General features: G+C 40.3%; 12 protein-coding genes and 1 long non-coding RNA gene across 19 annotated transcripts; 3 read left to right on the top strand and 10 right to left on the bottom strand.

Moving 5' to 3' along the window:
• Nucleotides 1-14,696: 14,696 nt before the first annotated feature.
• Nucleotides 14,697-16,161, top strand: LOC124293480 (alpha-(1,3)-fucosyltransferase C-like). Its single transcript, XM_046734398.1, has one exon. The coding sequence runs from the start codon at nt 14,956-14,958 to the stop codon at nt 16,159-16,161; it is 1,206 nt and encodes a 401-aa protein (XP_046590354.1). The 5' UTR covers nt 14,697-14,955.
• LOC107226086 (alpha-(1,3)-fucosyltransferase C) lies at nt 16,154-18,202 on the bottom strand. The gene has a single exon (XM_015666771.2). The coding sequence runs from the start codon at nt 18,200-18,202 to the stop codon at nt 16,958-16,960; it is 1,245 nt and encodes a 414-aa protein (XP_015522257.2). The 3' UTR covers nt 16,154-16,957.
• Nucleotides 18,203-20,313: 2,111 nt separating this feature from the next.
• LOC107226087 (alpha-(1,3)-fucosyltransferase C-like) lies at nt 20,314-21,477 on the bottom strand. The gene has a single exon (XM_015666772.2). The coding sequence runs from the start codon at nt 21,475-21,477 to the stop codon at nt 20,314-20,316; it is 1,164 nt and encodes a 387-aa protein (XP_015522258.2).
• A 692-nt stretch (nt 21,478-22,169) lies between these two features.
• LOC124293479 (alpha-(1,3)-fucosyltransferase C-like) lies at nt 22,170-23,962 on the bottom strand. The gene is made up of 2 exons (XM_046734397.1): nt 23,091-23,962; nt 22,170-22,982 (listed from the first exon to the last, which is right to left on the bottom strand). Exons 1-2 carry the CDS (start codon nt 23,519-23,521, stop codon nt 22,274-22,276), a joined length of 1,140 nt encoding a protein of 379 aa, XP_046590353.1. The 5' UTR covers nt 23,522-23,962; the 3' UTR covers nt 22,170-22,273.
• Nucleotides 23,963-24,532: 570 nt separating this feature from the next.
• Nucleotides 24,533-32,226, bottom strand: LOC107226098 (homeobox protein goosecoid-like). Of its 2 annotated transcripts, XR_006903174.1 has the most exons (4): nt 31,619-32,226; nt 29,686-29,975; nt 26,992-27,162; nt 24,804-24,939 (listed from the first exon to the last, which is right to left on the bottom strand). XR_006903174.1 is itself a non-coding variant. In XM_015666782.2 (3 exons), exons 1-3 carry the CDS (start codon nt 32,112-32,114, stop codon nt 24,739-24,741), a joined length of 987 nt encoding a protein of 328 aa, XP_015522268.1. In that variant the 5' UTR covers nt 32,115-32,226; the 3' UTR covers nt 24,533-24,738. The 2 variants fall into 2 exon arrangements, 1 of the variants encoding a protein (XP_015522268.1); XM_015666782.2 differs by lacking the exon at nt 26,992-27,162 and having other exon boundaries at nt 24,533-24,939.
• Nucleotides 32,227-40,901: 8,675 nt separating this feature from the next.
• On the bottom strand, nt 40,902-65,514 carry LOC107226103 (alpha,alpha-trehalose-phosphate synthase [UDP-forming]). 2 transcript variants are annotated; one of them, XM_015666795.2, is made up of 11 exons: nt 65,457-65,514; nt 59,374-59,479; nt 55,061-55,217; nt 47,507-47,671; nt 46,972-47,200; nt 46,534-46,850; nt 46,083-46,456; nt 45,663-45,854; nt 44,627-44,954; nt 44,221-44,514; nt 40,902-43,953 (listed from the first exon to the last, which is right to left on the bottom strand). In XM_015666795.2, exons 1-11 carry the CDS (start codon nt 65,497-65,499, stop codon nt 43,702-43,704), a joined length of 2,457 nt encoding a protein of 818 aa, XP_015522281.2. In that variant the 5' UTR covers nt 65,500-65,514; the 3' UTR covers nt 40,902-43,701. The 2 variants fall into 2 exon arrangements, with proteins under 2 accessions (XP_015522281.2, XP_046591567.1); XM_046735611.1 differs by lacking the exon at nt 65,457-65,514 and adding an exon at nt 64,157-64,326 and having other exon boundaries at nt 44,627-44,963.
• A 2,513-nt stretch (nt 65,515-68,027) lies between these two features.
• Nucleotides 68,028-83,974, bottom strand: LOC107226115 (endoribonuclease CG2145). 3 transcript variants are annotated; one of them, XM_046735614.1, is made up of 5 exons: nt 80,177-80,303; nt 72,590-72,874; nt 69,905-70,064; nt 69,249-69,687; nt 68,028-68,514 (listed from the first exon to the last, which is right to left on the bottom strand). In XM_046735614.1, exons 2-5 carry the CDS (start codon nt 72,642-72,644, stop codon nt 68,275-68,277), a joined length of 894 nt encoding a protein of 297 aa, XP_046591570.1. In that variant the 5' UTR covers nt 72,645-72,874; nt 80,177-80,303; the 3' UTR covers nt 68,028-68,274. The 3 variants fall into 3 exon arrangements, with proteins under 3 accessions (XP_046591570.1, XP_046591571.1, XP_015522298.2); XM_046735615.1 differs by lacking the exon at nt 80,177-80,303 and adding an exon at nt 79,682-79,700; XM_015666812.2 differs by lacking the exons at nt 72,590-72,874; nt 80,177-80,303 and adding an exon at nt 83,841-83,974.
• On the bottom strand, nt 74,001-79,670 carry LOC107226088 (leucine-rich repeat-containing protein 9-like). The gene is made up of 5 exons (XM_046735613.1): nt 78,233-79,670; nt 77,753-78,125; nt 76,975-77,114; nt 76,064-76,820; nt 74,001-75,956 (listed from the first exon to the last, which is right to left on the bottom strand). The coding sequence occupies exons 4-5, from the start codon at nt 76,280-76,282 to the stop codon at nt 74,811-74,813; spliced, it is 1,365 nt and encodes a 454-aa protein (XP_046591569.1). The 5' UTR covers nt 76,283-76,820; nt 76,975-77,114; nt 77,753-78,125; nt 78,233-79,670; the 3' UTR covers nt 74,001-74,810.
• On the top strand, nt 79,998-83,868 carry LOC107226114 (THAP domain-containing protein 5). Of its 2 annotated transcripts, none has more exons than XM_015666811.2 (3): nt 79,998-80,224; nt 80,754-81,611; nt 81,788-83,868. In XM_015666811.2, the coding sequence occupies exons 2-3, from the start codon at nt 80,947-80,949 to the stop codon at nt 82,635-82,637; spliced, it is 1,515 nt and encodes a 504-aa protein (XP_015522297.1). In that variant the 5' UTR covers nt 79,998-80,224; nt 80,754-80,946; the 3' UTR covers nt 82,638-83,868. The 2 variants fall into 2 exon arrangements, with proteins under 2 accessions (XP_015522297.1, XP_046591568.1); XM_046735612.1 differs by having other exon boundaries at nt 80,192-80,330.
• On the bottom strand, nt 83,021-87,605 carry LOC107226116 (conserved oligomeric Golgi complex subunit 8). Its single transcript, XM_015666813.2, has 11 exons — nt 87,422-87,605; nt 87,142-87,362; nt 86,734-86,805; nt 86,429-86,553; nt 86,029-86,304; nt 85,724-85,937; nt 85,476-85,636; nt 85,098-85,373; nt 84,773-84,961; nt 84,472-84,627; nt 83,021-84,344 (listed from the first exon to the last, which is right to left on the bottom strand). Exons 2-11 carry the CDS (start codon nt 87,194-87,196, stop codon nt 84,018-84,020), a joined length of 1,851 nt encoding a protein of 616 aa, XP_015522299.2. The 5' UTR covers nt 87,197-87,362; nt 87,422-87,605; the 3' UTR covers nt 83,021-84,017.
• Nucleotides 87,606-89,745: 2,140 nt separating this feature from the next.
• On the bottom strand, nt 89,746-93,541 carry LOC124293345. Its single transcript, XR_006903280.1, has 4 exons — nt 93,330-93,541; nt 91,446-91,536; nt 90,983-91,062; nt 89,746-90,804 (listed from the first exon to the last, which is right to left on the bottom strand). It is a non-coding gene; the product is annotated as an uncharacterized LOC124293345 (long non-coding RNA).
• Nucleotides 93,542-94,363: 822 nt separating this feature from the next.
• Nucleotides 94,364-95,407, top strand: LOC107226096 (39S ribosomal protein L30, mitochondrial). The gene is made up of 3 exons (XM_015666780.2): nt 94,364-94,624; nt 94,722-94,848; nt 95,030-95,407. The coding sequence occupies exons 1-3, from the start codon at nt 94,509-94,511 to the stop codon at nt 95,315-95,317; spliced, it is 531 nt and encodes a 176-aa protein (XP_015522266.2). The 5' UTR covers nt 94,364-94,508; the 3' UTR covers nt 95,318-95,407.
• Nucleotides 95,408-95,493: 86 nt separating this feature from the next.
• LOC107226089 lies at nt 95,494-116,408 on the bottom strand. Of its 2 annotated transcripts, none has more exons than XM_046734081.1 (14): nt 115,996-116,407; nt 108,551-110,356; nt 106,806-107,049; nt 106,101-106,155; nt 102,885-103,166; nt 102,471-102,776; nt 100,243-100,658; nt 99,709-99,921; nt 99,015-99,380; nt 98,708-98,819; nt 98,210-98,610; nt 97,848-98,072; nt 97,398-97,740; nt 95,494-97,028 (listed from the first exon to the last, which is right to left on the bottom strand). In XM_046734081.1, the coding sequence occupies exons 2-14, from the start codon at nt 110,352-110,354 to the stop codon at nt 96,780-96,782; spliced, it is 5,016 nt and encodes a 1,671-aa protein (XP_046590037.1). In that variant the 5' UTR covers nt 110,355-110,356; nt 115,996-116,407; the 3' UTR covers nt 95,494-96,779. The 2 variants fall into 2 exon arrangements, with proteins under 2 accessions (XP_046590037.1, XP_046590038.1); XM_046734082.1 differs by having other exon boundaries at nt 96,891-97,061; nt 115,996-116,408.
• Nucleotides 116,409-125,469: the final 9,061 nt, after the last annotated feature.

The raw sequence follows: 125,469 nt of genomic DNA, 5'->3' as shown, positions 1-125,469 counted from the left end.
ATCATTCTACACCTGGGAGAGTTTTCGACCCGCTGCCCCCAAGCCGGATATCTCTTTGATTTCTACGATTACATTTAAACTGACAGGTGTCTCCATTCGGTGCGTTATATTATACCGTTTGATCTGCTCCCATTAGTACTGACCCCGAGGGTTGAAGATTCACCGAGGCTTGTCGCGCACCTAAGCCGACGAAATACTTGATGATTAAAGTAATTCGTTCCCTCTTTACACTCGTTACTTATAATTATCTCTTCACGCTGCCTGAGATCTGTCTGCATTTTGCACAAAGCACTCCGAAATAATTTTCATTTGGTATTGCTAAGAAACGCACTCGTCAATCTCTAGTTCAATTTCTCACATCAACTTACAGAGAGACCGATTGTTCTCCGAGCAAAATAATTATGGCTAACGAGGTTCTCCAATTGGTTTCAATGCTCTTCAATGTAATTGGCATAGTGGAATAAAACAATCGGGGATTTATCGTGGGTTTGAAGAATTCCCGCGATGAACTGAGAAGCAGATGTCAATCCCAGATATTTCACTTCGAAATCGCTGTTGCGACTTTGTTCCAATATACTCAAAAGTTTGTCCGTTCCGAAATATGCCATTCAATAATCACAGAAGACGCAATGGTCTAAGAGATCACTAAAATCAAAGTGACGGTTTCCAATGCTTTGTTCAACATTCGGTGTATGTATACGTTAAACCCAACGTCTTCATGGTAAGGAATACCATACACGCGACGTGAAAAAAGTAGGATTTGATTATCTTACATTTGATCCATACAGATTGCGCCAGTTATCACTATGCACCTCGTCGACCGTGTTTCTGTTTGAAATAAAAATCTGAGCTAACGATCGGCCTTTCATATCTCCTTATAAAGCCTGATCAGATTTGACGAATTTTCGTGCAAAATTTTCGAATCTTTCCTCTTCACGCCCGGACGCAATCTCTACCGTTCCAACAGTTCACCGCTTCACCCTCCCTGCAGCCTCGGACCCATTGGTCGCAATTCGAGGGTAGAAGGCGGGGCCAACATCCCTCACCGTGCCTGGTTCGCACCCCACCACGGCCGTCGTCAAGCGCCTAGCTTACCTGGATGCAGGGTGAACACTAACCTCCCTTGGGACCGAGATATCCGTGCTTAGCGATGGATAATCGGACCGCATTACTGCAGCTTTTATGTCTGACGCTTTGTGCAGCCGCCATATTCCGTTCAACGGACGCTACGTCTGTCATACCAGTGTCATTGAAAATGATTTGGAATTCCGGTCGGGTAAAATCGCGGAAGACGCCGTTTATTGAGGTCAGAGTAGTTATCCAGTAGTTAAAAAAATGAGAACTGCTTTGTTCGATGTGAAATTTAGTGTTGCTGGTACGTCGCAGTAACGTGTTGCGGCATGTTTCATTTCGCGGAATTTAACCGGTTCTCTGGGTATCGGAAAATATCCCGGGCCACGGGGCAGTTGGAAAGGGAAACGGTAATTTTTACGGCTACAATAAAAGCCTCTGTAAACAATTAAAACACCGTCAGCGATTAGGACCGAGGACCTTAATCTTTTTCTCGTCGGAATTCACCGGGTACTCTTCTACGAGGGTTGAAGTTGAATGGAAAAGGTATAAAACTTGAAACACCGTCAAACATCTCGAAAACGCCGAGTTGATAAATAAAGCGTCGTGCTTGTTCGGGAATTAAATTTATTACGTAGCAATCGTAAAACCGAGCCGACCGATTCTCGAGAAATCACAAGTCAAAACACTGCCCACCTCGCACCTCGTGCATAACTCAAAGGCAAACGGAAGGGAGCCGATTTCTCCAAACACAGCCAGCTGACGCGAAAATTCACCCCCGCACATCCGGTACTCGCTTGTTTCCGCCCCGGCATGCACGTGTGAGGTATTAAAAAATTCTATCCACGATATTATATACAATACGCAAGAATCAAGATCCTCGCGTTACTCTCGGCATGGTGAACTCTCGCTTCTGCATCGCCAGGAATCCGAGAGGTTTGTAAAGTTGGGGTTTTTAGTCCGTGGTCGAGGATTGTGCTCGTTTCTCCCCTTACCTTCATCCATCCCCACGGGAACCCCCGCGTGCGGCCTCCGGCTCAGCTGGATTTCACGCATCGCCTTGCATTACTTGATCTCGTGTCAAGTATGCACCAAAGGTTCTGGTTCCGCCCGTCTCTGCGGGTCGCGGTACGCGTTGATGTTTGCGAAATCTCATTCCAGGCGCTAGTTTGTAATTCTCGAAGGAAGATTTTCACCTCCGAACATCCTCAATCCCTCCATATTACGTCTGACCTCACACTCCGACCGTCTTTATTTTCGCCACGCTTCTCGTACTTCGTCTACCCATGGATAGCATATATTTCGGAATACATATTGCCTTAACCTTACGGCTAACTTCTTTTCGGTCTCCAAAAGAAAATGCGACTTCGATTCCGTACGAATTATATGAAAATGCGTCTTATATTATCGCGTCAGCTGCATCGCCAGTCATTATCACATGACTCGTACGGAATTGAACTCGCATTATGTTTTTAACCGGAAACTAAACGCGTCACAATATCAAGGAGAACAGTGCAAGTACCTATTACCAACTGGTCACATCGGGTGTCGAGTCGCAGTTTTTGAATTTTCGGGGTCGAAAGGGAACATCTATCGGCGTATCCTGGGGGGGTGCGGATAAAATGTCTTCACTTAACATCACAATGCATCCTCGGGGTGGGTATAGTGGTGGTACATTCCGGGGTAATATGAGCATCGCGTAAGGCCGCCTCGTGGCTGTCGAGGATCGAGAAACGTTGGTGTGCACGCATACATGGCCGGGGTGCGTGGAGCACTCCCGGAGAGTCCCCGGTCGGTGAAATCGAGGCCGAAGCACAACACCGCTAAGGGCTATCATGGCGCCCAGAGCTTTTGCAGCTGACGGCTCAATTATCTCCACAACACGGGGTCCTTACACGGTGACGCCCGCAAACTCCCTAATGTACTAGAACGCGATCCTTGAATAACCCTCCGACACCCCCGAACTTCCCCGCGAGAAACCGACGAGCCCCCATTGTGAGTTGAATTAACCGCCGTGCGACGCATAAAAGACTCATTGCCTCCGAATGGATTGACTTCAGCGATTTTACCGCGGTTTATTATTTGCCACGAGTGTCGCGTGCCACGTTTCGCCTTGCGATTGCCTTGCGGCGTTGGTTCGCATTGTCTATGAGTTACCCCGGACGCCGTCTAGGGTGTGTTTCGCTTCTTTACTTTTATGGAACCGATAATTATTATTAGAGAGCTGTCGCTTCTATAATTACACCATCTTAGGAGAGACAATGAAGACGTGCCCACCGGTAATGAATCCATTAAAAAGCTAGGCCTCCTAAGTGACTACTACTCTCTTCCTTTTTTGGGCTTGGTTGCCCTTAATTGAATCTTAAAACTTTGTCCAAAAATTACGTGTAACGTTCCGTTCGTCGTACTTCGTCTTCTTAATTGCCACACTACGATCAAATGAATTGTGTATTAAATTTTCTGCAATGTTCGGGCAACGATTCGTGTAAATGGAATGTCTTTTAAGGATTGGAACCCCTCAGGGGAAGTTTCTTTTTTTTTTAGTGATATTGAATTCTTATTCATTTACCTTTTGAAGAAGATGGTGAAATAATCAGGATCTTTGATACCGTGTCTCGTATCAGCTGTAAAGGCAAATCCGACGAAGAGCCATGAAATTGGTCTTCGGTTATCAAGCAAATTTTCAACACCTGTGAAAACCTGCAGTTGCTGTTTATTATTTGTTGTCTTTGTTAACGTCCATGTCAATATTGGGTAGCGAAGATTTGCCTGTCCAAAACAAGTGCAACAATTACAATACCAAAAGTTGAAAGAGAAGAAAGGTGAAAATCCAACCCTAGAAAATAAAATACAATCGAAAATCCTCAAACTGACTGAAACCAACCAAAATCTAGTCAAAGTAGGAGAAATAGAGAAACAATAAACTCGATCAAAGCAAAACAAAATATGGCTACAGAAAAGCAAAGTACAAAGTGTTATCTGTTAAATTTTTGCGCAAATTTTGCGTGATCGAAGTTATTTTTATATCCTTCCCGCACCCTATGTAAATGTTTTATTTCGATCGTTTATAGTAGGAGAAGCTTAGTAGCTTGTTAACCTGAATCTGTGCGGTTAAAATTGAAAAGTTCTACCTGAAGATTAAGATGAAAATTTTCTGGGGTTGGATACGGAGAAAAGAAAATGTTTACACAATGACACGCTTATTTGCAAGGTGTAACCTTGCCAAACCGTTGGCGCCTGACGTAGCAAAGAAAGAATGACAGAACGGAGATGCAGCGTACCTACAGTATAATAGATATATTATAGAAAGATCCAGTATTTAGGTGCAATCGATAGTATTACGCGTTGCAACTTAGCAAACCTGCCATCAGCAGTATTGAACTATTATATCTACTCGTAGTAGGATTTTCTGCGCGATCTAAGTTAAGTAAGAGTTAATTTAAGTCGAAAATCCTTGAAAAATACCAGGCAACTAGACTGGCAAACATTACCCTAACACTGCCAACACACCGCCCAGCCATCTTTTGACCTAAAAATGTCGTGATGATTATTCGGTGGTAATTCTCTGCCTAAGCAGCTTCATTTCGAAAGGGTTGTCTGTCTTCAGGTTTACAAACTCACTGACATAAAGGTGCGCCTACGACTATCTTCCACCATTTGCAGAGAAACACCTTTTACCCATACATCCAACAGTGGAATCCAATTCTCGCGTCTTTTCGTCAACAGACATTGTAGACGTATTACATGTAGTTACTTACACGTTCTGAATTGCAAGTTAACACAGTGAACGAATAAAATATGTAATCGATCACTTTTACGAACGCGCTATTGAATTATTGCACGATACAGCTGCGTCGGAGATCGAAGGTGTCAGGGCAAAAAGAATGAAGGAAAACGCGGTATTGGTCACTTGTTTCAGATAACCATTGACCCAGAAGAGTCTTAACCGCGCCTTGCAGACGAGGAAGTCCCGAGGATTTTGGCATCCGTCGATAAGCGAGGAGAGCATTGTCCGAGCACCTGGGGGATAATCTCCGACAGCCCAATGTCCAGTCAAGTTCTACATAAACTATCGCGTTACACCGCAGCTCACAAAGTCTCGGATATTACCCACTTGGACGACTCCTTATGCCAGCCGGTCATAATTCGATACTTCTGTGTACATATACAGGATGTTACTTTGCACACAGGCAAACGGTTACGAATACGAACATTTCCACAACCGCTTGCCGCTTACCACTGTCCACCTTTAATGCCCAATCTTGTTAGTACGCAGTTCTGGGCGTGAAAACATGAAAGCAAATGTTTCTTCACGGATTTCGGTCGGAACATTAATACCTACCTGCCGATTTTGAATGTCTTAGTTTGAACCCGGCGTTTCCTCTTTTATTAACAAGAACGTTTCATCGTAAAAGAAACTAGTTTTCAAACCGGCGACCATTCTCTATCCATTTGCACCATAAATTCAACTCTGTTGGGCTCCGAGGAATCGCCAGTTTTCTCTACGAGCATCGCGTAGGGTTGTTAAGACATATATATTTCCTGCATGAATGTGTTCAGATATTACCAGAAGCATTGTCCCTGTTATACACAGCTCACCTTCCTTCCACATATAGATATGCTAACGAGGTAGAAAAATTTTGAGAATTAGTCGTAAGCTTCAGAGACATTCTTTGATTACGAATCCACAAAATATTGAATCCCAGAATGTTACCAATTCTGCATTATAAGATTTCAAGTGAAATCTTGACTGACACTAGAATGTATTTAATGACATTATCAGCTTTACGCCGGTTACTGATGACCATTGCATACGTACAGTTTTTCAGGTAGTTGGAGCTTCGACGAAAACCGAGAAGCTGAAGAATCCTACGGAATATAAGTTTCGGGCGTAAGTCAGGTACCTTTTCGTCTCCTTTGAGCAGACGTCGTCTCGTTACCCGGGGCGTGCTCCTCTCTACTTGAAAGAGCAAATAATAAGAATCGTGGCAGGTAATGTATCTCATTGTTGGAGGGGGAATCAGGCGGACGAATACGTAGCATAAAGACAGAAGAAAGGGGCACGCGCTTGTTAACCGAAGCACAGTGGCAACAAAAAAGCTTTTGATTCTCTCTTGTTTTCCACGCAGATGGGTTTTCGCTACTCCCTTAGCAACGCAAGTCGTATTCCACAGCAGGTGACCCTGTCTGCAGGCGCAACCTTCAACCTCGTTTATGTATAACGTCACGGTTTGCCTCGGGAGGGAAACTGCGTCTGCGAATCTATTTCTCCAACACTCGACGGTGTCTTGTCGCGTTGTAGCATGCCGATAATTTGGTTTTTTTTTTTTCGAAAAAACTTTTCAACGTCTTTGGATCATTGGTTTTCGCAAATACTTTGGTAAAAGTACCTCGTCTCATTTTCATTTACCTACTATTCGATAGTGAAAAGGTGATCCTGACGTAAGGCGCGAGGGGTGATATTCGGTTGGATTCCGGTATCGGAGAAAAATGTAATAAAATGAGTAAACGCCAAAGCTTGGAATTTCATATTTCAATCATTCGTTCGAGGTGATTCACAACCAAAGATTCCGACGCGGATGATTTTTTTATACCCACTTATGAAAGACCTTCCCCGACGACGAATTGGGCAGCCACTTAAATGCAGCTGTTAAAAAGTCTTTAAACTCGATCCGATCCCAGCCGATTTGGCAAAATTAAACTTTTGATCGACTGTGTAAAAAATATGCGACTGATATTGCGAACTAGAGAGCAGAGCTTGCGGTGAAGTTGGTCTGATCTCATTGTCAGTTCGTAATCAATACGTACCTATGGAAGAGTCGTGGGCGACGAGATTTTACGGATTCTGCAGGTTTCGTTCCCCCGCTATACACAGTGTGAGCCCCTTGGGCTATATAATAACCCTGGAATCAGTCGTCAGATTATTCTATTACAGCGTATCAACATGGAAACTGTTTGTTCTGAAAACATTGCCGCGCACACTGTTCCAGGAGGATAAAGAATTTACCATCGCGGATAATTAAAAGATACGCCCCGGGACACCTCGTGTTGTTCTTTTTTAAACCCCTTACCGGCTCTTTCGAGTTCCGAGGTCAGTAGGATTTGTATCGTTGGAAAATTATATATACCACGTATATAACGCGGTGCTAGATTTTTATCCGTAATGAGATTCGCTTAACGCGTATACCGACATTGAATTAAATACTTGCGCATTTCCTGTGATCATTATTTCCCCATCTCGTTTCTGGAAGAGAATAGTAATATATTCTGTTTACTCGGTGGTAAAGGCCGACTTTAATTTCTCGTGTTCATTTACACATTTCGAGAAAATCTGAAACCTCGTCCCTCGGGAATTTTTCGGTATAGAACCGATGATACAATTGCAAATCCTAAACGGTATATTGTGCAACATATTTCTTCTACAAACGGAGTATAATCACAGCCTGTTTTTGTATGGTATAACGTGACAAGCATTTTCGATATTTATTTTTCTAGTTACCACTATCGCTCCTAACATTACATTATTGTGTTAATATAACTACTTTGCGCTTGGTGAATTTCTTGGCAAGCCACAATTACTGTATTTGAAACTATTTTCAAACTTGTTTTCATTGTCAATGGTCGCGTGTAGCGAGAAATGATAACTTTGTCACCCTGTAGGATTTCACTGTTACTGAAAACTGAGGAAAGATAAAAGTAATCACAAATGATTTTATACTCATTATTAGCCTGATTATTGAAATAAATAAAAATAAATGCATCGTGATGCGGTGATTAAAATAGAATTAATTGGATTGAGCTGCACATACAGCGATGGAAATATTATATCCCTGATGCCCGCCGGCTACTGTTGTGCGTTATTGCGTGTAATGTACTGTTTGTTTTGCGATTCTGATCCCCCACCGCAATACAACCCCTCCTCCCCAACCCCTCTCGTAAGCCGAAACGAATCCTGCACGCTGTAGTCGCAAAATATAATTCACATTTGTGTCAGTTCACAGGCATTACGGGTAACAGACGGTGCTTAATTATTGTCAGAGAGCACGGGAATGTAAAAAAAATCCCACAGGCATACTGAGGGGAGGTATCGGAACCCTGTGGGTCTCCAGTTGTAAGGATTTCTCAGGTTTACCGAAGGAGCGTAATCGCAAGTGCACCAGTTGGCGGTGAAACCGGGTTCCCAGAGTTTGCGGATCGGGAACTAAGGTTGTACCTATTTCATTAAATTTTCATCGCGAATTGTCTTGATCTTCGCTTTCCTCGGTTCGACTTGCCCGCTACGCTTGACTTAGACAAACTTTGTTAGAAACTCAGCCACCACTCCGGGCTCAACGTTGTACGTATCCCTGTTCGGATTCCCGGGGGATATTCGTGAGAGCCTGGGGAGGCGTGGAGCGTAAAGATTGAAAACGGATTTCTCGTTTCTCTTTAATCGGGTCTCGGATTCGATCGAAACAAAATCAGAAACCTGTTTGATCAATCGACCCGCAAGTATTGAAGCTGACCGAAGCAGCGACATGGCACTTTTAAAATTGACTGCACGAATTATTACAAGCCGAAGCTTCCTGCATCGACGATCGCAACGGTTGTAATTAAAAGTTAATAAAAACGTTGATGAAATTTTGCATTTCATTTATACCTGAAAACGTTTTAGCTTTTAGTATTACGCGCAACGTATAAACCTAATGAAGGAATAGGTTTCGAAGAATGTTTTTTACCCTGAGACGGCTCTCGCAGCCATCGTGCACCCTGCATTTGTGTATAGAAAACATTAACGTCCCCTGGACGGTTTGGGATTCCAGAGAGAGCACTAAAAGGGTTAGCGAATTGACGCTAAGACTTCGGCGCGAAAAAGGTTCCCCCTGCAGGTACGTTTATTCCCTGCTTTTCTAACCGCCGCTCCACGCGCGGGAGTAAAATCCAAATGATCTCAATATGCGCGGCGTCGTAGGGTTTCAAGTTACTTCTACCTTGTATCGCGGTAATTTTATAAACACTTTGAAAATCTTGCGTCGAGAAATGGCTTCGGGCGAGATTGCCTTCGCTGTGGGGCTTCGTTGAGTGAGGAGGAAAATAATTACAAAATCACATAACGAAACGTAGTATATACTCGAGTCAAACGAGTGTTGGTTAACTTATTTTCCACGCTAAGCCCGCGCGACCTTAATTATTCTCACTTCACAAGCAAGTACTCTGTAAAAGTTTCATAGTATTGAATAACGTTGAATATTCAGCTGCGTTCGGTTTGTTGAAATATTCACTATTAACAATACTTACTAACAACATTACTTCTGGCATGGGGTTCAAAACATGGCCGTTCCTTTGTCTTACTATCGTTTGTCTTCGTTTTCACAAGTCACACGATTTCCGTGGCTTGTATTTTCGTGTCCGCAACGTTTCTCGGACGCGACATTTATTTTTTTGGCACACTTTATTTCCATCCACAAATTTACAAGTGATACTTTCACTCCGAAATAACAAGCTTCATCCAGTTCGGAGTTGAGTATTGGCAGCTTCGTCTGATTAGAATTGAATGACAATTAATAGTCAGTTGGATTCTTGAGGATAACCTCGAACTTTTCTAGTCAGTGTATAATATTTATTCTTGATTTAACGTCAATGTGTACAAAGTGAAGATGAGCGACACAGAGAAAGACGAAAATGCCGAAAAGACGGAGGAAAAAATTAAGGAACCCGATGACGATTTATGGAGAGTGTACATAAATACGTACGTATTGACCAATTTCACCAGCTTGAAATATCATTTCATACTCCAATATATGTTTTTGTTAGCTACTATTTCTTACGTACCGTTTCATTTAAACTGCGAGATGTCAGATGAGAAAAGATATTGAAATTCATCACGGCAATGTTAAATTGCACAGTTATATGAGAAAAGAAAAAGAATTGGAAGCTAAGGACAAACTACACTTGAGGCAACCTGCAGATCTACCTGACCTACCTTTTGTGGAATTAGAAGAGGAATTCATCCCTAAAGGATACCCAATAAACATGTTCAATCAAGGTCAGAGAACAAAACTTCCAAACCGATTGAAGCCCGAAGAAAATGTCCAAGTATGGGACAGAATGCGGGACAATCCTCCAGTAAGTAACCTTGGAATCACTTTCGGATAGACAGAAGGTTTCTGATTACCTTTTCGGATGGCTTGACAATGAACGTCCTAAACTGTAGGTTGACATGAGCTGCTTCATTCCCGACGAAGCACCGTTAGTGTCAAAAACGGATAGTGGCCGCTGGCCGGGTGTTTGGCCATGTAAAAAGCCGGCCTCAAAACCTGACCCATCGAAAAAGAAAAGGAAGTTTGGAGAACCGTGTGTTGAGTCGAACCCGGAAGACAATGCGTCCCCTGAACCGAAGGACGACTTTGCCACTCACAAGGAACTTTGGCATGCCAGAATCCCACCGACGTGTCCATCACCGAGAGCGAATCCTCCAATGGTTGATCGAGCCGTTGGTCCTAATCGCGGTTTGGTCAGCGGGGATTACATCTTAACTGAAATTGTCTCGAAGAAAAAAGGCAACAGAATTTACGCAAACATTTGTCTACGCGGTCTGAAAGGCATGCATCTGCCAGAGTTGGATGTGCTGAGAGTACGCGAGAAGACTTGGAAGTGGTGTTTTTATCAGGCAGTTGTTGCTCTTCTAGTGAAAACGCAGTTGAGATACAAGTATGCTTGGAGTGGTAACATTGATTACATTTACGACAGAGGATGGAGCCTCTTTACACACATGGGTAACATCAACGTGAAACACGTTGGAATACAGAAACTGGACGAGGTTGCCGTTTACAATTACACGTACTGCATTGGGATCGAATTAGTCCAAGAGATGAAGGATATTCCACGGGTCAGTGACGTTGATTGGGATTACGTCGAATCCAACCATGGTCGTGTGACTGAAATTGAGCGAAAAGATTTTGTTAAGGCGGAGAGTAAAATTGGAGTTGAAAAAACGCGAGACCAACAGACAGCTCCGGTTCACAAGGGGACAAAGGAAATTGAAAAATGGTTTGACAAGTTGCCTTTTCAGTATCAGAACTGCATTTTCAGGACATCTAGGTATTGCCTTGCATTCTGGAAAGAAGGTTTGTTCTGGTATTTGTACAATCCTTACCGCTGCGATGATACTGGATTTTGGGATGACACCGGGTATGCTTCTATCGTCAAGTTTTGCAGTCGGGACGCTCTGAGAAGACACTTGATGATTCTATTGCTGAGGGCATACGTTTACGAAACACCAAAACCTGACGTGAAAAACACTGACAGTGGACCAGCTGGCGAGGATAAAACAGGCGAGGAAGGCGATGTTGACAATGGAGAGAAAGGAGAGCCAGCGAAAGATGAGCCCAAGCAAGACGTATTTACCGTTCAGATATTCCAAGTTATATATAACAAGTATGAGTTGATAAACACCAAGCTGCTCGAGCGCCAAGCACCGAAACCGATGATGCGCCCGATCGTGCAGAAGCAAATCGAAGCCTGTCCATACGACCCGTTGGACACCGTGAACTGGTGCGACGGAATCGAAGACACTGATAAAACGGAGAATCCCGGCTGGTTGAAACAGTTTAAAATTACGTGGATACGTTGTCCGAGTTCGAGAAAGAAAATGGTTCGAGAAAACGTCGTTACGGGAAAGTTGCGTTGGCACCAATTCTACGTCGAAGAACCTTACAAGCTGTTCTCTCTGTGGGGTGAGATCCACCCCACCCAGGCACTCTTTCCTGCTGAACACCGCGGTAAACAGACCTACGCCTGCTACATCGTCTGCGCCGGCATGACGCGAATCACCGCACCGGAGTACTGGAGTCCCAAGACTCTTGACGCGATAGTAATGTGCGGGGATAAGTATTACACGATCAGCACACTCGAGGCGGAGTTGAAAGCGAAGAGGCCGGAGTATGCGGACGTCGAAAACTGGGACCGATATCTGGCGAAAAATGTTAAAATCGGAGAGACGATATTTCAAGGTACCTTGCTGCCCGGTGTCACAGGTCGTCTGTACCTCAAGTCGTCGAACTCACTGTGGGCGACCTTGCAGGACATGTTCTTGGAGCATCCGTTCGGTGTTGTGACGTGTGAAAGCACTTGCGTTTGTGTCTTCAAGTTCTGCGGCGCATATTACATGTGCGACGTTCACTCGACAGGTCCACCACTTTTCCAGTATGGCGGTGGCGTGATTTATCTCATCAGAACGACATGCTTCCTCAAGTTTATGCACGTCCTTACGCTGACCATCGCTTCTACCGAATGCAGCGAGTTCGTTGTTAATCCTATCCGAATTGCCAATGCCATTGACGTAGGGCCGACAAGGTGTCTGGCAAAGGTCGGTAAGAAAGCTAGGCACAAAACACCTAAAAAGCGGCGCAAGATAACCTGTCCTCACGAAGACGATGACAATTTAGATCATAATAAGTGCCGGTCCAGAGGTGCGAAGCAGAAAAATAAAACTACGGACAAGAGTGCTTGCGAAGATTCTCCGTGCGAAGCTGCCGCTTATCTGAAACCACCAACGGCACTAAAGTGATCCAGGCATCGTCGATGAACTGAGCAATTAAAAAACGCTTCTTATGTATTCATTTTCTTGTCCTATTGTGATCTATAACAAAAAAATTATAACTGTACAAGTGTTTGAATAAAGTGCTACTTATCGTGAAGTGCAGGAGTTATTAAATTGATTTTCACATGTAACCGTTACTGTAGTTTCATACTTGTATTACGCGACTAAGAATGTGCCTAAATTGATCTGAAACATTATTATGACTGATTGTGAGTCTATAACTTTACGGAAAACAGAGTGCAAAGTGAAGGGTAACTTTTTTGCTTTGTTTATTCTAGGTAACTGAGATCCATAGACCATACTGAAACTCATCAAAAGCCAATCTTGTGCGAAGCCTGTAAACTTTTCTTTACGCAAAGACTTTTTTTTCGTTTTTTTTTTTATTTGCGTCAGCTGAAGACGTGGCTGGATGTAACACGATAACCGTAAAGTAAACGGTCGTTTTCAAATTGAAAATTAAATTCACGTATAAAAAGTACTTGGATTTCTATCATAATCTGTATATCTGATCAAAGTCTGAGGCTAGAGTATAGTTTTTGTTACAACACCACAATTTTGAGCGTCGATTCATAATTTGTAGATAATAAACTACGTTACGTGTCCGAAATATGTATAAAAATGAAATCAAGGCATGCTGACCAGTCGAGACATTGAATAAGAATTGTCGATTAATGTAGATTAACTAGAACAATTTTTTTCCAGGCGAATGTACCAGTCGCTTGCTCTTTGCTTTAGTGAGTCCTTGACTGACGTAAATAATGAAGTGGTTCGAGCTCGTCCAGTCGAGAAAAGCACTTAAGTTGATCGCCTTTAGGTCTCAACGGCCCAATAGCGTTGGGGCCGTTAAACTTGTAGGGCTGATTGTCTTACAATTAGCCGCGGTTCTGCAGAGTTTACGTGCTTAGTGAACTTAACCAAACTTGATGAATACTGCGAGTCTGGTCCTTCATAATTTGTTGAAACAACTCCTCGAAAGGGCCTGGGCATGTAGTGGAGTAAGCATTGTGTTCCGTGAGACATATACTCATAAGGGAGCGTCCATAAGTTACGTCATCGGATTTTGACGGTTTTTGACCCTCCGCTTGACACAAAATTTTTAAAAAATAGGATAATGAGAGGAAGTATATGCAGTACAGAAACTTTATCTATTACCTGTGATAGGATCCACACTAGTCCCGAGCCGCAGCACCTTTCGCATGTGACGTCATAATTTCTGTACCCCCCCCTCCCCACGTCAAACCGATTACGTAGTTTCCGGACGCTCCCTATCCTTCCTTGTGCTGCATACTTCTCGATGTCATGTGTGCATCGCACTTACTCAATAAACGGAACTGACTTTGCCATGTTTTGAAAGTGCATAGACGAGAGACACGAATGAAATCAATTCATTGTCAGCCATATACAGAGTGATTATCTATCGACAGAATGGTCCGTCGTTTGCTATGGTTTAATACGCATGCGCTACAATCCGTAAACAGTTGTTTGTCAGGGTGACCAAACATCACGAACGTAACCTCAAAGCTTTTGACAGTTGGCACCGGTAGTGTGTTCAACATCGACAGCTATCAAAATTATTGGGGTTACATACATCACGGCGACCTGTTATCTGAATTTATGACTGTTGGTCACCCTGACATACAATTGCTCTCAAATTTTAGCGCACGCGCATTAATCATTATGGTATATCAAATGACGGACCAATCTGTCGATAGATAATCAGTATAATCGCCTTGTATATATCCAAAGAAATTTGATACTGTAGGGTGCTTCCACCTTTCAAAAATTTGTGCTACGTAATTTTTTAAACATATGCAAAGTTATATGTTATTTAGTAGAGATTGACTGAATTGGTCTGGTACGCATTTGTGCTTCATAAATTGATTTATTATACATAGTACGACGTGGGATTCGTCATTGACAGCCGTTACTAATATTATCATGCCTGCATGATATCTTATCAGCTAGAAGGTGCCCAATTTGAAATGATAGGCGGGTACGCGAACGTGCTGGAAATTATCTCAGCAAGTTCTCCAATGTACACATATACACCTGTATCAACCAATTTTAGTACGCTACACGTGGAACACACTGCCGGCACGTACTGTTTTATTGCATGTAAATTTTTTAAGACGTCCTCTCCACCTATTATTGGACTGCTTGACACGGTGTAGTGCTAGCAATGCCACTGAAAATCTCGTGTTGTAGATGAAATGTACATAGTAGCTGTGGCTAGACTGGAGTTTTTTCAAACCTAAATAATTACGGTTTTTGAAATATTTGAAAAATATCAAGTGCGCGAAATCATGTCATTGAATCGAAGAGTGTCCGTTAAATTATACCTTTTGATTCTGCTGATATCAGTTCCGGTAATTATATTCTGGATATTAGGTAGACACATTAGCGAGACACGGTCATGCGATAAGGAGGTGAGATTCTCACATCATCAGGAAGAGCGACTCGTCGACAGGGCGGCCTCTTCCGTCCACGAGACAAACACCAAGACGATTTTGTACTGGACGAAGATGTGGGAAAGCGACAACATGGATTTTGGGGATGGGGATATCTTCGCCTCGTGTGCCGTGTGGAAGTGCGTTGCTACGAACAACAGGACAGCTCTGAACGTGCAAGACTTCGACATGATCATCTTCCATGCATTAGACATCAAGGCTAATGACTTGCCGCAGCAAAGGTCCCCCCATCAGCGCTACGTGTTCCTCAATTTGGAGACTCAGGTGTTTCACCCAATCCCGGATAACCAGATATACAGAAACTTCTTCAATTGGACAATGACTTATCGAAGAGACTCGACGCTGATGAGACCGTACGGTGTTGTTAAAGTGACCGACTTAATGGAGTACGTTCCTCCTCATATTCCAGTTACATGGAGGAACGTTTCCGAGGGTACCATTCCCGAGGAAACCCGACGGAAGGTACAGGGAAAAACAAAAATGGTCTCTTGGTTTGTGTCCAATTGCTTTACCTCCAGTAAAAGGGAAGTCTACGTGCAAGCCTTGAAACAGCACATACCAGTAGACATTTTCGGGGACTGTGGATCCCTTAAGTGTGATCAAGAGGAAACTGATTGTTTTGAGATGGTTGAAAGAGATTATTACTTTTATCTTGCCATGGAAAATTCTCTCTGCAGAGACTACATAACAGAAAAAGCTTTCAAATTCCTTCGGTATAATGTTGTACCTGTCGTCTATGGAGCAGCCGATTACGCCAGCGTGTTACCTCCTGGTTCTTACATTGATATACAGGACTTTTCCAGTCCTGAGGCACTGGCCGATTACCTTTGGGTCGTCAGCCAGAACCCGGAGCGATATTTGAACTTTTTTAAGTGGAAAAATTACTATAATGTCGAACTCAGACCCGAACATTATACCGTGTGCAAACTTTGTAAGAAATTGCACGAAGTCGCTCAATCGCCTATGATAATAGACGATATTTACGGTTGGTGGACAACCGATCAGTGCTTACGTGAGCCTAGTTTCCAAGGAATTCCATGAGCTTGCTATTAAAGTACACGTGATTAACAGCATACGTTGCTATAATGTAGGTGATCTCTTGAGCAACCAGAATTCTCTTAGACCACAAGAATTCCACATCATGACAGCTGGAACGTTACCATTGCCTTAAATTAGATATTAATTGAAGATTCCTATCCTAGAATTGAACATGAGACTACATCATACTGGTACCCTGATTGCATAAAATAAATCTTTTATTCCGAATGAAATTATTCTTTATCCCGGATTAGCATTGGACTATTTTTATTTTTCAAATACACCTATAGATCCAAAAAAATTGATGTGAGGTGACTAGTCAGAAAGGTCTATTCGTCTGGGGTAGATTCATTAATTTTTACTTAAAGGTCATTTTATTCCAGACGAATCGATTGTTCTAACATCACATCCCAAAATCGTAAAATAGCAGATCAACCTTTTTTTTATACATGTAGATAAATCTAAATTGATGAAAAACAACGCGCACAACTTACGAAATAATCCTGTAGAACTGAATCGTGGTCGTTAGTGTTAATACTTATCTAAATTATGAATGTAAAATATTGTTTCTCAGCTACGTGTCAAAAAAGTTCCGAATAATATCCAACAAGACTTAATGGTTAGTTACCGAACACGTTTACGGTATTCCGTTCTAAATCATAGTTCGTTGTACAATTTAACGTAATTTTTTTCGAAAGACTGTTATTTCTCTTTCACGTCGGACTACACCAACTAACTCATATAACAATAATTTAAACATTTACCACAGAAATCTTCCTAATTGGCACTGTTCATTCGATTAGTTAATTTCCAAGGGTGGGACACACTGCGATCCTTTAGCCCACCAGTCGTATATGTTGGCAATAACCTGTCTCGGCAAATACGGATCATGGAGGGCCTTGCAAAACTCACAAACGATATAGTGCTTTTTGGTGTCAACTTTGTAAAAACTTTTCCATTTGAAGTAGCTCAGATACCTCTCCTCGTCCTGACTCAGTTCCCTGAGGAAGGTGGCGAGTGCCTCGATCGAGGGAAAATCCTTGACGTTGATGTAGGAATTCGGCGGCAGAAAAGTTTCGTAGTCAGCCGCACCGTAAACGACGGGTATCACGTCGTAGTCCAGTATCCGGTACACTTTTTCCGTGATGTAATCACGACACATCGAGTTCTCGAACGACAGGTAGAAGAAATATCCTTGTTCCAATTGCTCGTAACATTCGTCCTCATTGGCTCTCGAACACTGAAATTTACCACACTTTCCATAAATGTCAACCGTCACGTATTCCTGTAACTTTCTCGCAATGTCCTCTCGCTTACTGTTCGTCCCACAATGAGAGACGAACCACGCGCTCATTTTCGACTTCTTTTTGAACAAGAGACTCGTGGATTCGGACACGTTACCGTCGGAGACGTTCAACCACTGTGCCGGAATATATGGAGGTATAACTTCGTTGGTATCAAGTTTCCTGAAGATCCCATACGGCCTCATGATATCTGCATCTCTCCTGTAAGCCATTGTCCAGTTGAAAAAATTATTGAATTCTGGTCTGTTTGGTACTGGATGGAAAACCTGAGTCTCCGAATCCATGAAAATGTAGCGTTGATTTGCTGATCTTGTTTTCGGTAGATCTTTCGCGTTCAATTCCGGACCGTGGAACAAAAGAGCGTCGAATTCCTCGACGGGTTGATAATTTCGGTCGTTTGTTCCCATGCAAAAGCTGACAGGACAGTTTGCAAAAATGTCACCATCTACCCCACGTTCACTAAGGTAAAAATTTTTGCTCGAAAACATTTTTGTCCAATACAAAACTGTCTTTTTCTTCTTCATTACTTCCGGTGGTTTGGCTGGTTCATCCTTAACTACCGTAAGCGGTGCCACGGGACTTCTAAGTTCCAAACTCGACTCGAACCCATACGGAGCCTCGTACTGACAATATGTTCTGCCGTACAAAAATACCATAATCATTGGTACAATGAACAATCCAACAATCATGTACATTCGCAAGGTAAGTACACGCTGCAAATGATTCATTGTACAACTCATTTTTCAGGTATGTGATGCCTAATGTAAATATTGACTATCGTTAGAGTCTATAGTCTAATTATCTATCTTAACCGGTAGACTGATGGAAGCGTGCAAAATGGATTTAAATAAACATCGATTATTTGTTTAAACAGATGTCCTATAACAATGCAATAGTTACATTTTCTTTCACTTTAAAACCTGCCCTACAGTCTTATAAAAACCTTGTATCATGAGCCGAACGGCATTTTGTACGTTACAACAAAATCCTTAATCTTTGAATTGGATTTACGAACTTTCGCATGTCTGATTATAACTTAATGTAATTATTCAACGGGGAGGTAGTTATAAAAATTTGTTAAAATATGCTACGCCACTGGTAAATTTCTTCATCAATATTTTTTTGCACTTCCTAATCTGCATCACTGACTTTGCACTTCCAAAGCCCGTATTCGTAACATTTCAAGCTTATGAGAGAACTGCCTTTGAGACCGAACTAGTGCCGACAAGCGACGCTGCGTGACTGACTTAATCTACGTGCACGTGGTTTATCAGTTCTCAGTGGCTGATATTGGATTTGTTCACGTTTAAGTACAGGATTCACTTATTTAATAAATATGTCAATGCTAAACGTACGTCGCGGATTTTTTTTATTGTAGAATACATTTGTCTTGATAAATAGGGGATTTTCGATTACCTAAAACGGCCAAGACTGTATCAAAATCCCCAAAACCCTGCCTCTTTTTTCTCATGTAATTAATCCATCGTAATTTCAAACTGAATATTATACCTTCTTTAGAATCCAACGTAATTTGGCAAATTATCATTTGATGCCTTATCAAACTTAATATATACAATGTACATATATTTAGGTAGAACTTACATATATAAACATATCCCATTTTCACCTGTACAATCAAGCATCGCCGTTTACAGACAGGTGTATCCAAGGCTATCGGTGACGTTAAACATTTATTAAAGATTTGAAATGTCGTCGATCCGTCTATATGTAATGCACATCAGTACACTTTTAAAACGAGCACATCGAAGGACCATATTAAAAGATTACAACAACTCCACGTGGCAACAGTTGGAACGTTATCATTTTTTTAAATCAGATGTTCATTAGGGATTTCTCCTCAAACCGAACACCAGATTACGTAATGCAGCTGCTATTACCGAACGAAATAAATTTTCTGATAAACATAAAACTATTCTTCACCCTAAAGCAGTTTTTACTCTATTTCAGTTTTAAATTATACTTTATACATCACTGCAAATCATATTTAATATCTGACAGTCTGGAATAGATTAGTTTATTTTTATTTACAAGTAATTTAATTCCAGACGAATTAGTTGTTTTGTTATCACATCATATCCCAATGAACCAGTAATGTTATAAAGTATGAATTTTATACGATCAATGAGTGTAAAAGTAGTGTAGTTATAAATAAGGTTAGATTCGACGGTCATTACCGTGATTCCGGTTTTTTTCTATTTTTCCAGAAGGTGTCAAACATTTTATTTCAACAATTTCCTGGTATAAAATATTATACACATATCTGAAATAAATGACGGAAAACAAAAAAGCAATAAAAGAGCACGAGAATGGAAAAATAAATGACGTTACGGTACAGAATGAATCCAGTTGAAGCAGACAGTTATTGTTTCCTTCCGTAGAACGTGGTTTATTGTCGTCGCAACCTTGTACGAGGCTGCTTTCTTCGTCCTTACTGCTACTTATTCATTTGGTCGCGAGCAGATCAGAGGTTGAAAACGAGAATGGTGATTGTTAATTATCACTTATTGGTTGTAATGTATTACTGAATACACCAGATTAAATTTCTTAATTTATGTGTCTTTAAATTACCTTACAAGACTTGACCACACACCTGGGCCTTGCTCCTTTGAATATTATCTCGACAACTTGAGCTTGTTTCGCGTCGTTGATTCCAGTGAGGTCCAAGTTTAATATAAATGATAAAAATGATATAATTATGACTTTGGTACGCGTGAGGTGAGCATTAATATCACTAAATTAGATCTTTGTTTCAATTACATGGTATACATCTATACTTATTTTATCTTATCACATACCAATAACATCTTTTTGATTATCACCAATGACTTTATTAGTTGATTTCAGGCGGTGGGACACACTGCGATCCTTTGGCCCACCAATCGTATATGTCGGCAATTACCTGTCTAGGCATATTTGGCTCATGGAGCATCTTGCAAAACTCGCAAGCGATAATATGGGGATCCCCAGTGACCATTTTGTAAAAACTTCTCCACTTGAAGTAGCTCAGATACCTCTCCTCGTCCTGACTCAGTTCCGTGAGGAAATTGGCGAGTGCCTCGATCGAGGGAAAGTCCAGGATGTTGATGTAGGAATTCGGCGGGAGAAAAGTTTCGTAGTCTGTCGCACCGTAAACGACGGGTATCACGTCGTAGTCCAGTATCCGGTACACTTTTTCCGTGACGTAATCACGGCACAAGGAGTTCTCGAATGACAGGTAGAAGAAATATCCTTGTTCCAATTGCTCGTAACATTCGGCTCCTTTGGCTTTCGGGCATTCCAATGTTCCACACGTGCCATAAACGTCTACCTTCACATATTTCTGCAACTTCTTCACGATGTTCTCTCGCTTGCTGTTCGTCGAACAATGAGAAACGAACCATGCGGCCATTTTCGATTTCTTCTTGAACAAGAGACGCGTAGACTCGGACACGTTGCCGTCGGAAACGTCCAACCACTGTGCCGGAATGTCGGGGGGTATAAACTCGTTGGTGCTAATTTTCCTGAAGATCGCGTGTGGCCGCATAATGTCTCCATCTCTCCTGTAAGTCATTGTCCAGTTGAAAAAATTGTTGAATTCTAATCTTTTCGGTATCGGATGAAAGACTTGTGTCTCGAAATCCGCGAATATGTATCGTTGATTTGGTGACCTTGTTTTTGGCAAATCTCTGGCGTTTAATTCCGGACCGTGAAATAGAAGAGCGTCGAATTCCTGGACGGGCTGATAATTTCGGTCGCTTGTTCCCATGCAAGAGCTGACAGGACAGTTTGCGAAAACGTCAGGATTTTCGTCGTGTACGCTTAAGCGAAAATTTTTACTCGAAAACATTTTTGTCCAATACAAAACTGTCTTTTTCTTCTTCATTACTTCCGGTGGTTTGGCTGGTTCATCCTTAACTACCGTAAGCGGTGCCACGGGATTTCTACGTTCCAAACTCGACTCGAACCCATACGGAGCCTCGTACTGACAATATGTTCTGCCGTACAAAAATACCATAATCATTGGTACAATGAACAATCCAACAATCATGTACATTCGCAAGGTAAGTACACGCTGCAAATAATTCATTGTACAACTCATTTTTCAGGTATGTGACGCGTCATGTAAATATTGACTATCGTTAGAGTCTATAGTCTAATTATCTATCTCAACCGGTAGACTGATGGAAGCGTGCAGAATGGATTTAAATAAACATCGATTATTTGTTTAAACAGATGTCCTATAACAATGCAATAGTTACATTTTCTTTCACTTTAAAACCTGCCCTACAGTCTTATAAAATCCTTGTATCATGAGCCGAACGGCATTTTGTACGTTACAACAAAATACTTAATCTTTGAATTGGATTTACGAACTTTCACATGTCTGATTATAACTTAATGTAATTATTCAACGGGGAGGTAGTTATAAAAATTTGTTAAAATATGCTACGCCACTGGTAAATTTCTTCATCAATATTTTTTTTGCACTTCCTAATCTGCATCACTGACTTTGCACTTCCAAAGCCCGTATTCGTAACATTTCAAGCTTATGAGAGAACTGCCTTTGAGACCGAACTAGTGCCGACAAGCGACGCTGCGTGACTGACTTAATCTACGTGCACGTGGTTTATCAGTTCTCAGTGGCTGATATTGGATTTGTTCACGTTTAAGTACAGGATTCACTCATTTAATAAATATGTCAATGCTAAACGTACGTCGCGGATTTTTTTTATTGTAGTATATATCTACATATACTTATTTTATCTCATCACATACCAATAACATCTTTTTGATTATCACCAATGACTTTATTAGTTGATTTCAGGCGGTGGGACACACTGCGATCCTTTGGCCCACCAATCGTATATGTCGGCAATTACCTGTCTAGGCATATTTGGCTCATGGAGCATCTTGCAAAACTCGCAAGCGATAATATGGGGATCCCCAGTGACCATTTTGTAAAAACTTCTCCACTTGAAGTAGCTCAGATACCTCTCCTCGTCCTGACTCAGTTCCGTGAGGAAATTGGCGAGTGCCTCGATCGAGGGAAAGTCCAGGATGTTGATGTAGGAATTCGGCGGGAGAAAAGTTTCGTAGTCTGTCGCACCGTAAACGACGGGTATCACGTCGTAGTCCAGTATCCGGTACACTTTTTCCGTGACGTAATCACGGCACAAGGAGTTCTCGAATGACAGGTAGAAGAAATATCCTTGTTCCAATTGCTCGTAACATTCGGCTCCTTTGGCTTTCGGGCATTCCAATGTTCCACACGTGCCATAAACGTCTACCTTCACATATTTCTGCAACTTCTTCACGATGTTCTCTCGCTTGCTGTTCGTCGAACAATGAGAAACGAACCATGCGGCCATTTTCGATTTCTTCTTGAACAAGAGACGCGTAGACTCGGACACGTTGCCGTCGGAAACGTCCAACCACTGTGCCGGAATGTCGGGGGGTATAAACTCGTTGGTGCTAATTTTCCTGAAGATCGCGTGTGGCCGCATAATGTCTCCATCTCTCCTGTAAGTCATTGTCCAGTTGAAAAAATTGTTGAATTCTAATCTTTTCGGTATCGGATGAAAGACCTGTGTCTCGAAATCCGCGAATATGTATCGTTGATTTGGTGACCTTGTTTTTGGCAAATCTCTGGCGTTTAATTCCGGACCGTGAAATAGAAGAGCGTCGAATTCCTGGACGGGCTGATAATTTCGGTCGCTTGTTCCCATGCAAGAGCTGACAGGACAGTTTGCGAAAACGTCAGGATTTTCGTCGTGTACGCTTAAGCGAAAATTTTTACTCGAAAACATTTTTGTCCAATACAAAACTGTCTTTTTCTTGTTCACCAGTTCCGGTGGTTTAACTGCTTCATTCTTCGCCGTGATAAGCGGTGCCACGTGATTTCTACGTTCCAAACTCGACTCGAACCCATACAAAGCCTCGTTCTGACAGTATGTTCCGTCGTAAAAAAATGGAAGAATCATTGGTGTAATAAACAATGCAACAATCGTGTACATTCGCAAGGTAACTACACGCTGTAAATGGCTCATTATACAACTCATTTTTGAAACATGCGATGCCTTATATAAGTCTTGACTGTCGTTAGAGTATGAATTCTTATCTATCTTTACCTGTGGCGTAATGGATCTGAACCTTTGAACACCCTTTACAAATGCGATTGTTACAACCGTTCCTGCTTTAAACCGTGCCACACAATCTTATGAAAACTGTGAATCGTTAGTCGAATAGCACTTTGTGCATTCCACACAACAAGACACTCAGTGTTTAAATTGAATCTACGAAGTCTGATCTGCCTGAGTACAACTTGACGTCATTATTCAAAGGACAGGTAGGTGTAAAGTTTTGTTAAAATATACTCAATCACTGATGCATATTTTGATTCATCTCTTTGTTTTACTTTCTTATCTACCGCACTGATTCTACACTCGGAAAACCCTCGTCCGTAACATTTTACATTTTATGAGATTATTAATTTTGAGACCGATCCAGTGTCGGCAAGCGACGCTGCGTGACTGAATTAATCTAGGTGCACGTGTTTTATCAGTTTACACTGCCCGATATCGAATCCGTTAACGTCGAAGGTCAGGATTCACTTACTTACTAGACAATGTGTGAACGCGAAGCGTGTGTACACCGTGGAGTTTTGTTTTTATGGAAAACGTCTCAAGCTAGTTTCTGATTTATTAAACATGTCTATACTCTATAGAAATTCCCGACACACTGTCGGCTCCTATCTCGTGATGTTTATTGACTGCTGGTATCGCTGTTTCTAATAAGATAGATAAGTATAATATAGATAGAACATCTGTCCAAATTAGAATTACCTGCAAGGCAATGAATTAATTTCCAGGCGTGGAGATCTTGTTATTTTTCTTCAAACGAAAATGTTACAATGTATTTTTTCCAACGTACCTACCCATGCTACAAGATTGCGAGTGAAATCGATAGGCATTCCGTTTGCATATCTATACTTAATGTAAATATATCGACGACGATCGTTCAGAAATTCCTGAATCATAAACGTAATTGCGTTCATTTGCGTCTTTCCTATTCGAACAATAATTTATTAATTTCTCTACATTCATAGTTTATCAGTATTTACAGGCATATGTACATCTTATTTACACTCGGCTGAGAATGAGATACGACCGAATACCGCATCCCGCGAAATCTTAATTTCAAATTTCTAAATCGTGAAAGCATGCACGCTGGTGTACGTGACAAGACATAAGTCTGTTTGCGAGGTTGTTTTCGAAGACTACGCCACTTCGAGATCAGAGCTATCGGTATCCTGATCATGGGGATCTTTCCTAAGGGTTAGATGATTCGCGACTCTTATTGGCGACATGACGACAGCGTCGTCGGTACGTTGCCGTTGTTCGAGCTGCAGCTTACGAAGCCTTTCCTGTTCCTCTCTTTTTTGCTTACGCCACTTGGCCCGTCTGTTTTTGAACCACACCTGAAACAACAACATTGATAATAGGCAATGAAGCGACGGAATTAAGCCGTGACACGAGCTTGCGAGCGAACGAACGAGACTTGTATGCGTCAGATTCAATTAGTGCGAAGCAGAAAGGCACGTGGCAATACGTCTTGACTGGATACATAACAAGTCTCTGGGAATTAAGGTGGTTCTTCAGTGATTACGGTGACAGTAGAACATCCTTTTGGAAAATTGTCTAATTTACGTTAATGTTGTTGGATTAATCCGCGAAAATTAAATTTACGAATTTTAAGAACATTTTGGATGATGGTTTATTATAATTTTATTAATAAACTTCTGTTAGTTTTATATAGTTTTTCGTTTGAATGTAGTAGTCATCAGACACAATTGATAGCGAGTGTATAACAGTTGCATTATTTTCATACATATCAATGTACAATAGAATTCTTTTAATCAAAAATGAAAGTTTTAATCTTCATTTTGTTATTATTAGTAATAAGTCAATACAAATTATGCGAAGATTCGATTCACGATGCTCAAATTCCGCGCCATATCATCGCGTCCCGGTTGTGAGATTTTTGAATTATACACCATTGTTTTTATCATTAAAAATCTGTTCGAAACGGTCAGCAACGTCTCTTTTTCAACATGTCGTTGGAAAGATCATTATTCGAACAACCATTATCTCGTTTTTTGTCAAGGTTTATGAATTTTATGAAATAATTGTGACAGTATCTCCGTCGATAAAACTTGAAATGGCCATAAGTGCTATGTTGCAAGTCCAATTATCAAAAAGCCCGTTTTCACATTTTTGACCGGTAATCTGGTCCAATATTCAACGAGGGGATTCGCTTCATTCCTATTAACAACCAATCCAAGTCTCATATACAGCCATGGATTTTAGATTGACTAAAGAGTAACCTTAAAGAACAATCTGGAAAGAATTTGTAATATCATAAAACCAAAACCGCTTTACTTATTGTCTTGTTAATTTCTTCTACGGTCTCACCGAAATTTTACCCGATGCATTTTATGATGAGCAATCGACCAGAGGACGTGTGAACCCAACATCGTCTTCGTGTGAACATTACATTTCAAAATTTAACGTAGATCGACCGAGTATCAACGGAAGCCTGAGCAAACTCATACATTTATATGTACAGGGCTTTCCACGAAAACTCAGTAAATGTTTGACCATAACATTTTTAATTTCATCAAGGATTTTTTCCAACTTACTACGAGTCCTGAAAAGCTTCGAAGTATTTTTTCAAATTTTTTTCGTCACTCTTCTTTAACCTGTCATTTTTTAAACCCATCTCAGAAACACGTAAATTGATCGTAAAAAAAAATAGTGAGTTTGTTTTGAAACTGAAAAAACATAGGAGATGCGGTGTGTATTGTAACAGATTCTTAACAGATATAAAAAGAGAAAGAACGACTGAAATAATAGAAAAAGATTTTAAAACAAGTTTAAATATACGAGGACCCACTTTGAATCGTGCGTAAAAACGGATCATTTCGGAAATCAAATGTTTTTTTATCTTGTTTCATAAAAATCAACTTTTTGTTTTTGTGTTTTTGAGATGGGCTTAAAAAATTATTGGGTAAAGACGCGTGATTCAAAATTTTTTTAAAAATTCTTTGAAGCTTTTCAGGCCTCGTACGAACGTAGAAAAAATCCTTGGCAAAATTAAAAAATGTTACTGAGATGGCGTGAAAAGCCCTATCTTTTTTCATTATTTTGCAACATATCTTGCGAATATTGACTTGCATATCCGTTCGTCCCTGTATAATCAGCTTTACCATTCAGAGACACGCGTATCCAAGGTTGTCACGCTGACATCAACGATTGAATTTGATAATTTGAAATATCGTCAGTTTGTGTATCTACGCGTAACGCGTATCAGTAAATTTTTCTGAAACTTCGTATAAATTGTGTCTTGTCCCCTTTTGAAGGCAGGCAGCAGCATTTTCGTTTAAACTTCGTGGAAACGTATGTTATACTACGGAAGTAAAATAGAAAACACAAGGAAAACAGTATAATCGGTAAAGTCTTTGGCTATTTACTTTTCCCAAATAAATGAATGCGCCTTTTCACTGTGTACGGTCTGTTCAAAGTTTTAGGCAGTAAAAGCAGATTAGGTTTTTCCAGGACTCCCTAGGTGCGAAATTTCACAGTGAAGTCAGAGTTTTCTTATCTGCGGTGGTCTTATGTCATATTTACTCGCTTCATCATTTCTGTTGAGAAAAAAAAAAAAACCCGAGTTAGTATGTGGATGACAAACTCTTCCTTGAATTTATACTAACACAATTTTCTTTAAATCTGTAGGCATTAAAATTTGTATACTTAGGTACCGTAATTGCGTGGTCAAATTTTTTTTTTCATCCGTCGTGTCTGAGCTTTCATGTATTCAACTCTAAACCTTGAATTTGACGAAACAAGTGCTGCTAAAATATTTATATGATATGCCGTCTAGTCTTTCGTATTCAGTTGCTAATATATTTTTTAAATTTCGACAAAAAACTGTTATCACTTGAAAAAAAATTTTTTTCTAGATACGCATGATAATAATTGAACTTATTTGAATATTATATGATTCGTTTCATGAAAACAACTCGTAAAAGATGCTCTGCTGATTTATAAACCAACAGCGACACCCTCCGAATGGATGAGAACTGTAAGGGTGAGAGGACCAGAGGTAATGGAGAAAGGGCGAGGGGACGAGAAAGGATCAAAGAATTTTAACTCGTGTATATCACGCCTGCGTTTGCACGACACGCCTGTCCGAGTCGATTAGGAAGACAACCGATACTCATTGTCAGACGGTTTGATTCGCTAATGATATTGCATATTCTCAGACAAATTTTACGATTTACGTAGGTATTCACGGTGGCGTGCGAGTGATATTTGAATAAGGGAAGAGTAAAGGTTTCCCAGCATTACTCGTAGCGTAGCGAGATAAAATTGGTGGTAAGGTTTTGTGAAAAATTGAAACCTGCGCATTGGCCCGTAAAAAGTGAAGCGCGAGGAGTGACGAATTGTAATTTTGCCAATGCTTTGAACTCCGACGGAGAAAAGCTCCCGACGATAAAACGGTAAAGTCTTACAAGGAAACAGGACGACTAGCATTTCGTAGGGAATATATACCCTCCCGAATATCTTTCCTCGCAGCGGTGAAGAGCCGTCTATGCAAACAAATTTTGTATTTCTTTAGGAATTTAGATCCATAGAAGATCCAGAGAAGCGAAGATCTCCGGCGTAGTCGCGCGTTGCGGCAAGATTGATGTTGTTCCAAAATCCATGAGCTACCTCACCGCAGAAAAGACTCCTTGACTAAGCCTCTCAAACTCCAAGCGATATTACCTCTCGACGTGGGTGGTCCACGAATATACGTCATATACTCGCTTCCAAAACGCTGTATCATGAGGGTAAGATCTGCCAGAGATCCTTAAATACCCTTGTCGCAAATCTCGTTTGTAGATAGAGAATATTACGAAATTTCTAAGTGTCGCGCGTCGTGACCGAACAAGCATCGAGTGAGTTTGGAATTTTACATCTTGTGTAAATTGTATGCAGCGATTGGTAATCAATCGACGATTATGTAAGAAATTACGAATAAGTTACACCTCGGTCTATTACCCAGGTCACTTATCGAAGCGCAGAATATGCTCTGAAAATATTAGCTTAAACTTGAAGGGTGTTCGAAGGTGACGTAGTACGAGTTTCCTAGTTAAGAACTATCGAATAAGTAAAGTTCGGAAGCCTGAACGCTACATCGTGCTGTAAAATCATCCTTAGGCGTCGATCATGTTTCGACGCGAGTCTCAAAATTACGTCGTAATTAAACATCTGGGTTGAATTTACTGAAAAGCAGGTAAAAATACATGCGCGTAGAACGGTTGGGACAAGTTGTGATTATGCGATTTTCGAAATATCTTCTTTTTTTTTTAAATGGTGCGAATAAAAATAATCGAAAATCCGGGTGAGAATGTGTGAAAATATAAAACTTGATACGGTGCGTATGAAAAACGAGGGTGACAATAAGTGGGAGAGTTAATGGATGACAGAAATGTATCGTAGAGTCTGAGCAAGTCAAACAAAAGCACTCCGGTTGGACTATTTTAGGACATTTTAGTCACATTAAAATATTATAGGCTTTGTGCATTAACGGCATTAACGCTACAAACAATTGACTTCCGACAGTGAGGCTTTGCTTACATTATAAATTGTGCATATCGACCAAACGCGGGTAGGTCAAATATTTACCAGAGAGTAACCGAATATCTTTCATTTCTCAAAAAACCAATTTGTCAGACCCACTGCGGAGGTTCCACCACTGGATACTCTGTCGTTCGTGTCTCTTCCTGCCAGTCGTGGAAGACCCTCGTTCTTTCATAGGTATACAAGGCTTGTCAGCGCTATTTGTCGAAATAATTCTACCGAATCCATTCATGTTTGGACTTTAAAGGGAAAGAATTTCAAGGGCTTTACAAATATTTGGGAACACAGTCCTGTATTATTTTAACACAACAAATTCGGGGTATCAGCAAAACCTCAATAATTGAAAGCGAACGCGTCGATCCGACCAGACGCTTCAAAGGACACATGTAACTGTAATATACTCGGTTAGGTACTCGGAAGAAACCCTCGCGAGTTTACCGTCCAGAAAACGATTGTTTCACGGATGATTTTTCATTTCAAGCTAATAGATTTTCAACCAAATGTTGAAACGTTTCTTAATTCGTTAAAATTCAACTCACTTCGATGCGCTCTTCCTTCAGATCAACCTGAAGGGCCAGCTGCTCTCTGAGCAAGACATCGGGGTAATGAGTTTTGTCGAAAGTCGCTTCCAGCTGCTCCAATTGTTCTTCGGTGAATATTGTACGATGGCGCCGTTTCCTCTTGGTCATCGGTCCAGCCCCCGGAACCCCTGGATTCATGTGATAAGGATGCGTCGCGTGATAAAAAGCCGGTTGCCCGTGAAGCGAAACACCGGCCGCTGCCATCGCAGCGACGTAACCTCCAGGATACAATCCCGGATAGGCGGCAGCTGAAACAAACAGAGCGGCAACAATCGGATAAGCAGGAGTCAGTCTGGTCAAAAATTTACCGTTTACTCTAAGCTAGCCTAAGTAAGTAATCGAATTTGAAAAAAGCTGCGCACTCTCGCCGATCACGCTTTATAATATTGTGAAATTATTGCTCTCTTACGAACTGTAACGAATCGCAATCGAATTGTATATTGATAATCTGGAATGCTACATGCTGGTGTGACAATTCAGGTTAAAATGAGTCCACCATAATTATGCGCTTCTTCTCGAAGTTTAATCAGTATACACAGATTCTTCGTAAGCTAAATGAAAGGCCTAAACTAAATTGTAAGAATCTGACCGAATGGGATAGTGGAAATGGATTTGAAATTGGTTCGAATCGGTATAACTTAAGTTTGTTTCTTTTTTTTTTTATACAAATTTATGCAACAGTGTAGAGCCGTTTGAGACGAGGAAATAAACGAGTCTAAGAATGTATATCAGATTGGCAAATATGAATCCAGTTTAGCTGTGAGTCCATTAAGGCTTCACCTGGATTACATTTCTCCAGAGTTTAAACTCTGCGGCGTACACTTAGCGTTCCCTCGCATGTCACGAGGCGTCGAGACGCCGGTGCCGAGTCCGTATTCCCCCGGGAGACCTTATTTAAAATCTTACAAAAAAAGCTGCTTACATTTTACCCCTAAACGTTTCACCGCCCCGCTCGTCGATGGATGTACGCTCTCCGTAGAAAAAGAGCTTTGCTCACCATCCGGAGTTTCGCGGCAGATTTGCAAGCGCGAAACCGTCCGTGCGAAAGGAAGACGGATTGTAGGTTTCAGGGCGACGATGCGTTTCTAGTTCCAGTCTCGGGGTGGGAAAAAATACGAAAATACTTAGCGCTTTTAAGGTGGTAAAAAGGCGAGACGGGTGATGCCTTCAGGTTTCACGTCGGATTTGTCTCGGCTCGAGTGCACCGCGGACCAGACAATATTCCTTTGAAACGGAAAAATACTGCAGCCCGTGACTGCAGGGTGAAAATATCATTCCAACACCCATTCATCCGTATCCGAATCGCTTGGGATGTCAGAGAATTTTCGCAAGAACGATTCCATCGATTAATAAGCAGGATCGATAATTGATTTATACTCGTCTATCGCGTTATACGCGAAAAGGGCAAGAAATATATCCTTGGTGTTTAGAAATGAAATTTGACTTAGAAATATGTTTATCGTCTGATAACAATCGGCGCGGCTCATCGAGGAAGGCAAAGCGATGAATCTTCGTTTCGCACTTGCTACGGCTTCTTGTAACGTTTCTACGGAAGCCTCGCGCATCAGTAAAGACAACAGAATTTTAATTTAGCGAATCGTCGTATTTGCTGTGTAAATACATTCTGCGTCGAAACGACCCCTCCGATATTTTTCTAAAAAGGCTTCAACCGTTCGTTGAAAACATTGCTCTCGTGCGTCCGTCGATAAAAAATGTCGCAAAATTTAAACGATGGTTACAACACTTGTCTCGAAAAATCTGAAATACGAGTCGAGTACACGTGATGAAAATTCCCCTTGAATGAAGTTCCCTTCGTCGACTCTGTTTCGGCCGTATTTTGATAAAAACACGCAATCTTCATCACACGGGTGATTTGAAAATTCAAACCCACCTAGAAAATCTGCAGACGTGAACGCCAAGTGATGGAGCTGCTGCTGAAGGGGATGCATGGTGGCTGTCCTCGGCGGCGAGTTAATTGGTTCGGCATTCGGCAGGGTTGACAAACTCCCGGAGCTCGTCGGGGTGACGTTGCCACCTGTGCGAGGGGCGAGGATACTGTCAATGGTGAATATGGACGTGGGCGAAGACATGGTAGCCGAAGAGCTGGGCCTGGAGACGGACGGACGGTAATTCAATTGGTCAGGGCTCGCGGGACTGTGGATATTCCTGGAAAATACGCGTTCGCGATCGAGATCCGCATGATCTCTTGACGACTGGATTATCTGGGATTCGGACTTGATCTTTTGCTGCAAGGTGTCGGCCCCGTAGCCGTACAAGTAGGCGTGACTGTACCCAGAAAGTCCTGGTCCGTCCTGAACAGGGCTGGAAGGTTCGGTCATCGAGGATCTTGATTTTGGGGAATCGCCGGCGAAGATGCTTTCTACCATGTTCCAAATATTATTACCTCCGATGTCACTCCGCACGAATTGGCAGACCGTGAAGCTTTGTCAATTGTATTTCCGAGGTCCTTCAGGGGATCCACTTCACCGGAAGTCGGAGGCAACATTCGCTTTGACGGACGGATCTCCCTGTCCACGATATTTGCAACTCAAAGCAATCGCCTCGACGTTTGTAGCGAATTATTCTCGAGCTTTACCACTCTCTACATCTATTTCACATCGGTGTTCCGCACAGATTTCGGCATCCGTCGCGTCGGCCGAGTGTTGGATCACTTTCACCTTAAATTCGACCGAATTCGATCAGCCCGAGCCAATCGAAGTGAGAAACTAATCAACGAATCAGGCACTCTGGCACTTTTTCATCTTTCTTCAATCCCGTTGGTTCTAACTTCACGAAACTTCTGATCATGGACGTTTTACCGCCCGTTTAAAACACGCCGGACGATGATTTAACAGCGTCGATTGATGAAAATCGTCGATGTGAACATGTTGCGACACCCCGGGTGTTTCAATTCGTCGACTGATTACCGAGACGAATGAGAGAATAAATTGACGGCAATGGAAGGCGGAAAGAAATTTTACGACTTGGTTGAAAACTCGGGCCGGTGCATTGGCGAATTTCGACGCCCTCTCCTCGACGAGCTTTTCGATAACTAGAAGAGACAAATGTCCAGACACGAAGCCCCGGCCTCGTAGTTCCTCGTCGACGCGCCACCCTCGCTGCCTGAGCCACCCTGCAGTCTTCTCGCGGATTGGCTGCTAGGCGTGGCTTCGAGTTCCATCCCCTAGGAAAACGCCGCTCTCGGGGACAGAATTTCGCGATGACAACCGGAAGCGTAACTTCGTAACCGGAGGGTTGAAGCCGGTGGAGGGGGCTGACGCATTTAGTGTGGATAATCATCAGACGCCCCGTGTGTTACCGTTTTTTCACGCCGTTCTCTTTGTACCTTCCGTTCGTCTGTTCCCTGAATCTATGCACGTACGTCTCTGCATACGCGATATGCATTTACGTGAAGATCCTCATCCACGAAGGTTGTACAATTACGCAAATTCTGTGTCCAAAATGTACATCGAATTATATGTCATAATCGGGTGCAAATTCAAATGCCCATTTTACAACAATCGCTCAATCCGCGAATATTATACTTATTATTTTCCATATTGTCCAGATTATTCGATATTAATCATTTCATACTGATTCCTCAATTATCGAACTTGTACCGTATTGAGATAATCGGACCGGATCGCTCTCTTTAGCGTAAGAATTTTTTTTCTTTAATACCTCTTTTTACAACAGTCGTGAAACTAACACATTAAACCTGATATTGTTAAAGTTATTCAAATTTTCGTCAGACCGTAGAAAAATTAGGTACCCGTCGTGATGCCAGATACGCCGGGTATCGTTGAACTGTAATCCGTAAAATGTCTCTTCAATTATTTAAAATCCCGCGTCCGTGTGCCCGATTTAAGAACATAAAACCGTTGTAATGGGTATTAGGGGATGGGAAAATCTCGCGTGCAGCTTCTACACGCGTAGTAGAAATATTATACACGTACGTATGTGTATGTTATGTACATAGTTCCGGTTCGTGTGGGTACGACGGTACAAACGAAACCGCGTACGTGTGTTCGACGTTGTATTATGTAACAGTCCATCCATACGTTGAAACCGTTCGGAAACTTACATACGCGTACAATTTCGCCGCGTGTGCGAATACGTATATATGGGCTATTCTTTCGCAGGGATACATATATGCCAACCCTAATCCTAATCCGGACGTTAATCGTGGTCGAATCCAGAGATCCTAGATCCCATGTATCCCTGCCCCCTGAATCACCCTTACAGCTTTACACGCGGGATGCTGTTAGAACCCTTCGTCATTCTCTTTCTTTTATATGAATTTCTGGTTGCTGTACGTCCGTCATTACAGAGACGAATATTGAACACACGATGCACGCTGTTCGTTGCAGTTCCAATTATAGTTATACTTGATTGAAAAATTCAAATTCGGTTGCAATCCGAGTCCAAATGTCGAACGCTAACCGCGCCTTAAATGTTTTGCTCGCATTCTCGGAGCAACCATAGGATACCGGCATATGCGCGATATGAGGATATAAACGGGCCATGCTGCACATGCACAAGTTCCGTACTAGGCTGCAGTTGCAATTCGAGGCAGCGTGCGAGATGTGGGATTAGCCGCGCTGTGGATTAGGGCCCATTTTGTAGGACCAGTTCGAAGGATCTGGCGCGAGCCAGCCTTGCGACTCGTCGCACATCGAAGTCTATGCGAGACCAAGATGGTGGTACAAAACACGATTTAGATTACTATAGCATTTCACTAGGATTCTGTACTATGAGCAGCTTTCCGTCTCACGGAGATTCGTCAAGAGAGTAATTACAAAACCACGTACGAATTCCATTAAGGCCTATAAAAAGGATTTGTTTCTTGAAAATTTAACCCATTACCCGATCAAAACGTATCACAAAGCGAAACGGCTTTCAACATTTTTTTAAGTGCCGCAGTTGATTTCATCTCCGTTCCAAGTATTCGCTGCTTCGTGATAAAAAAAAAATATGGGACCATCGTGTGAATTGTTGTCAGCAGCGGTGGTCTCATTCTCTGCAAATCATATAATAGAACGCGTCGACTGGATCGAGGATGGGTAAATTTGCCGCATCAAAGGACTTCTCGTATTCTCACTTCCCCCGAAGTGCGAACGAGCTGAGACTCATGAATATAATAAGTTGGCCCCATTGTCGGAGAGGCGAGAGCCCTGCTTATTGGCCTGCCCGCGACAAGTATATGACAACTCGCGTTCGCGGGACAAAGGAAAAGTTAATTGCATTGTCAACGGCAGAGTGCCGCGCTATCCTTTCACCGATCTTATCAAATTATCACGGGTGAGTGAAATAAATGGTAATGCAATCGGAAGTCAATAAAAGTCTTCGAATCGAGTCGCATCGCTGCCGGAGATGTTACGTCGGGTGTTTGAGAGGCGAGACTTAATTTTTTCGGAATCAAGCTTTTGCGGTAATCGAGCGTTACAGCTGCGTAGAATCTCAAGTCCGGCAAACGGAGACCGATTGAATGAACTCGGTTTTCTCTCGAGTCAAACGTTTCGAGTTTGGTTTTCGCGTTAGATCGCAACCTGATTTTTACTCCACTCAGAGTTTTTTTAGCGCTCGAAGGATTTACAAGGATATAAACACATTGTGGAAGGATCAGGAATTCCAAGTCAAGAAGTATATTATACAAATTACATCGCGACGCGTAACCACCGAACCCACCGTCCTCTCAAATCTCTTCAATTCCAGTCGTATTTTCACGAGATGTAACACCTAATTGGCTGCGGTACTCAACGCGAAAAGATGAGGTTCATGGATAATCCCGAGGTGAAGTTTACTCTGAATATTTTCATCCCCCAGGGGCATCCGCGGCAGGGACGTGCGTTTCGAATCTCGGTCTTAAAGTATACCTACCGTGAAAATATTACCTCATTCGCTCGCGCCTGCAGCAGCTGTTACACTTGTTATTATACAGGCATCGCCTGCAGGAATTATTGCATACAGCGTGATCATGCCTCCGGCGAATACGTGACTTTGTCTGGATAATTAATTACGATAAATAGTCACGGGAGAACGACAAAGAAGGCATAATGCACGTTGCATTAATTAGGTAGGTACAAGCTTGCTGCGCGGTGTAGACGAGTATAAACCGAGTTTCCTCATCTGTAGATACGTGTAATCAAGTTCAACAATTATAATACTGTCACGCTGCTGAATTCACTTATCCCCAAGAGTTCCGTCACTGTTTTTTAACACGGCAGTAGTTTCCTTGTTTGCTTTTTGGTATCTGCTGGCTGTACTGTTACCGATACAACAAACAGGCGGCATTCTTCTGTGCCATAGTTTCTTCTTTGTCGTTATGCAGGCACATTCCATGTCAGAATTTCAACGTCAAGCCTGTAAAGATGGCTTTGCGAATTTCCACGATTCCGTTTGCGGGAAAGGACGAGCATCCCGTAGCGCGGCAACACTGGCGCAGTTTCACGGGTGTTTCCCGGACGAAAGCCTTTGATTTTTAAGCCAAGAGGTTCGAGTGTGACCCCCGAGAAACAAGCTCAGCAGGTGTCCCCAGCATCCACTTAACGTCGTGCTTATAGACGTGAAAACATCTGTTTTGTCTGTTTTGCAGGTATTGTCACGGTATTAGGGCACGGCGGTATTAGATTTTCGCACTGATTGCCCGTAGGTCCTAATCCTATCTCTGTGCGTCTACGTGAATCTTCGCCAAAAGTGCCTTTCTCCGATTCATCGTAATAACTTATACTCGTGAGAAATAGACATTTATTTTTGCGAGAAAAATTAAACAGAGAAAAAAAAAAAGTCTGAAGCGATCAGATTTCATTATTCCGACACTGAAAATTGGGACGCGGTAATGAAAAAAATACGTTTCTGGCCGATAGTGTAATATACGTATAATAAAGGCGCGACTGATGGGTTCGTTAAGAAAGATATCAGATGTCACCTTCATCGAGGAAAGAATTCTGTGCAGTAACATGCCGGAGCTGGAAGAATAGAGCCGACAGAGAACTACGCGTTGCGAATTCCCTCTTCATCCTAAGCTAAATATCTCCTCAATTTCCATCCCGCGTTAAATCCTGCCGCAGCATCATGAAAGATGCCGAATTCTATAAAAAAAGAAGTCTCAACACAAAAGCTCGGGCATCCGCGTCACTATATTTTAACTTCCACACGGATTATAATTCGTTGCGGCAAATATTTGCTTTCTAGACCCGCTGCGAGCAGGAAAGATGAAGAGGAACGGACCGCTAAAAAGGAGTGTAATGTATTATATATTATTATACCTTTGTCAGGCGATTTTTACGGGAACTCTCACGAAACGTAATTCCAGTATTCATCTAGCAGAAACTTACGTTAACGTAAAATTTACCCTCAGGTACTCGTCTTGCAAATGATCTCTGTAACAACATCCGTGACGCCACGTCCGGTTTATAAATTGATCATTATTGGTATCGCGATCGCACCAAATCACGTTATGGAAACCGGATGATGGGCGAAACTAATTTTATGCTGCAGCGGCGAACGAGGAGTAAATATACGCGTCAACGGTTATCACAAACGTAATTGGTGAACGCGTTACAATAACATCGATATATTCAAAGGGCTTGACAGTAAATTCCGTGCAATCTGGCGCGTTATTTGCTGTTTGCCTCGTCGCTAGTTTAATGCAACCGAGTCGTCGTAGTTGATCGATTGCCAATTAATTTTCTATAATTGGACAACGGCAGTGTACGTATACATACGAGATACATGTAAATGCAGCCAATTGGCGTGACCGTCATATTTTCGATAGAACCAATTAACACTCAACGGAAACAAAATCCGCCCGCGTCCGTTCTCTCTTTCACTTTTCCGATAAAAACATTTTTATCTCTCTTCTTTTTCTCATTATCACTGTAAATCGATGGCCGAACTCGAGGCTTCGGTAAATTGGAGAAATGTTGGTGGGAAGATTTGTAAAAATTACGTAAGGCACGAGGATTTACATTCGGTATACAAGTTAATTATACATTATACTTAAAGTAAATTTTTATCAGCGGTTAAAGTTTCATCAAAACTGAGGAAGCCGAATAAAGTTCGCAGGGCGGTGATTCGTAAGATTGGCTGATTCGGCGAAGGTGAAAATTCTACCCAAGTCACTTATTCTTCTACATACCGATCGGTTTTCCTACTTATACAATTCGTTATGCAACCAACCGAGGAACCAAAACGGCTGGGTAATTACTCAAGGAGCTTACAACCGTGTTGTGGCAAAGCATTAATTTTGTTTTCATTCGAACTTACGACGGCGGCCCGAGGGTGCTGGCTGAGTAGGTGGCCGAAGGTAGGGGGTTCCCGGTCGCAAAATAGGGGTAATCCCCGGCGACACGAAAACCTCATCGCGTGATGCGGGTGTGAGCTGCAGAATCAACACTCCTTCGGGATTAGATAACGCTATATACCGCGGATACGCGGGGATCCCCGGTAAGATATCTATGCAGGGCCCGGACGCTCGCTGCCGCATCGCCTTCCGGATTGTTGTCCCAATGCATTATCATCTCACTTAGTAAAATCCACGTTCGAATAACTCTTCGACTAAAAGCCTTAGCCCGCCGCGCACTATCGCACACCAGATAAGCATGGATCTTTGATTTAAATTAAGACGGTACGGGAAAATCGGAGCTTCGTCCTCTTTTCTATCTTGTTTTGTTAACTGAAATCCGAATTCAGCTTCTCCGAAATCCTAACGTGATTCTCAAGACGACCCGCAAAATTCATTAATATCCTCGAGTATAAAGGGAGTCGGTCTACACTCAGCCGACTGTACGAAACAACTACAATCCTCCATCGCGAGGAAAACTTTGAAACAGGCACCTGATTGCTCGTCCCCGTGCCTAGCAAAACTTTTTCACTGATTACATGCGCCATTATTGTTTAGAGTTGTCGCGGTCTGTTATAGAATTATCGTCACTGATAATTCACCGATGTTATCAGTTTAGCATCAATTATGGAGCAATGGACAATTTCTCTAAGGGATTGCTTGTTGAGGTATGCATTTTTCTTACGACGTACATGCGCCGCGTACGTCTAGCATGTACACATCCATCGGCTCTTCCACGATTGTAGTTACAGAACTCTGTGCAGAGATTATTCTATTGCGTAGTATAAACAAAGAGAACACGCCAGGGGGGTGCCACCCCAGTCAGTGGGTACGCGATGTTGTTTGGTCTGAAAATACGCCATTGTTTCAGTCCGATAAAGAATTCAACGTTTGGATAATTACATCAGCATCGATTGTTGCCGCCGGCAAAGTTAGGCTGCAGGCTTACGCAACTTAGACCGCGTCCCTAGGTCTGAGCCGTAAAAATGTTCAAACCCCTCCACAGGGTTACCTCAACCCCCTGAATTTCAGTTCGCAAATCGTACAACTTCCTCCACGGCAAAGAACGACAAAGTCGATTTGCAATCTTTGGAGAATAATCTCAATGCGTGGATCTGATATGTCACAATTGCTGCAAAGTGTTTCGGAATGTCTTGACAAACTTTATGAAAACTTATAAAAAGACTATGTAAAATTTTGTGTTTCACGAGTAAAATAATTTTAGTAATTTTGTTTTAGGCGCGTCGAAATCCGCAACGTTTGACGGTTCGTACATTGATCTTAAAATTTGCCAAGGCAACTGGATACTAGCTGTTGAAACTAAGCATTCTTCCGAGTGTAACCGTTGACCATATTTGCCTACACGTTGTAATCGTTTGTTGACGACGCGTAAATTTGCAATTTAACAAATTTGAACGGAGAATTTGTACAATTCGTACTTCGTGGTCTTAAGCCCTAGTAGTCCTGCATCCTTGAAAGAGAAGGATATACGGCTGAACGTGGCAAACGCGAATATACCACGAGTGAAGGAATCAGTGAGCCAGCAGCTGCGGTCCTCTGGTTCCATTGTAAGCAAATAATCCAGGATCCTTGGCCTGGCCAAGACATCCTTGTTTGCCTTTTATTAAACTCTTGTTAAACGCTGCCTTTTCATCGCACACAATTGAATCGGCAAAATGCCGAAAATAATACCCACCCGCCCACCGGGACCAAGAGCGAGAAAAGCGATCGCCGCTGCAAACCGAGTGTTTGGTCTCTTTCTTCCCTACATCTGAAATGGACACCGTGTAATCGCGCCTTTATGCGTGCCGTTCCGTTCGCAAGCGACGAGCTTGCAATGGAGAAATATATTATGCGAGCTGCGCGATTTCTAAGGGTTCCGAAACCATGCGTTCCATTGTAGCAACCGACCGTCGGATCCAATGAAAATATTTGGATGTTTTCGGAATCGCATAGAGGAGAGCCGTATTATGTCCGGTGAAAAGTATTTCTCCCTTTGACATCAAACTCTACAGTCTACACTAGGGGTTTCCTCGAGGAGAATTAAATTTTATTATCATTGAGGAGCTCTCCATGCCTTTTCTCCGAGGGAAAAAAGGGGGAATCCAACTGAGTATGTATTGAATGTAGCGTATAACAAAGAACCGATTAATGACGAGTAAAAAATACATTCTTTCCGAGTAAGCTGATCCGCTTCTTTAATTATTTACTTATTTTTCTTGATGTTGTTCGTTCAAAAATTTATTTCAAAAGTAATCATCGCTTGAAATCAACCAGTGACTTCGGAATGCGTGTAATAATTATGTAAAACTTATTTCAAATTCTCTGATGTCTGAGAATTAGTTTTTAAATTGAACCTATTTGTAAACGCTTTGAGAAAAAAATTGGGCAAATTTACAGTTCCGAGTGTCTCCGCCTGGCATTTGTACGAATAGGCAGACGATGCTAGAATTGAGAATGAATCAATACTCACCGTCAGTGCTTACCGATGGTGGTATGAGCGTGTATACCAACAGCCACCATACCGGTGGTTCCTGCTATTTTGTCTTACCAATAAATGTTATCACGTTTAACTGGCGTTGATAGCTAATATTTTCGAACGAATATTATCACGCGATATTACCGGCGTCGCACATGTTAGATACTTCTACTAGGTAGTGTTGTATAGTTGGAATAGAACGTGAAGTGTAATTTGATATTTCGAATTCGAATTTGGAGATGCTCGATTCGAGGAATAGATCAAAAAAAAAAAAAAGACTGTATTGAGTTGATATGTATATAGTGTACTCTTTGTACAAATATACGAAGGAAAAAATTACTTATTTATAACTACGAAGTAGATACGTTCCTTTATTTTTATTTCCATTTTTCATCTTTCACAAGTATTATAGCAAGTAGCATTTCATTACAGCGTAAGTATAAAATACCGGGCCACTTTCACGGCAGGCAAACGCGATACAACGTGATTCAGCCTTATCAGTTTTTTTCTTTCTACTTTACTTTATACACATTCTTACTAACAGCCTTTTTGAGAACAACACCTTAAAACAGAAGTTATATAAATCATCAAAAACTTTGACATGCTATATAAAATATACTTGTCGAAAACTTACTTGCGAAATTCGAGAGCACACCAAATTTACTTTCACGCTATACTTATTTTCAAGTTTCTAAACATTCTCCAACTTTTTGTTGAATACAATTTTACGAGGAGAGATTACCTTTGGTGTCCCTACACTTAAACTACATTACTTTTTCACATCGACTGCAAATTGACAACTGTAATAACTTAATCGAGGATTTTTTTGCTATGGGAGTGTAGTGAATAAAAATTGACTGATAATAATCATTATTACTTTGGCATAAGAGCATTGGATTCAATTTCCCGAGCCATTATCAAAAAATTGATCGGATTATTTGTACTTTGATGATACGTCAAGGAACTTTCGATACACATTGATTGACAGTAATTTAATTCTTACAATTATTTGAACGCACCGATCGAATGGTTCAAGCGGCGTGACGTTTTCTTTTTTACAAATAATTTTGCAATTTTTATTCATTAAATGGATTGCTTCAATATTTAGAAACATCTTGTTTTTACAAAAACTGACAAGTTGCTCAATAAATGTAATGTAAAAATGAGCTAAAAAATTTCTGACTTCCGGCTTCTCAGTGTGTAATGAATAAACTCCATGTTTATGGATTCTTTATTGACTAGTAGTGATAACTGACTAATAAATACGCCTGGAAATACGAGATTGCGGTTGTTAGCCTTATACTCAGTAGCTTTCAAATTACTATCATTTAAGTGGACTAAAATCTACATTTGAATGCTAAATACTAAATAACGATAAACGCAAAACAAAGTAGCGAGTAACAGAAAAGACCAAATATAAGTTGCTCTGATTTCGTACTTGAAAAATGAAATTCGTTTCAAGATCGAAAGTTATGAATTACACGTATTTACCCTAATTTGACATAGAACCTATTTGAAACAGACACAGAAATTTCGAATTTACTATACAAATTCGGGCTGAAGGTCCGTTCACAAATGTGCGACATTAAGATCGAAATTTTCACACATTGATTTCTACGCAACTTGATCTTCCTTTTTTCTGTTTCAGTTTATGATGTCTTGAAGTATTGATTCGTTTCTTTTTTTTTTTTTGTTTTGTCTTAAATATTTTGCTTGTTTCTCGTTGAATATTTATCTGGATTTCTCCGTTTACTTCTTCGCGTAAACTTTAGTGTGAATGTTTTGAAGTACGTACAAAGATATCGATGTAAAAATACCTAAAAATATATTCCTTTATTTCTTGTTTCTACGGTCTTGCATAATTTCTTTACGGCCATATACCATCTTTGATTATTGCAAAAATAATGATATTTTAACGAGCAGTCTTGTCGGTATAAAAATTTTTGTGATTATATTTGATAATACTCTGTGTTCTCTAGATCAATATTTAAGAATAAAATTGAAATCTACAATATTTAAGCTGAGCGTTTAAGTCTGCACAATGAATCACGCGATGTTCAACCAACTGAGCTGTAATGATCGCATAGTACATATCTGACAAAATCTACGTATCTAGTATGGCATCGGAACGTATAAAACGCGTGTTACTGTTCCAAAACTATTTGTGCAACTTGCTACTCCGTTTCCAAGTCCGAACTCGTGACTCCATCATAAATATTGACAATTATGATTCAGGAGGGAGGAGAAAAATAAAAACAAGGAAGATTTTAATCGGTACGTTGTGCAACATTACGAATAATTTCAGCCATTGGCTTTGTATCTTACATAGGTGACAATAACGACGTAAATTTAAATTTACAGAGAATGAATTTTCGCGTATATGGCACATGCGGAAAAAATTAATACATCAATTGGAATTTAGTCTTTAAGCTAGATGAAAAAAAAAAAAAAACGAAAACAAATACTTTAAATTTAACCCTTGGTCAGGAAATAATTTACTTGTTGATTGGGCAGTTGCGCAAATCCACTGTTGCGGGGCGCTTCATTCCAACTAAAGTGAATTTTTTCGCTCTCGACCAAAATCTTGACTTTACTCATCAATCGTTTGAATACTTTCTTTCGTGTTTGTCAAAACCATTCGTTCGCAAAACATGAGAAAATTAGGAATGAAACTTGGTGGGAATCGTTTCACATACGTGATCCTTAAATTGACGCAAACATAATCTCGAAGATAACAGAATTCAGGTTTCAGGATGGCTGGTTGATTTACATTGACCACTGGACGATTGCAATAGGCTGGAAGAATTGATCGAGTATTTGATCGATACGAACGGTCGCAATTATACACCTTCGATGATTCAGTGACATACAATTACAGCACGGAAGAAAAAATGTGCGAAGGATACGGCGAACATCGTCATTTTCCTAATAACAGGTAGGTATGTTCGTCAGAAAAATTGATTTTCGAACTAATAGATCGCTGTAAATGAAGTGAAATACGGATGACCGTTGCTCGCTCGCTGCGTCCGGTGCCATCATTACAAATTTACACATATAGGTATTATATAGTTGCGAGGACACGATAATAATTATTACAGACTATTCTCATCGTTTATAGCAGAGCGACACACGAGTCCGCGACTCACGACGACTACGCTACCTGTTGCTCGATTTTCTGTTTTTCTGGCGACGTGAATGACATCTCCATAGCAATGCCGGTGCTTCCTCGCCGGAATCTTGATGATATATCTACGCTGTTGCGTGGTTTGCGTCTGCTCAAGTGCCTCTCGACCCACTTCAGCATCGTCAACACCGAATCCGTGCTCGGAAGACGTCGTTCTGCTGATGTACGAATTATGTGCGACGAAGCCACTCGGAAAGTCGCCGCCATACCTTTTAATGCCTGTACAAACCAGTTCAACAATATATCTTATTGATAGACTTGTTCGCCGTTTGGCAGAAAGCAAACTCGATTTTGAGACATCGTTTAAATGTCATCATACGACCAATATTGATAAAATTTCAAGGTCGTTAGATTCAGCTCATGCTTGGAAGCAGTGTTCGCTTTTCGTCAAATTTTTTTACGTCGATGAATGATGATAGATAAAAACATCTGTAGCTCAACTACCAGCATGCATGTGCACTAGGTTTCCCGCGCTATAAAACACACCTTCATGGCGTCTTCGTCGGTCGCGTCGTCACCCGCGTAAATGATCCTGATCCGTTCACTCCAGTCGAGACCAAACGCAGTTCTCAGTATGTAGATAGATGCACGACCTTTGTTCCACTCTACCGGGGGCTTAGCTTCTATCGCGCAATGAGCAGCACAAGCTTTGAACCCAGCCTCTTCTATCAATTTTCTGGCCTGCTCAACCATCTGAGGTCGGCTCTCCATCGGCGCCTCTCGATAGTGGAAAGTCAATAGAGCCCCTTTGTTTTCCACCCAGGCACCTTCGTTGCAAACCTAAAACAGTACTTATTGCAACTTGATGCGAGCCAAATGTAGTCGTTTTCACATGTACTGCATAAGCCTAAGTTAAGAAAAGAATAACTGCACGGTTGCAAAGACTTTTTACCTGATCCTGTAAACTCTGCATCAAACCGGCAACCTTGCCTTCAAACTCGACGGGCATCGGATGCACGAATTTGCTTCCATCCGGATGTAAGATCTCGAGTCCGTGATTTCCGGCATAAGTAATACCGTCGATCCCCACCATGGACTTGACGTTGTTCACGTTTCTGCCACTGATGATAGCGATGTAGACGTCCGACATGTTGGACAACCTCTGAAGGACGTTCTTTGTCTCTAAAGGTAGGATGGCCAGGTCGGGATGAGTCGCTATCGGAGCCAAGGTACCGTCGTAGTCCAGGAGGAGGGCCAACTTGTGATTATCACCAATATACCTAGGGGACATGCGCCATCACTGGATCGTTACCCGGCTTTCATCATGAGTCAGGTCGCGGCACAGCACGGGCCCGCCACGTTAGAAGCAGTTAGCTGCCCATTTCCGTAGCAAATTTAAATCTCCCTGCATCGTTCGGAAGTACGTGCAGGTACAGGGAGGCCATTTGAATACTTGTTCTTACCGAGTGGTCCCCAAACACGGGTGAGATACCATGCACCTCTCATTTGACTGAGAAATTTAAAAGACTCCGCGTAGGCATTGCCTTCGCAGTGACGTACCCAAACTCATGCGTTTTACCAAGTTTTTTTAATAAATATTCCCACATCAACTGGACCTCGATAAACGAGGATATCGAAAACATGTATCTCACGATAGTAAAACACAGCTCTTTACCCTGCAGAAAGATGAGGATAAACGAATTTAGAAAGTGAATATCAATATTACCATGACACCGTTCGAGCAACATATAATATCATTGCAATCCCCTCTTACACATTCGTTTTCTTCTTCAGATGGTCCGAATCATTCGATTGACAAAAGTCCTCATCTTGCTATTGAACAATATTTATGCGACAAAGAGAAAAACGACATCCACAAAATGTCGGCTAAACATTTCATTGACTTTGCAGTGTTAGATATGTGTGCCCTCTAGCACATGCGCTGGCTGGGCCCAGTCATGCACAATTCTCCTGTCTATGGTACCTACTTGCTCAAATAATCGTCAAAGTCGTCCATGGTAACTGGGTGCATGGTCGTCGCACCTACGGCGTCCCTCTCTTCGAGCGAGCCCATTACTTGAAGGAACGACTTCATCCAGTAATTCACGTCGTAGATTCTCTCCCGACGACGAAGATGATTCATACGAAGGGTACGCTCGTCTTCCGGCATCGTCAGAGCTCTGAAAGTCACTTTTATCGTCATTGTGTTGTATAATAAAATATATGTATATACAGTACAATACAAGTATACAAATTTGTAAATGACATACGTTAAACACAAACAAAATTCAAAACGAATGCGCGGAATCAGCAATAAGCAATGTACCATTTTAAGATGCGTCAAGGAGACAGATGCACTCCCCTTTTCAACGTCCATTCAAATGGTTATAAAGGATATTACAACATACCTGTGTATCACCTCAGCCGCCTCGTCGATTTCGTATGGATTGCAGATGAGAGCTTCGTGCATCATTTCACCAGCGCCGGCGAAGGGTGAAACAATCAAGACACCCGGAGGCACCTTGATTTGACATGCGACAAATTCTTTCGCCACAAGATTCATACCATCGCGCAAAGGTGTGACCAGTGCGACCGCAGCTTCTCTGTAAAAAGCGGCCAATTCTTCTTGGCTAACGCATCCATAGATATATCGAATTGGCGACCAATTTGGTGTCGTGAATCGACCGTTGATACGTCCCACCAATTGATCCATCTCGAGTTTCAAGTCCTGGTATTCGCGCACGTCCGTTCTCGATGGGACAGCGATTTGAAGCATGGTTACCTGCGCGAAATCGTGGTCAAAATTACAATTTATGCACAACTTTTTGTTCCCGAATGTACTCATGCGATTCTTCATACCTGCTCTCTGTGTTGAGGATGTTTTTCCAAAAGCATCTCGAAGGCTTTTAACCTGTGCACCAACCCCTTGGTGTAATCGAGACGATCGACACCCAAGACTATTTTTTGATTGGTAAGCATAACCTTCGGCGCACTTTCGGATAAAGCAACGAATCTGTCGAAGGGGATTCCGATCGGCAGAGGCCTTACACGAACTGTTCGACCACCATGTTCGACGAGGAGATTTTTGCGGTCGACACGACAGCCGAGACTCCTTTGACAGCAGTCGACGAAGTTTAAACAGTAGTCCTGGATGTGGAAACCGACCATATCACAGCCTAAGTGAAAGTAATTTTAGAAAAGCAACGGATTTACGAGGTCGAATTTGATTTCAGTTCAAACTTGATGTCTTTCAGTCGTATCCAATAAAATACAAGTCATTTTGTGGATCATTCTTACCGAGCATTCCTTGCAGTATTTCATCAGCCCATGGAAATAGCCTGAAAATATCCCAAGGCGGGAATGGAATATGAAGAAAGAATCCCAATTTCAACCTGAGATTTTTTTCTTCGGCGGACTGTCTGATCCAATTTGCGGCCAGCATCAAGTGATAGTCGTGGACCCAGACCAAAGGTGTTCCATTAGGTTGCCCGGACTGTTCTTTGTGAATTTTTTCGAGGGCGTTAACCTGAACAAATGAATTTCACAGGGTGAAATTGGATCACAAAAAAAGAAAAGAGAATAAACAATCAAGGGTACAATGTAGAGTCGAAGAACCAGGCGCCAAACAAATGTTGACAAGAGATGTAAAGAACATGAAACCCAGCATAAAACGTTTTTCTACTAACGGATATGTAACCGTTTGACTGACACCAGATTATTGAATTGCAGATATAAATGGAAGGTGCTGTTGTAATATTTACACATTTTCGTATTCGTTTTTTTAACTGTGCTTACAACTTAGAGTGATTTATAAACAGATCAAAGGACCTACGCTTTGAGCAGCAAACTCTTGATTGACGGTGGCATAAGCACGCCAATGATCAGCAATGAAAGTTGCCCGGTCGGGCATGGAGTGAAACAGTGGCCAAAAAGTACCATTGCAGCACCCGTTGTAGTAGGAATCGAATACTGTTGGATCAACGTGCACTGCGACGACCTGCAACCAAGCGATAAGTGTAACAATACCAAGTAAATGATAAAAAAAAAAAAAAAGTACGCGAGTAATAAACTCAGAAGTTTCGGATCGAGTGACGTTTACTCGAAACGTTTTTAATTCCTTTTATCCTTATTTCTGAAGCAATCGTTTGCCCACCCCTTTGCAAGTCAAGAACTCTTGGGAAATATTGACCATCGGACGGAGGGCGATTGTATGATTCATTACACGCTGTAATATCGCACTCTCAAACAACTAGACAAAAAGACAAATAAAAGAGCCAACTTTATAGCAAGAAACATGAAAATATGATGAAGAAAACTTTATAATCGTTTTCATTGTAAATCGTGCAAAGTCCGTCTGTGATTGGATTTTGATCCCACCGAGCCCTCGGTATAATAACTCACTCATTCTCATTGGCAAACAACTTATATTACCGTTATCTCAGCACTCTTTTTGTTCAGATTTTAAAATAAGCAGGATAAAAAAAAAAATTAGAAAGAAAACACACCAGACCATGCTTGCTTATTGACGCAAATGACTTGACTTTTGCGATAATGAAATGGAGTCTGCCAGAAATCAGCTGACCCTTCTGAATAAGCACAACTAGAAAATTTTTAAAAGATTACACCAAACCTTGGTAGGATTCGAAGATTTATCCCTGAAAATATGTTTCCAAATATTCGTCATTCACAACATTATGCAGTTTAGATGTAAAGAATAACCAAACTATATAATGAAACCACCAAATTATGTGAAAAACGATCATGCCTGATGGACAGCAGTCTCCTAAAACAATCTCTAAAAAAATGGTTGAAACTGGCTGTTTGACGGAAATCATATTTGGGTTACATTCTATAATTGATGGTAGTGACGCAAACTTTTTTTTTTGGTGAGTAAATATTTTCGGCGAGTCTCATCGAACGATCGATCGAAGGTTTCGCAAAACTAAAATCTACGCATTTATTTAGTTCTTGAATATACTGTCTGAAGCCCAATAAATTTGTCAATTAGCTGGAAAAGCAACAAAGCGACCGCTAATTATGTCTCAAAGATAATTCTTGAGCGTCTTAGGTTTTCCACTACGTATTTTATAACACTTAGATTACACTAGAGATTACTGATTGTGAAACGGGAACAGTCTTGATAGTTCAATGAGATCAATGGATGGCTTAAGTGTAACGAATGTTTATAACAAAAAATAAAAATGAACGACGCTATGCTGCAGATCAAGCTCAAATCACGTTCGTCGTAACGAAAGTCAGTATGCGAGATCAAAATTAATGTTGCGGAATATTTATTTGCGGAAAAACTCCACCAATTTTATCTAACAACTGTTGAGTCGAAAATGATAATAAGCGTGAACGATATCGAAAAAAAGGGAAAAAAATAATTTATACACAGTTGTTTGTGCTAATAATGTATTGCGGTATTGCGATTAATTTTTCAGCAAAAATATTTACTGTCTTCAAGATAGTAATATGGGCTATCTCACCGAGCACAGTTGACTAATAAACGTAAGATTTGGATATTCTTTCTCGAATGAGCAAAACGCGATGCACGAGAACCTTGCAAGTTTTGCTTCTGTTTTTAAACCCCCAACTATATTGAGTTGTGTGATTGAGAAACGACAGCTTGGCAAATGAAACAGGGCCAATAATTATTCAGGCTTCATTGCGCAACGGTTTTACATTACCAACGCAGTCTTAACCCGATACTTCTCATTGTCATATAAATAATCCGCAGTTATTTTCGATTTCATTAACGTGAGCCGTGCAACAGTGTTCAACAGTGGCAGTAATATCGTTTCCGGTACAAATTTCGGTAGCCGATTCGAGGATGGTTCCATATTTTTCTTAAATGTTGTGCTTATTTGAATTCTCATGCTTATTCACGCATTGCAAAAACAACAAGGCACAGAAAATTTAAACTAAATATTCACGTATAATTTATACATCAAGTCAAATGAATATTGTTTAATGGAATCATGTTTGACTACGCTATTTTTTCAAAACCACCAGTCCGAATCATATCATTTAATTAATGAACGCAAGATAACATTTTTTGATGTAAGATAGAAAATAGTTCAAATAAAACTTACTAGAAATTTAAATTGCTAAAAAAATTTCAACGGACGTTTGCCTTTATTTTTAAACGACTATAATTATTGACGCTCCACTCAAACGGACGATAATGTTGCGAAATTTGATTATTCTATTAACACGCATATATGCGTCGCCTACATTTGACTATTACGAACGGAACGAAAGCACTTTTTTATTTTTTTTGCCATACAAGCGCGTACGCCTTTAGATAAAAGTAGTTCGCACGTCACTCGGACCGATAATCCCATGACCCCACCTCCTGGCTGCCTTTAGACATCAGCGTTGATGTCCAAAATGCTTAAGCGCGCTACTGAGCGATGCTAGTATAAATTCAAGCTCTTGCCAGTTAAACGTTGGTTCGACACGAGCTTCCGAAGCGATCATCAATTCAGTCCAAGACAAAATACGATATAATTTCTTGAGGGAGTTATTCAAATATTGGATAATAAGACAAGTATACATGTAATATAAGGTAACGATTATTATTGGCCAACGAACCCTGTTCATTGATTTACTTTTGAGCAAATCGTAGACATCTGGTAGGTAAGTCTACGATTATTGTTTCAACTAAACGTATTAAGACAGTGCCTCGGATCTTTATCGTATACCCAAAATTAGAAGAAAAAACAACAGCTTGAACGCTTATTGTACGTATATATATATACATAGAGATGAATATTTGTACTCTGCTGATAGTGACAATTTCATCCTATTGTACGAAGATATTTTAGGTAAATAAATCGGTTGCAATACCAGGATTTCAATCAGTGGGTAGATATACAGTTGAGATAAGCTGTCTTTCTAATCAGCAGACAGTCCTCATTAGAATGAGGGGAAAAAGTGGGGGGAAAAAAAATATTTCTCCAAAATATCGAGAGTATAATTTACCTATATATGTCGTCCGAAGTCTAAATAAAAAGAATATCTTTACGCGTGGGCCGAACACCTAATTCACACGAACAAAGCGAACTTTTCTTTACGAGTGATTAGGATCACGATAAACACGAGAGCTTCACGTGTTTGACGCATGTTTTCGTAAATAGTGTCATGTTTGACTATATAACTATCCTTAGTGATTCAGACGTTGAATTCCCGATCTTAACTTACTCGTGTAGTAATATAATAATGTAATTTAATTGAACAAATGATTTATTTTTTTTTTTTTTTCAAATCAAATTTGGTCAGACAAGATATAGTCGATAAATTTATTATTAGTTTGTTTCTTGAGAAACCGTTTCAAGTGAATTATGAATGAAAGAGACACTGAAATAACAGCGTATTTTGTAATAATTGTTGCCACACCTCATCTTATTTTTAAACTGAAACGATTCTAACTGTCACAAAGTAAATACGGTCAAACCATAAACAAAAATATATTGCGCCACTTGCTAATACTCTCCCCGTGATAAAAAAGTACACCATTTTTTTCCTTCGACATCTGTGTATGATATAAAAATCGATTTTATCGGTATAAAAAAAAAAACAGTAAAAACAAAAAAGATTTACGCGCTAATCTAGGCACGATAACTTGATTAGAAAAATTATACGGTCAAAGTGTAGGTAGAATTTGGTTGCCAAGAGTTACATTCCAAATTCCTCTTTCTTGACCTATTCTAACAATAAAAGATAAATAAAAGTCATTCATCCAATCCAAATATACACTCAACGACGTGATGCGATCATTGGCTGTTACGTTTTACGCTGCCTCGAGTCAGCCGCGTTAGCAAAATTGCATCCGGTGCCAAAAGCGTGAAACTCGCTTCATCTCGCCTCTGATCTTCTTGTTCCCGCGAACTACTTTGTGCAAATCCTGTACTGATCCGAGAACATCGAATCATGCGTGCCAGGTCCGCGTTTTGGAGACACACGCATGACGATACACGTATTTGTTTGTGCACTCGGTGTTCACGTGAAAACCTATTTAAATATTTGTACACATGCTTTTCAAACGTTATCATATTTTATATCAATCTCAAGTACACGTAAGATGGGTATCTGATATACTATATACACATTTCACGATCGTTCCATCGTATAATGCGGATTAACGCTGCCGATGTTCTACACGGAGATTAGGTTTATGACCCTCCGGACTTTGGTATATTTATATCTTTTTCTCTCTCTATCTCTATCTCGAGTTCATCACGTGCAAAGTACCACGAATTTGTGAATTGGCGATAAAACAAAGAAACCTGAATTGAGTTAGGAAATAAGAAGCCAATCACACGCTTTGCACGACGAATATATCCTAGACAAGTCCTTAACATTATCGGGTTATGACACAACCTGCAGTTAAACGGTTCAGGTGTTCAATTACGCTTAGACGATACAACTTTATCGCGATCTGTATTAATTTTCCTCACAATGTCAATCCACGAATGAAAAGGTCCGGATTATTTATGACATTACGTGTACGTATACCTCTTGCTACCAGGTGTAAACAAGACCGATCACTGGCCTTCGGTAAATAATCGATCCTCGATGGGTTTGTACGAATTCCTAAAGAAGCCTTGGTGTTACACCTTTTTTACTACGTATTTATATCGCATCTTTGTCAATCGTAATACCGAATAATGAGATTACGTAAAACAGTGTTAGAACGGCATTTATGTCGATGCGGATATGGAATAAACTTAGGACGTTGAACAGGTGTGTGTTATACTAATTGTAAAACCGCCGCGGTGACTCATTAATACAATATACATGCAATCCCATGCTTCCACCATTTGTACGCCTAAATAAGCAAATAATTATGCATCTGTCTTTTGCGTCAATTGTTTTTTCCGTCGTTCGAAGCTGTTTTAACGAATGTCATAAGCTCGATTGTCAGTGACTCACCGAAGGTGGGACGCGTCGCCTCCTAGCAAGAGATCAGGCAGAATTGCGGAAGATTTTCGCACAGATTGTAGACGCGATGGTTCCACGTGTACGAGGCATGGACGATGCGTGAACACCGCGAAAGCGATTTCTCACCAATGCAGTTCCACGACGTGATGGGATTATGCAAGATATTCGCGGGTCGTGAAATTTCTTGTTGCATTCTTCGTTCATTTTTCAGCCACGTTATACCGACGTACAAAATATTTTTATCTTCTCGTGAGAATCTTTTTCGGAGGATCGATTACATCGATCAGATATACAGAATCGCGGAATCTTTTATTCGACACTTTGATATCGGCTAATCGATACTTGATTACACTGCCGATGCGGTGGAAAATATTAAAATTGCTTAATTGTGGAGAAGTTAAGTTATACGTACATACGTATAAGTAATCGCGTCGAGCACTGTGCAATTAGGGAAACCTCGTTACTCTTAATATTATTGTAAAAAATTGAAGTAGGCGTGCCGCATATTAGAGAACGTAGTGAAAAAAAAAAATAAAAAATTTACCCAAAATTATACGTATTTATCGCGCCTTGCGAAATATTCTTGGCGAAAAAATATGAATATAACCGAGCAGGTGCGGTAGTAAAAATTATTATTGTATACTATAATTAACAATGTTGAACCTAACGATCGTACACAAAAGTACAGTAATTCTGTAATTATTTGTTCAAACTAGTATGTTCATATTTGCATGATACATGGTCGGAACGGAGAAAGGATTTGTTGGAATTCACACCGAGTACATGTATAATGTAATAAAGATTCTGCAGTCGAAAAACAAAATCAGTTGCGTCGAATATATTTTTCACTTGATTCAAATGTGTTGCGTATTATACTTGCGAACGTAAATTATCGTACAGACTGATATTTGTTTCCTTCTTGTTTTCTCCCAAAATACATGCGATATTTCTGTCAAACAAAAAGAACACTCGTTTCGCCATAATAAGTTTCGTTCACGATCAGTCGAATAAATATTATTTACCGCAAGAAATCCTTTCTTTCCGCATGTGGTAAGATCAGTTGACAATTGCGTAAACAACAATAGTTATTTTTTTTTTTTTTTTTAATTTTCTTTTTAAACATCAATCGATCAAATTTGGGTAAAAATATGATAATAGTAAAAACTAAAAAATTATCCCTTAGTCGTGCAATCTGCTGGAAGAAATCTCAGAGACTAAATAATTATTGTTTCAGTGCGGATGTTTGCGAAAGAAATCATAGTTTAAAAAGTCTTGACACAAAGATCGCGACGTAATAAATCATCGTCAGAGAAATAAAATCATAAATTTTTGTTTTTGATTGATTCAATAACAGCTGGCGCGCAGCTATAATATCTTGATTTCGTAATATCACCATGCTGATGGATGTTTTATTGTCAAAGCGAGCATCTTATCAAAAATATTTAGGTCAAAGGATGCTTATAATCACGTTATCTCGATACCGGTTGCTAATTAGTTTTAGCAATTTTCCAACAGAAGAGAGTTTCAATCGGGTAGGCTGGAGTAGGCGCGTAAAAAGATCTTTACTGCACTTACATTATACGTAAATTTACGATAATACACGAGTCACGTCTGTTATTCGTACGATTCTTTTCTCTTATCTATTTACGTCGATTCTCAGAGCACCGCGTCACCCTCATCAGCAGAGGTTGTGCTTTTAATAGCTTCATTAATCGAGTAATATTATTGCAAAACAATAAGTATATAACACACGTGCATCGCATACGATATAATAAAATATATACACACGTATAATATATTATATAGACGTAATTTGAGGTCAGACTTTCAGATAAATAAAATACGGATTGGCAATATCCAAATATTTGTGAAGATTATATGCATACACACATGCATATATTGTGTGCATATACGTGTGCATATGACTCAAAACTTTCTTGTGACGCATATAATATTGCAACTCGAGTTGCAAAACACATTTATCGTTTGTGTAGCTGCGGTAGGAGAAAAAAAGTAAAAAAAAAAAAAATTCACTAAAAATGCGACGAAGGAAAATAAGAAGCAAAAAAAGGAATCAAAGATATTCACAAATCTCTCTCTCTCTCTCTCTCTCTCTCTCTCTCTGAGACCGAGTTACGAACCGCGTACAAGGAGAAATTAGTATCACGTTAAACTTAGTAACGTTATGATAACGATTTATGAAGAAAAATCGTTATTTCGCGACTTTGGAGTTGTTTGAAATTCGGTAAACCGTAAGAAAGCAAGACGTACCAATGTTTTGAAATCTTAGTTGCTTCGGTAATTGTAAAAATAAGAAAACAGTAATTTTCCCCCCAATCTTTCATTACGATAACGTTACAAACTTCAATCTCATAACTTAGCCTGCACTGTTTAAACAAAGGCTGAGTAATCGTGGCGATGAATTAATTCCGTAACTCACCTTGCTGGATAAAAGCCCTGCCGTTGGAGTACGATCATTCGGATCTGATTCGGGAATCTTTTCGGTCGGGTCATCCATGTGCATTCCAGGCCATCCTACCCACACGCCTCTTCCGTTTATTACCACTGGCGCTACGGCTGTAACGAGACCTCCGGCACTGGGGAACAATAATAATAATAATAATAATAATAATAATAATAATAATAATAATAATAATAATAATAATAATAATAATAACAGCAATAACAACAAAGATAAAAATAATAATAACAACAACAAGGAATGCCAAGCGGTTGTTGTCCGATGTAACGTTAATACATCGATTCGTAACGTGAGGTTTATTCGCTCGAGTGACAAGTCGCTAATGTAATTCATAACTGCAATATCGATAAACATAGAATATAACTTTGGGACGAATGACGGTCGAACGTCATGAATTAATGATGTTTGCATGAACTTAACTCCCCCCCTTTTCCTCGAGCTTTTTACCTATATCAGCCGTAAATTGTCAGTGTTTGCGAACGATTGAGTTTTCAGTATTTGTGACGCGCTGCAAATCTAACTTGGATATCTTATCGGTTTATAGCTATTTTTGTCAGATTATCTGTGTTATTGTATACTATAGTGTCATGTCTGCGGTAATCGTCAAACGTGATAAATCGAACCTTCCGTCGATGCGAAGCTGACAATGAGATAGGAGACGCGGCATCTGCAGCCCGACAATAACACAGGTCAACACGAATTTTGACTTTAATAAGAGGGTATGGAAATTTCGATAGATTTATCGATAGTTGGATGAAAAAAATATATATGCCCTGAAAAAGTTTGCTTTTCTATCCAGGGGTACGGTTGAAGATTATTTTAGAAAATCCATAGTTAAAATTTTTATTTATTCGTAACTCGGAACAAGTATATTTATATGTAATTTTTATCAACTTTTACTGTCATATCAAATTACAAAATAGTGGAAAAAAGTTTGAAAGTGAACCCTATTACTTTTTCTTTCATGTTCGTAAGTACTTTTTTTCCCTAAGCCCCAAATGTAGTCACCCATCATATTTTCGTTGCATTGGCCCTGATAACGTTGTTCGAAGTTCATAATATCTTCATGAAAACGTTCTCCTTGTTCTTCTGAGTACGCCTCTGCGTTGTTTTCAAATTTATCTAAACGAGCATGCAGCATATGTACTTTTAGAGACATTCTGCAACCCATGGTTATAAAGTTTTTTAACATATTTTCAACCACATCTTGGTAATTTTCATCTTTGTTATTCCCTAAAAATCCAGAGACTACTACTTTAAAACTGTTTCAACCTTTTTTCTTTTTTTTTTGGCTGTATTTTTAAATGTACCAGAACTATGTAATATTTCTACGATAACTGAAAAGAATGTATTATTATCGAAAGTACTACAAAAGCAAAGTTTATATGGAATGTGGGTACTTTTCCTTTATTTTGGAGCATAATGAAAAGAAAAATCATAAAATAAATTTTAGGAAACGGACGAAAAATTTTTATGTAGAGTTGTGTAATTGACCCTCGCAAGTCGAACGACGTCACGAAATGTGTCACTCGTTATATTGAAAGAATAAGAACAGTACGAGAATTAAGAACGTATAATATTTATGCACATATAAGTGTTTGCAAGTGTGTATAATGTGTGTACAGTAGATCCTGCGATACGTGTACGAGTGAATTTATAAACAAGTACACGTTGCTTATTCGTGTTTCCTAATCATTTAATCCGGCTGCTAATACACCTATATCTATCTTATAGTTTACGACTAGCAATAATTGACTGGATTCCAGATCAAAACATTACGACTCTTCAGTTACGATTGTACGTATAAAATATACATATATATATATATATATATATATATATATACGTATGTATTTACACGTAGTTATTATGCTGAAGAAGCTTGAATTTTGCATTTGCCAACAACGCGGTACTAGCGGACAGAACTGACAGAAGAGAATCTAGTCATGACTGTATCACGAATGATTTCCATAGGTCAAAAAAACATTCATAGGAAGTTGTTTATCGAAAAAAATCTACTGAAAACAATCTACTTACCTAAGATTTTACAGTGAAGTCGCAGTTGCATAGAAGAAAAAGAGATAAGGAATATTGATCAAAGGCATGTGACGAATAGATCGTTCGAAAAGCAACTTTATCACTGGTACAGATAAAAGTTGGAATAAATCTCAGGGCCCATTGACCTTTCAATGATGCCTGTATATCGCGTATTATAACTGTGGAAAACTACGTGACAGATTTTATTAAGGGCTAGCCTTATCGCTGCAAGTCATGATGTTGTCGGCCCTTTGCCCGTTTGGCCTCGTTTGATTCTATAGGTATAGGACAGTTTTTACGACGTTGACGGAACAAAAAAAAAAAAAAAAAAAACAAAACAAAAAGAAAAACAATCAGGCAATAGGGTATAAAGCAATTTATTAGGACATCCGTGCTATCGCTTTTATTCTTATTTATACTCTGTTTACTACTTCGTCGTAATTTAACACCTCCACCAATCAATCATTCACTCGATGGGAATAACCTCTTTCCGTGTACATGTAACGAAAAGCTTAAAGCCCATTTTTTAAAGAGATCAACGCAATAAACGAGTCACGTGGCCCGACCAGAGACGAAAATATAACTCAGTTTCTGACAAGATATCGGCCTTGGGAGGACATCGAGAGAAAGAAAAAAAACTAGAGATTAAAGGAGAGCGAGAGAGAGAAATATCAAGACTAGGTCAAGTAAGAATAGGTTCTCCAATGTCAAGAAAATTCGCGACCGCGTTCAAATGACGTTATCACCTTGAGGCGAGTACCTACTTCGCCATCGTGCATTTTCATTCTATGATGCAGCAGTTATCTAGATTTGAATCGACACAAGATGAACAATTAAGAACAGTGTACGGAAAGAGATATTTACAGTTGAACACTGTTTTCTTCCTCATTGACAATGCAGTACGGATTGATTAACGAAAAGTAACTTCATTCACGAATAAAATCGATTATTTTTATCTCGATTATCATATTTATGTATCTTTGCCGAAAAATAAACATGCTGTCGAAGAAAAGTGTATTGCCTTGGCGTGGCTTTGCAAACTTTGTTAATTAATAGCAAACTCTGCGGCATATCGTGTGTTCGTTCAATATTACTTCTGCTTTAAAAGGTCTTTGGGCATATAAGTATAGCTTCAAGCTTTGCGAGATGGGAAAAAGTGGAGTAATGTTTCAAATATATCTGTCACTTTTCACAAAATACACGTTCAAATTGAACATTCCTGTTGTTGACGCACTCTGAGAGTCGAATTAAAAAATAATCCGTACGTGTCGCATTTTTTCTACACTGATCTGTAAAAATTGAAAATAGGAAAAATTGTCTGAAACCATTTCGGTAACCACACTGCACTAGGTTTAAGCGAGCTTTTAGATAAATTAACAGTAAGACGAAAGTAGTTAGGTAGCCGGAAGATAATGGTGATGTATTACAAAAGTAATTTCAACAATCGCACACTTCTACACGATTCCACTCGAGAAATTGGATTTTACAAACTTGGGACAACGTACTTCAGAGAGATCAACCCAAGAATCGAGCTTTCTACAACTTAAATTGGATTTCTCTTATTATCCACATAGTAAGTCAGTTGTAGTCTCCACATTACACGAGTAATTTGAAAAACTTTCATTTAAAATATTTTCTTGATTCACAACTGTCTTGGTCATATTTTCGGATCTACCGTTTAGTAGGTATAATACTACTTAGATTTGCAAATGTAATATTGTGAAAACTTCGGTAATTCCACTCATTGTCAGCAAATATATATAAATATTCATCGATCAACCCGTATTTTTAAATTTTCCCGAGTGTTAAGAAGATTACTCGATAGATAATAGTATTTGAATTATTGAACAGTAATGTTTTTGACAGTTGACAAAACACAAAACGGCCAAGTTGATTGATGAAACGGCGTCCCCTTTACGTTCCAATCTATAAACCGTTAGAAAAAACAACTGCGTGACGAGAGTCGTTTTTTAACAAGATTAACCGAATTAGAACGAGACTCGAAATATTTTTTCTATAAAATCACTCGATATTAAAGAAAATTGATAAAATGACTTGATAATTTTATTGATCGTGTAAAAACTGATTGTGAAGTTTGCGTGATAACCTGTAATATACACTCGTGTAATATGTAATATAATTGTACACTGTGCAGCGGGTAATTGTTTGGGCTACCTTGATTGTAAAATAAAAAAAAAACGCCTCTGCGTGGAATAAAATCATTCTTGGCTTACCTGGCTTTCCTCTCGAGTTGACCACTGATTTCATTCCGTTTAAGAACAAACGGTAGTCTATTGCTGACGACGATCATGCTGCCGTTCGACGAAAAGCTGCCCGGCTCTGTAGTGGACATGACGAATCGTATCGGTTACAATTTTACGACGATAGATAATTAATAGCGAATATTGCGACTCGCCGGAGGCGTAGCGACCACGTGTTTTATAAGGAACTGTTCGACGTTCGGTAATTGACGTAGCGAAAGAATACGTCCTGCGGTGATATACCCAGTGAATAATACTTGTCAAACATACATCGCGGCTACACCGACGGCAGTTTCGTTTCGAGTATACGATTCAAGTTTTTGAACTGCGGTTCAGAAGCGAGCCACAGTCGCACTGAAGTGACACCGCGATCAGCAGGCGCGTTTATTTGACTTAGCCGTACGGCGAAATGGTCCAAAGTACGCGCGTTGGGCCCCTATCAATGGGGGCCGCGACCTCAGAGCCTCTCTGAGGCCACCCCGAAGGCCCCGCGAGCACTCGCGATCTCTCGTGAGGTTATCTCTACTTATCGCACAATTTTCTCATGCATACAACTGCAACGTATACAGGTTAGGGTGTTTCAGAAGAAATAATTTACGATTTTTCGCCGTGAGACCCCCTAAAGAGTTTTTTTTTTGGGTTTAAAGTGAGATTACGCGAAGAGACGAGCGTACCGCGTGATGTGGAAGATCGCGCTCATTTCATTTTTCACTTTTATTCACATATTTTTAAATCAGCGAAGCAACGGGTTATAGCGTTTCAGTTATTATTTCTTTCCTGATATTTATATTCAACGATTCGTAACACAGCGATATAGCAACCGGGAATCTTAGTCTCCTAAATTAAAGTTTATATTAAATTACAACTATTTCATGAGATTGAATTAGTAATGAAAAAATTATCAGATCCACTTCTCAGACATCAACAGGAAACTTAATATTATACAAGTGTGGGTCTTTTTGTGACGTAAATTGGTATTACAATTAATGTTAGTAATTAAAAAAAATTTTATTCACGATATTTTATAAATCTAAAAAAATGTATGCAAGTGTCAAATCAATTCGAGCGTGATCTTCCACATAACGTAGATCGCTCGTCTTTTGACAGAACCTGTCTTTTAGCCTAAACACACATTTTATGGGGTGCCATTGTGGAAAATCGCAAATTATTTTTTTCCGAAACACCCTAATACAGTTATTAATAACCTACGGTGTAACTATTACGCTTAGGTAGACATCGGACTGCTACCCTAAATCATGCGTTCACCTCATGGTCAAAACAGACTCTTTCTATCTCTTCCCAATGGCGTATAAGTGCTGCAGTGTTTGACCGTCATGTTTTACCGTGTTTTGTTTTTACTTGGAGATACATGAAGATTTTCGCTTCAGTTGAATAACGCTATTATGGATAATCGTCGAGTAATATAAGCAGTGATACAACTATTAATTAAATTTTACACACAACTGTATACTCTCGATTCTTGCCTCCTGAAAACACTTTTTTCTTCTTCTTCTTCTTCTTTTTCTATTACTATTTTTGATTTGACTTAAAAAAACTTTATCAAGAGTTCTTATCTGAATTCCCAAAGTTCGAATTAACGTACAAAGAATAATCTGTTAGAAGAATTTTCATCAGAGATTTGAATTTTCTCATTATACTGTTCTTGAAAGTTACAATTAGCGTGTATGTCTTGTTCCGGGTTTGCCATACTTTATAAATGCAGAAAAATGGTGAGGTCAACGGGTGTTCAGTCCGAGGTGAATTCCCTCGCGCATAAAATGCATATAGACGAGACGAAATAGAAAGAAAACTTGCACGCACAATTGCGTAACCGCCGACTGTCCGTATAATAAAACATCAGTGAAGCGTTTTACGTTGTTCGAAAAATAACAAAGAAGAAATATGTGCAACGATACAAAAATAAAGGCAATTAAAACTGTTTACAGTTATACACTTATTTAATAAGACCGACTAGAGCACGCGCCTATCTTGTGATTGCCGCGATCCGAACCTGCCTCCTTGACATTTACTGCAGTGTTTACACGCCGTTGCATAAGCAAAATCGCGATGCGTCTTTAACGCGGATAGTGCGCCCATTATGAGCACCATGAAAGGCTCGTGCCATCCGAAGAACTATAAAAGACAGAGCATGAATGCGAGGAGAATTTTCGTGCAAAGATGAAAAGCATCATTGTAAGGTAAAAGCTTTACAAAATTTGTGAAACGCTTCTAATTCGATAGAATTTTAGCGTACCTACGACATGTTGTCATGGAATAGGGTGGGTGCCGTTTCTTTTAGTTACGCTCCTGCTTTCGATGCGCACATCCCGTCTTTTTGCCTATATATGTACTATGTGCGCACGTATAATGCAACTGTATCACACACGGCGAGACAGGCGCACGAAGCTTCGCTTTTTGTCAGACGTCGCGGCCGGGAGCCGTTTAAACGTAGCGTAGGATAGGTCAAGATTTGAGGCCGGCTGACTGGGCGAGAGTTGAGGTGTACGACTGGGTTCTCTTCATCGATTTCGTTCGTGGAAAGTAGTCACCGAGAAAGAAGGGTGAGGCAATGATTTCGATCCTCCAACATTTGGCCATCTCGGCTGAACTTGAACCGGTTTTACCACTACCCTTTACTTTCTGTGCTACGCTCAAACTCTGATAGAAACGGATCGATCCGTTTTTCGCACTCAACAATCTTCCGTACAAACTCGCGCCGATGAAGAGAAATATCGACGATGAATTGAATTTTTGTGACGATATAACAAAATCAAACAAGAAATGAATAAAATTGTTTATACATGAACTTACGTTTCGATGTTCTGTTTTATCGACGTTTTTTTATTTATTCAACAAAGATGGCACAAGGCCGCTTTACACGCGTGATTCGTATAATGATTCGAACGGAAGATTATATTATCAGTCCGAGTTTAATTTTCAAGAGTAATAGACGAATTGTTGATCCATCGTCGAGTGACGCGTTTGATAAAGTCAAGTCCACAAAAAACAGTTTCGCAAATAGACAGAAAAAATGTTTTCGCCATCTCGGTGACGAGCGGTGAAAAATAGAGAAAAAAAAAATAAATATATATTCTCTAAGCGTGTGATATAACAATATTTGACGGTCACAAAAACATGAAAATCATATTGACAAGCGTATATAATTGAAGAAGGACTTGCAAATATAGAAAACTCTTGACAAATTAAGACGTCATCTATATTTTTTGTGCGGTATGTTAATGTTCACCGTTTTTATGCACCGAACATAGCAAACAATGAGAAACCACTTGTTAGTGCCTCTGGCGTGCTGGATTGCGTTGTACGGCCTTGTTTGCGCGTTCGTAGGATTTGTTCGTTGGAAAATGCGGATTGAGCGACGTTTCTTGATTTGCAAAGCCGCAGCTTATAGGGCCGCAACCAGGCGAATACGTCTGTCTGATTGTGAGATTTATAAAATGCAGGTGCATATCCGGTTTCACGTGTAACCGCAGACGATTCGCTGAATGTAAACTATGGCATTGGAGTAAGATGTGTGAATTGCGATAACGCCGGAAGACTTAATGGAGTGATTGTTGAGCCGGACAAAAGAATGCAATCGTTTATATTTAGCTTCGCAGCCTGGCCTGCACAAAACTATGATGCATGTATATTGCGTATCACTTTGGCGAAAGTATTTTGCGCTGAATTTAGACGGTAGCGGCGGAAAGAACAAACACGCTTTTCAACAGCTTGCAAGGGTACAGTTTTCACCGAAAGCAAATCGTACAATTCGAATGCGAAAATACCTGTTAATTGTAAGATTCCAGAATACGTAAAGAGATAGCAAAAATTGACGTTGGTTCTAAATTTCGTCAAGAATGACGGGGTTATTAATTCTCCAGAAGCTTTAGCGGACGCGGTTTTTAAACCGCAAAATCCCACCTTAAAAGCTCGTTCCCGACCTACAGTAAACACAAAAAATAAAACATGAAATATTGGTTCAAATTTTTATCTAAATCGGTTAAACAATTATGGGTGGAATTCAACACGGCAAAGATATAAAAGAAAATTAGTTTCACGTTGAAAAGTTATGTTGAACGTATTTTTTTTTCTCTAAATAAATTAGTGAAAGCATTGTTCGCCTTGTGCGATATTTAGGCAGGAAAACAAACGACGCATTCACGATGCGCAATAAACTGACAGAATGAACGTCAGAATATGGATTAGGAATAAAATTTTTCGTCAAGTCATTTCGATCCGACGACTGTGTAAAAACGCGTAAAAATAACTCAACACCGACAACACGAACGCAAAATATTTTCATCAGCGAATACACCTGATTGTGAGAGAAAGATTATCACAGGTCAGCGCATAAGATGATAAATTGCGAGCGTTTCGACGCGTTGTAAAATATTCCCAAATCCTCTTTACCGTCGTATCCGCGATATCGGAACTAATGTAATTACGTATGTAATACAGTTTTGCTGATAACCCAACGCCGCGATCAGAGCAAACAGCGTGTTAATCGGCAGCCTCTATACCCAGACTGACGCCGATAAGGCTTAATGCAATTTATAATCAGCACGATTCCCGTGTTGACGTGTAGCGTTATATTATACGGAAAGAGAGATTAATTAAAGGGACGTCAAAGGCGGACAGGCATTGTCGGTGTAAATTAGGCAGGTGCACGAGGTCTGATGCTGGGACCGTAGTTAGGAAAATTGTTGACGAACGATATACGTTCGTTCATACGGTAGACGGTAAACGAACGACTCACCTTAAATAGTTGGACTAGTTACACTGCGTCTAGGAATTACACACAAGTAAACAATCACCAATTATTACATGCAATTGTTCGTTTCTCGCGGAGCGAAATAATTGCGCGTCGCCGGCTACCGGCTTCAGTGTTTTTATATACCGGATGATCCTTCGAGAAGTTACCAACAGACTGCCGGCTGTTACGAGAGTTCACCGCCGAATCGATTCTATTCTAGATACATCGTACCAGTCCTGCCAAACCTTGCATCGCACGTGGTGAACACCTTCCGTGAAATTCCCCAGATTATGTACCACCAATTATTATCAAAGGCCTTAGAAGTGTGGTCCGAAGTTGCGCTGGGATCGATCAGAAGGTTCGAGAAACAACGACGAACGGTTCACGCGTTTATTCGCTGCTCAATTGTACATACTTGGCATCAATTAAACACGAATCAATACGTGTATCAATTCAAATTTTAGACTTAATATGAAATGCGGCCTTATACGCCCATTTCTACAGTGAGTAAATGCATAGGGAATTCTGTTTCTCACTGAGTCGCTAAAAAAGGCGCGTACACTTCAAACAATTCTACTTCATTTCTCTTCATATGTTAAATAAACAAACGGACGAAAAGGGTACAAATTTCGACGGTGCTTTGCTCTTTTTTCGATGAATTCAGGAAAATTATTCATATCCCAAAAGTAGTCAAAAAAATATGTCTGGCTTTTTGACACGTGTTACTATTCCCTCATTTCCCGCATTTCAGGGGCCAAAAAGTGCAGAGCTGTGGTACTTTCCGCCATTCCGGAAAGAATGAGGAGTAAAATGAGCCATACAATACAATAATTACAATTATTTCTTCAACAGGAGACGCTCTCACGATCAGCTGGGCACACGGCCTACCAATTTCGCTCGTTTGTTTCTTCAATATAAGAATAAAAAAGGTGGGTTTGCTCGGTCGGTAAGGGTAGGAGTACTATATGACCTTAAACAAGAATAAACCTTCTGGCATTTTCGATTCGAATAGAAAATGAGGTCTTCACTTACTCATTGAACGATATATTACTTTTGGAACTCACACTACTACATTATGCGATTCATTATCGAACCTGAAATACTAGTTATTCCGGTCACACGATTGCCACCAACAAAATGCAAATTACCGTACGGTACAAAACTTCTAAAAATAAGCGAATATGCGATCTGCAGTGACCTGAAACTACTTCCAGACTACGTCCTTAAGCAACGAAAATTAATTTTACTGGTTTTTCACCGTTATCGAATCTTCTATAATATGCAAAAAATAAAAAGCACTGACCTACGAATTTGGTTGCGGCAACTTGTTGAGTACTTCCGCACATTTCATATATATATATATATGGAAATATATATATACAGTCGAGGGATTATCCGCATGTAAAATTCAAACATGCCTTCAAATTGATGTATGTACTGTACACATATATATATAATATAGGTATACGTATAACGAAATACAGATTAATAAATGGATATATATATAATATATACACGTGTGTGCAAATGTAAACAGAGATAAAACAAGACGGTGTATACATAATAAAGAGTAAGTTTTCCATGAGTGTTATCAAAATTATACCTAAAAGTGTGCTGTCTCAAAATATATATAATCATAAATTAATTTTGTTCTACATTATATCAGTACGTGGGTAATCAAATGAGATAAATCCTCGATGGAATATACCAGTCCCGCTAATGATTTCATTCGCAAGATAATACATACCCGATTTTTTTTTTTTTTTTTCGACAAAACGAAAAATATCTTTCCTCCCGATGTTCATGTGATCGTGAGATTTTTTCAAAGTTTGACGCAGCATCACTAAAAGCAACTAATCCTATTATTAACCTGGCGATAATATATGAATTTACCATATGAGTAGCCTTGAAATTTTCTATACATTGCGACTTCACGAAGAATGAAAAATTTCAAAATACTCAGTGTAATAAGTTATACGTCAAGATCGGTGGTGGTAAAACGAAGTAATCTGAAGTAATCTCATATCCATTAGAAACGATGGGTTAAAACCACTTTCTCAAAAGAAAGACAACAAGAAAAAAAAAAAAAGAAAGCAGCGTAGTACTTGCTTGTCTTAAGACTTGCGCCGATGTCAAGGTCACTCCATACCGATTCACATTACAGCATCTACACATTCTACATGTTTTTGCTATACAAGACGGCCGCTTAAGTTTTCACGTACATCGACTCTTACGATTAACTAACACGCAGTGTGACAAAGGTATGTTGAAAAAATGTCCGAACGATTTTTCACATGTATATGTATAATCCGTGATCAACGAGCAAATGATCATGCGCACGTTGCGAAATAATTAGTACTATGAAACGATAGTAGATCACGATGTCTTCAGCTTTGACGTGTAAACATGCATAGCTCAACGATCAGGTGATGCGGTGGAGAAAAAATTAATTAATTAATATATATATATATGTATGTGTTCGCGGGATGACGTGGAGCGCTGGTGGTACTGTCTATAAATATTATGTTGTAAATAATCCTGAGTTGAAGATTAGTTGACCTTCGATAAATCGAGGCGGTAGATGCACCTAGTATACGGAAAATAGCAACGAGAAGTCATAAAGTCCCGTAAAGGTGTAAATTAAAATTTAGATTCGTATCTCACGTATCTTTATTACGTTATATAACTGTAATTCGAGAACAGCGTGACTGATGAGTGGACAGCGTGTTCTTAACATGTTTGCGTTTAAACTTGAAATAAAATCAGCCAATCACATGGAAGCGATTTGAGAAGAAATTTTTTATATTCTTTTTAGACGTGATCGGTTAATCGTAATTCGATGACTCGCAAAAAGAATGAATTCAATGGTTACCATTGTTAGGAGGGGCAAACGGCTAGATAAAGGACACGCTTAGACTCTCTCGCAGCGCTTCAGCAACTTATAAACTTTCTGTGATCAACGAAACATACCCACCCGCCTTGTGAATTTCTACATCTATGTTTTTCTGTTGCAGACAAGCGATTACACCATTATAATTATTTTCGGAATTGAGCGAAACGTTTGTATCGTTTATTATTTTTGCGAACTGTATTATGTTTTCACATATCTTGTACTGTTCGATAAAATTATTATCTCGAGTCATTTTGGAGGAGACTGTGATTCTCCAAGTTAATTGACACGATAATACCAAAAACATGAAAACATTATTGAAGGTGTTGATGGTATTAATAAGTTTCAGAATCTCATAGGTTTAGCAAGTTCCTACACTTGCATTCTTGTAACGGAATAAAAACTGTCACTTTTTATAGCATCCCTCCTGAAATAACTATTCTCAGCTTCTTTAATTAACCCCCATTTCGGTCAATAAACTTTTTGGAATAACAATGTTCATGAATTCCAATTGTGAAATTAGTGTTATGCTCGATAAAGAAGCATGATGTATTATGAAGACGCATGGGGAGGAGATAATTTGAACTCTCTGTGTCATTAACGTCCCAATGCATTCAATACGTTCTTGCAAACGATTTCACATACAGGCAAAAAGAGAAATAATAAAGTTCTCCCGAATGCGATACGTGGTGGGCTGTGCGATCGCGGTTTGCATGCGATTAAAGGGGAACGTAAGAAAAATAACAATGTTAATGACTCCGCAGAAAGATATTGTATAGGCGGATAATTGTAAATATTGATAATTTACCGAACAGCAACCGACAGGCTGTCTACAATCTTGTAAATATTACGAAATGTACACCTGTAGTGTTACACATGTCCTCATAAGAATTGTGCCCCGAAATACAGACAGTACTAACTGTAGTGGACTCGTAAATATATTTTTTCAATTAAAAAAAAGTACTGACAACCACGTTTCGTGAGTTATCGATAAAACATCAATGCCTTTATTATTCCATAAAACTCGTTCCGAGTATAAATTGTTAAAGTTAAACACGTACGGTAAATAATTGGATCACTTTTTTTCATTTGAAAACACATAATTAGATATCAACATCATCCTCGCACTGTCATTTAGTGTTTAAAATGATGCGATATTCGAAAGACTGGATTTCACCCGGCGGGTTTTGAATCTGTTTTTAAGATGAAACGTGACCCTTTGAGGATAAGATTAATATTGCGGAAATGCTGTAGCTAAATGAGCGTGACGACCACGATGGTTCATAACGTAAGTTTTGATTCCGAAATCGGTTCCGTTCATCGATATATGGTAATATTTGTTAGGTCTTGCAAAATAGCAAAGTGTAAACAAGGACATTTCCAACTCGGGCGAAGTTCCGATGAAAAATATCGTCGACGACACATGTCCAACGTAACGGTACGCCACATCTACGACGGCGGGAATGGTGGTCTGAAATAAAATTATTTTTAACATTAGTATAATATGTATGTCAGAGGAAACATAAGTGAAATGGTTTGGAATTTCTGTTACTCTGGCGCTACAAATGAGAACCGTAAGATAGTCGGCTTACAATTAAAGTAGCTCATGCATTTTTTACGGAGGCCGTAAGACCTTCCGATAGTAAAAATCCCTGACATTTTTAAAACCTCAATTACGGTAATACGTATTGACCCTAGCAACACTTAAGCTAAAACTTGTGTAATTAGAATCTTCATCGCGCGGTAAATGAATTCGTGATTGTCATCGGAGACTTTACCGATTCGCACGGCTTGTCATACCAGAAGTCTGTTTAACCAGAGTACACAAAAAAAAATGCTTGTTCACGAAAATAAAAAACACCGTCTACCGATTTCACAATAATTACAAATCGGTATCACCGATGTTGATTTACATCGACCGTCACTTTATGATATAATATGATTATTAGTTATTCACCGAAAACATAAGTTATTAAAGAAACGCTCATTGCAAAACAATGCACACGTGAGAATCATTGATACGAGTGTTAACTCTACACTTTCTGGTTTAGGATTCGAACATTGAAGCATTCCGCGTTTAGAATTCACACTTCTCACTTCGTGTTAGATTTGATATAAAGTGCAGTAAAGTTGTTAGCTAGCGTTTCCACACTTACAACGTACTTAGTTCAACGACGTATGTCTTAAAATCATAGTTCAACTCACATTTCCTAATGAATTCTTCAATCTGTATCCCCAGTAATCAATGTCACCAGACCTCTCGGCATTGTTGAAAGATACCCAATTGTGTAGACCTGTTAATTTTCTACCACGTTTCAATTCTCCGAGAAAAATATGCTCGAACGCTGAGCTTGTAGCTACATCGATATTTTGATGCCTTGGGTACTGTTGGAACCAAACATGCCTAAGTATTTCTCTGTGTGTGCGATTGCCTTTCCCAACAAGGCCATGGTCGGAACAGAAATTGATGACACGATTAATCGAGTTAGTCTCGAGTAAAGCGTCCAGAAGTCTTTCTTCTTCCTCTTTTTCCTCAAGGGTTACGTTCTCCTTTTGATTCGTATCCATTTCGTAATTGTCGAACAACTTGCGAAGGCGTTTTACAACTGGATTTTCAAAAATCTCGTCATCCACGGCTAAAAACCTGTATGCCAAAATCATATACATATCTTTGGGTATCCGTCATCTAGCGTGAAAATGATTCCAGTATTACTACAAGATTTTCAGAGCTAGAGCGCTAATCGCCACGTCATAATAACAGAAATATTTTTACAACCTGTTCTCAAGAACATTCAGTATCTGCGATTATTATTATATCTATATCTGGATTTTATGGATTAGGTGAGCCATAATTGGCTTACGGTTGGGGCGCAACGTCTCTGAATCTCCTCCCCGTCAACTGGCCCTGAAAATTGGTCTCAACGCGAGATCGAAAGATCTGATCTTCATATCCAAAAAGTTCTTCCGTCAACTGCTTCAGTTCCGAGTTGGTGACCTTGTTTTGTTTTTTCCCCATGCAACCTGAGGATCAAGATTAATATACCGTTAAACAATTCAAATCTTTACTAACTATACTTCAAGTAACTTAGTCTCCTTCGCTTCGAAGTGTCCTAAGGTTCTTGATTTCGCAAGTTGTCGTGATTTCGCCAATGGGTTGTAGGCTTACTCGAATGGAATAGTAGGTACGTGTAAGGTATATTTCAATTGGTGAATAGATAGTACATTCGCTGCACATTTTTTGTTCGTAGCATTACTGTTCACATCAACCAAATGAAACATGAACATGACGGTGGATCATGAATGGTGTAGGAATCGGAATTGGGATCATGAACTTAAAACCAGGGAAGTCCGTCAATGTCAACTATACACCTAATGCTCGGCATAAATGATGAATGAATTCTCAATTTTATGTTCTCAAGTTATTGGACAAGTTTAAGACTGTCAGCGCGATAACTGATGATGAGGGACGTTGGAATTGCCCTTTGAACTTGATAATTCAATGATTAAATGCTTCGTTTTATTATAGGAAGTTGCAGCAGACTTTAATCTACAACAGACTTAAAATATTCTCTTATATACTTGGCACGGTACAATAACAAGCTATAAAACTTACATTGTGTGAAGCTGCTCAAAAAATAAACAGAATGATTCGAACAAATACAGGCATGAATTATACCGGAATTTCCTCAGAACTTTTTTTTGCCTTTTTTATCTATGCTTTATAGACAGCATTTTTCTGAAGCTAATTGCCATCTTCGTAAGCGAGTTCGGTATAGGCGAAAAAGAATTTAAAACTCGCTGAAGATGATGTAGGTGTTTGCATTTCATGTCTGATTGAGAAATTTTGAGTCAAGAAATCAATGTTCTATATTATGTATATTGTCAATACAAGACCCTGACACAGCCACTAAATCGCTTATTAGACTAATAACTAACTGTACTGATTTGGTAAAGTTAAATATTAAAAAACAATGTAAATCTGTTCCTAGTACTCGTTCAATATCGAAAGGCATTTTGAAATCTAGTGATAAAAAATAGTCTCTTTATGCAATTTGGAAAACGGAGCCAAATAAACTTCAATTTAAAACTGAATATAAGACATACGCTAAGATTGTTGATAAGGTGATAAAAGAAGCCAAATCCATGTACGATAAACAGCAAGTTGAGATGAATATTAATAATTCCAAAAATCTATGGTTATTTATTAATGATAAAATTGACAAAAATGCAAAAAAGTGAGAAAATAATAATAAAAAAATAAATTATCCTATCAAAATCTCCAACTATTTGAATACATATTTTAGTACTATTGGTAGTGAGCTTAGTAATAAAACTCTCCAACCAACTAACCTTGAATTAAAACTACCACCAATCAACCCTCATACGATATTTCTGAAACCAACCAGTGAATCTGAAGTATTTAATATCATAAAAGATCCATTTGGTTTGATGCTCTAAAACGAACTGATGTAAAGCCTCTGCATAAAGCTAAGGAAAAGCGTAAAATGTCCAACTACAGACCCATTTCATTGATTTCTTTTATATCATTAGTTTTCAAGGTTCCGTAACTCAAAAGAAACAACGGAACCCTTATAGGATCACTTTGTTGTCCGTCTGTCAAGACCCTTTTCTTAGGAACGGGTAGAGGGATCAAGTGGAAATTAACATCAAATACCAAGGTTCAAAGTCCCTTTGAAGTGTAAAAAATTCAAGCTTCTAAGTCAACGCAATCAAAAGATATGGCCGTTTATATCACATATTTTGATACTCGCAAACTCACTAATCAAAACCTATAGGGTACTTCCCGTTAACCTAGAGTCATGAAATTTGGAGAGAAGTAGGATCTCGCAGAAAAAGTAAAGGAAAAAGACCGGATATATTGCGTAAAAGCAGTATATGACTAGAATTATTTTTTCAGTTCAAAATATTATTATTTTTCTAATGCATAATATTTATACTTTAATATTATTTTCAGAAGTTGAACGTTTGTTTTAATGATATAGGTATATATATACGCGCGCGCGTGCGAGCGTGTATGTGTAACTATTTTTACCATGCAGAAGAAAAGAGTTTTCTAGTATAAAACAGCATAAATGTCTGTATTCAAATAATTATTGAAATATTGATAATTACAAAATTACCAATAAATTTTTATAAACTTTAAGTGAGTGAAAATTTGATTTAAAAACGGCTGAAATGTCTCTTCATCCTTCCATGTAGTTTGCATGGATAATTATCCTTATCTGCATGTGATATTATTTTTAGTAATATTATGTTTGCAGATAAAAGATAACCTTTATACCGTGCCCTAAATGGAGTCGTAATTCCAACTCGGATTCCAGGGTAAAAATAGTCGGTCTACTCGCCGTCTATTTATTATACGGTATTAATTGGGCGAATGTCAATTCAGTATGAAAATAGCGTATTTTTTGTATGTAATATTATGACGGATGATTTATTTGCAACTACGCGTAATAAGTTTTTCAGAATCTTAAGAGCTTTCTCTAGCAGGTTAAACGATACGTTACAGATGGTCGTAAACTTACCAACAATAACGGTGATTGCAACCAGAAGAAATCCTGTCCATCGATTGCTTTGCATTGTATGTGACGTATCAACAGCGATGTTACTTGTGAAATATTTCAATTCGATAATCACCCGATCAATACAATGCGAGTGTGCATGCCAGACGATTTCTCACGAGGTCTTGATTCTACAGCTCTCAAAGATGAACTCCGTTATTGTTTTTGGAGGCGTTATGAGCTCCGATTCTTTGATTCCCCCATTTGGATGTGGAACAGTGTACGTGTATTTCCTTGTTGGTAAGTAAACTTCAAACGAATGTTCTAATCAGTCGTTACCAACCGAGTAAAATGTCACATATTATGACTACTACGAAAGCCCAAGCCGCAGTTAGTGCAATACTATGGTATCCCTTAACGGACTACACGAAGGACTATTAAAGACGGTCGTTCTAATGGGATTTTCTACGCCTGGCCTACGAAATTTACGTGTACTTGCTGACGTGTTTAGCAAGGTGTCTGATATCTTCAGTGACCATATTATGACATATTTTTGTTCAGAAAATCAAAGTATATCCATTGAATACGATTATTTCACCATACAGAAATTTTAACAAGCTGTTCAGAAATCAAACCATTTAGTACGTCGATAGTATTTACATGGCATTGTTAAATACCGATGTGTGATTAACAATGCTCACTATTACACACATAGAATATCGTACAAACGTGATTGGAATAGTAATTAAACTACGCTATTGATCATCTAAATAGTCTTTCGGAATTACTGAGTGACCATCGATACGCCTCAAAGTGACGAGAGCTTGCAAAGCGAGCTTATAATGATTTGTCCTTTTGCAAAGAGGATTTCCGAGTATTGTGATTTCCTTCAGACGTTTCAATGTGCCTAAGTTCTTGATCTGATCTTTGTCCTACGTAAAAATTCAGAAACTATTAGATAAGTATAGACAGATGGGAAGTCGGGATGTCCAAGTATTGAAGAATTATTAAATTGATCGTTACGCACAGACACTTTGTTGTTAGAGACAAATAGCTTTTCAATTTTTGTAAGACGTCTGACAAAGTTCAGAAACTTTATTTTATTGTACTCTGAGAAAAATGATCTGATATTATTGTCCGAATGAAAATCTTCCTCCGTAATCACTTGAATTTTGTTATGATCCACCACCAAAGTTTCCAATCCCACACAGCTTTGCACTCCTGTCATATAATTTGTATTAAAGTTAGATGGGTATGTCAAAAAAAAATATATTTCGTCTTGATCGAACACGAAGGATACACCGAAATCATGAATTATCATTTTCGGTACCATTGATGTCCTGCAACTCGTTGTGTTGCAAGAAGAGATATTTTAGCATCGGCATGTTTTCAAAATTAAATCCCGCCAGAGATCGAATGTCATTGTGATCTAAGAACAGAGTAATCAAATTGGGGAATAAAAGTTTGGGCATGACAGTATCTTTCTGACAAATAGTCATCGATTTCCCAACTTGATTGTGGCTCAGACTTAATGTTTGCAACTTTATCAGACTATGGAGACCCCACAAAGTTGTGATTTGGTTCTGTCGAAGATCCAAACTCTCAAGATTGGGTAGGACTTCCTCCGTCAGATTCACCTGCAACCATCATCGGTTAGAGAAATGTCAGGGAATCCAAGACTTCTTTCGACCACACAATTGATACATAATTTTCTAAGCGTTCGGAAGTTATCTCAAATACTTTTTTTATCGCACAGTTAGTGATGCTGAGCTGCTTGAGATTTTGCAGATTACCGACATTGGGCATGTTCACAATCGTGTCCTTGTCCAAAGAACCCCCAAATGTTTGATTCGCTTCTGATATATCCGAACTGGTCACACACTCACCACCAACATACTAATCATGAAGAATTAAGAGTTAATCTCTTAAGAATTCCACAAATCAACTATAAGCGTTTCGGAAGAATTCTGTTGCGTAAACTTTTAAATGCGGCAGATAGCAACTGAAATATGATGGCAAGAATTTCACCCTACAGAGGTAATAATGCAAATTCGCAGACTAGCGAACGTAAAAAGCTGACAATTTTAAAAATGGGAAAAAGTATGCATGCGGTGTTATAATATCAATATTGTAACTGCGTTGTAATGACTCTGTAAATACCGTAATACAATGAAAATAATCAGAGCCGATCTCGAACAGTCAATTTGAATAGCAGATTTTTTACGGAGAAACCATCAAGTGTTAATTATCTTACTTCGACCTTGGATATGTGGAATATTATAAACTTCTTGCACAAGCCCGTGGAATCAATTGGATTACTTGATATGTCTACAATTTTTAGCCCAGTCCAATTCTTCAGATTACATACTTCGGAAAGTGTACTGATATTATTATGAGAGCAATAAAATTCGGTCAAAGTGTGAAAAACACCCATTGAAATCAATGACGTAATCAGGTTATTGGACAAGTCAAGGTATTTCAGAACTGGAAGATTTTCCTGTATTATCCCATCCATTTTCACGACAAAGTTGCAGCAGAGACTAAGCTTAGTCAAATTATTTGCACACTTGTGGAGTAAAATTTTTGTCAACAGATTATTCGCCAAATAAATCTCTTTCAGCTGTTGAAATTCTGCAATGAATTCCACGCTACTCAATTGATTGTCCACCAAGTTGGCGTATTGAACGTTTTCCAATTGTGTGTCATTAATTAGCAACGGCGAGGTCAAACGTTTATTAGGTTCTGAAATGACACGCGCCAGATTATTCTTAATGGCTCTCGACTTGTCCAAGTCTGCCATTTCAAAATGATCGATTATCCAAGGATGTTGATTGGCATATTCTGCATGAAGAGTATGACAAAATATCTCTCCGTTGAAACACTTTAATGACGGCATAGCGGCCTGCGCTAGTGAAGACGTGGCTTCTGTCTTGATAACGTCTTTGAATGGGTTGTGCTTGACATTGAGCATAATCAAGTTTGGAGTGATAGTTTTAAGAGATTCCAAGGACTCGATAAATCCGGAAATATTGTTCCATGCAGCGTTCAAGCTTTCCAACAGTGGTAGACATGTGTCCATTTCAAATGATTGAATTTCATTAAAACTGACGTCTAATTTTCTGACATGTTTCAACATAGACGAGTCTGGCATCGCAGTTAGTTTGTTGTAACTGAGATTTAGTTCTCTCAAATTTGGCAAATCAATCATAGCGCCCAGTTTGTTGATACCGCGACCACAGAGATCAATTATTTGCAGTTCGTAAACCTCAAGTTCCGTCAAACTCAAACACTTGGGTAAATTTTCAAAGTCTAAATTTGGCCAAGTATTCGATGGATTTGATTGAGTCACTTGACTGCGAGGTTTCTTGGATATATCCTTTTCAGACCCATTCTATGCGAGAAGGAAATATGTAAGCAATATCTCGAACGAGTGAAAATTACTGTGCAATATAACAGTTGAATGCTAATAGCAAAGACAATGTACTCGAACAAGAATACCTCGAAGATATATTCATACTCCACGGCAAAAACAGGCTTCGCGTGTTCGGGATTTACAATGGACAGACACCGACAAGTATTCTCGTTAAAGCCCAAATGCATCCTGTGATAATTGTCCTGTTTTTCGACCCTTACAGAATATTTAGCAAACGGCACATTAATAACAATCGTATAGACTTCCCGTCTGGTATTGTAATATGGGCTAAATGCAGTGAGCATGAATGAAAGTTGAACTATTACTTCGTCGTCAGCACAGAGAGTGGAAGCTGAACGAGTATTGCTATTCGGTGTTCATTGGATGAATATAATGGCAGAATTGAAGACTTTTGCTTTGAAGAAATTCTGGCTACCCATTCAGCATCAGCAGCGGCAAGACAATCGCTGGTTATTATTTCTCTCTACCAAGTAAAAATGATTCTTTTCAATTTTGTATACGATACGTTACATTTGCGAACACCAAATGCCGTGCCTTACAATCATCAAACAGCCAATCCTTATTACACACATCCGACAACTGTCGTATAGTACGAAAAGTTGACGAGTTACCTCATCAAAGAACTCTTGTTCAAAGACATCGAAAGGCCACTTTTCAAGCCCCACAACTTCGACAGGTTTCACTAAAAATGTAAAGACAGAGTCCGACCGTTCCTCATCCGTCCTACTTTCATTCAAGTAATTATACAAGCGCAATGTGTCGGTTTCGTTATTAACAACTTTTGTCACACAATGAACGTGGACACCTGTTATTCCTAGGTCCCTGAAATTGCCAAAGCCATTGTGACCATAATCAATTCAATTATTGAAATAGATTTGAACTCTTCCTTATAGCATTTTTAGTACTGTGAGTATTTATGTTTCAATTAATTGACGTTGCCTTTCGTTGCCAGTTTTACCGATTATACTGTACTTACTGTTTCGCAGTGGGACAAAGCGAATCATTGCATATATCCTGACATATTTGAACAAGTGCATTTCTTGCACCTGGCATATACTGGATGAAGTTCATAGTGCCACAATGATGGACTGTTATGCTCAATTGTCGCTGCAACATCTGACCACACACAAATATAGTCTGATAAAATGAGAAGCTGTTCCAAGTGGAATATACGTCAATAATAATAGCAGGGCGATATCGAAAACCCGACAATGAGTTATAACATAATTGAGTGCTCATTGGTTGGTAATTACGTATCTTGATCAAAAATTGGAGAATTTATTTTTTTGTTTGAAGTATTATTTCATTTTTATATTGCTAGTAGCTAATGCGATCTTATAGTGGTAGAGTATTCCTGGCTCGCCTACCTCTCCCTTTTGATTTTTGCCCAAATTTGAACCGATTTCAACAAAAGCTACAATATCGTAGTCTTGCAAGAGAAAAAGCTTGCGTTGTGAATCCCAAGGCCATCAGGAAACTACAACCCATTCAAAAATACAGTAAAAATTCCGGAAAATTCTCCTTCTTTTTAGAGTTTGAAATATCAAGTTTGTGGAAGATGCTACAGAAAGGGGACTGAAAACCGTAGTGATACGAACTGAGCCCCATGCGAAGAACCGTTTGGTAACTCCTATAACTAGCACCTAAAAACACCTGAAGGGCTACTAATTCTGCTATACATCATGGTCCGTTTCGTTAAAATGCCACTACTAGTATCATGAACACGTATAAAAGGAATACAGTTTGGCTCATACTTCAAAGTTAATTTTGGCATTCTTTATCCATTGCTCTTCTAAAGCGTCATAGGCGTCAACATGAGAGTATATCTGTTGCAAAATCTCATAGAATAACAATTCTCCTGATATCATGGCAACCTGGTTATTTGTATTGATCTATTGTGACAGTAAATTATGAAATGTCAGATATTTTAAAAAATATTATTTCCAAGATTTTCATGATGTGTTCAACTTGTAAGACCCAACCCGTAGCTGTCCCAGCTTAGCCATGTAAATATCTTCTCGATACTCTCGGATTCTCTGCCTGCTATCCGTGAAATGTTCCTTAACAGACTTTGTAAAATTGTCCAAATACTTGTGCCACAGCATGTTATAAAACATCATTTTACTCCTGCAGAATGAACTGTAACTATTATTGCGGGAAACGAGAGGAACATACTGGTATAATGCATCTGATGATGAAGACTAACAATAATCTGTACAAAATTAAAATCTTACGCAACAATATTTTCAATGTGTACTGATCTAATACCAAACGTCGGATTTATGAAATGAAATCTATAAAATGTGGGTACTTGAAAAATTCCGTTACGTAAGAACGTTCCTCGCTGGTGATCGGGTAGTGATCCAATTCATTCAAGGTAGGAAGATAGTTTATAACAAAATATCGGTAGATGGACAACGAGACTATAGGACACTCGCCGTACATTGGATCAGCAAAAATGACGGACTGCAGACCCGGGAGGAAGGAAAGATTTTGAACGTCCTGTTTCAGCAAGATGGAATAAAAATTATTTCACAATTGATTGCGATACCTTCCACCAAAATAATCCAATGTTTACGGGGATGGATGTTATACCTGTAACTGATATAAAGTATTTCCAGCTAAATTTATGAAGGACAAACGCGGATTTTGCAGAAAGCTATCCCCAATCTTTTTTATTTTATTATTTGCCAAGTACAGTTCTTGTAGCTTTGGCATACTGTAAAAATTCTAAAGACACAATTACGCATCAGTTTTTAAATTCTAACTTCGAGCTGCAACCGGTTGGAGGACTATTTATAATTCACCTCGAGAAGAGAAATGTTATTTCCAGATAGCGATAACAATTTCAATTCCGTACTGTTCAACATGTTCGGTATTTCGCTGATACTGTTCGAGTACAAATACAACTTTACCAACTTGCAACATCTTTGGAGGTCTGAGATATCCTGAAGAATTAAGAGGGTATTACTATTATTTTACTATAGTCGGAAAAAAATAGATTTTTAAAAATTTCTTGTTCTCATAGTACAGGATCGTAAAAATATGCAGATTAAGATTAAATTCGCAAAATTTCTAAAGTTATGAGAGTTGTTCTCACAAAACAATATTTTTTGAATCGTGCACATATTTATTCTCAGAAGCTCCCAGGTGGACCGATTTGAAATTTTTAACACACAAGTAGTAACGTTATCGTTACAATTCATGTTGAGGAAAATCCATTATTTTGCGATTTTAGAATCGTTTAGAACCCAGCAAAGCGCAACGAAACAAAACATACTCATATTTTACAAACTTAGTTTTTTCAAAGCCATTGTAAGAATAGTAAAATAGTGATTTCTCCCCAATGTTTCGTTAGGGTAACGTTACTAACTTCAACCTCGTTGAACTACATCTAGTAACATAATCTACGTCTCTACCTGTAACTTTTATAATTGTTAATAAAATATTTTATAAAAATTTGTGGAGTCACTTTGGACCTGAATAAACATGTATGCAAAATAGCAGCCCAGTAAGGTCAATGGTTTTTTAAAATCTACCCGAAAATGAGATCAAAAACGAGCATCTGTAACAATCGAATACCCCCTCAATGAATACTAAATGAAACAAGTCTCTCATCGATCCTACTTATTGTTAAAATTGATGGAAAAGGAAAACATGGACCTAGCTTTAATCTGCTTTACCTGTACAAGGCATTCTACCACCCATAATTCTTGAAGATTTATAAGGTTCGAGATACCGTTCAGGGACGTGATGCCGGGTTGCCCAATTATCACCAGTGTACGCAAACTTCGATGCGTCGAAAGAACATTTTGGAAATATGATACCTCACAAGCAAACAGGTATAATTCGTTTTTCTTCACTTCGAGAGGTTCGGATATTATAAAATCCAGCTGGCCTGGATTCCCTGATTTTTCTCGTCTTTTCTTCTTTCTCGATTGCGTGTCCATGGTAATATTATGTAAGTCAGTTTTCGACAGGTTACAGTTTGAATGAAAACGAACGCGGTGTTTCTCCGACTTGATCAAATTTCAAAAAATGTCACTCGCGAATTTCCAAACTCGTCAAATTACCGACCATGTTCGACCAAGGTTGTGCAATCGAAGCTCGAAAGTCGATTTCTGACTGCTGATTGAATTTTTAACGTCAAAGCACAAGACACGAGAGGTTAGGTTCACCGTTTGATGCGTTCTCCGAGTTTCAGTGCTCCAGAAAATAAACTTTCCGTAAGCCCAAATTGAAAATATTTTTAATGCAAAAAATGCAAAGCTGTTGCATCACGGGTTGTGATAGTTATAAAGAAACTAATAACAAGCGTATCGGATATTTTAAGTACGTGTACATTTAAATGTTTTTTACTCTTTAAGCATGTACTCATTTCAACTACGCAACTCATCTCAAAAAATAACAATTGATAAATTAAAAGCTTGATAACTTTTCAAATTTCGCATCCTCAGTCGCTGTTAAATTATTGCAAAGCCATGATGAATCATCTGTAGCCTAAAATATTCTAAATTTTGCATCCTAACATGTATAATTGCATGACTACACAGTGCTTGAAACTGCTTTCATTGTTGAATTTGTTTGACAATGAGTCTCGAAGGTTTGTTTCTTTCCTCTTATTTCTTTTGTGCTTTGAGTATAACCAACAGTATTGTTAATCCCTAAATCTTCTCAATTTTCAAGCTAGATTTCTGTAAGATTATTCATAAACATTTGTTTATGTTTGCCTATCTTCGTGTATGCAATTTTCAGATTCCCTCTGCATAACACATCATTACTCAACAGATGGTTGCTACAAATTAACAATACAGGATTCAAGCTATCGGAAACTAGTCAGATATGCAGCGAACACTTTCAAAGGAATTATATTGATTGGCACCTGAACAAAAAAAATCCTCATTTGTTGCCTAATGCTGTACCTACGATATTTCCCTGTGAGAGAAAAATGCCTGGTAACAAAGGAATTGATCATCAAGTAAAGACACAGAGTCAAAACACAGTACAAGTGAAACCTGCCACTACGTTACTACAAATAAATGAATCACAAATATCTGAAGAAATAACTCATGAAAGTGAACCGCACCGAAGTAAGGTAACATTGTTAAAACGAAAGCCTGCTGTGCCTGTGGCACTAGTACATGCAAAACACTGTGAATCAATTGAGACTGAAATGAAATTTGGAATAGATTCCAAGTTAAGAAAGATTTTATCGAAACCAAACGAGGAAGTTTCCACCACTGAGTTAAGCAGTGAGAAACCTTTACTTAAGATAATCGTATATAAAAAACTTTCCGATGTTCAAGTCACTTTAAACCCGATGCAGTTTGAAACTATTTATTTACCAGCTCACAAAGAAAATGAAGATCATTCTAAGAATGTCACATTTGAAAAGAAAGTGTGGATTTCAAAACAATCTAATCAAAGTATTGACGAAAAGAACTTCACAGGCAGTGAAAATTCGTCAAGCAAGTCTACAATATCCAGTATTTCCAATGAAATTTCTACACCAAAAGTAAAACAGTATACTAATAATAAGTCAAAACCAAAAAATACTTCTTGTGTGCCAACTCTAGTGAAATCAAAGTCGAAAATCACATCTCAAGGTCAGATGTAAGTACAGCATATAATTGGTTAACACCCTACTCTTCATACAGTAGAGAGGATGGTCTCTTCATTGCAGTTTTAAAATTTACATTTAGTTCTGATTTTTTTTGTCTAGAACATTTGTTGAAAATTTTATAACGACTTTTAGTTGATATTCCATAATATTCATACTGTATCAACAGGTACAGTCACTCAACTGTCAGCAAAGTTCAATCTCCAAATTCTGAAGACCGTCAAGATTCTGACCAACTTCGAGAACGGCTTAAGGAATTGAAGGCGAGACGACAACGGGAACAGTCAAAAATCACAAGGTTACAATTTCATCTGACACAACTAGAGAAAAAGATCGAAGAAAGTAGTCACGAAAAAGTTGTATTGCCTAGTTCGACACTACGGAGTAAGCCGACTGGGCCCAAATCGACCTGGTTAATACGCGAAAAGGAGGAATATGAAAAGTTGTTGAAAGATGTCAGAGAGATGAAACTCAAAGTGCTAAGGCAGAGGCACACGCGAGAATTGGAAAAAGTCAGGAAGTTGCAGATACAAATGGCTAACTTGAGTAAAAAGATGAAGGAGAATGATGAAAGAGAAATCGCGGCAATGTCTAATTTGCGACGCACACGCAATGCAACCATACCCAACTGGATGAAACGAGAGGAGGATGAGTATGAAAAACTACTCCAGGATGTGAGAAAGATTAAACAAAGTTACATGCTGCGCCAGTCAAAACAAATTTCCACTAAACCAAATTCGCCCAATACTGCTCCTTCAGAAACAGCTTCAAGCGACGATGAGTGCATATTGATTGAAACAATTCCAGAAACAATTGAACTGATGGAAGAAATTGAAGTAATAGAAAAAATAAAAGATGAGAGCAGGCTGATGCACAGGATTGAAGAGGGCAGTGCCCGAATGAAAACTGATGGATACAGTCAAACTGCAGAAAATTCGAGAGATTGTGGTGAAATAATTGAAGAAATTGATGAAGAATGGATTGAAATAAGTGGTTGTGTAAAAGCATACCGATCTTGAATATCCATGAAGATCTCCCAGATCCGGGACTTCTTGATACATAAACATTTCAAGATCGATACATTTCTCGTTAAATGATTGTAAATAAATTTTGATGTTGCAATATATGTATGTTTGAAGATGATTGTAACTATGTATCAGTCAGTCTATGTATAAAAAAGTGTTATATGCTTTGTGTTGGACACTTTGAAGTGGCAGATATTTGTGAGAAAAGCATTCTGTAACATAAAACGATTTCGTAAAAGAGTATACAAGGCACAGCAACAGTAAAAAAATCCAGAATAATTGGGCTCATCTTGTGGAATTTTGGCATAGATTGTTGCATGTGCGTTAAACGTTAAATATTACTTGTGTACATGTGTGAAATTTTTTTGTAAACGAACGGACAATATAAACTTGATTGATTACGGAGACTTGGAACGAGATGTGTGTTTATGTTTCAATTGTTTAGACAGCATTGGCGCTCGAAAATGAAGTGATACGAAATAAAATATGTAGAAAAACATGGCACGACGTGTGAATAAGTGCAGTATAAAAACTTACCTTATACTTCATTAATTTGGTTACTTCTTAAAGTACCACATTGAAGACTTTATAAATGATTCTAAAGAATGTGCTTTCTTATAGTAATTCATTTACATCTCTTGCGTTTTCTCGATTAAATATAATCGAATATTATTAATAAAGAATTTTTAAATAATGTGCAGCATTACATCCTTGGTTAAATTACTTGAATAAGAAATCTTTGTGATACAAAAATTAGGTTCAATAATTCTGCTCTGAACAGTTTGGAGTATTACCTATTATTACTGTGCTTACTTTGCTACTATAGGATACTGCGTGCCAGAAATTGAAATAACAAAGTACAATTACCAAACTCAAGAAATATACGTACTCAAATGTAATTATCACGCTACATGTTCGGACAATATTATAATGAAAAATATTCAGATATTTTAATTACCAAGTATTAATTGCGTCACATTACGAAATTACTAGTTACCAGCACTTGTAAATTTTTATAACCAAAATATCGTACATACTGCAAGTGTCGAGAATCTTTACCATTTTTCAATATGGATTAGAAGTAGAAATGGTAATTGTAGTGATGCATGAAATATTACGTAATAACATAGTTATATCATTTGTATTTACGTACTTTAATAATAATTTCAATCATTCTTTCAGTACTTTGAAAGTTACCTTTTGATTCCCAGGTTCCTTATTTGTATTCCTCCAGAAAAATGCAGTACTTTAAGACACTGTAAATCGTTACTAACTAAGCACATCATTCCTCGTTGCAGTAGCAGATGATGATATCACACGTACATTTTCCCTTGTAACGTGTCCATTTATATATACAATCTTGCAGATGTAATTTCAATCGATTGGATCATTACTTTCAGTCGTCACTGCTTCTTTACATTCTAAACCTGTATCTCTTTGTATTTTTGGGACTTCAACATTCGATGCGAGATCTTTATCCGTCTCATTCATTGTAATTGTGTTTATAGGTTCTCTAGACACGTTTTCAGCAGGTTCCAGTACATTATGGTCTTTGCTGGAAATGAGTTCTTTCTGTGAAGTATCTAGAAGAGGCTCTGTGGCAGTCGCTTGAGGTAAAATCGAATCTTTTGAAATTAGTCTGACCGGCAATAACGGGGCTAGTGGTTGAGTGATACTTTTGTGATCCAAATAGGTAATACTCTGAAAAAGAGTTTTGAAAACTTGTAAATTCCAAAAATTGATAATAACAACCACTCACTTATTTAAGCATACAAAATATTCAAACCATTGCAAAAGTTGAACAAGAGGAGTACAAAATTCCGTTTACCTCTTTTTGCAACTGGTTTACAGTGATGCCTAGGTGAGAGGCACATTGACTTGGTGGAAAGATTGCATGTATACAATACTGTACGTAAGGAATTAAGTGGTCACTCAATGATTCTGCAAATGTGATCATGTGGTCTCGTTCAGCAACCGTGAATGCCTGCAACATTAATTTTGATTTATCTTGTATCCATTGAGTGACTTAAAATGTATATATTAAGCGATATAAAGAACGAAACACAGGAAACTGAAAATTGTCGATGGTATTTGAATTCCATGATAGAAAATAATGTTAAATAATTTACCTGCTGTTCTTGTTTGTAAAATATAAGCATTGCTTTTGCTACACTTTGCAGAGAATCTTGCAAAAGATGTGTAAACCTGTCAACTAGAGCAACTGGAGCACACAATCTCAATTCATTGAAAGCTGATATTAATCCATTACAATATTCAGCCAAGGGAAAGAATTCGACTAATTGTTCTGGAGGATTTTCCTGTAAAAATATTGAATTAAGGTTTCAATTAATTAGTATTTCTTAAAAAAAGACAACATTTGGATTATTTAATACGAGAATGACTCCTAGGTTTTCAATTAAATTAATAAAATAGAACAAATATTAAAATTCTTACAGAGCGTCCTGATGTTTCTGCTTTAACATCGACCCGTTGTAATTTATTGATCAGTGTAAATGTTTCCATGTCTTTTTCAAACTTTCTTGTTGTTCTACGCACAGCTGTTTCGTATCTGTTTCCGATAGCACTAATGAATATGTCAGACATTCTTGCTGTGAAATCTGCACCTACTCTACTGAATGACAACCCAAAATACGTGCACTGCCCAAGAACTGAGTCTATAGAAGTCACCCCGGGTAAATCTTGCTCAAGAGTAATCAAAAATTGGAATATCTGAAAATTAAAAAGACTGTAAATCATGAAAAAATCACCAATGATACATAACAAAATAGTAATTTGTGATGGAATCCGTCAAGAAGCAAAAAAAGGATTTACTTTTTCTTCTAGCCAATGATGAAATATCGCAGATTCATTAATGATGATGTCTCGAGATGACGTCAAGTGATCATCATCATTGAAAATTGCCCGATATTGAGTGATTATGTTGAATAAATGTATCCTTGATAATTCGATTGTCTTTATTAAATGTTGATTAGCTGAAAATAAATTAATTTATATACGTGAGGGTAAATATTTTAATTAACAACATAGATACGGTCATAATACATTTGAAAGATGCTTACGATCTTCTTTAGAAATCCCATTCAATAATCCTTGCAGCCAGCTATCTCTAGCCTGGAGGAATTTGACTCGTAATTCAGGTTCTGTGAATGCATCCATCGATCTTAACAGCCCAACGAGCTGCAGACACCTTGGAAGCGGAAGATCTCCTCTCAGAGAACCAACAACTTGGCTCACCATTCCTGACCAACTATTTTCTATCTCTGCTACAATGGACTTGAGAAAAAAATTAATTCAGTGATAAATCAGACCAATTTGACAGCCCTTTCTTTGTAAAAACTATTGAATTCATAAAGAAATCACTCACAGCTATAATGGGAATGTCTCCATGTTTTGCGCCCAGCTGCCTGGCATATTGTGATAAATCTAAGGCTTCGTTGTACTGATTACTTCTTAAACACGACTCCATTAACTGAGGCATTTCCAGTATCTCAAGAAGTTCAGCATTGCGAGTTAAAGTAAGACCATTCAATCGACGATGTGTATTGATATCTTTTGAGGCATCACAAAAAGACTGGCAACTTTTGGCAAAGTCTGGTAGCTTTTGGATGAGATTGTCCAAATGATTTTCAGTCTCATTGAACTTCAATAAAAAATCAAATAATCATCATCATAATGATTAATTATGACACTTATTTTTAAAAAATAGCATGCCTACACACTCATAATTTGCATTGCTGAGCTGGTCAAAGTTTGTTTGTTTATACCTGTCTGAATATTTCTCTTGAACTTTCAGCAGTTCGAATGAATGTCTTATAGTTAGAAAAGGCTAATTCCTGGGTTTGCAACAGTACAGAATTTTTGTCATCAGTCAAATGCTCAGGTTCTTTATCTATAATTATAAGAAATAGATTAACATTATTGTAACAGAGAACCCCAAATGCATAATAATGTTTCAATTATGTCTTTAATAATGTTGTATTTAGATTTCTGCTATGCTGTTACAGTTAAAAATACACAGATCGGATAACTGATATTATTTCATATCATGATACCCAATTTTATAACTTACTCAATTGTTCCACGTCAAAGCCTCCTATCTTTGACAAATACTGGTAAAAGTCTGGATTTTCCTTCCATGATTCTGTAAGCAAATCTTTACATTAATTCAAAATTTAATTTGTTCTTTTCAATATTGTAAATCAATCGATACAAGTATTCCACGATACTTGAAAAATTTGTAGTTATACATAAGATATGTACGAAATTATATCCACTTATGATTAAGTTCGTAGTTAGTCTACATTGATACACAGATGGTTATTGTCACAAATATTGAACTGATAAAAATTAAAAAAAATGTGTTAGGTATGCAACGAGCATGCATTGAGAAATTTTTATCGAACACACTAATATAGTGAGAATTATTCATACATGGTTAAAGACACTAAATCATAATAGGTTTGTTCTTTAACCTAACCTGGCAATCCGTCGGGAAAGACAAGATCGATAACTTTCTCAGTTTCTATATCCATGTTCCCTTAATATGTGCCGTAGATGCTCTTTCTCATTCTCTTATTACAAAGTTAACATTATGTTCAAAGCCTCTTAACGCTGAATTTTGCAGACATTTTAGACACGTGAAGACTACGTGGGAGAAAACTGACAGAACCATGTATCAGGCCGATGGCATATTGTCAGCTGGAAGGCGGAAATGAAAGATCATAATCATAATAGAGGAAAGCTCACCCAATGCTTACCGCGTAACTCAATGGGTAAAGGCGTCTTGACCGGTCGGAAGAGCCTGACAACCGGCGGCTACACGGTCAAATGTTTACTGAATTGCCGTTGCACTCACCGTCAGGCGTGGATTTGGATTCTCATTCGATTAGATCGAATTCAATCGAAAAAGTCAAAGTTTGATTAACTGAAAAAGGCAAAAAGTTTGACTAGCTGAAACAGATAAAAAGTTCGGTCAGTTGAAACAGAAAAAAGGTTCGATTAGTTGAATCAGACAAAAGATTTGATTAGCTGAAACAGACAAAAGGTTCGATTAGCTGAAACAGACAAAAAGTTCGATTAGTTGAAACAGACAAAAGGTTTGATTAGCTGAAACAGACAAAAGGTTTGATTAGCTAAAACAGACAAAAGTTTCGATTAGCTGAAATAGACAAAAGGTTTGACCAGCTGAAACAGACAAAAGGTTTCATTAGCTGAAACAGACAAAAGGTTTGATTAGCTGAAACAGACAAAAGGTTTAATTAGCTAAAACAGACAAAAGTTTCGATTAGCTGAAATAGACAAAAGGTTTGACCAGCTGAAACAGACAAAAGGTTTGATGAGCTGAAACAGACAAAAGGTTCGATTAGCTGAAACAGACAAAAAGTTCGATTAGTTGAAACAGACAAAAGGTTTGATTAGCTGAAACAGACAAAAGGTTTGATTAGCTGAAACAGACAAAAGGTTTAATTAGCTAAAACAGACAAAAGTTTCGATTAGCTGAAATAAACAAAAGGTTTGACCAGCTGAAACAGACAAAAGGTTTCATTAGCTGAAACAGACAAAAGGTTTGATGAGCTGAAACAGACAAGCAGTTTGATAAACTAAAACAGATAAAGTTATGATCAACACAATGACCAAAGTGCGTGTACCGACAAAAACTATGTCCAGCCACACGTCACATTGGCGAAAACAGTCTACTATTCTTAAATACTTACGTTAAGATTCTTCACTATCACTCCGCGATTTTTATACCCGTGAATTGACCACCAGCTTGTTAATGATGCGATTTCTCTCAGAACCAAAAAGTAATAAGTCAACGTGCAAAAGGCGCGGTCAATTTAAACTTGAACACTAGGTTGTTAGTAAGGAAATTGATTGAAAAGCTGAAGACTTAACACACCGAGAGCGCTCTACTTTTTCATACACTGTTCACGAAATTGCTATGAGAAAGGCGCGCTCGATTAATTCCCATTATCAGGATAGCGACAATTTTTCTTAAATATAATTCCTTGACTTATCCTTGATTTTTCAAGGGAACAATGTTGCGCAACTTTTACGACCAAAAGTTCCAGAACTTGTACACCTTGAATATATAAATTTCGTTTTAAAAAACACTTAGTATTGCTTCGTTTCACACGAAGAATTAGAAATTAAACGATGTCATTTCCGAAGGTTAGCTTAGCTGAATTTACGAAGCATAACTGAAGTTTGAAAACTGTGTATAAAAATAGTGCGTTTTTCCGTATGGGCCATGATAATTTCTTGACTTTTCCCAACAGTCGAAATTCACTGACTTTCCCGGTTTTCCCGGTCTGTCGCCACCCTGATTATCAATCATCACGCAAAAGGCGCGTCTGATTCCCGTGATTAATCTACGCGCAAAAGGGCGCGACCGATTAACCTGTCATTGATCTACGCGCAAAATGGCGCGCCCGATTAACCTGTCATTGATCTACGCGCAAAATGGCGCGCCCGATTAACCTGTCATTAATCTACGCGCAAAATGGCGCGACTGATTAACCTGTCATTAATCTACGCGCAAAATGGCGCGACCGATTAACCTGTCATTAATCCACGCGCAAAAAGGCGCGACCGATTAACCTGTCGTTAATCTACGCGCAAAAAGGCGCGACCGATGAACCAGTCATTAATCTACGCGCAAAAAGGCGCGACCGATTAACCTGTCATTAATCTACCGGAAAAACGTGCGATCCATTAACCTGTCAAAAAACCGTTAATATCTAGGACTTGTCGCAAAATTCTGTCGAAACCCAATTCGCATCTGCCTCTTTTTGAATCTGGCACGTTGCGATGCGAATTGTTCTTCTCAGATGCGAGTCAAGTCCGGGAGGGAGGTTGGAGGACATGCATTGTGTGGCGTGACGGTCGGCGGTCCTCTTCGACGCGAAGTCTTCGAGCTCAGCATCTCTTGGATCCCCATCTAGCGTACCACGGAACGCGATAGATGGTCCAGAGATGCGGTTTGCCCATTCAGACGATCACAGAGATCAATTGAATGAAAGAATTATCGATAATGACTAAATAATTAAATTGAATAATGACTAGAAAATGATTGCAGTGACAAAAAAAGGAAAATTGAACCCCGTTAAAATTTTAAATCTCATTAATAGTTCGGAGACTTATACTCAAGTCTCTTACGTATTTCTGGAGGAAAATCACTGTGATCATTTGACGCTGTGGATTACAAAAGTTGGTAACATCGCGGGACATCGCGACTTTCCTACCCTCGCCTAATTCCCAACGGAACCACCCAACGAAAATATTGAAAAGAGATTCACACGCACATCTACATTAAACACCGCGACGGATCCCAAAACGATCACCTACCTACCCGATTACCTATATTCGCTCTAAACGACTCTCCATTCTTTCCAACACACATCATTCTTCCTCATTTGCGCCGTGGTCACTGTGACTTACTTTTTCATTGGTTACCTGTGGGAAGCAAAAGGTTTTTGTACGGTAGTCAGCGAAAATAATATTTTAGTGATTGCTGGCTGACTATCGATACATCAACCTTTTGTAAGATGGATTAAAAACATCCTGAATACTAATCAGCACTTTTCTAAATGAGCTAAGCCTGCAGTTGTTTGATAGTTGCTGGATATTAAAAAATTGATAATGATTCAAGATATATCACGCAATTTCATTAAGTTACGTTCTGCCAGACTTTGAAATGCTATCGATTAATCAATCCATGGAATATATTTAAACCTCAGGTTTATCCACTACTTAAACGACGTCATTCGAAAATTCGAACAAGATAGATTATTATATCTGTAGCTAAACACAATTTGTTTTCGCGAATGTCGAGTAAGTGATGGTAACCTGTCGCGATGCTCATTCCATTTTCATTAACGTGCAAAATTTCTAACTTTGAGTGACCATGGTAAAAGAGGTCAGCTGCAACAGAAAAAAATGATCCAAATTGAAGTGAAGCACCGTTACGATCACGAATGAGCCTATACATGCAGCTAATATTTAGAAGATTTGTGTAACAATTGTTACCGCCACGCCACGTGATAAAGGAGTTCCAGGGAAATACCCGTAACCTAACACGTGCAAACTCACCACCGTTGCTGAGTAATGGAGAAGTTACTCGGACGTCTCTGCTTTAACTCTGAAAAAGCGAAAAAGGAAACTCGAATGAATTTAGCAAACTGAATTTTTAGTTCTCAAATACATTATGACTGTTATCTACTTCCCTATTTATTCACTGCATGTTATGCAATGACAAAAATTAGGTTTCAAATATTCCACATTATTTACCAAACAATAATTAAAATAAGTTTTCTCACCTCCTCCTGGCTACTCCACACCTGACGTGTAGTGGTTCTCGTAGCATCTCAGGTTGTATGGTGGTGACACACGTTTAACACTGCAATAAGAATATATTAAAATATTACTTGCATAATGTATTTGAATCAGATTTCACGTCATTACAGACGGTCTATGTCAAAATAAGTTATTTGCATGATATTTCAGTGGTTTCTGATTTATTTATAAATCAACTCCAGAAAATAATACTACCCTTACGGAAAAAAACCTCAACTAGGTACCCCCAACTCATAGATAATGCTAATTTCCCATAAGAAAAAATTTAGAGGTACGAATTTACACCCAATTTGGGGTTTTTTACCGTGAGGATAGAGGGCTAATAAAATAAGCACGGATATTGAAAAATGCATAAAATTAGTGAACAGTTAAAATCATTTACGATTAAAAGGGACATGATAATTAAAAATCATATCGAGTATATACCTTTCAGTTTTATTTACTGCATAGCGGGTGGTGTAATTTTTTGTTTGTTGCCAGAGATCGATGTGCGATAGTGCTGCAATGGATTATGCCCCTATAAACAGGTAAGAAACAATAACACTTTATTAGTATTGGTGTTGCAAAATTAATATACAAGACGTTGAAAAATTACTATTATTTTTGTAAACATAATGAAGGACTGAATACCAATTAATTTCAACTACCTGACAAATTTCTCAGATTAAAACTAGCCCCAAGGTATAATCAAATGATCTCAAATGTGTACCTGTTTTCTAGTCTTCCACAAAATTGCGACCTGTTCAAATTCTGTATTTTGTTTTCCAACATATATGACCAGGGCCGCCTAATACAAATAAACACTAGCCTCGTTCATTCTTGCAGGGCGAAATTCAGCTTTGATTTTGTTTTTTTTTAATGTTTGCAATTTTTGTCGGCAGTTATGCAACTTTTTGTACAGTAGTTCAGTTTTTGAAAGATCCATTGTGATTCCAGAACTATAGGGTTTAAAATCAAATGTCAAGGGTGAAAAAAGTTGTTAAATTCTATTTTGTACGGGTCGAAATTTATTAGAATTTTTTTTTATGACCATTCCTGGTGAAATTCCGTAAGTTGTCTATTGTTTGTAATTGTTGTTTATTGATCAATAAAATGTGATCATCAAAACTTGTGAACTCTTTATTTAATTTCGAGTAGCTCATTAAACAGTCGAATCGATAAGACAACTTACGGAATTTCGATTGGGAATTCGCATGAAAATTTTTTTTAATTTCAATTCCGAAAAAATTCCGAGCCGTCCAAAGTAAAAAAATACAACTTTTTTCGCCCTTGCCATTTAATTTTAAACCCCATAGTTCTCCAGTTACGATGGATTTTCCAAAAATTGTATACTGTACAAAAAATAGCACAACTTTGCGGGAAAATTGCAAATATTGAAAAAAACGAATTTAAAGCTGAATCTCGCTTTGAAAGTACTTCTGAGAAAAAATTCCTATTGCTATTTTCTAAAAAGCTACGCGTGACTTTATGAAAGTATGAAATTCGCGAATAAACAACATGTTTAACATCACCAGCTATCGAGTACTGAAAAGGTCGTACTGAATTTGACAAAAAATTATCGTGAAGCTGATTCTTTCTACTTTCAAATGCGACATGAAATATTTCTCTACGCTTTTTTTTGACTGAGATATTTATCTTTTTTTTTTCTTCTGATCAAAAATTCGAAAAGTGATCCCAAATTTATGAACGGTACTGTCTGAGGAATCAATTACAGTTGACAATTTAGAGTCACTCGAAATTTCGAAACCTTTAGTAACGCCGTGATGCGTCAACTTTTGTTTCACGGTAATAAAAGGATTACAAAATGGAGGATCCTTTATCATCAATCTGCAGAAAGAAATTCGGAAACAGATGCAATCGCTTACAGTTTGTTGTTACACAAGAAACAACGCCAAAATCAACCACGCAATATTTTTATTTTACAAACTTGTATCCACGTGAGAGACGCGATCCGTGAACCAAAATCCGAGACGCAACTCACACGAAGGTCACGTTCTGCAAGGTTTGATGTTTTCAGAATGATAGGAAAAAAGCCACAACCGAAGATTATCAGGGCATTTTCTTGTCGCAAAACGCTAGTGACTATGCAGCGTAATAATTACACTAGATCCCGAGCCCATTCCCACTTTTTGTGTTGTAGTCGGCTGCCTAAACAGCCTGAGTTAAGCTTGCGACTAATGCAACTACGCACTTACCGAGCATCAACCGCACAAACAATAACAAACGACACCCGACGCACAGAGACGGGAATCGAAATCGCTATAAGCTGACGCTACACAAAAGGATAAAAATTTGAGACATAAAACTCACCTTCGATGTCGCAGATTGATTTTTTTTCAGTAACTCCGTTCGTTTATGGGCCACACGGTGCCGTTCGTATATTATTCATAGTAAGTTTCGTAGGAATACACCGATCGAATAACGTTACACAGTCTTTTCTTTTAACCAAAAAGTATCGGTGCTTCGCTATGTCCCGAACAGTTTAATCCTGTATATGGTAATCTGAATTTGCGATTTACGACTTGCGTATCTTCACTACGGCTGTTCAGAAGCGACTAACATCGCGCTGCGTCCGGCAGCAATTCTCGACCGGTTGGAAAGGACATACGAGCTGCGCACAACGCGATCTGATGTTCGAAAAATTGCCGTTACACACGGCATCAGGCGTCAGTTGAAATTTTCTGGCGATTTCCAACCGAATAAAATACGTTGTCTGAAGATTCAGTCATACCTGAGGGTCCAATTAGTGGAAAAAGACTCCTGCAGAAACGATTCTGAGACGGAAGACGCAAGCAAAGGAAGATTAACCCCTTTGGATTTTTTCAGACGAAATTTGATCGATTTTGAACAATACTTGAATCAATTCCTTAATGCACTATATCGACGTAATCTTACTTCACCTCGCATTTTTTCACACTTCCAATTACCCATTCTAGATTTTCAAATTCTTCGAATAAAAATGTAATCGAGATCCACTGACCTAACCACGTGGGTTTAGAAACGCGGCATTTTGCCGTTGCATCGGTATCCATTTTTATGGGCGTCTTTTCTCCGCCCACGCGTGGCGCTGCCGCATTAATTTCATGCCCGTGAAAATCCAGCCACAGTAGCATTTCACTGCTATGGTAAATATGCTCTACCTTATCTACTGCTTTTGAGCTGCCAAATACGACAGAGTATTGGTAAGTTACCGACATACATTTACCGTCAAGGGACCTCGAAAATTTAACACAAGACGTTAGTTAGTATCTCGGCCAACAGAGGCGCTAGTCTCGTGCATTAATCTAGAGTCCCCCAAAGTCCCTATGTGCATTAACCAGAGAGAAGCCTCATTAACTAGCATTAACTTAAGCGACTTGGGGATTTTCGGTTGATCGCAAGTTGACGATGCATGGTGTAAGCTCTCTGTTGTATCGTCGACTGCTTCTGTAGCACCCGTGAAAACTGAAACTATTTGAATCAACAATTTATCTGAATTTCGGAGGAATTATGTCAACCGTGACAAACCTGTTATTAGGAGGCGTTCGGCATTACACAAGAAGATATGCACCAAAATATAAAGATGATTCAGGTGTAAGATACGGGTTGATAACATACTTTCCCAAGTAAGTAAGAGGTTATGTTTTCAACATTATTTTGTGCAATCACTTGCGTTGTTATTAGCATTTGACCAACACGAACCATTATTCTTCGTGATTTTAGAACTCCAAATCATGTCGACCCTCCAATAGAACCTACAAAATTATTCATGGTTCAACGAATTAAGAAACTCTCAGGAACACCCTGGTGGGAAAAGGAAGTAATGAGTCAGTTACATCTCGATGGCAAGGTGAGTTGCTTCACAATAATTGCAAATTCACACTCTGTGGAATCTTAATGTTCTTGTAATTTAACTTGAAACAAAAAATGTTTTTATCAACTTGCCCAGTTGAACAAAAATTGCGGGCTATATTTAAGATGTGAGATGTGCCGCGAGCTCTACTGTACTACATATGTTGATTTACTTTCAGAAAAGTGACGTAGCCATTGTAAAGAACACACCAGAAACGAATGTATTACTATGGCAAGTGAAACATTTGATCAAAGTCACGCCCATAAAGTGTCCTGATGGCATACCGAAAACCGCGAGCTTAAATGGATCCTACCTACATGAAAATGGCACTTTTATGGTTAACCGTAAAGTGACAATTGACCAAAAGCGAATAGATGCTATAGATGAATATAAAAAAGATTGGAAGAAGCTGGACAGCGAAACTTTACGCAAGGATTTGAGGCTCAAATGGGTCAATCCACTCTAGATTAACTGTAACAAATATGTTTAATTGTATATGGTGATTAAGAAAGTCTAAGCACCTTCTCATAAAAAATGAATAGTCTATTAATTGATACGAGCTTGATATGATTATTTAAAAAGAAAATTGGAAACTTGCAGTCTATGAGGTAAGTACACGGCAAATAATAAAATTATCTACTCTTGAACAAATAATATAATTTATTTGCATTTTGCCGTCTATCGTACAGCTTTTCACAAACTACTATCAATAGTAATAATTATCTTTTGTTAGAATGTTTTATTTGAATTTTCTAATACATTCGAGCACAATGCAGTTGAGGACGTATGTGCCGCATTGGGTCAGTCGTGCGGACCTAAATTGACTATACGGTAGATTGAAATTAATACTATGACGATTCCGCAGCTGCAAATAAAAGATCCTCTTATGACTAAGTTTAGAACAATAATGCTAGGCCCTGATATACGACTTTTAAAGACGTTTTAATGAAATTCATATTGTTTATCGTCAAGCATACACTACCGCGACGTGATGACCCGTTTGAATCTCCGTAATATATTTTTATGAGGGAATAACAATGAACTTTACTTATGTCGGAATATCGTAAGACTAGGGAGATTTCTATTTCGTTAACTATATGCATATGCAGTCTCTAAATTCTAAGAAAACAATTTGAGATCCTTAATCGATACTTGTAAAATTCATAAAACTTTAATAACACGAACATCTTGGAAGGCCTATTCATGGAGAGACAACGATTAGAGAATATTTAACAAACTTTCTGTACATTTCACGCAGAGCTGGATCTTCGACGGTTTCTTAATTTCCAAAACCTTCTATCCCTGGACGTATGGTGAATAGATATCGTATTTTGTTGTCTAGTTTCCTTCTCCACTGGCATGTACATCTTCAGTAGCTTAGCTGCGCGTTCTTCTTGGGATTTTTCGGACGATTTGCCGCTCAAAAAGCTCAAGAGCTTCATACTTCGTCTTCTAATTATCGAATGATTTAGGAAACTGGCCTCTGACGACGCAGATCCTTGAATATCTAAATCACATTGATCACCTTTCAATGGTATCCCAAATTCCGCAGATTGACCATTTGTCGAATTTCCTGTTGACAATTGTTCGGACTTTCGCTCTTCATCCGCGCACGTCGTTTGTGTCAAAGAACCCTGCTCACGTTCAGAATTCTCTTTGGATTCGGTGTGACCAACCGAAATCTTCATTGTCGTCGATATTGCTTCTAATCGTTCTTGGTAGTTCGAATCTTGATTTTTGGACGGTGACCCTGAACTTCCCCTGCCATCGTCGACGTATGACAGTTTCCTGTGTAAGTCTAATATCTTCCTCTTAAACTCTACATCCTCGCGGCTTAACTTTGCAAAATTCAATTCTCTCTGGGTCATGTCTCTGTTAGAATCGATAGATTGCAAGGCCTGAACTCCTGAATCAGCCTTTAATCGTTGTCACCACCACCCAACTGGCTGTTTTCCGCTTTCAGGGGAGTCTTCTTCTTCGAGCAGAGGTTCCAGTCTTCTTCTAGCGATAGGACACCGCAAAGAAATAACGCTGCCCCCAGTTAGAAGCTGGTCCATATTTATCGCCGGAATTCCATCTCTCCCTTCGGAATCCAAGTCCTGATCATCATCCATCGATAGATTAAGACCGTAGTTGTCTTCCCCAGAGGCAATGGTATTGGCGGTAGAAGACGGTGGCTATGGAAGTCAGTCACAGCTCGGCTAGTGATTCTTTGCAAACAGAGGGCAAGCATAGTCATGCAGTAGGCCAAAGCGTGCGAAGCTTAGAAGCTATTATTGATATTAGCCCCCACTCGAAAGGTACAAACTCCGTGTTAGTTATAAAAATTCGTTCCAACAAATCCTCAAATCATACTACAGCAATTTGAGGAGAGAGAAAAAATTAAATTCGTACAAATGAAAATATCTCGTATAGAATATTTTCAAAAACATGGCGCGAAGATCGCCGTATCAGCGGTTAAAAATCTGCACAACCACACGCCGTGCATCAAGTTTGCGCCGTTCGAACATTTGGTGTCTTTCGTCACTCTCGGGAAACATTCTTACCGGACTTGTTGGAAAGCTCTCGTCGTCGGGACCCCCGGAGGTCGGCGTACCCCAAATATCGTCGCCTGACGTCGCTCCCGACGTGGTACCCTCCTCGTCGTTTGGGTCTAGCGAAAACTCCGTTCTCTCAGGTGGGACGGGGGGATGTAAAAGGTGACCCCCAACAACTTCACCCAACTGTTCGAGCAGTGCCATTTTACTCACTACGTAACTGCTCGCTCTTGCCGTCCAGGCTCTCAGACCAGACGGGGGTGATTCCATGTCTTGATTGTCATCGTCCGGCTGGTCATCCAGGTCGTCGTCCTGGTCCAAACTGCTCATTGTTCCAAACCTTCTCAATGTTCTGCAAGCAAAACGCGTTGAATTTCAAACGGATTCACCGCTTCCTCCGACTTTTCCCCTTCGGTTCCGAGTTTTGCTTATGTTATTTAACGTGACCTTCAACGCTACCTGTACGGAAGATCACCGTCACCGTCACAGTCTAAATCGTCCTCGCTGCCATCCTCCGTGTTTCCATCGGCAGGTGTGCAGTTTGGACTGTTTGTTCGACTATCGTGTATCCCGTTGTGTAATCTGTGCCTAGTACACAAGTCTGGAGTCGGTGGTAGCACGGATATTTTTGGAGGTAACGGTGAGAATGGATCCCTGGGTAGAGGCGGAGTCGGACATCCGGATCTGAAACAAGCCCCCTCATCAACAGTATAAAACTTGTCCAAGAGTAAACGAAATTTCATTACAAATGTTTCCTCCTTCATTCGAGTGCCTGTCGATGCCTTTGTACATGATCGTACAACTCGATGTTAATGACTCACCTGTGGCATCTTCTGCAAATATTCACAGACCCGGAAGAATTTTCTCTTATCGTAACGTGGTTGCCGGTCTTTTTCCCTGTCAGACTACTTGACCTGATTGTACTCAGACTGGCACTTGACGCTGTGCTTTGTTGCTCGGCGTCTGAATTAACCGTGACGATTTCCTCGGACGTGACATCGTGACTCTGTCTCGAATTGCTTTCTTTCGGGGTTCTCGCAACCAACTCCTCGAGGGTCCACTCTTCCAGAGGCCCTTCAGTATCCGGCGGCGGAATCTGATGAGAGTTGCGAACCCATTGGGCAAGATGGTTGTGGTTGTTGGTGGAATTTTTCAAAATCGTATCTAAACTTTCACCGGATCGTTCGGTTTCTTCGTCCACCTTTTGGTTCCCCATTTGTACCTAAAAATCCAACGTTAATCCGAGGCGTTTAATAATATTTCATCGTCACTTGGGTGTATAGAAATAGGTATGGAAAGTGTTACTCCAATCCACACACCTGACGACTTCCGACTGATTCTCTTGCGGTAGTGAAATTGCTTACAGTAGTAGGACTGTCTACGGGGCTGACAATGTCTGGTGTACCTCCGCAGCCTGTATTTACATAAATTCTAAAATACAACAAAATAAGATTAATTCAAATTCAACGGTAAAAAACGAAACTCCTTAGGCAAGTGAAAAAAAGAGTGGAAACCGCAAAATGCATTTCTAATTGAGTAAAGTAGATATTCTCATATATGCGTTAATACTTTGGTCAGGGACCTTAATCGCAAGTTTTTCAATATCCATACTCATATTTAACTTACATTTGCCTTTGAAGAAGATTATGCCAGACAGCTTTTAGTTCCGGACTCGGTGTTCTCAAAATTAACACTTTTCTCCTGGGTCTACCGTGAGGACTACAACCACCGCTGTGACTACTCTCCAAGTTTCCATTATCACCAGAAAGACCTCCTGGCGATACTGCAACCTGTAATCTGAACTCCGTGGGTCGTTTTCGGATCGTGAAACAGGCTTCAGCTATGTCCGCCAATCTGAGTGGTTCCTCGGTCACAAACAAAACTCGATCACGGGATACCCTGGCGAAGACTAGGAGATCGGTCAACAGCAGCGCCCAGGATGGTTGCAAACGAGCTCGGCCCTCTACCTTAGCTAAGGCACCCCCGAACAACCTACACGGGAAATAAAAACTCGCATAACGTCATTGCTTTTGACATGATTGTTCTATGGAGAAAGTTCTATTTTCACAGAATTCCATGCCACGTCAACTTTACTGCGATATCTATCTCGGATGAATCTAAACTGATCAAACGGTTATTGCAGCATTCAATATAATTATAGATTAGATAAAACGGGAGTTTGGAACTCCTTTTTAACTGAAAACGCAGTTCCAATGCAACCAGTACTATAAAAATATCACTTTCGATCTTAGAAAAAAATCGAGATACTCAAACTAATCTCGCCCTCATTTTATGAACCGTGATTTTGCGTCTTACTCACCATTGCCTGCCCGGCATCGCTAAGGTGAACGGTTTACACCGGGCAAAAACTAGCCTGGACTCAACTTCCTGCAGGCTTAACAAAGGCCTTCCGGTATCCCGCGGGGGTTCCATTACACCAGCGTTAGCCGTTGCTTCTCTGTATCCCTGAGCCAAGTCTCTAGCTTCTCTACAGTTTTTTGAACACGCCAAGCTCACTAGTCTCGTCATTTCTCTGTAAAACAACCATTCGATACAGATTTATGGATATCTTTTATACCGATGGTGGTTCCTGGCCATGGATGGCATCATCGTACAAAGTGGCAATGTGAAGTGAAACACGTGCTTCAAATATCTAACGAAATCAGTTAAAATCATGCGTCAACAATTTCTGCAAACTGCTGTCTGAAGAGCAGAGAAAAAAAACAGCTGAAGAATTTCAAAGACACGATTCGATTCCGAGTTCTATTGGGAAACTGAGCTCGGAAGCTCGCTTAGCCACTTTCCCCAGATTCACCGTACCTTTCAGCTAATTTTTGATTCCCAATCCGCATACCTGTAATGCTCCAACGGAAGAAGTAGGACTCCGGTAAGATCCGGTCGCCTTTTTTGAGGTACCGCAGGCTCACAGGCGAGCCTTGCAAAGGCAGTATTGCGTCTGAGTGCAACCAGGAGGCAACACGCCCTCTGCAAGCCGCTCAAATACCTCCTGTACGCGGCTGTGATTCTAGGAACTTTAGACAAATAGCACTCCAGGCCTCCACCAGACTCCTGAATTTCCTCGGACAATTTCAGAAGCTCGTCCAAGTTTTGAAAGAGGATCAGATGGTCGGCTGAAGAGAGTATATCTTTGCGCTCGGACAACGGAACCGTGAATCTCGTGTGACCGCTTTTTAGGCAGCTGCTATACCGAGTCTCTCGAATCGCCAGTTCCTCTTCGGGGGGTGCGTCTGGCGCCAAGTTAGGGAAGGCCTGAGCACGTAAAAAAAAATTCTGTACAAACTCGTCTAGAAACCGATTTCGCATACTTTTCCGGCAGACTCGACACAAAAAAAAAAAAAAATTCCCACCACGTTTGAAGATTGATCCGACAATGATAAAAATAATACTTAACTCTATCACACAGACACGTGGCATGTTCATTTAGTTGTAAATGTATAATTTCGCGTGGTGGCAATTGAAAATTCAAGATACGAGTATAAGAAAGGTACGAATCACTTTACGCTGCTAATTTTTTCGCAAAAGTTATTTTATATCACATTAATTTGATATCCCTGTAACCACCACACGGAATTTTTATACCAAGTGACTCTCTGTTGGAGTGTATTTTTAAGAGTTTACCACTTGGCACGCAAACCATGCAGTGAATTGAATATTTTAATAATCTGTGTGTAGTGTGCGTACGACAATTAAATTGATTCGGTGAAGGTACAATTATACAGTTTCAATTTGCATCACATCGATGTGGTAAATCCGTGCAGCCGCGGCAGAGGATCGATCGAATAATGCGAGGCACCGATACGGTATCGTCCGAGTGATAAAAAGTGGATGGAGGAGGTGGTATATATCGGCAATAAATAAACGCAAAACTTCGGATTTTAAATAAAACTTGTTTACAACAACGAAAAGAAAAAAAATCCAAGTATAAAACGTAACTACACTTTTACAACTCATCACTTATAATGCAGTCTAATGTTTGTTCGGTACGGTATATGTATATATGATTTGAAATGCGTATTCTAATATACCAGTAGTGCGTTTTACGCGTGCACAGATCACATGCGCAAAATAACATAAAAGTCGAAAATCAACCAATGAGATGCACAATAATTGTATAATATGACAAATTTCAGGAATAATTTATAAAATACAACGTATAATAGCGCTCATAAAATTTTGACAAGCATCAGTCAACATGAAAAATAAATAATCGTAACTAAAATGTGTCCTCGACAGTTTTAATAATATCAATTAATAATGATGATAACTGGTAATGATAATGATAGCCACAGTGATAGCAATAATAATAATAATAATAATAATAATAATAATAATAATAATAATAATAATAATAATAATAATAATAATAATAATAATAATAATAATAATAATAGTTACAATAATAATTGTAAAATAATAATAATAGTAATAATAATAATATAACATAATATCAAATGACAACGGCTGCGGAAAACAGTGCCCATGAGAATTTTCTAAAATTCGTAAATTATTTTCAAGGGCTTATACCTCGTGCGTAAGTATTGTGATATATGCGACGAATGTCGTGAAAACGTGCCGGATAATCGATGTGAAATAAATGATCCAGCCGATGGCTGAGTGAGAAAAACATTGTCAAACAATGAAATTAATATCACCGAATCGTTGCCACGATTGTCACTTTGTTGATCTCACTAATTACCTATATCGTTACAGCTTTAATTGTATATCACATATCTTTCACGCTAAAGGATACGTAGACACCGACCCTGAATACGTCTAGGCGAAAAGTACACAGCTAGCAGAAGAGCTAAGCCTTACTGCGGCCTTCGGTGATTTAAATCTTTTCTTCGCGGTATTTATAAAAAATTTCTCCGCGCGATATCTTTCCCTACGATTTTTATGAGGGTGGTGGGGATCCTCGTTTAGGGTTGGAACGCTGGGCGTGCTTCTTGTGGCAGTGGGGAATAACAAGGGATAAAAATGAGTACGGCGGATGATGGGGAGGGGGGATGAAAATGATTCGATTCGCTTGAGTCGACTTTAGACCAGAACCCCCGTACCGACCTCTGCGGTGAAAGTGACTGTGTGCGGAAGATTGCTGACTGGAATCGGACCCTGAAGAATGACGGTGCTTCGCCTGTGCGGAGTTTGCACGCCGCCTTTTCTGTACACTTCGAGTAATAACTGGTTCGTTGCTCTCTGAATAAGGGCGAGTATTTCCTCCCTTGGTTTCGTAACGACGTTCGTCGTCTCAATAAAGACCACGTAATCGCCGGATCTCAGGCCGGCTCTCTCAGCAGAACTTCCGTTATCCACGCGTTCGACTTTTGGCGGTTTTCCCCAGCTCAGCGAGAATCCCCAGGGTACTTGCTGAGGAGTAAACAAACTTTTAATTAAAAGAAATTCATCGTCTTGAAGGCTGTCGGCGTGACATTGCGTCAAAATGTTTGTCTCCGTTGGTAATATCACTATGTTCACCTGCTGGCTTGTGCTCGGCCTCGTCATCTTCCTCGTCGTTGTGCAAGGCGTTTTACCGCCCCGCGCAGCGAAACCTGGATGAAGAGGTTGACCAGTTAACGGATCCAGCGGTTCCAGCTCCAGGTGCCTCAGGTACGTCAGATCCTCAGATCCGCTGTTATTGTTATCTGGATCTCCTTCTTTTGCTACTGGCGGCGTTACTCCGCAGTCTTGGGTTACTCCTGAGTAAGGAGTGCTCGAATTTCGTCCTGACCCAACTTCCAGGGGGTGCCATGTTGCCTCCTGCACAACCAATAACCGCAAGCAGCTCGGATTAGAAATTTAAACCAGCTCAACGACGATAGAGGAACAATCGAGAATAATCCAATTGGTACTCCGAACGTTCCGTCTTACTGCATAGACCGAATCTTGATTGATTTTAATTTAATTGCACAGTTTGCAACGTCACGTGAATATAAAACCACTGCAAGATTATATGAGAAACCGTCAAAAACGTATGCATAAAAACGTCATTGAAAAGATACTGGTTTTTGTGTTCACAGTGTAAAAAGTCCGTCGAACACTTTTTGCACATTTCTCTATCAATCCAATGACGAAAGACAAATATTCAAAGTGGAGTTTTAGACGAAGAACAATACAAACCAGTTGGAGCACTTTTTTTCATTACCTGAACTTGGGAAAATTTCTTGAAACGCTGCACCGTTTTCGGACCAATATGATCGTAAAAACTAAAATTTTACAGTGAAATTGATCGTATGTAGTTCGAGAATTACCGGTAAGGAAAATTTGACTCGCATTAGTGTTGAATTCTTCTTAGCAGCAGGTGAAAAGTTTCAGGAGAACACCAGCAACTAAAAACACCACGCAATATATCGCAACGATGATCATTGCTCAGTTGAATTTTAATTATTAAAGCAAACGCGAGTTTTACTTTCTTCACTGATGGGCACAATTACGGCTTGCGATATCGTTAGAACGAATTTTTTTCCAAATCACTCAGCGAACGGGAACTGAATGGATGCGAGTGGAAATTAAATGCACAGCCGCATTGACCGACAAATCCTTTCCGCCTTGACCTTACGTGTGGGGAAGAAGTCGTAGGAATTTAATACAAAGCTCACTGTTTACATCTCACGTGACTTAAGTGGCATTGATACCGACTGCAATTGCTTTCGGGAAACCCGGGAACCCTTGAGAAAAAAATTGTGTCGCGTTAAAAACCGTTGATGCAATTAACGACACGGCAAAAAAAAAAAAAAAACTCATAGCGACGTTATTCACGTCGTAGATTAATTCGCTACACAGCTTGTTAAAAACTATCAAATTCCGTATAATCACGACACTTCGTTGGCTGCGCGTTCTAGACGTTCCTCACCGTCGCCTCGGCACGACTAGTCACCCGATAACATTCGCAAGCTTATCGTGGGCTAAAATGGGGCTGAAGCTTGGAAGGAGAGGGAGGTCTAAGGTAAGTATTGCAGGGTCAGGGCCGTAGAAAAGCGGACACCTCGCGAGAAATGAATTTCGCCTTTCCTTTTCTCCCTCATATTTTCTTTCTTTACTCTCGCGATAAGAAATATAATATCTGGGCATAACGATCAATGTATGCCTGCTCTCAAGGTCAGTCATGACATTTCAAATGGATATAAAAAAAGAGAAAGAAATAACTCAAGACTTTCCTATATAACAACCCTCCTCGGTCTGAAATTAATTATTCATCGCGTTTAACACCGCGACAATACGCTTGGCACAATGGATATAAAAATAGAACTGCAGAACTTGATACCAACTTCCAGCCTCTATGATGTTTGTAAGTGAATTAAATAGTAAAAGGAAACGAATGCATAACGGAGAAGCGTAAAAGCAAAAGCAGTGGATGAATAAAAAACTAAAATAAAAAAATAAAAAAATTGAGCTAAGAATAAGGTCTGAAAAGGCGAGAGAGACGCGGGGGTGAAATTGTAAGGGCACATCGACTCCCTCGGTTTTCTTGTCCCTCTTTCCTGTCCTTCACGCACCTGGCCATCACGAGCGTCTACAATGCACTTCCATTTCTCTTATTACATTATACATAATATGCACGCATGTATAATATGCCTTCAACATTTATCCATGTATGCGTGTAGAAAACACGCAAGAATAGACGCGAAGTCTTCTCGGCTCTGCTTGCGCCACGTGGCCGCATAACAAGCTTTATAATTTCTGATTGGTAAATTATAATTACGATTGGGCATTGTGCGAGCAGGAGAATTTAATTGAGGCGGAAGTGTTTACCGGCAAGCGGATATGGGGTTGTGTGCAATACGATTATACCATCGCCGTCGCATCGAAGCTTTTACACCTATAGGTATAACACGTGATACGGGGCGACATTGTTCAGTTGTAAAAGGGACCCCGGGGGTGAAGAATATTATAGTATTGAACCCGAGTTCGCGGCGAGGGCACCTGGGGACTTGTTTGTATTGCAAACGTTAAAATAATGGCATACGCGTAGCCGCGTAGGTCATACATCACGGCTCATTCGGCGCGTTTACAGCTCAAAGATATTCAGCTATTCCACTTAACGATCAGATCAGCGTTAGTTCGTATCGATTATTGGTCCACAAGTCCGTGCAACTAGCTGGTACGTCTCCTGCATATACAGGAATGTCTGAAAATTCCGCGAATTCCTCTACGTACGGAACAATTCACCACGATACTGTTATTCGGCTATCTACTGCAATTTAGTTGCATCTCACTGCAGAACGAACCAACTGTGTCTCACAAGACAAACGGGGAAACTGCGAACAGTCTGACTGGTCAAGATATACTGCAACAAAACAGCAAGTTTCTTACTTTGAATACAAAAACGTGATGGACACTCTACGTCAGACTTATCAGCTCTCCTTGAACAATTTTCAAACTGTAAAGGAGGCCAGACTAACAAGGGAAATTGTGCAAACGATAAAGAAGCTTCCGAGTATAACTTTTCAGAGACTTCACTGCGTACGATTTCTAATTTTGATTTCAATCTGTAGTCCGGAAAACGTCATTCGAATCCATCGTTTCCCCAAGTAACGATAACGTGTAACGTGTAATCAGGATATTCCTCAGAATATTCCCATCAGTTACAAGACGCACCCTAGATTCACTAACTCGTGGCGTTAAAAATAGCTGAGAAATTGAAAAGATGGGAATAAACGGAGTCTTTTGTTTGAAAAATTGAAAGATGTTTACCTTGTCCTGAGATAAAGGCAGGGGTAGAGTCATACAGCCCAGGAGTTCACTGCGCCTGAAACAACCAGACAAACGGTGAACATTTAAATACGGCTCTTTGTACTTTTGTCTCGTATTCATGGCGCTATGCGCGCATGAAATTTCACGCGGGTATGAATCTGTACATAGGTATGCATACGCGGGTCTATGCATACAGGTACATAGTGCATATATACATATCCTTATATACCTGTGTGCAGATAGGCGTCGGTATGTGTATTCGTGAAAAACGGTCTTGCCGACCGCGTCGTCACCCGCCCGTTATGTGCTTCAACTTTTGTTTGTGAATCCGGAAAAACTTGCACCCGTTGCAGCCGTAAACGACGTCACGACGCCCGACGTCGTGACGCCGTTGAGGCGCACGTGGAGCCCGCGATCCTGGGGCGCCTGCGTCACTTGCATCGATTCCCCCCTCCTGCCGTGGCGAGCCGGAGCTTTCGGAAATTTCGGGCTCTCAAAATCATGCCTCGTCTTCGCCCTTTCCTTCGCTTTTTACACTCATGTGATTGAAAAAGAAATGCCCCCCAAGAAAATGCTGCTCGAGGAGTTTTCCGTCGAAAAATTTTCAATTCGCATCAACGTTGCAGGTCAATTCACGAATTGGCGATCTTGAGCGAGAGCTTAAAGCTGCTTGAAAGAAAGAAGGATGAGATCCTCGTCACTCACCTCACTCTGCGATCCCTGTGCCAAACAGCAATATCCAGGGTGGCCGATTTCGGAGGTGAATTGTTGTTGTTGTTGTTGGTCCAGGGTAGTATCAGGGTCTCGTTGAAGATTGGATTTGGCGTTGCCCTGTGGACGGCTGTCCGTTTCACCGCGTTTATCTCCCCGTCGGACTTCCTAAGCGTTGCTTTCACGTAGGCATGGACAGACCCTTCGTAGACTCTCTTCAAATCCTTGCACCTTATCACTGCATTGGCACAGAACGTACCGAAAAAAAATACACGCTCGGATTATACATCGGATGATCAATCCAGCCGTGGATTTTGATTGCTATATACGGTCGACGAATTTTTTACTCTCTTTTCGAACTTAGAACGGATTAACGAAAATCTGCCGCCTCATTCCTGTTTCGTTGTCTCCGAAGAAGGGTTCGACTTGACGTTCGTTCGGGAATGAGAATTGATTACATCCAAATGCGATATACCGAGATAAAAACGATTTTATCACCGCTTGTTTTCCTCGAATTCTTCTAATAAAAATTGCCGCCATTCTTGCCCAAGATGGCCAACACCGTCACGAACATAATAAAGATTCGAGATTCTGGTCGGAGCAATGGAAACAATGCTCTTCTTGGATTCCGTCCAATTTTCACCCCCGCAAATCCGAAACTCGGTCACTGTCGTGTCCGTAGACACGCAAAGTTGGCAACCATAGGCGAATACCTAGAGGAGTAGGTATAAGTCTGGATGAATTCTGGAAGAGATACGGTTCCGTCAAAATTCTCACGAGATAAAATCAACAACATCAAAAGTTTACAAGCCTGCAGCTGATTGCGAGACGATTCTTTCCGGGTAAATCAACTCAGTTTCGTACGCAGACATTCTTGAATGGAAGATTTTCCGGTGCAAGGTTCGTTGTCAGTCGTTTATTGACATCTCGTGAGCGTTAATCGCTCTGACTGTCTAAAGAACCCTCGAAATATCTCGCGAATGGATCCACTCGGATGCTATGAGGAGATTCTTACCCGCATCCCGATTGCGACGATGACGAGGGATGAGCGCACACACGCATATATATAGGTATGTATATCACTGGTTGGTATGTACGTCACGGAGCTGAAATCTATGCCTACTTCATCGCTACTATCGATACAGGTGCAGATTCCTCTGTCTCTATACCTATGTATGTACTTGTACGTATACAAATGGACGGTCTGACCCGAGCGAACGTAGCTGCGGATGAGACGGCCGTGTGTATCAACCCTTGGAAATACTGAAGCTGGTGAAAACGGGGCTTGGACTAATCACTGCGAGATTCGGTTATTATACTAACGAGAGATAGGCCAGTTTTTAATCAATGACAAGCCCGCTGACCGAATATTTGAATGCCGCAAAGGTCTTTGGGTTACTGGCACATCGCGTATAGACCTCACTTCAACCCTCTCAGAACAAACCGACGCATGCTCAGTCCTTCGACCAGGTACGTCTTCTCAGGTCAGGGAACCCGGTGACAATTCTCGTCCAAGTTCGAAATCGAAATTCACGGAAAAAGGGACAAATATCCGTTGGAAAGATGATCGAGAAAGCTGTAAGGTCGCATCTTCAAATCATACACTTACTTGTAAATCGGTCGGAGAGACGTCACGCTCTAACTTTAACTTCGTTCGAATGCGTAGGAAAAAAGGGAAAGTCGGATGAAATGTCTGTCTGGTAATAAAATCGTACAATCGAGAGGTGAAACGAACTTACCGCGAACTCGTATGTGATCACCCTGGGTGGATAACTCGACTTCAATCGACCCTCGAGAACTGCATGGCTGATAAATTTCCCCCTCGGGACTATACTTCAAGCATCTTCTGACCGTGGCTACGAGGGGTGCTTCTGGGGTGACGGAAACCGAAGTTAAGAACGACTTTGAGCTGTGAAAATCGTCGGTCATCGAGGACTTTGGGCTGTCGAGGTCCCAGTACAAGGTTTTTCGCGAACTGGAATCCTCGGTCTTCCGCTCTTCGATACTCGGGCAAAAGGACTGTTTGCCAATGCAAGCAGTTCGGGCCTCGCAAGAGGCGTCGAGGTTGGTTTCAAGGACGCATTTGTTCACCTCGAGGTTCACAGCCTCGCAAATGAACCGTGTAGGACTCGCTTCGCGAAATGGAACTGCGCTCTTCTGCGGGCTCAAACTCGACGATCGTCTCTTGGCGCGTTTTCGTCTCGCCCCAAAGAAGGTCGAATCCGCGTCTTGAAGGTCGCGCTGTTGGCCAGTCCTTTTCCGGCGAATGCCGCGCTGCCTCCTCAGGGTGAATTGCCCGTCGAAATCGAGGGGCGATGCGGCCGCCCAGGACATCGGCGAAGGATCCTCGAGGAGTTGACTGGCCGAGGATACGGAGCTGTCGTTGTGGTCGGCAACCGGTTCGTCGATTTTGCAAACATCCTCGATCGTCTCGTAGACGTTCTCTTCGGTCTCCATCGACTCGCCTGGGCTCTCAACTTTCTGCCTCATCTCCGGTGGTTCAGCGACGAATTCCCGTCGGTCCTTTCCGCATTCACATAACGAATTCCTGGGGTTAGTCGAGGCGACGGGACTGGGTCGACCCTCTCGGGCAATACATCTTTCAGTTTCATCAGAGGCGAGAATTTCCGCCACCGACTTGCCGACGACCGCACTGCTCGCCTCCTGCTCCTTGTGCAGTACCTCCGTCACCGTGTTGTCCACGTTTTCAAACTTCACGGCGAGGTCTTGGTGCAGATTGAGGTGGTTCAACCTGACTACAAGCGGAGTCTGACCAACGGTCGATGGATCCTTGGACTTGAAGGGACTCCTGGATGTACCTGGAGCCTTGGTGTGGTAGGGAGTCCGGCAGCGGTTGTGGAGCTTGGTTATTTTCGCAAGTTTGGGAACGTGAGGGGTGCGGCAGAAGTCTCCGGACAATTTGACCCTGCGTATTTCACAGTTTTGCGAATAAATTCGACTCTTGGTCAGAGGGACGACGGGGTCAGCCTCCATCATGTCTTCGGGACTAGCGGCGACGGCGATTTGCTGAAAGAAGTCGGACACGTGGGACTGCAGATTGACCCTAGCCTCGTTCATCAGGTTCTGCGGGAGTTCTGCGTTGGTTCGCAGCGTCGTGCCAGCGGCTGCTAAGAGGCTGGGGTTTGCCGGAAGCGTCATGGCGACCGTCCGCCTTCCGGCGACCGATTCCGGGCCCAAAGTCAACGGCCCTATGTCGGCGTCGACGCGCGGGGTGCTCTGATAAAAGCTCTCAAAATTCTCGGTCCTCCCATTCGCTCGAGACATCGACTGTCGCTTCGCCGAACGCAGGTTCGGCTTCGTAGTTTGAAAGTAAGCGCGCAGGTCGCTTCCGTGGCTTCGGCATCTTCGCCTGCGCGCAGGCGTCGAACGAATCGGATTAACCTGGGCCTGAGTCTGGGACCGAGGAGTGGGGGGAGTGTTTGACAGGTCACCGAAAGGTCGTCGGGTCCGGTTTGGCTGCGGGGGACCGTGGGGCGTCGAACTCGCCGTCGAGAGAGATCGGGACACGGTCCACTTCAGCATTTCTGCAACAAAAACCAATCCTGGCTATAGTCTGGAGGGATGCGAACATGGCGCAGAGACGAATAAATCAATTTATAACTCATTGTCGTTACGCGGCAGATTATCCGAGAACAGAAACAGTCTTTTCCTTTATTCACGGGATCTTTAACGACGGATGATGGGGATGATGGGGATTGGGTGGATGCTACACGTGCTGTTTGTATACAAGTCAGGTAGGCGTAGGCACCTGTTGTGGCATACGGGAAATACGGAAATGTAAAAATACTGAAACAGGTGTAGGGATATAAAGCACCGGAGTTGGTTTTCCAAGTTAGCACTTCGGGCCTGTCAGGAGTGACCCTCGTCCGGTCGGTGGCCAATTTAATAATGTTTTGAGGCGAACCTGAATGATTCTTGCCACGTATTAAGCCACGGAAGTTACGGACATATCGGAACATATTAATCTTCATCATAGAATTTTCATTCGAACCAAGAAATCGTTCGATGCACAGCTACAGTCTTGAATTAGTTCTACGCGCAAACAGCTTGATGAATGATGAAAAAATCCATTAGAATTAAGTGCTGCGAAAAGGATAAAAAAATCAGAGGAAAGAAATCATTTCCTTTGAAGATTGGTATAATTATCTGCAGTGAGTAAGAGTATATAATACCCGATTTCCGGTCATGGAACTTTAATTATAACGTGCACCATCGCAAGGTGCGTTATCCGTGCATGCAAAAAAGAGACCGTGAACTTTCTTCCGTCTGCAACAGCAGAGTGTCTGAAGGCCGAGGTGCAGACTTTCATTGTGGTTGTTTACTCACGGAGACATACGCTGTACGTTCTACTATATGCATTATGCGTAACATACAGATATATACAGTATATTATAAATATGGATGATGACTGGAGCGTGACAACTTTTCTTGTTAACAAATTACTACAATAAATCTTTCGTATTCAAAACCGTCCGCTAGCGGCACGCTCCACGGCAGTCGAATTAACATAAATTGAAAAACACTTCAGTGAAGAGTATAGACACACCAAGGTACGTACATGGGTAAAATAGGCAGGTGTGCAGTCTCTCCTACTGCTAATCGGGATACGGGCTATGGATATACTCATTTTATTGCACTAGGTGGACATAAACCACGTTTTCTCAGCGACAATTTAATACGCTTCGGTAACGACCATGAGGCGTAAGACTTTGAGCAAAGTAATTTCCTGTGTCTAATTGTAAGCATTCTTGAAGCCTAGAGATCTAACTTCGCGATTATGGCTATATTCGTATCCGAAAAATGCATAAACGACATTTTCACCAGCAAAAACGCTTTGAATTTCACATAATCGTCAGCTGGCCCTGGCAGTAATTAATATCTAACACTGCTTCGAGCCTTTGCCTTCGTACATTGCACGGTGTGTGACCATAAGTATTCATATAGTACAACAAGAATCCCGAATATTATTGAACTTTCTCACATCGAATATCAATTTAGAAGAAACGTGAATAGTGATTGATCGAGAGACAAAAGGTACCTGAAAACTCTGCGGTTCGAAGGTGTACGATTCATTGGTGTGCAATTGCAGCATCAGCCGCGGTTTGCCGAGCAAAAGATTGTTCATTGAACAGAGCAAATTTCGCACAGGGTCCAACTGCACTTTAGCGGAATAAAAAGTGCATCCAGCAGCAGGTTTTAACTTTTAACGGTCCCTGAAGGGGGCGCTCGCATTGTGGCCCATTATAAAAATGCATTCATTTACATAGGAGCTGTTGGTATGGTTCGCGCGCGTGTCTGACTGTCTGTCCCGTACACACCACCGTCATCCAGGACCCATTTTTGTTATGTGCTCTAAGCTGGTGTGCGCGCTGCTTTCCGCGTACACGAACTGGCACCTGCCCATATGGTACGAACGTATCGGGCCCATCTGGCCCTTCAAAGGTCCTCCTTAGCTCGCACATACCACGACACGTACGTGACATGCGTCCCTGTACAGCAGCGTACCCTTGCCACTGCGGAAAGAGGTAAGAGGCCCAAAAGTTGAAACAGTGGCAAACAGAAGAGCCGCATATCTTCTTACGCATCTATATGTATAAACACTGCCAACGTTTATTCCTCGACGTTCCCCCCACAAGGGTGCCTCTTTTTCTACTGAAAACATATATCGTCTGGCGGCACATTCGTAGATCACTTCGAATTTTCAAAAGTAGTTTGCAATTACTCGGCGACGGATTTGTTTTCATCGTGTTGGGCTATGCTAACGACTGACTTTGGTATAGCCAACGCCAGTTCTACATTATGTCACGCGAGTCGAGGTAACGTACACATAGAGCCTAATTATTCCCCTGGAGTACACCCCGGAGCAGCCACATGGCATAAAACGATGCCGTTGTATCATCCACACTGGAGTACGTTATTACTCGAGTACAATTAGGTATTACCCAGCTACTACGAATGGAACAATTTAAACGTAGGATGAGAGTAACAGTAGTCTATGCAGTGTTTCTATGAGAGGAAAGGTTTCTTAGTATTTCAGGGAGGATTAGAATATTTAATTCCCGTGAATATACGTAAGTAGAAATTATCGAGTACTGGACAATAAAGAAAAGAAAAGGGCAATGACCGTAAGTGTTTCTAATCCTCCGAGTGACGTTGCAATATATACTTATAGGTATAATTTCACTCAAGGATTCCAGGAGGACGAGAAACTGTTATTTCAAGTACAAACCAAGGGGTTTCCACAGACGTTTTACCCTCTGAAAATACCGCAACTTCCTGTACGAACGGGGTGTAAGGTATGATGATAGTTCGGTTAATGTTAGGCACGAGAGAGTTAAAGGAGGCGAATCGTTGCGAAAAAGAAGTACTGCGAACTATTATACACAACGGTCGGGGTCCTTATACCGGCTCAATGTAGGTATCCCCACACGCTTTGAGTTATAAGCGTAAGAGAAGGCAAGAGACCCATTTTCGATACCCTTAAAATTGTTATTTTCAACAGGAGCTTTTCCCAGCGCATAGGTATGCGTATACCTCTACAAAGATGCCGGTATATCTTTTTCTTCCTCGGATGTGCAGCCCTCGACCAGTTTTCGTCTACCTAGCCCCTGCAGACCCCGGGTCCCGTCCCGAGGCATCCTCGAAGGATAGCCGGAGTCGAGGGGCCCGAAGCAAGGAACATCGAATTCTTGAAAGAAGAAGGGAGAAGAAGGGGGAGGGGGAGGGGGGGAGGGCAGGGCCCATACCTGCGAGCTCTTTGGAACCGCCGAGCAGCACACGTACGTGAGTCCCAAAATTTTTTCCATTCACACCGACCTGGGCCCTGAGGTACATGACGAAGGGCACACAAACGCATCTCTCCCGTCGGAGGAGAAGTTCTGATTTATATTGGATTGACCCCCGGCGCATGCACCTTTTCGAAAGGTGCAATTTCTTTTTCGTATTTCTTTTTCTAGAATAGTACCGCGACATGTCCTCAGTGACGGGCGAGGCAAGGTAAGGGGGCCGCTCTGTGCCCTACGCCCTGCGCCCTGCAGTAACCGAATATAATCAAAGACGCATTCACCAAGTTTAAGTTCAGTTTTCGTAAGGGGGAGACACCGCGAGACCGATATTTGGAGCACACCTGTCCCCCCAGTTCAGTTCCCATAATGCTTATTCTCGCGCGCTTATACACCACATGCGCAAAAGCACGCGGATGTGTATGCATGTGCATGGCGTCGCTTGTAGGTGCATGTGTGTCTGTGTGTGTGTGTGTGTGTGTGTGTGGATGAGCACACGAAACCAGCGTTCGTATGGAGGCAGTATGCGCGGCTGAGACGAACCTGAAAATAAAGCCCAAACAATAAAATCCCGCCGTGCAACGTCTGGGGCATTTAAAAGGACCCGGACGGTCCCTGGCCAGGACTCCGTTTCGGGCCCTTATACGCTTCTTGCGCGTTCATCACGCATGTGCGCACCGTGCTTTCGCCGGCTCTGGACTACTCGGTGAAGTTCACTGCATGTTACCCACACCCATATGCCTCTGCGTAAATATTCAGGATATACTCCCTCCTACTGCTTCTGGCACGAGAAAAGTTTGTATAGGATTCGTGGACCTTCGAACGTTGCTCCAGGTATACGTGTACCTTCCACGCTCATTCTTCTTTTGCTTTTTTTTTTGATTCAAACTGCAGATGGAAGCAAACGATAGTGGTAAGTATGCTTATCCCAGTAGCATTCGTGACGTCTAGCCCGTGCCAAGGTGACGCCCGTGCCACCAACGAACTGGCTTGCCTGGACTTCTTCAGATCTTAACTCAGCATTCTTCTTCATCCTGAGATGCGTATAATACCCACCCTTTCAAGTTATCGACGATGCTATTCAGGCAAAATGGACTGTTCAAGTCACTTTCTGGTCATGCCGAGGAAAGAGTTTACTCATAATTTTTTAAGAAGATTCGTGGTGGACTATCATGAAATAGTGAATTATCTTCTTTCTTCGTACCTGGGTACCATAATGTCTTTATGCTTTTCATATCTAGAAAGTGGTGCAAGTAATAAGAGAAGTACGAAGAGTTTTCACTGGAACTGGATTTCGAGAAATTGGGAACACTCTTCCTTTGATATGATTGATGAAGTTGGATATCATCAGCTTCGGATACTCAGTAAACGAGGATGAATGCGGTACAGCGGCTTTGACTTCAGATCAACTTTGTTGCAGGGCTCTCAACATATATAGCACTAAAAAAGTAATACTGAGAATAAAATAAATACAAACCATATTATACTTCGGACGCGGTACAAAGGATGGTACCTAGGCAAATCCGCAACAGGGATTCATATTCATACTACGCTTGAAATGTCGTGGTGCAAGAGAAATGATTAGCATAAAAAAGGCCCGTGCCTAGAGTGCTATACGGTATCCTTCCGTGGGATCGTTGCAAAATTCTGGATCGCATCGGATTACCATATCGCGATAGAATTAAAAAGGTCACCCCCTTTCATTCACGCATGGCAGATTATGCGCAGGTACGATACGCACCACCACACACACCTATAATGTAAGTTAGCCTATTCGATACACCAAATATTTGACCTCAGTGTTCCGAAATTTTTTCTCGAGTTACTCGATCAATTTGCAATTTGCAAAAACTATTAGCGATAGATTGAGACGTTGCCGTCTACTCACGGAAGATAATCAATTACGATAACTAATCGCGTATAACAGATGTGCAGCGCAAACACAGGTCAAACGCACATCATGGATCGCTGATCCTTTCGACCCTTTTCAATTTTCATACTCAATATACCTAATGACTCGCTAGCGCCGTATATGCTACCTTGAAATTTGAATTCCATTGTATCTGTCGATAACTTCAGTGACTCAACATTAATCACATTGCAAAGGATTGTTGGATCCATGTAGTAATGTGTCAGAATTGCCGTCAAATTGAGTATTAATCGGCTCGAGTCGTGTTCCGCGCTTTCTATGACATGTCTTATAAGCTGCGCCACCAAACCTCTGTTCTTGGAATATTTAGAACTGGCTTCTTACACAGTATTTGTTAGTCAATAATTGTTTATATTGTTGTCAAGTAAAGGATGCAGGAGACTATCAGCAAGATCATGTACCTATATTATACAGTATAATATTAATGAAAGATATCAAGGTGTATACTCACCGATAAAGGACGATGTTCTCGGAAAAGTGCCCAATTGTTGTTACTTCCCGAAATCCGATGGTATCGTTAAAATCGTGTTAGTTTTGCCGTCATGACTTATTATAAACAAAGCGCTTGTCACTCAGATACATCTTGAGCCATATGAAGCTGCGTGATGCTCACTTGTCCCATGTGTCATATAAACTGTAGTAATTCACTTTTATCAAATTTAGTGTACTAGTACAGCATGCACTCGAGGTGAAGATTACACTGCGATCTCATAACGTCTCAATGCGCACGATATTTGAAAATCCTTGAGGGGCCCGTGCAGAAAAATCCAGAGCACTTTTTATAGAGCACCACTTTTTATGTACGACGAAGATACCGAAGATTTATCGATATCGCGGAAAAGGAATTTCCGTCGTTACACTATAGCGCAGGATGTGCGCCTACCTCGACGGCTGGTTGGTGACTGACGACAAGGGGCGGGAAATCGAAGCTTATGTAACTTTCGGGCCCTGGGACTTACCCCCACCATATCACGGTCCCTGATCGGCGGAGCTCCAGGTGAGATGTCTTGACCCAGGACCCAGATAATGATCACTTCCGAAAGTAGGTGTTGACTGCCGCTTTTCTTACCAAATTTCACAAAACACTGATTTGTTCTGACAAATTCGAAATATTGTATCGCTAAAACCAGGGGGAGTATTCTCACCATCCGTAATAGAAGCCGTACTCCATGTTTGCAAACTGTTTTTAATTTTTTCAAACCTCTTAGGATAAGATTTAATTCCACTAAACAGCTTAGCTTATAGTTCTTCAAACTAAATGCCCATCCAAGCGTGTATTATAGCTATAATCACGTCGTTCGATCGATGACTGGCAAACTCGTGATTATTTCTTGACTACGACCGGTGCCCGTTAAATCAACTGGAAATTTCCGGCACAGTTGCGGTTACAAGAGGTGGTTACCAATAGTACAAGCGAAATTCATCACACGAGCGTCACTGACAACCTCTCCAGGGGATTTTCACTCAGGATACCGTGACTTTTCTTTTTATACCGCTGAAAAGATACGTAGCTACATGGAACAGTTTTACTTGTTTTTCTCATTAGATATACGCTTCATTTCTCACCTCTAGATATACCAAAAGATTTCATGCAATTTGATGAGGTCGAGGGAGATAGTCTGCAGATGTCCCGGAACTTTGTATCCAGTTGAAACCCTGATTAATTGTTATTCGCCTTCCCAGTGGTGAAACTACCTGAATGCAACATTATGCTACACTTGCCGACAGGACTTCGCCACTCGGCAATGCATCCAACAACTGTTCCGAGAACGTTGACACGCACATTGCATACGGGCTCACGGACACTGCGCACACAGTCGTCTAAGCGGGCGCATTATTCCGGGTAGACATCACGGAATGAAGGGTTAGCAATCCCGTCACCTGACAGTGCTGTGAAACAATGCCAAATAGCACGAAGACGGTAACGACTATATCCGCGAAATGATGCGGACAATCCTTGGACTCGGACGATTAAGAACCGTATTTCGACGCTCAGCTTATCACTCGTTAGCTTGGTTGAAGTGGTACTAAATATGCATAGTAGTATTACAAAGTCGGTTCTGGATAGAGATTCCTACTACCGACACACTTACCGACACTTACTCAGACTCAAACCCTTCTCCGCGATGACGTCACCGCGGAGAAGGGTTTGAATCTGGATAAGTGTGTCGGTAGTAGGAATCTGTATCCAGAACCGACCTTGTATTACTACTATGAACTATTTAGCATTCTTCCGATACTAGCAAAAAGTTAATGCTATACTGTAAGTCACTTTGAATTCAAATTTTCGTGAAAACGGAACTTCCTGAATCCTAAACGTGCATCATCCTTACCCAACCAGCCGCGAACGGAACCTACATTTAGGAAAGCGAACAGAAGTGTGGCTTTTAAGGTTCTACAGGAGATGAGGCTAGCGTGAAAGCTGATGAAAAGTTGAATCGGGCCTCTTGTGCAAGCACACAGAAGCCACCCGCGCGTGGCAAAGCTGTCGGCATTGTACTTACGCGGCCAGTGAAGATGTACATGTGTACGAGGCACAAAAGGCCCAATTATACGGACAGATTTGGGTCAGTCACGAGAGTCCCAATAACTGATCGAAGATCCTTGCAAGATATTTGTAACTTTCTTAGAATTCGGAACCGTCCGCAGATGTCTGGCGGCTCGTGCGATGTGTGAATTTTCAGATAATCAGGGCGACGGATCAATTCAGCTGTTCGCCAAAGTTCGTTTGATCGAAGTCGAAATTTAGCAAAGACACGTTGCGAATTCTGGAAACATCCGACAATGTCGCGTGCCGAAGATTCTCTGTCCCTGTGTTACGATCTGATTCTCGATCTTCCACCTCCCCTACAGCTCGGCAAATATTTGTCGACGACTCCCTTTCGCCGGGCGGTTTTTACCCAAGACACGCGTTTCCTAGGTACGTTACACGCCGCACACAGACAGACGGAATTCGATCCTACGCACGTGAAACCGTGTCCGGCACCAAAGTGTCCGTGCGTTAGTCCTGGAGCCTGGATGCGGGACAGCTGCTTATGCTAGATATACGCACTGCTCGGAGAATAGCAACCGATCAAAAGCGACGGCGTATATCAATAAAGGAGGCTGCATAAGGCCCCGCATGACCGCACGAGCGTGCCTTCTCATTAGAGACAGTTCGAAACTTGCCCCGCAGTTACGATGCCGGAATTGAAAGCTGCTCAGTTGGACTGCAGGGCTGCAGGGAAAAAGGGCTAGGTGCTCCGTTTTTTGACGTGCAGGATGCACCGCGAAGGGAGAGAAAGGTGGGGAAAAACTCTCGCCATGAGCAAAAAATTCACACTCACGATGTTACCGGCGGAAAGGTTTTCGGGTAAATTAGAACGAAGCGTTTTTCGTCCTTTTTCACTCTAGCAGTTTTCGCATCGATTGTTCAAACTCGGATCGCTGGAAGAGATCCGAAAATTTTTCGAGGGTGTCGCATTTGCCAATCTACTCGCTCTTCTCATTTACCCCGCTCTCCAGGTTCCCACGTCCGTCACGATGATGGGTTCTTAATCTCCACCCGGTATTTTACACTCCGCGGAATTAAAGGGAATCACGTTATCACGTCCTTACAGTTTTTTCCACGTTTTTAAAAGTATTTAGGTGAATGAGTTGCAGGTCCACATCCCGTCGGCACAACGACAAAAAATCTTGGCACCTTCACCTCGCTAATTGGAATCAATGGCGCCGCGCTTTTTACCACGGATCTTATAAAAATTCAGTGAATAGATGTTGAAACGGTGCTGAATTTTCATTACATATTATCCACAACCGTAATACGACTATATACACATATGCCTGAGTACTTTTAACGACTCTTAATCCGGTTTGTCCTGAAGTTTTCCGCGTCTCCCTTTCCAGTTCTTTCAAGTAGTACTATAAGGGGTGTGTCATTTTTTTCAAATACCACTGATCGTTTTCAGCTCCATACGAGATTAAGATAACGTCTTTGGAGAAAAGTTGCGCCGGTAGTTTAGAAAAAGACGTATTATGTGGCCCTCACAGAATAATACGATACGTATCATTTTCTGAGCCAAGGTTACAGATATTTGAGATCCTCTTTTTACGGGCTTCGCATATGAATCTGCCGTACAAATGTAACAAAGATCTTCAATCAGGCTTTTCTTCACCGGAAGTGAGAAAAATTTTTCTTGAAAATATAATTTTGTTGCTTTCACAGACTTGTCATCGTAGAATTTAACTGTCCGCATCCGTCAAAAATAAACACTTTGCACGGACAATAACTTCGTAACGTCTAATGATTGACTCTGCATAGCTGACATCGTCGAGGAGATTATTTATTGCTGGATGCTAAAAAAGAATGAAAGAGGACCTAAGACTCGGTCTTAATTGGCCGTGGTATGTCTTTGGGAATGCTAAACCACCGAGGGTTGCGTTCCTGGGTGAAGTCGTTATTATCCAGGCCGTTTTTCACCTTTCTTTACCGTTCCTTAATCTTTTTTTTATCCTCGTTCTTTTTTTTTAAAAACTACCGACCTCTTGTTTACGTGCTTAATTTTTTGTTCCCAGGCATTAGCGTAATTTTTTCCCCGCTTCTGAAGGCTTGAAAAAAGAATAGAAAAAGAATCTCCGCATAACCCTCGTTCCCGCATCACGCGGAAGAGCGAATAATCTCCTCGGCGAGCAACGATGCGAGAAATACTCAGATTTCCTACAAAATGTGTAACCGACTGTTTAGTAATAACTACGTCGAACGGTGCATGCATGTCTACAACTATTCGAAAATATGTAAAACAGTCGGTTTTACGGGGACAGCCGTTGCCGGAATTGCATATTCATGCTTTCCAAATACACGAACAACCGTATTATCAGATCCGTACCATTGGTGCACGGGCAGGTGCTGCGAACCCTGATTCATGCAGGTCTTACAATAATTAATGCGGTCTAATCAATGCGATCAAAGGTCGAGCGTCACTCCGGACACCCGGTTACTCGATACGAGCCACTTTTACGAAATCACCAATCCCACCCGCCCTCAGGCCAAGCCCCAGACCGTTGAACGAAGCTCGTCCAAATATAGGATATTTAAATTCGCCAAAGAATCGACCAAAGCGAGAAATTTGAAATGAGAATTACGAGCCTGCCGCGTTCATCCCCTTCCGGGCCGATCGGACTTTTGTTTGGGAAAAGTGTTAACGGAACTGTTGTTTTTGAATGCCACACGTGCTTCTGTTTTCCAGACGACGACAGGAATCGGGGAAGACAGCTCGCACCGTGTCCCCTGGGACCACCGGCTCCTCCGATTCGGTTTTCCTCTCGAAGAACGGTGGCTTCCGTTACGAAAATAAAATTCTGTGCCCACGATGTCTGGCGCCTCTGAAGTTCGCAGCTCTCCGATGTTCACCCAGGTACATAAGGTAAGTGTACCAGTTATTGACCCTGGCCTAATTATTGAACATTTTTCGTTGTATCTGTTTGATCCTTGGTTCTAAAATCACCAAAAAATAAATTTGTAGTGTCTTACTCTTTAGCAACTGGTTTTAGTCATCGAAAAAACCACAGTTTGTGCTGTCAATTTAAAATTTTGCAGACTAAAATGGTCAATAATTGGGTTTGAATGTGGCAATAATTGATATACTCACCTCACGTGCTTACATACACACCTTAGGGGGTAACACCGCTCTAGAATATTGGAAATTTCGATTTTTTTTTTGTTTCGCATTAACAATATCATATTAGTATCATAAAAACAATATCCAGTTGGTCCTATAGTGTAATTTTTTTTTTGATAGGTTCAATTCTCGATTTTGTCACAGTGACTCGGAGCGCATACTGAATACTCATAAAACTTTAAACGGATTTTTCTCGAAAGCACTTTTTTTAAGTGGCGTTGCCCCTTAACTGACAGCCAGACTGCCTGGCGAGGTGAGAAAGAGGTTCGAAATGAAGGGAAAACTGCGGGCGGAGATACAAGTGATCCAGAAACACATCAGGGAACTCCCAAGCGATCCCGACAATCCGGCCCAATAATGAGCTCGCGTTTTCGGCGCCACCGAAATCAAGTCCCTTGTGTCGCCATTGTGTCCGCTGCTTTGTATCGAATTATGTGCCTTTCAATCCGGGCTTAAGTTACTACGAAATCTTGAGCCCGTCCGCATCCAGCACGAACGCACACTCTCGGCCGTGACACGTATGTCTGCATTGCCCTGCGCCCTGCAAACCTGGCCAAGTTCACCGTCTGATCCGCACCACCTGGACGCCGAGTATCGCGTACGTCACTCTCGGTGTGGGAATTCGAGCGGAAAGAATATTCGAAAAGGGAAAGTATCGGCCCTTCGTGAAAATTATTTCTGCGAAGCTTAAACATTTCGCACAATTTTGTACAAAAAATTGTTTTCACACAAAATAATTGTAAATATGCATAGTTTGTCATAAAAAATTGTAGATTTTCGTCAGTTATGATTTCTGCAATTGAAAATTCTGCAAGACACTACAGCTTTTCAAGAAAAATAACAATTCTTTGTGCAAAACTATGCAGATTTGCAAATTTTTACGAAGTAATACGAAATTCATAAATTTCTGTAAAAATTCTAGGAAATTGAAATTTTCACCGAGAGGGCACAACGATACGTCAGATCTCTGTCGGCGATTTTTCAAATCGAAATCTGCTTCGAAACGAGAGCAAACTTAGTTCTAGTCAATTTTTCAGTCACGAACCGATTGAAACGCACAAGAGATCGAAAGTTTGCCACTTTTCCGACACACACTTCATCCCCTTCGTTTGATCCGCCGTTACGAAATTGTCGTGAAAATCACGAGGAGGGAGAAAGTGTAGCATGTACTTGTATCCTTATATATACACGTATATAATAAACGGACAGGTAGAATAGCACATTATAATAAATATATGGGCGTTCCCGTACGAGGTATTAGGAAGATTTACGCCACTTGAAATTAGTTCCTTGGGAAGATGAACAACGCGCAACGCGGTATGTACGAAAAAAGTTGTCTATTTCATTCCGTGTACGCAGACATATGTACACTGGTACACGGCGTAACTCTGTTATTGTAATAAATGCAAAGCCTGTTCTCGACTGACCAGTTCACCGAGCAAGGACAAGCGGACAAGCACGTCGACGAGGTTGTGCAGGGGAAACGAGTAGGTAAATGACCAGCATAAATCTGCCCTAATCAAGTATTAGGCTTCCATGCGACAAGCGTACACACGCATCAGGGGGCCTTCGGTTTTTCCATAAGAAAAATCTAACTCAAATGGCAAAACTCTGTTGGAGCGGGTACAGCAACGATGGAGAAGAGCGTTATAATTCGGATCGCAAAATAATTGACGCATATCCGTCGAATGATTTATCAAAGGAACTATGTTATAAGTATTTCATAGGTGCAGGTAAATTAAACGAGATGATTCTGTATTTTATGCTTGTATTTATCGCTCTGCGCAAAATAAAAGCGACGCGGTACCGCAAGCACATTTCGTCCAGTAATAATTATACCGCATGACCCGGAGTTCGATCGGCAAGGGAATGAAAATAAAAAAAATAAAAAAATAGAGAACAGAGAGAAAAAAGTGAAAAATGATAGAGTAATTCCAACTTGGTCGTTTGGTCAATACGCAATGACAGCAAAGGTGAACGGGATAAAGGGTGAAGATAGTGACCATAATTAGGTCCAATGCACATGGAGCACGTAGACTGGGTTCTAAATGGCGGTAGGTACTGCAGTTGGTGCGGAGGGTCGGTACGAGGTAATGCTTCCATAGACGCACGCACACCCCCTACAAATCGGCCCTTCAAATATTATAATCCCCGAGCTCCGCACATGAATATGTAATTATTTCTAACCGCTGCAGCGGTACCCGCGACGCAGGGGGGAATGCGGAGCAAAGTCACCGGGTGAGGGGGTTACGCTCTGTTAATGGGGGTGTTTAAGCGTGTACCATGGGTACCGGTGCCTACATGGAAACCTCCCGCATACCACGCGCAGCTCTGTCAAGCACCAGACTGCAGAAGTCACGAATGTTCGATACACGAAAGCGTTTGTGCTTCCACATGCAGGACACGAGGTGCGTCAAATCGGCGACACGATTATCGCGTCGATACGTGACTCGCGGATCTTTGGCCTTTTTTTCCGACGATTCGGAAGCCTCTCAGCCTTCACGTACCGAAATCGTTGGATGTTGTATTTTTAAACAACGGTTTCGGCCTTTCTTCTCATCGTCAGTTGTGCTCCCAGTAGTCAAGAGCTTGCTAAATGCAAGGTCGAACGACAACGTTAACGGTTGACGACTATTTTAGGAAGGGATGACTATACGTACAGTCACGGTTGTATTTATTTTTGGAAGTTATCACGGTGCTCGTCGCAGTCTGCCACTGTCATCATTTTATAAGGGAAAAACACGTCGGGGGGTGTATATTACGGTTCTTTTACCGCCGCACAGGCCATATTTCAATAATAATTTTCTCACGGCTGAAATCAGGCTGTATATCACGACTTTATACGCTGCGACAGGGTATTTCGACGAGGTTTCAGACTCGCGCTAGTTTTCTTTACGAATAATTCACGCATCTGGTATATTAGGATAATTAGTTGACGGTTTATTAACATCGTAATTGTTATATGTGCCAGGGAGATGCGTATCGCTTGACGACTTCTGTTACTCGACTTCGGCTTAACATTATATTATACCTTATATATGTACCCGTTCGGTTCTTGGCGCCCCACGTGGCCGTAACTTACTAACTGATCCAATTTAACGCAAAAGTTCATTTCCATACGACGACACGCTTCGAAGATCTCCTTCGCCGTTGCCTGCAGTTAATATACACACGTCGAACAAACTCCAAATGTTCTTCGAACCCGTGAAGGAGCAGCAGCAGGCGCTCAAACGACTTGGTGGAATTCGAACCATGCACGCACTTACACCCGGTGACGAGTCGAAATTCATTATTCTCACAGAACACGCAAAAGTCAAAGATCAAGGAAAGGTTTACTCGGACAATAAGTCATTGCGGAATATCAATTCCGTACAAAATTCTACCGATGTCGATTTCGCCCGTAGTATGGAACGCCTCCAGATGTGTAGTTTCATCGGATGAACAAATTCTTTCGCTTAACTCACAACAGATCGAATCCTCGTAAATTCGTTGCTGTTACTTAAATGTTAACCATTCTTACGAGATAATATATCCATTCGCGTTAGAATCTACGAAATCCAATCATTGAAACTTGGTCAAAGAACAATGAAAATTAACATTCAAGTCGAAAATGCAGCAAAGATTTGTTTGTGGTTCTTTACGGCATTTCTTTCGTCGAACTGTTACTATAATCAGTAAATAGTAATTTGTAACCGGAGTGAAGAGACGCCTCGAATGGGATCAAACCGCGTAAATTCTCCTCATACATGTTGCGGGCCAATAAAACTACCCTATAAGACGTCTTAGGAGAACCCACGATCCGATACTCTCTCAGATCTGTCACTCTCCTTGTCGGTTTTGGAGAACACAACGTCCGGCGGAAACGTACGTATAAGAATGAAACCTCGAGTCATCCGGCTCCTCCGATGAATAGCCCAAGAAATCTGTGGCGTCCCGTAAAATTTGGGATCGAAGCTTCCGACAGCTTGTACGTACAAGAGCGACGACAGAGTCCCGCGAAGAACTGAGACGTCTAAAAATTATTCCACCGTCTCCGGCTGCAGGCAGCATATCATCGAGGACCGCGAGGACGGCGCTTAAAGGACGAGGGTAGAAACACTGCGACTAGCATCTTGGTGATCTTTCCGCTTACTAATTGGCGAGGATGACGTATAGAGCGAGTAATTGGTCGAACGACGCGGAGAAACTTGGGGGAGAGAAACGACCGACGACGTTCGGCTTCGCCTTTGGTTTTGGCTCGGTGAACTCCGCTCTACGTACCTACGTAA

This window comes from Neodiprion lecontei, chromosome 3, assembly GCF_021901455.1.
Source record: "Neodiprion lecontei isolate iyNeoLeco1 chromosome 3, iyNeoLeco1.1, whole genome shotgun sequence".
Classification (NCBI taxonomy): Eukaryota; Metazoa; Arthropoda; class Insecta; order Hymenoptera; family Diprionidae; genus Neodiprion; species Neodiprion lecontei.
Note: the sequence above shows the minus strand (reverse complement) of the source record. Positions and strands in the feature narration are given on the sequence as shown.

Bases quoted from the DNA above. Each gene is read 5' to 3' on its own strand.
- LOC124293480 (XM_046734398.1), top strand. From the start codon at position 14,956: ATGTCATTGAATCGAAGAGTGTCCGTTAAATTATACCTTTTGATTCTG.
- LOC107226086 (XM_015666771.2), bottom strand. From the start codon at position 18,202: ATGAGTTGTACAATGAATCATTTGCAGCGTGTACTTACCTTGCGAATG.
- LOC107226087 (XM_015666772.2), bottom strand. From the start codon at position 21,477: ATGGTATTTTTGTACGGCAGAACATATTGTCAGTACGAGGCTCCGTAT.
- LOC124293479 (XM_046734397.1), bottom strand. From the start codon at position 23,521: ATGAGTTGTATAATGAGCCATTTACAGCGTGTAGTTACCTTGCGAATG. The intron at 22,983-23,090 runs GTCACCAAATCA...AATGACTTACAG, and splicing joins AGAGATTTGCCAAAAACAAG to GAGAGATGGAGACATTATGC.
- LOC107226098 (XM_015666782.2), bottom strand. From the start codon at position 32,114: ATGGTAGAAAGCATCTTCGCCGGCGATTCCCCAAAATCAAGATCCTCG. The intron at 29,976-31,618 runs GTGGGTTTGAAT...TGTTTGTTTCAG, and splicing joins CACGTCTGCAGATTTTCTAG to CTGCCGCCTATCCGGGATTG. The intron at 24,940-29,685 runs GTGAGTTGAATT...TTGTTGTTTCAG, and splicing joins TGAAGGAAGAGCGCATCGAA to GTGTGGTTCAAAAACAGACG.
- LOC107226103 (XM_015666795.2), bottom strand. From the start codon at position 65,499: ATGTGCGGAAGTACTCAACAAGTTGCCGCAACCAAATTCGTAG. The intron at 44,515-44,626 runs GTAAAAAGTCTT...GTACTGTTTTAG, and splicing joins TGCAGAGTTTACAGGATCAG to GTTTGCAACGAAGGTGCCTG. The intron at 43,954-44,220 runs GTGTGTTTTATA...TGGTTTGTACAG, and splicing joins CCGACGAAGACGCCATGAAG to GCATTAAAAGGTATGGCGGC.
- LOC107226115 (XM_046735614.1), bottom strand. From the start codon at position 72,644: ATGCAAAGCAATCGATGGACAGGATTTCTTCTGGTTGCAATCACCGTT. The intron at 70,065-72,589 runs GTAAGTTTACGA...CTTGATCCTCAG, and splicing joins TGCAATCACCGTTATTGTTG to GTTGCATGGGGAAAAAACAA. The intron at 68,515-69,248 runs GTGAGTTGAACT...ATTTTATTTCAG, and splicing joins TGAAGAATTCATTAGGAAAT to ACCACCATTCCCGCCGTCGT.
- LOC107226088 (XM_046735613.1), bottom strand. From the start codon at position 76,282: ATGCTCACTGCATTTAGCCCATATTACAATACCAGACGGGAAGTCTAT. The intron at 75,957-76,063 runs GTATTCTTGTTC...CTTCTCGCATAG, and splicing joins AGTATGAATATATCTTCGAG to AATGGGTCTGAAAAGGATAT.
- LOC107226114 (XM_046735612.1), top strand. From the start codon at position 80,251: ATGCAAAAAATGCAAAGCTGTTGCATCACGGGTTGTGATAGTTATAAA. The intron at 80,331-80,753 runs GTACGTGTACAT...TGCAATTTTCAG, and splicing joins AAGCGTATCGGATATTTTAA to ATTCCCTCTGCATAACACAT. The intron at 81,612-81,787 runs GTAAGTACAGCA...CTGTATCAACAG, and splicing joins ATCACATCTCAAGGTCAGAT to GTACAGTCACTCAACTGTCA.
- LOC107226116 (XM_015666813.2), bottom strand. From the start codon at position 87,196: ATGGATATAGAAACTGAGAAAGTTATCGATCTTGTCTTTCCCGACGGA. The intron at 86,305-86,428 runs GTATAAACAAAC...TTTTTATTGAAG, and splicing joins CAAGAGAAATATTCAGACAG to TTCAATGAGACTGAAAATCA. The intron at 85,374-85,475 runs GTAAATCCTTTT...TTTAATTTTCAG, and splicing joins ATCATTGGCTAGAAGAAAAA to ATATTCCAATTTTTGATTAC.
- LOC107226096 (XM_015666780.2), top strand. From the start codon at position 94,509: ATGTCAACCGTGACAAACCTGTTATTAGGAGGCGTTCGGCATTACACA. The intron at 94,625-94,721 runs GTAAGTAAGAGG...TCGTGATTTTAG, and splicing joins TTGATAACATACTTTCCCAA to AACTCCAAATCATGTCGACC. The intron at 94,849-95,029 runs GTGAGTTGCTTC...ATTTACTTTCAG, and splicing joins AGTTACATCTCGATGGCAAG to AAAAGTGACGTAGCCATTGT.
- LOC107226089 (XM_046734081.1), bottom strand. From the start codon at position 110,354: ATGCTGAAGTGGACCGTGTCCCGATCTCTCTCGACGGCGAGTTCGACG. The intron at 107,050-108,550 runs GTAAGTTCGTTT...GTGCCAATGCAG, and splicing joins TGATCACATACGAGTTCGCG to TGATAAGGTGCAAGGATTTG. The intron at 102,777-102,884 runs GTGAACATAGTG...TTTACTCCTCAG, and splicing joins GGCCGAGCACAAGCCAGCAG to CAAGTACCCTGGGGATTCTC.